This window comes from Megalobrama amblycephala, linkage group LG15 (assembly GCF_018812025.1).
Source record: "Megalobrama amblycephala isolate DHTTF-2021 linkage group LG15, ASM1881202v1, whole genome shotgun sequence".
Lineage (NCBI taxonomy): Eukaryota > Metazoa > Chordata > Actinopteri > Cypriniformes > Xenocyprididae > Megalobrama > Megalobrama amblycephala.
In genome coordinates this window covers 19783011-19904906 of record NC_063058.1, presented here as the reverse complement: position 1 = coordinate 19904906, position 121896 = coordinate 19783011, and the positions used below count along the sequence as shown (strand labels likewise).

At 38.2% G+C, this 121896-nt stretch overlaps 9 protein-coding genes and 1 long non-coding RNA gene across 17 annotated transcripts in view; 5 read left to right on the top strand and 5 right to left on the bottom strand.

The window, feature by feature from the left end:
- Positions 1-4303: 4303 nt before the first annotated feature.
- Positions 4304-14587, bottom strand: LOC125247180 (interferon-induced GTP-binding protein Mx3-like). 2 transcript variants are annotated; one of them, XM_048158390.1, is made up of 13 exons: positions 14339-14587; positions 13765-13961; positions 12999-13133; positions 8391-8545; positions 8176-8314; positions 7879-8077; positions 7492-7570; positions 7213-7335; positions 6710-6842; positions 6438-6581; positions 6231-6307; positions 5519-5728; positions 4304-5425 (listed from the first exon to the last, which is right to left on the bottom strand). In XM_048158390.1, exons 1-13 carry the CDS (start codon positions 14422-14424, stop codon positions 5201-5203), a joined length of 1902 nt encoding a protein of 633 aa, XP_048014347.1. In that variant the 5' UTR covers positions 14425-14587; the 3' UTR covers positions 4304-5200. The 2 variants fall into 2 exon arrangements, with proteins under 2 accessions (XP_048014347.1, XP_048014348.1); XM_048158391.1 differs by lacking the exons at positions 13765-13961; positions 14339-14587 and adding an exon at positions 13403-13552.
- Positions 14588-31685: 17098 nt separating this feature from the next.
- Positions 31686-48351, bottom strand: LOC125247178 (interferon-induced GTP-binding protein Mx-like). Its single transcript, XM_048158387.1, has 13 exons — positions 48007-48351; positions 47739-47935; positions 44777-44914; positions 39070-39224; positions 38849-38987; positions 38539-38737; positions 38040-38118; positions 36606-36728; positions 32993-33125; positions 32759-32914; positions 32513-32589; positions 32200-32409; positions 31686-32078 (listed from the first exon to the last, which is right to left on the bottom strand). Exons 1-13 carry the CDS (start codon positions 48117-48119, stop codon positions 31842-31844), a joined length of 1956 nt encoding a protein of 651 aa, XP_048014344.1. The 5' UTR covers positions 48120-48351; the 3' UTR covers positions 31686-31841.
- Positions 48352-49950: 1599 nt separating this feature from the next.
- mxh (myxovirus (influenza virus) resistance H) lies at positions 49951-60207 on the bottom strand. 2 transcript variants are annotated; one of them, XM_048158388.1, is made up of 13 exons: positions 58066-60207; positions 57782-57978; positions 57547-57684; positions 57268-57422; positions 56392-56530; positions 56058-56256; positions 55887-55965; positions 55694-55816; positions 55471-55603; positions 52014-52172; positions 51838-51914; positions 51492-51749; positions 49951-51392 (listed from the first exon to the last, which is right to left on the bottom strand). In XM_048158388.1, exons 1-13 carry the CDS (start codon positions 58113-58115, stop codon positions 51168-51170), a joined length of 1932 nt encoding a protein of 643 aa, XP_048014345.1. In that variant the 5' UTR covers positions 58116-60207; the 3' UTR covers positions 49951-51167. The 2 variants fall into 2 exon arrangements, with proteins under 2 accessions (XP_048014345.1, XP_048014346.1); XM_048158389.1 differs by lacking the exon at positions 58066-60207 and having other exon boundaries at positions 57268-57438; positions 57782-57923.
- Positions 60208-60973: 766 nt separating this feature from the next.
- On the bottom strand, positions 60974-64393 carry zgc:113426 (uncharacterized protein LOC562128 homolog). Its single transcript, XM_048158392.1, has 4 exons — positions 64219-64393; positions 63820-63913; positions 62105-62198; positions 60974-61951 (listed from the first exon to the last, which is right to left on the bottom strand). The coding sequence occupies exons 1-4, from the start codon at positions 64238-64240 to the stop codon at positions 61244-61246; spliced, it is 918 nt and encodes a 305-aa protein (XP_048014349.1). The 5' UTR covers positions 64241-64393; the 3' UTR covers positions 60974-61243.
- A 3046-nt stretch (positions 64394-67439) lies between these two features.
- On the bottom strand, positions 67440-78548 carry zgc:171459 (uncharacterized protein LOC562056 homolog). Of its 2 annotated transcripts, none has more exons than XM_048158121.1 (4): positions 78435-78548; positions 68776-68869; positions 68604-68691; positions 67440-68524 (listed from the first exon to the last, which is right to left on the bottom strand). In XM_048158121.1, exons 3-4 carry the CDS (start codon positions 68673-68675, stop codon positions 67838-67840), a joined length of 759 nt encoding a protein of 252 aa, XP_048014078.1. In that variant the 5' UTR covers positions 68676-68691; positions 68776-68869; positions 78435-78548; the 3' UTR covers positions 67440-67837. The 2 variants fall into 2 exon arrangements, with proteins under 2 accessions (XP_048014078.1, XP_048014077.1); XM_048158120.1 differs by lacking the exon at positions 78435-78548 and adding an exon at positions 68949-69274.
- Positions 69511-70338, top strand: LOC125246960. Its single transcript, XR_007180000.1, has 2 exons — positions 69511-69831; positions 70156-70338. It is a non-coding gene; the product is annotated as an uncharacterized LOC125246960 (long non-coding RNA).
- atp2b1b (ATPase plasma membrane Ca2+ transporting 1b) lies at positions 78474-106158 on the top strand. Of its 3 annotated transcripts, none has more exons than XM_048158116.1 (21): positions 78474-78606; positions 82419-82827; positions 87212-87409; positions 89687-89944; positions 90564-90689; positions 90806-91051; positions 92546-92578; positions 93642-93785; positions 93902-94116; positions 94208-94450; positions 96361-96602; positions 97241-97478; positions 97600-97779; positions 97861-97948; positions 98027-98133; positions 99771-99962; positions 100045-100258; positions 100339-100550; positions 100631-100738; positions 100888-101076; positions 104138-106158. In XM_048158116.1, the coding sequence occupies exons 2-21, from the start codon at positions 82638-82640 to the stop codon at positions 104474-104476; spliced, it is 3762 nt and encodes a 1253-aa protein (XP_048014073.1). In that variant the 5' UTR covers positions 78474-78606; positions 82419-82637; the 3' UTR covers positions 104477-106158. The 3 variants fall into 3 exon arrangements, with proteins under 3 accessions (XP_048014073.1, XP_048014070.1, XP_048014071.1); XM_048158114.1 differs by lacking the exon at positions 92546-92578 and adding an exon at positions 81423-81512 and having other exon boundaries at positions 78550-78606; XM_048158113.1 differs by lacking the exon at positions 92546-92578.
- Positions 106159-106380: 222 nt separating this feature from the next.
- Positions 106381-113641, top strand: gtse1 (G-2 and S-phase expressed 1). Of its 2 annotated transcripts, none has more exons than XM_048158118.1 (12): positions 106381-106587; positions 106838-106892; positions 107136-107193; positions 108343-108979; positions 109066-109227; positions 109921-110062; positions 110664-111059; positions 111880-111949; positions 112029-112241; positions 112352-112637; positions 112718-112840; positions 113299-113641. In XM_048158118.1, the coding sequence occupies exons 2-12, from the start codon at positions 106871-106873 to the stop codon at positions 113392-113394; spliced, it is 2205 nt and encodes a 734-aa protein (XP_048014075.1). In that variant the 5' UTR covers positions 106381-106587; positions 106838-106870; the 3' UTR covers positions 113395-113641. The 2 variants fall into 2 exon arrangements, with proteins under 2 accessions (XP_048014075.1, XP_048014074.1); XM_048158117.1 differs by having other exon boundaries at positions 106835-106892.
- Positions 113642-113722: 81 nt separating this feature from the next.
- Positions 113723-117632, top strand: actr6 (actin related protein 6). Its single transcript, XM_048158119.1, has 11 exons — positions 113723-113969; positions 114057-114174; positions 114254-114322; positions 114399-114522; positions 114605-114740; positions 114822-114878; positions 114955-115053; positions 116599-116677; positions 116764-116935; positions 117033-117171; positions 117250-117632. The coding sequence occupies exons 1-11, from the start codon at positions 113902-113904 to the stop codon at positions 117377-117379; spliced, it is 1191 nt and encodes a 396-aa protein (XP_048014076.1). The 5' UTR covers positions 113723-113901; the 3' UTR covers positions 117380-117632.
- Positions 117633-118773: 1141 nt separating this feature from the next.
- sycp3 (synaptonemal complex protein 3) overlaps positions 118774-121896 on the top strand; it is a 3250-nt gene continuing 127 nt past the window's right edge. Inside the window, exons 1-9 of one of the 2 annotated variants that reach the window (XM_048158726.1) lie at positions 118774-118977; positions 119260-119399; positions 119683-119761; positions 119852-119886; positions 120425-120542; positions 120624-120723; positions 120950-121048; positions 121148-121252; positions 121731-121896. The exon at positions 121731-121896 is cut by the window's right edge and continues 127 nt beyond it. In XM_048158726.1, coding sequence (XP_048014683.1) covers positions 119267-119399; positions 119683-119761; positions 119852-119886; positions 120425-120542; positions 120624-120723; positions 120950-121048; positions 121148-121252; positions 121731-121784 — 723 coding nt within the window. In that variant the 5' untranslated portion in view covers positions 118774-118977; positions 119260-119266 and the 3' untranslated portion in view covers positions 121785-121896. Of the gene's footprint in view, positions 118978-119233; positions 119400-119682; positions 119762-119851; positions 119887-120424; positions 120543-120623; positions 120724-120949; positions 121049-121147; positions 121253-121730 lie in introns of both variants that reach the window. The other variant, XM_048158725.1, reaches the window with a different exon arrangement.

Sequence of the window (121896 nt, the reverse complement as noted above, 5' to 3'; positions counted from 1 at the left end):
TTTGTATTATTATTATTATTATTATTATTTGAGAATTAAGTGATGTGTGATTGATTATTATTTGTATATTTTTGTCTTTTTTGTAACAGATTGCCTCGGTTTTTATTTAATTTGTCCTATTTTGTTGAATTTTTTTTTTTATATTTCTAGTTTGATTTATTTTGAATTGTTTTCTTTGTTTATCTGAAGCTTTGGTAGTTTATTTTATGTCTTTTCTGGTGTAATTTTGAATATCTAGAAGGGTTTTTTTTAAAGAACCCTGGTTAATTAAAGAAGTATTTATTTAGAAAGTGGAGTACCTTGTGGTGAGTGTAAACACCCACACAACACTATTATAATCGATTAGTACTTGTTGCTTTGTTAGATGTTTATTTCAGGCATTGTCAGATGTTTATTTCAGGCATTGTTGTTAACACTCTGCTGTCACCAAATGGCAAAAAGGTATAATACAGGCTACTAACCAAAATATTCAAATTAAATCGAAAACCTCACAAATAAAATAAATAAATAAATAAAAGATAAAGACATCAAATGCCTAGACGAGCATATTCGCTTATTGTTTGCTGTGTCTGTAATTAATCAAGCAAAACAGCACAGACGATTTATCATATTACACCATATATTCATAGTTTTGAAAATGTCAGCTGTTGCAGTTTATGCTTAACATTAAATCTTCATTACCGTTTCGAAATAATCCATTAAACGGGTTCGATTTGAGCACTAATATTTTCAGTTCCATTCTTCTGCGCGTTGTATCAAGGCTACGCCCACAACAGGGAAAATATCATGAATATTCACGTATACTCCACCCACTGGAACAGTTTTTCACAGGAACCGAATATTACACAACACCGGTGTCACAGAGGGGCGGAGCCTCTACCTCTTTTTTTTTAAACCACTTATGGGGCTGTTCACATATAGCGTCTAAAAACGCGGCCACGCAGCTCTCTTCTTCTTGTTTCCAAAGCTTGCGCTCCTGTAGTGTCTGTCGTTGCTATGCAACTATGAACCATGCTCTCCGCGACGAGGAATGTTTTTGACATTAAAAATGAAAAACCCGCTGATCAGCTGTTCGGCTGAGCTTTCGATGTTTCGACTTTCACTTTCAAATTAATGGCAATTGCTTGAATGGTGGGTTAGGCTACTCTTTCTGAAAAACACTTGACAAAACTGACATTTTGGCATAATTTGTGTGTGTTATGGTTCGTTAAGAGCAGAAGAGAACTCAATACTGGCACGCGCATGTTGTATGTAAAGCATGATCCAGTGCTTTTGCACACTTTGGCCATTTTTAAGTGAGTAGTCTGCGTAGCTCGGCTTGAATAGGACAAGAATCGCATGCTGCTTTGAACTCAGAGCTGGTTATTGCAGTGAGCGTAGAAGTGAGTGCTACAACTTCAACATCATGTTCCAGACTCGGTTCAGTACTAGGCAGTGGTAAGCGAGATAAACAGTCTGCAGTCACATTCTCACACCCTGGTTTATACTGAATGCCGTACGTAAATGCCATCAGCCTAGCTGACCATCTGGCTATGCGCATACCTGCTCTGCCTTGACCCTTAGATGTCAAAAGATTGGTCAGTGGGCTGTGATCTGTATACAATATGAAGTGTCGTCCCCACAGGTAGGTCCTCTATCTCTCTGTTGCCCAAACACATGCTAGTGCTTCTTTTTCTACCGTGGAGTCTTCCTTTCTGCTGCTGTAAGGGTGCGTGAGGAAAATTCCACTGTTTTCTCTATGTTGTCTGCATGCACCTGGGTAAGAACACCTCCAATTCCATTGTCTGAGGCGTCTGTGGTCACAATAGTGGTTAGTTCTGGATTGAAAAGTGTGAGGGCAGCACTATTCACAATCAGTCTCTATACAGTCTCAAAGCTCTCCTGAGCCTCAGGTGACCACATGAACGGGACAGAGCCTCGTAAAAGCATGCACATTGGCTCTACCACGGTAGCAAAGTTTGGTATGAACTTAAAATACCATGACGTAAGCCCCAGAAATGAACGAAGACTAACGTCGTCAGACATGCAAAGCATCAGGCCGCAATCCCTTCCCAGACAGCATGTGGCCCAGAAATGACAGTTCTGGCTGTCTAAAGTGACACTTTGCTGTGTTCAGTTTCAGTCCTGCCTTGTCAATTTGCTGCAGCATGAATTGCAGGTTATCATCATGTTCCTAGACCATGATGTCATCTAAGTAGCAATAAACTCCAGATTGACCTTGGAGCTGAGGCCAGTCCATACGGAACCCTTTTAAAACAAAATAACCCATCATGTGTAATAAACGCAGTAATTTTTCGACTGTCCTCATGCAACCTGATGATGGTAAGCACTTTGGAGGTCTAATGTGGGAAACATTCTGGCTTCACACAGGTTTGCGAACATCTCCTCCATATGCGGAAGAGAAAAACTGTCCACTACGATGGCTTTATTAGGCTCACGCAAGTCGATGCAGAGCCGAATCCCCCCGTATTTTTTTCTGGTGACCACTATCGGGGAGACCCACTCAGATGCATCCACAGGCTCGATTACATCCTGTTGTACAAGCTTCTGTAATTCCTTGGACACCTCATCGCGGATTGAGAAAGGTAAGTGCCTGAGTTTCTGTTAAATGGGCTGAACCTTAGGCCGAATCTTGACACGATGTACAAATCCTCTTGCACATCCCAGTCTGTTTTCAGAGCTTGCAGCCACAGATGAGACAGGATTGACACATTGGGCTGTACTGATCTGGCCATCACATAATTGTAAACACAGTCCAGTAAAGAGGTCTCTGCCCAGCACAGCTGATCCCTTTTGTATGATGTACAGGTCTGCAGTAGTGCAATGGCAGTGCCAGGCATCCTTTCACTTCAATTGCATCGCCCCTAAAACTAACTAGACTGAGTTTCGGTGATGAGAGGGGTGCTTGATTAAACAATGCAGTGTAAATGGACATTGGTAATATAGACACAGCTGATCCAGTATCTACCATTAGCTGAACATCCCATTTTTTGTCCTGTGCTTACACTTATTTGTACTGTACACATTATTTTGCCACAGTCACGAGCAGAATGTTCAATATTTAACACGATCACTTCAGGCACTGTAATTTCACTCACCCGTTTGCTTCCATGACATGCCTTAGCATAATGTCCTTTTTTGTTACAGTTCCTGCACACCGCATCCTTAGCAGGGCATCCGAGAAAATTAGCTGCATGCTGCTTGGATCCACAGTGGTAGATGGTTAGTGAACCGGTGGATTTAGGAGGTCCGCACATCATGCTGACTTTGCTTTTGCTCCGTTGGGGCCTGTTGTGTTGTTGAACTGTTGTACTGAGTTGTCCGATGACGTTATCATCGCTTTGGCCTCTGCTGTTGCAGTTTCAATTTGCCGCGTGGTAGTCACAGCTTCTTAAGGTCGAGTGGTACTTCCAGCAGCAGCCGTTCTCTGATGCGAGCTGAATTAGTCTTTTCAACCAGCTGCTCACGGATCATCTCGTCCTCCCTTAGGCCCAATTTGCAGGTGGCACAGAGCAGTTCACACAGAGCAACGACATACTGGTCTGTGGTCTCGCCCGCGCATTGGCTCCATTGGCGGAAGCGGTAACGTTCAGCAACCACATTAACTTTAGGGGAAAAAATTCCTGGATTGCACTCAAAGCAGAAGCATACGTATCATCTCCCTGTTGACTCACATTCAGGGTGTAGAACAGTCTTTGCCTCTCGACTCCGAGACAGTGTATCAGAAGAGCATGCTTCCTAGCAGTAGTGGGTCATCTGATGTACTCATAACCACACATTAAGAGACGTGTGATCCAAAAATCCAATCCCTATTTTACTTCACGTCCTTGGATGGACAAAGTAAAAATCACTACATCATGAAGACCTTTTTTCTTATATATGGGATTAGTCACTGGTTATTTTCAGACAGTTTATGTTTTGTTACTAATTCCTACTTTACTTTATTCAAGCACCAATAATTGTATTTATTAACTGATATGGTTAATATGCTGTTAAATCAGTATATTTTATCAAAGTTTAGCTATGAAATGTAAGGGCTCAAACATTGCAGTTGATGCGAAGCAATCATTTGTTTTAATGATATTGCATTTTCAATAAAAGAAATGCAACAACATATAAACTAGAACATTTTAGTTAAGTGTACTTTTACGTTGTCTGAATAAATATAAAAAATAATTTATTCAATGGGAAGACCACATTAAGTCAACTTAAAACAAGATTTGAAGATAAAACAAGTATTTTTAGGTACTCAATTAAACTGCGGGGATGTGTTTCCACAAATAATTTGAGTAGAAGCAACTTATTAGGGTTTACAGTGCAGTTTAATGAGCAAAACCCAAACCAAATACAAAACAAACAGAAGTAAACAGTGCCATTAACAAGAGTGCTTGACTATGACTTGAACTTGACATGGTTACATGAAAAAAGCAAAGCTAACAAAAGGACTATGGAAACAAAAGGGTTATATAAACACATGGACTATGACAAACAAGATACACCTGAGCATGATAAAGACAATGAACCAATGACAAAACAGAACTGATTAACATATGACAAAATCAACCAATGAAAACCTAACACATCAAACAAAGCATGACCACAACGCATGAGGAGAACTTATTAATCTGATTAATTAAGCAACAGAAAAATGTGGATACAGTACTAATATACTAAAAGCAATAAAGTGGAACAGTGGGGAAAGGGGTTTACAGCTTAATTAATAAAGTAAATAAAAAATAAGATATGTAGGTAAATCAAGAAAAAAAAAAATGTATTTACAGTAGAATAAGTTTAGGGTATTCCAATTTAAACAGCACTCCCAAAATAATAGGAAAACATCCAAATGGATTACATGAACAATGGCAGGTTGAGGAGACTATATCTCATGCAGTTACTGAATGTACTAAATATGAGCAGGAAAGGAACAATATGATAGAAGAAATGAGGAAAAACAGACCTCAAATATTAAAGCTTTAATAAAATGGTCAAGTGAGATAAACAGTAAAGCATTCTTTGAATTTATTAGGGAGACAAGGCTGATGAATAGAATCTAAACTCTGTTCTGGAGCAGAAGGTTTTGGTAATGCACCTATGGATGCTAGTCCTCATTAAAAAACAACAAGAAGAAGAACAAATGAGAAGATTAAGGAATCACATGGCATGAAAAACCTTAAACAGATGTGACAAGTCAGTAGGTCCCTCAAATAAAATCATTAAGTGCTTTCTGAGCTGCAGTCAAACGGTCCAGACGGGCATGTAGGTCTCTGCGTCTTGTACCAACTTCAGTGGCCTCAGACAGGAGCTCGCTCACATCTGCCCCGTCCAGTAAACTCAACATGTCAGTAGACAGGAGCTGAGCAGTCTGCTTCAGCATGAAAAAAGAGATCATCATGGGCAGTTGGTCAGCCATCCGCTGCACCACAATCTGAAAGAAAATCACAGAGGTACTAAGCACTGCAGTTCATTCAGTCTCTGAACAAAGCTTCATATTTGTTACTGAAAATTAGAAAAAATCTACCTCATAATACGCCTGCAGCATTTCACTGTACTTGCTCTTTATGTCAAAGACAGGTAATTGCTTTTCTGAAAATGTCTCTTCGCTAATCTCATTCAAGATCTTCAAGTAGATGGGATCTTGAGTGAAGACCATGTTTTCCATTTCAAACTGCTCTGAGATCCTCTGTTCAGTCTTATCTTCCTGACTTGACTGAATGTTGTTGATTTTGGTCTATGGTTTCAAATGAAGAGAAATAAGAACCCGATTAAAGGAATATTCCAGGTTTTGGGGGTTGGAATATTGGCTTACAAAGCATTGGGTTACAAACACAAAAGCACACAGCAAGTGAGGCAATTACAGTGGAAGAGCTTCTCAATTTCGGTGATACCTCCTTTTAAAAACTATTTTAAAATGTTGAATTTTTTTTTTTTTTTTTTTTTTTAAAGGGTACATTTAATGATAATTTCATTAAAAAATTAAAACAAGAGTATTTTTTCACCTTTTTTTCTGAATTATAAAAATAATTTAAATGCTCTTTCAGTTTTAACTGTTTTGTTGAATGAAAAGCACATGCGATTGAAAGACCTTTTTCTGTAAGTTTACATTGTTCTGTAATGTTTTTCATTTTTTCTATGTTGCAAAAACACATAACAGAACACTGAAATTAGGCCTATTAAAATGGATTTTATCCCAAAATGAATAACTGAAAAATTATTATTGTAGCAATATTTACCTCAGTGATATGTTGAAGTACAGAGTAGTTCCGAAAGCATTTATAGGACACATCTTTGAATTGCTTGAGGATGATGTCTTCAGGAGAAATACATAAATAAATAAAAAAACAAGTTTCACAATTTAGATATACTAAAAATATTATACATCATTTCAGTTGTGATCTAATCATTTAGTTTTATAATGGCGATAAGATGTGTGATGGTACCTTTGATGACACTGAGCAATTCCATGGCTGACTTCTTAAGTGTGGCCACTTGGCGCTGCAGAACCCACTCAAACATTCTGTAGTTGCTGAAACCGGGCAATTCCCTCCCTCTGTAATTCTTGCAAAACTCTTTCAAACTGCAAACTTGTTTAGGAAACAAGATGGATTTTTTTATAAAATTAACTGACTTTTTGTAAGCTTATAACTCTTAGAAAATCACAATAGCAGTGAATTCAAGGTTATAGCATGTATAATGTTGAAAATATACTGACAGGATGACTTTGTATGGTTAAGATGATCATTCCACTTCTTGAATTCAGCCCGAAGCTGGGAAAACACATTTTCTGGATTAATCAGCTCCCCTGATGATAAGGAGTTGATTTGATCATTGAATCTTTTTAAGATCTGTGATAAAGAGATCATATTTGTTACATAAGCATGCTATTGTACATTTTCAAGCAAAAGTGTTTCTCCAGGGAGGTTAAAAAAAAAACATATTTGGAAAATAATTTACAATACAACAACAACAACACAAGGAAGATGCAGCATTTCAATCATGAACTCTATAAACCATAGCACCACCTAGTGTCAGACAGTGATGTGTATGTGTGCTTGAACAGTGGATGAGATTTGGGACCATCTGATGCCAAGATATTTTACAGCAGGTACACAAGGAAGAAGGAGAATATCACAACAAACACAAAAGGTTTCCTGCAATTTGGACACTAAATGATAATTCTCAGAAGCAAAAAGTTGTGATGACTTGAGATCCTACTTCAATGAGGAACTGTTTGGCCCCCTTAGGGTCATTTGGTGGTCCAGCCTCACACTCTTTGAGCTCATTCTTCACGTCCCACAACTGTGTTATTATCTGCTCATTGAGCTGTGGCAGTGATTTCTGGCAAAGATGGAGCAAAAAAAACAAAACATGATTTATTATGTCTCTCAATCCACTTACAATTCACGCTGCCATAAACTGAAGTTTCTTTTGTACAACTACATGTTCAGTGTTCAGTGTAAGCAGGCCTTTAGAGTGAGACATTTAAAAACTTACTTTGATATGATCGACAAGATTCTGAGTCAGTCTGATGGCAAGAAATTTAATAGTTGCTTTATCCTCTTTCAAGAGGCATCTGTAGAAAATGACAAAGCACTTTTTGTAAGGTGGTTTAGTTTAGTCCAAATAGCTTGTTTACCAGGTATTAAGAATAGTAACATCAATTGAACACTTTTATTAGTAATAAAAAAGGTTCTTTAATGGTTATAAATTGTTCTTCACACTCTTCTGTGGCATCACTGCATCACTTTTGAAACCTTTATTTTTAAGAATGTAGACAACTAGTTGAAATTGAAAACAAAACCTGACCTAAACAGTTCAAATCAAGTCTTTCAGGCATTATTTTTTTTGGCAACACAAACTTAAATTATATTATCCTCAGACCTGAAATAGTCATGGTTTTGGAAGAAATCTCTCTCTATTTCTGTCGCCTCCTCCAAAGGAATTTTCTCATCGATCTGCTGTTGTCCTCTACACTTCACCATGACGTAACCTTTGTGGAGAGGAATTACTTTGTTGTGGACAATGTCCAGGATATTCCTCTCTGTTCCCTTGTCTATGAGGTCTGGCTTGGTCAAAATAGCTGTGAAATGAGAATGAAAAATAGTGTAAATGTTAGATTGTGCATTTGTTGACTCAGGTGCTCATATATATCGAATATATTTGGTGAGAGTGCATTACCGATAGTTCTTTTGCCCTCAGGATCTACTTCTTGTGCCATTTTTAATGCTTCTGTTGTGGCGATGTCAGTGTTACAAGGGACCACTACCAGGTTTATAGTCTCTTGCATCTCGATAAACTTTGTTATCAGACTTTTAATCTACAAGATATTAGACATAGTTTTAAAACTGGTATGGTACTGAATGGGGCGTGATAAATCAGATTATACAGCTCACCTGGTTTCCAATATCCTCTGGTTGTCCTTGTACTGGGACTCGGGCAATTCCAGGTAGATCGATCAGTGTGAGGTCACACACATCTGGTGACATGACCTCTAAAGTGATGAGCTCATCACATATTCCCACCCCTTTTCCCGCCAGCACATTCTGGGCTGTAACACACTCATATATTTTAGCTTTTTAACTTTCATCATATAAAAGGTGTCAATTATGCTACCACAAATTGATGTTCCCTTTCAATGTGGTTCACTCGCATTGCATCAATAGCTGTCAATAGCACTTGCATAGACGATGGCTTTTCAGCCTGCCAAAATGGATGGGCCGACTGCCTATTTAAGTCGTGCTGAAAAGCATTTATATCAGAATTTTTCTCCTTAAAGCACAAAGATATTCTTCTCACCAACTCTGAAGAGAAGAAGTCTTTCTGCTCGCGTTAAAACAAACCTCAAGCAGCAGATTAACAGGGCTTTAGCAGCGCTTATCTCCTGCGGCTATCTGGTGACTCTGTCTGAGTAAATTCCACTTAAAAAAGCAAACTTTAAGTGACATTTGTTGCAAAATGCTGCACCATGAGTGTGGCTCATGCAGAGCTTCCCTGCTTCCCTCAGAGCAGCACACCGAGTGTATCGCTTGCCTGGGACACATCCACGCCGAGGCTGCACTCACAGAGACCAGCTGTTCTCACTGCAAGAGCCTGAGTCTAGCATTGCTGTGCTTAAGGATCGCTTTTTTAAAAGAGAGCTATCCCATCTCGCGCACTCTCCCATTCTCTTCCCCTCTCGAGATGTGATTTAAGAAACAGTGAAGCCACGGGGTGTAGCAGCAGGCTGTAGCGAGCTTATGTCGGCCCAGCAACCGCGAATCTCCAGTACTGTTCACCCGCGAAGACCAGCGCCCTGGTGTGAGCAGTATGGTTTCATCTGGTGGCTCAGAGGACTTTGATTACACTAGGTCTCTGACTGCATCTAAAGCAGAGGACTGGGTGAACTTTACGAAGGCTGTAGTGGAGTGGAGGCTCAAGAGTAGCCTGCCCACAATCGCCTCGAAGAATGGTTACTGCAGCTGGGGCGACACCCAAAGTTTACGAAGAACTGAATAAGTCATGGTGCGCACCGCCCCTATTCAGGATGCATCCACTATTACTTTTCGTCTGCCCTCACCACGGTTGACAGCGCGGAAGAAAAAGTGTACACCAAGCTTCCCTGGCCACCAGCTGGTTTTCAGCCCAAGATATAGACTCTACCTTACAAGATCGCATCAATACTTTCATTTCTACAGGAGCTGCTGGATGGTGGATGCACCTCATCCATACTCAAGGTATACTTTGCAGTAAACCACACTCCTATAGCTGGCCAGTCTATTGAGAAAAACGACTTGGTCGTCAAGTTTCTCAGAGGGCCCAGGAGGCTGAATAAACCTTGCCCCCACATGGTGCCATCTTGGGACCTGTCCATAGTCCTGAGGGTGCTCCGAAGCCCTCCGTTTGAGCCGCCCGCAACAACCGACCTTCGGACTCTCTTGCTAAAGACAGCCCTTCTGCTAGTTTTTTTGCATCGGTCAAGCAAGTTGGCAATTTGCAGGCTCTTTCAGTGGTTGCATCTTGCCTTGAGTTTGGGCCTAATGACATTAAATTCATCCTTAGACCAATAATCTATGTGCCTAAGGTGCTTTCCACACCTTACAGGTCATAATGTTCTCTGCTCTCCCTTCCACTGAGGATGAGCAAGTGCCATACCCACTCTGCCCGGTTCGGGCCTTAGGGTGTACATTGAGCACTCTAGCCAGTTCAGGCAGTCAGAGCAACTATTTGGGTGCTTCGGAGGTTGCTCAAAGGGGCTGCCAATTACGAAGCAGAGACTATCTCATTGGATTGTAGACATGATAGCACTGGCTTACAAGTGGGCTTGCAGTGCCCTATAGGGGTGAAGGCTCACTGCACCAGGGGAATGGCCTCCTCTTAGGTTTTGTCTAGCAGAGTGTCCATTGCCGACATCTGTGCAGCGACCAGCTGGTCTTCGCCATCCTTGCAAGGTTTTACAACTTAGTCCCTGCTCTTCATGCATGGATATTGTTCGCTTAACCATTTCCCTGGGGTTTTTCGGGCAGCATCATGCCCCAGGGGCTCCAGCTCCTGTCCGGAGCCTGTTTTGCTGGACAAAACTTTTAAGTCCCTATCTTTCATGTAGCCTGCTATGGGGCCCTTGTCACCAAGCACCCCAAGGCTACGGGCTTGCAGGACAGCATTCCATTCTCTGCTATTAGGACGGTGCTTTGAATTACATTCCCCATACATGTTATCTACTGATGCAATGCAAGTGAACCGCAATGGAAAGGAATATTTCAGTTACATAACCTTGGTTCCCTGAGATAACGGGAACGAGCATTGCATAGCTTGCTGCGCCTGCACATGAGTCAACGCTACCACTCCACATTGGAAAAATTCGGATGAAAATGGCTTTCAGCGTGACTTAAATAGGCAGTTGGCCCCGTCCAAAGCCATTTGTCTGTGCAGGTGCACATGAACCAATCAGGCTTCAGTATTCTGAGAAAAATTGAGTTTTCCCCATATGCAATGCTCATTCCCATTATCACAGGGAACAAAGGTTACGTTAGTAACTACTTCTTTGAATTGCAAGAATCACAGCATTGTTTTATAGCACAAATGACAACATTACCAGATAAAATCAAAATGTTAAAGGAACAAACCAGTTTTTATGAAAATAGGCTCATTTTCCAACTCCCCTAGAGTTAAATAGTTGAGTTTTACCGTTTTCAAATCCATTAAGCCGATCTCCGGGTTTGGCGGTACCACTTTTAGCATAGCTTAGCATAGTTAATTGAATCTGATTAGACCGTTAGCATCTTGCTCAAAAATGACCAAAGAGTTTCAATATTTTACCTATTTAAAACTTGACTCTTCTGTAGTTACATTGTGTACTAAGACCGACGGAAAATGAAAAGTTGCGATTTTCTAGGCCGATACGGCTAGGAACTATACTCTCATTCCGGTGTAATAATCAAGGAACTTTGCTGCCGTATCATAGGTGCTGCAGGCGCAATGATATTATGCAGCGTCTCTCACAAATGTCTCCATGGTTGCAAGGCACGCTCCCTGTGCAAGCAGGGGGTCACAGGCACTGCGTAATATCATTGCGCCTGCTGCACCCATGGTACGGCAGCAAAGTTCCTTGATTATTACGCCAGAATGAGAGTATAGTTCCTAGCCATATCGGCCTAGAAAATCGCAACTTTTCATTTTCCATCGGTCTTTGTACACAATGTAACTACAGAAGCGTCAAGTTTTAAATAGGAAAAATATTGAAACTCTTTGGTCATTTTTTTGAGCGAGATGCTATTGGTCTCATCACATTCAATGAACTATGCTAAGCTATGCTAAAAGTGGTTCCGCCAGACCTGGAGATCGGCTGAATGGATTCGAAAAAAAAAAAAGTGAAGTGTGCCTTTAAGGGGTAAAAAGTGAATTTCACAAGTGTTTTTCACCAAACTGTATTTTCCAGAATATACTCAGTGTTGTTATAATTTGCTGCAACTTACAGTATATTCCAAAGTGGCATACAACACAATACAATGCAATTCACGTCAAGCATGCAAAAATTTTGGACACATTTGAATTTGTTCCAAATGACAGTGCTATCTTTAGAGCCCAAGTATATTTGCATTTCCCACATGCTGGCAGTTTCGTTTTGCTTTAAATATATTTGTTTATGCTAGGCTTTTATTATTAATGTTGTTTATAATGAATGTCACTATCATTTGTTTGTTTTATAGGCTACTTATTATTTTCATTCCTGTTCTGAATACCATTAAATTAGATTTGTTTGTTTTTTTTGCTTTTTTGTGGAGTGAAGAGATCTATATTGTTTTTAATGTTTGTAAAGGTTTCTACCAGCCTACAGGTATTTTACTTTTTCAGGGACTTTTTCAACAATATCTAGTGATGGTTGATTTCAAAACACTGCTTCATGAAGCTTTGAAGCTTTATGAATCTTTTGTTTCAAATCAGTGGTTCAGAGCGTGTGTCAAACTTCCAAAGTCACGCAAACCATTGCAATTTCAAGACTTATGACATAACGATGCCTCATTCATTGAAATCACATGACTTTGACGCTCCAAACCACTGATTTACTGTTTTATCAATGTCTTTTAATACCCGTCTGGACCTCAAAAGATGCAGTGTCATTTCTGCTTATGTGTGGATCAGATACCCTCAGATTTACCCACATCAAAAATATCTTAATTTGTGTTCTGAGGACAAACGAAGGTCTTACGGGTTTGGGACAACATGAGGGTAATCAATGACAGAAATGTCATTTTTGGGTGAACTAACCCTTTAACTCTGTAAAAGTGTGGCTAAGTATGTTTTTTAGGCTTACCTTTGTGGTAAATGTTACATTAAAGGTGGACTTTATTTGGTAGTATATATAGTACATTTAGTTTAGCTATAATTTAGCTAAATTTTACACATAGTTCCCTCAGTCTCAACCAAATATGTTAATGCATATTAGGCAACAGTGTTTTTTAAAAAGCTTTGAATACTTTATTCTTAACACTTTTAAAAGAAAAAACAAAACACATTTTACTAACCTGTTTCAACATGTCTTTCAACTAATGATGAATCCACAAATTCAATTTTCGTATCACGGTAGGAGAGAACAGCCTTCCACTTGACACCAGTTACTTTCTTCAGCCTCAGCTCTAGTGGACATCTGGTGACAATTCCTATAGCAAACACAGTTCAGTTAACAATTATTAGAAAACTGATAATGTTAGAAGAACAATTTGAATGTAAAACAGTCTTCACTGCAAGTTATGGGCAGAAATGTCGTTAAAATTTCTCGGTAGCGTCGTTATTTTCTAAACAGCTTTTCATGTCAAAACTATTTTAAACCTTTCAGTAAGGTATGTGTATACTCTCTGACAGCTCTTTAGAATCAGAACAATAGGGTCTGTTTTGGGAATCTTTTAAATTGGTTCCTCTTACCTCTTACCTCTTATCATTTTGAGTTTGAATCGATTGAAACAGTTCCAGAATAAATAAATCATTCACGCAATTGAATCAGTTGGGTGGTTCCTCCAAAATATATGTCCCTGCTTTAACACAGTGCTGTGCTGTAAGCTACAGTACTGTGGCACAGTGTGTAGTATGCGCTAAGCTCCCCCTCACACTGAACAAATTAGAGTCTAGCGACAATTTTCACACATTACACATGAAAAAAAATCTAAATAAAGTAGATTTTCCATATAGACTGTAGTGTTCTTTTCACTGAAGGGTATCAACTTAGCTAACTTTTTTATAGAGTAGTCTGTAGCTTAGCTACATTTTTTAAATAGCTTGCCCAACACTGCTCACCGCTTCCTCTTGGTAATGCAACTCCAGACAACACTTCCAACACAGAGCTTTTCCCAGAACTCTGGTCTCCGATCACTACAATTGTCGGTAATGCCAAGTCCTTGTGAATGCCAACTGACCGCAGAGTGTCGATCAGATCAATGTAAGGACGAATGCTCTCCTCTAAATAACTGTGAACCTCTCCCTTCATTTCCTCACTGTAAAGATAAAAATATACATTCATTTAAAAAACACAGCGATCACATTGTATTATCTTATTCGGTTTGTCCTTTCATATATAAACTTCCCCTTATATTTGTTATAATCCATTTTTGATTTCTTTTTCTTACTTATGATTGTTTCTTTTTTATTTGTATGATAAAATGTTTTTTTTATTTTTAAAAAATTCAATATTATAGGATATGTTAATGAATCTAATGAATATAAAATTAAATATAAAATTATAAAATTATATTTTTTACAAAATAAATAAACTATGCCTATAAAAGCGTAAAAAAAGCATTTCAAACTAAATTTAAAATGAACTATCTTAAAAAATAGTTTAGTAATAAGCAAATTAAATTTTTTTACTAACCTTTGGTTTTGAGAGCTATCATAGTCTTCATCATCATCACTTTGATCTGGAGAAGCGAATATTGAAAATAAGCCTGAACTCGACATTTTTCTGCGAAAACAAAAGAGGAAAAAACAAAGTTAGTTCTGAGAATAATTAATGTCCTTTTTTTTGAGTGACTCTTATAAATGATGTTATTTAGGTTTCATCCAAACACAGTGTTTGTGTTTAGAGAAATGTGAGTTGAAATGTGTGTGTCAGACTGAATTTATAGTGCATCACACCCATGAAAAGAATAAAACTGAAAGTAGATACAGAATAAACATGTAAGACATTTTCATAATTTTTGAAAGAACAACACAACGGTTTTGACTTACAGGAAATGCTTTTGTGCATATGTGGATTTACCTTGTGTGCCTGCAGGGCAGGATCAGGGGCCAGTTGCACTGTGCCACTATGTCTTGGGTGTGTTTGCACTACACTGTAAAAAAAAATCCCGTTGTTTCTACGGAAAAATACCGGCAGCTGTGGTTACCAGAACAATAATTTAAAAATGACATCAAACCGTAAACATACTTACGGAGTTACATGTGAATTTTACATTTTAAATCTGTTAAATTTACGGTAAAATAACGTATTTCATTAACTGATATAATGTTAATTTACTAACCTAATGAAGTACTAATATCTGTTTTGTACCTTTATAATACACTGACAGTCACCAAACACAGTGGTGATGAGAGTCACATGATGAATCAAAGTTCATCACAAGCAGCTTTTCCACAAGCTGAGAAGCACAATACTAATATATAGAAGGTGCACACAGTGTCATTCACACACACACTAAACACCATCATGGTAACATGCATGAAATTTTAAAAATGCAATAAACATTAATTTAACAACATTAGATGTAACATAAAACCCTAATATACATAACTGATTAGAAAAAAATGAGAAAAACTAAGAAGAAACAGAGTTATTTCAACGAAAATATATCAAATGTGAAGTATCACGCAGGGAATTGTGGGAATGTCAATATACGGTTTTTCACTGTAAATTTTACAATGAATTGTTATTTTTCACTTCCAAAAACTGTGAATTTAACGGTATTTTACCGTAAAATTACATTAAATGTACCATTAGATCTATTACAGTTATTCACCGTATATAGTACGGAAACTTTCTGTAAACCAATCAACAGTTTTTCACCGCAGGATTTTTACAGTCTTTTACTGTTAAAATCACGGTCATTTTTTACAGTGTAGTTTGGTTCTCTTGGTTCTTTTGGTCTGGACCAAAAAAGAAAATGATGCATTTAGTCCTGGTTCGCTTTAGCAATGTTATTTTTAACACCAAACCTAGAGAGAAAACAGCTTTTATGATGTACATTTTGTAACAAAAAGAATGCTGTGTGCTGAGCTAAATGTGCTCATTGTTTGTGCGTACATGTGGTATATCTTTACCAGTTGAGAGCTCATGAAGAGCTATAAAATATGTAAAGGAGTCAATACAGCACCAGGAATTCCTCCTTTCCACATAAATGAAGATCTGCCTCAAGGAGACGGCACTTCTGATGCCTGTAATGGGCAACATCGTTCCTCTGATGAGGGAAACCATGTATGATTGAGTATTCTGTATTTTCTAGGGTTATGTCCTGTTTTGGTTTGTTTTGCGTTCATATTTCAGGCCAACTACAACAGAGTTTGTTTGTACCTAGTTTGTTTTATTGGTAACCCTGTCTAGTGAGCAGAGATGGCATGCATGGTGGCGCCAAGCTGCTGTTTATAAACGTCAATGTTCAGGCGTGCACATAACTTCTTTGGTCTGGTTCTCAAGGGAGCACCTGGAGATGTTGCTTGGTGCACACTTTACGTGACACACTTATTATCCTAAAACCTGTCCTCATCAATTTCCTCCTGACTGCTCCCCTCACTATCTTCTTTTCTCTTGAAAAAGTTAGATGATGATAATGAATTTTTATTTATTTATTTTTTTTTTACTGACATTAATGACAGACAACAGCAAGAATATTAGGCTGCTGTCACTTTAAGAAGCAAAGCACGGACCGAATAACTGACACACATTCGGTTTCTTTCTCAACTGTTCACTTATGACATAACCGAGAGAATACTTGCCGAGACAGGTATTTTGACATAATTTTGTGTGTATGTGTCCGTTTAAGCGCAAATAAACTCAAAAGAATTAATTCGGTGTTCGAGGGAGAGATAACAGCTCGCGAGTCCCGATTTTTCTTTTCTTCCGCTTTTAAAATCATTTGAATGCGTTAATTGGTGAGACAAAACACATCCAAATGATAAACTTTCATTTTATGATGGATAAATTTAGCAGTTAATTCACAAATCACATGTGTGCTGAACCGTTGGATCTTATCCGTATGGATTAACTGCGATACATTGCACACCTAATAAATAAAGAACACACTTATCATCATGATTGCCATTTTACCAGAGATGGAGAAAAATCCTACTCCAGTAAGTAAATGTGTCCCTGTGAACCGGTCCTCAAAAATGTTGGTACTCAAAAGCGCTTCCCTCCATGTTTTCTGGTGCGCATCATTCATTTTTACCATACATGCGCACCTGCGTACCACTCGTGCACCTCTGTCAATGTTCCTCTTTAATTGATGTTGAATTTATTTATTAAAAAGGAATACTTATTTTAACCAATATACATTATCCAGAAAAAAAATGTATGACTAACTTCAAATGAAAACTCAAAACTTATTACTCAGTACTTAAATGTGTAATTACACTGTAATAAGTAAATAAAATAAAGTGATACCAAATAAGTTTTTATCAAAGTTTTTTTCAACCTGCTGAACCAGTTCACAGATTGGACTGCATTGTTTGTTTGGAGTCTTGATTCTTGATTAGGCTCTTGTGCTCTCATCCAAACTTTATTTTGTTTTTTAAGGTTGTGGGTTTGTTACGAATGTCAGCGAAGATCCCTCGATCCCTCTGCCTCAAGCTATGTGCGATTCATGTAGTAATTTGAAACATGACAGAGATTATTAGGTCATCCTTAGCAGGTAGTTCACATGTCTTTTCAGGAAATCAAATGAGCAAGCAGGCAATTCAGACTCTAGGATTTGTTCTTGAATCAGATTGATCAGAGCTGTGTTTTATTTCATTTCACTTGACAGGATTCATTTATAAAATAATCTCTGTATAAGCACTCTGTAAATTGCCCTTAGCCAGTCAAATTTGAGTAATTTTAATCAATAAAAAAAATTAAAAGTATTTTTGTCTCTTGTCTTTTATTGTGATTTTCCAGTTTGAAATGTAATTCAGTGACTTCTCATACAAAATTACAATACGCGGTGATATTGCTTTGAATTATAAGAAATTGATTTCTGTTTTAGATATGCACTTAATGGAGTGAAAATATATGAGAGAACTTATGATGGAATTTTATTTGGATGTAGGCCTACACCCCATCCCACTCTCCAAGAACTCTACTCATCAAGAGTGAGTAAAAGGGCTGGCAAAATCACTCTGTATTACTGTTATTACTGTTCAGCTGTAAAGAACAGTAATAAAGTGAAGAGCTGAAATAAAATCTTTTTGTGGAATAATATCTGTTACAATTTAGCTGTGTAGGAACACACACAACGAGGAATATAAGTTCAATAGTCAGACTTTACTAGGTAATCAAATGGAACATACAGGAACAAAGGTTACACACACTAACAACATAAGATAACGGACAACACTGGTGAGTAAGGTGACTGTTTATAAAGGGAGTCCAAATGATTGATAATGATGAGTGACTTCAGGTGTGGGTGATGATGATGACATGTAGTTGCAGGACAGAAGGGATGCTGGGAAACGTAGTGCTGGAACTAGTGACTGTGACATTATCTAATATAGAAAAATATATAAGATATGTTAACATATGAAATTTGTTGGTTTGGCAACTTTACTAAGGTACTGTTTCAACTGTATCTAACATAGGTACAATTGGAACAAAAGTACTTGCCTTATGAACTAACTGGAAAAAATTTAAATATTTATAGATATTATTATAATTTCGTTAAGACAAATAAAATAAATATTTAATGAAACAATTAAATGCTTTTAGGTTTTCAGTGGTAATGTAAAAAGCAAAAAGTGTTCCAATTACACTGTCTATCCTACCTACTGAGCTACAATGAATTTACTGTTCTGATGTCATTCATATAACATATTAAAGGGGACCTATTATGCAAAATTCACTTTTGCCTGGTGTTTGGACATAAATGTGTGTTGGCAGTGTGTGTACACAACCACCTTATAGTGATAAAAATCCACCCACTCCTTTTTTTTTAATCCCCATAAATCATAAGCAGTGTCTCAGAACAAGCCGTTTCCAGATCCCTGACAGTGTGACGTCACAAAAGCCACAGGCCCCACCCACAGTGTTGACTGACACTTAAGTTTGAACATAGAACCGCCCTGGGGTGCGTTTCCCAAAGCGAACTATGGTCGCACGTTCCGTCGTTACCAATAGAGTTCAATGGGACTTACGACCATGGTTCACCAACGATGCTTTCGGGAAACGCACCCCTGAGCCGTTGTTTACAGCGAGTCCGCCATTGCTACACTGATGAGAATGTCTCCCAAGCGTTTTAGGTGTTCTGTAGCTGGATGGATTAATCCACATAACTCTCTTCATTTACTCCCTAAATCTGCCCACATGGAAAAAACCTATATAAACATATATGTTTCAATATAGGTTTTGATATAGGTTTTACATATATGTGACATATATAAAATTGGCCGTTTTCCTATATTATATGTACATATATGCACACATATATGTACACATATATGCACACATATATGTACACATATGTACACATATATGTACACATATATATATATATATATACACACATATGTGTACATATATGTACACATAATATAGGAAAACGGCCAATTTTATATATGTCACATATATGTAAAACCTATATCAAAACCTATATTGAAACATATATATATGTTTCACGTGAAATTGGTCCCACATGGAAAAAGCCTATATAAACATATATGTTTATATAGGCTTTTTCCATGTGGGACCAATTTCACGTGTTCGTGTAGCGGTGTGTTTTCTGCATTGCGTCGTAATCAAAGACAGACTGCGAAAAATCTTGCCATCAGGTCCTCACTTTATTCTGTATAACACAAATGGCAATATATGAGGACTTGTGCAGCATACAAACAGCATGCGGCAGCAACGCACAACGCTGAGAAAGAGAGATATTAAAAGTAACTTAAGTAAAGAAAAATAATCAACGAAACATCTGAATGTACATCACAGAGGGGTTTTGGATTACAATCATACAAATATATCATGTGAATTCAGCTGTTACATGAAACATGGCCTTAATTGAATCACCGCAAAAACTTTGTGCGACCTACCGCTGTGATGTCTCATGCAGACTGGGAAGCAGCAAAGTGCGTCAACACCCCAAGTCAGCATGGCGGCAGGAAACCCCAAATATGGTCATGGCAAGTGGCATCACAAAATAATTGTCTAAATACATAACTGCTACATTCGCACATACATAAGTTCTTGCATAATTTTTTTCGTTAATTCTTAGTTTTTGCCTTGATAATAGAAAATATGAGCTAGGCATCATGTATGACAGTCAAAAATGAGATATGAGCTACAAAATGACCAGATCCTGCCATTAGCTATATAGAAGACATATCTTGTATGTATAGGGCATACATATGGATATGAAGAAGCAATACAGGAGACCTATATTTCCTGTATATGCACATATATGCACCTCAATTTTGCCTATATGTGGCATATATACACATATATGCAGCATATATATATAGCATATATGCAGTATATATGCGCATATATGCAGCATATATATTATCATATATGTGCATATATGCAGCATATATATTATCATATATGTGCATATATGCAGCATATATGTACATATACACTGCATATAGGTTTCATATATGCGCATATATCCACATATAGGTTCTTTCCATGTGGGTGAGCTGCTGAAAACGAGGTGGATTAACTTGGTTTTCCAGGAAAATGCTCCCACAGTTCTGTCGAAGTTCGTTTATGTCTGCGTGAATCATTTCACACCGGACTGCTTTGTGAACGAATATCAATACAAAGAGACGACACAAAACAGAGACTACTAAAATGTGCTACTCAAGGAGGACATACAAGTAAAAACTGTTCGTGATCCATCTTACAGTCTCCAGAGTGACACTAAATACGGCAGTAATGAAGGTAAGGGCACTTTATTACAGTTCAGATCTGAGCTTATTTACGGGTATAAAGTTTATTAAGCACCACCCGAAAGGCATAAGGTATTTATATATTTGTTTATATATTTGTTGTTAACCAGTGTTTCTATGTAGGCTAACGTTACTTCTCTATGTATGTTGGTGATAAAAAATACAAGGGAAAGAGAGAGAGTTTATGGATAATATTTTAATGCACACTTGCAGTGTTTTATTGAGGTCTTACAGTGATTTTCTAGAGTGAAAACACACACTTCATCTTTTCTGTGAAGTGATTAAAATAAACGTCATAAAACTCATCTGTATAGTTTTGGCCATCATTCGGACGGTTAACAGGCCTGTACTAATATAAAACAAGAAGACAATATAAGCTATAACCGTAATTTAACTAAACTATACGTGTTCTATCTCCATGCATCATATATTCGCAGTTTCTCACATTATTGTGGGTCCTGACCATAGGTCCTGACAGGCTCCAAAAGAGAGCAGAATCTCATAGAGTCCCATGTTAAATTGGCCAAGTTTATAGCAGAAAAAAAAATGTTTACAAGTTGGTTCAAATTGTGGTTTTGGTCTATACTGCTATTTTTGCCCTTCATGACAACTCTGAGGGGGGTGAATTTTTTTATAACTCATTCGTTTAAATTATATTAAGCCTTGAAGTTCTGCATAATTAAGGGCGTGGTCACTTGAGTGACAGGTAGATTGCGCTGCTGTCTGTGAGCCGTCATGTTACCTCAGATGCCGCTGAATTTGGCATCTCAGCCGTTTTTGTGCTTTTTTTCTCGATTATTTTATACAATTATAAAATATGACTTGCTGCATAATATTCGAGACTGATGTGTGTCTGTGTAGATGTGCATGCATGGGGAAGGGACACAGAACACACGTTGTTGGATCGTGGCATTGGCTGAAAGTTTTGATTGTGAGATTTACTACAATGACAATACCAGGAGGATATACAACTCTGACAGCACTGCTTGGATATTATAACTAAAACTGCTGCACTATTTTGAAAAAAAAAATACTTTGGACACAGGCACATTTTGTTAGATACGATCGTATTCAGTTTTACAACATAAAGGCTGCTCAGATTGCATCCTTTCTTGAAGAACGATGACAGAGAGCAGATCATTCAGAAGAAATGTGAAATGTTTTTTTGCAATGGACACTCATATTTTACCCAAGTGCCACAGATTGGATTTATCTCGCGATCTCTATTTCATTATAAAGGTATGAAGTCCCATTTGATTTTCCATGTTGTTATTTGCACACCCAACACTACTGGTGTTGGAGCATCTATATCTTAAAGAAACACCGTAGATTGACAGTAAACCTTTAGAACGTTCTGATGATAAAACTTATCTTCATTAATATTTTAAATCGTATCTAAGATAGATAGCTCCTTTGCTTGCTAACATGGTCACGTCGAGCTAGGTGGGCGTGGTTTCAGCAACCAGTCACATCAGCTCAAACCACCTCCCTGCCTCTTTGCCCATTTTCAGTTATCCGGGAGTGACGTGCGGTGACGCGCAGCTAAGATGGCCGCGGCCTCATTTACGCGTCAAAACCAAGCGGCAACCTCCCCCTTTCTCTCGTGAAGCCAATACGGAAGTAACTTAAACTGCGATTCGTCGACTGGCCGCTAGGGACAGGCTCCAAAAGAGAGCAGAATCTCATAGAGTCCCATGTTAAATTGGCCAAGTTTATAGCAGAGAAAAACATGTTTACAAGTTGGTTCAAATTGTGGTTTTGGTCTATACTGCTATTTTTGCCCTTCATGACAACTCTGAGGGGGGTGAATTTTTTTATAACTTATCCGTTTAAATTATATTAAGCCTTAAAGTTCTGCATAATTAAGGGCGTGGTCACTGCCGCTGAATTTGGCATCTCAGCCGTATTTGTGCTCGATTATTTTATACAATTATAAAATATGGCTTGCTGCATAATATGCGAGACTGATGTGTGCCTGTGTAGATGTGCATGCATGGGGAAGAGACACAGAACACACGTTGTTGGATCGTGGCATTGGCTGAAAGTTTTGATTGTGAGATTTACTGCAATGACAATGGCGGGAGGATATCAAAATCCGACAGCACTGCTTGGATATTATAACTAAAACTGCTGCACTATTTTGAAAAAAATATACTTTGGACACAGGCTCATTTGTTTGTTAGATACGATCGCTGCTCAGATTGCATCCTTTCTTGAAGAACGATGACAGAGAGCAGATCATTCAGAAGAAATGTGACATGTTTTTTTGTTTTGCAATGGACACTCATATTTTACCCAAGTGCCACGGATTGGATTCATCTCGCGATCTCTATTTCATTATAAAGGTATGAAGTCCCATTTGATTTTCCATGTTGTTATTTGCACACCCAACACTACTGGTGTTGGAGGATCTATATCTTAAAAAACACCGTAGATTGACAGTAAACCTTTAGAACGTTCTGATGATAAAACTTATCTTCATTAATATTTTAGATCGTATCTTAGATAGATAGATAGCTCCTTTGCTGCTAACATGGTCATGTCGAGCTAGGCGGGCGTGGTTTCAGCAACCAGTCATATCAGCTCAAACCACCTCCCCGCCTCTTTGCCCATTTTCAGTTATCCGGGAGTGACGTGCTGTGACGCGCAGCTAAGATGGCCGCGGCCTCATTTAGGCGTCAAAACTGCTGTTCAGAACTCTATGGGTGACGTCACGGACGCTACGTCCATATTTTTTTACAGTCTATGGTCAAAACCAGTGCCCAAGGAAGTCGACCGGAAGTTGAAGTCGGCCGCGTGCCGCCATCTTGTAGCAGAACTTCACTTGCGTTAGCATCCCATTGACTCCCATTCATTTTGGCGTCACTTTGACAGCGAATAACTTTACATCTGAGGCGTTTAAAGACTCCATTTGTCTATTATTTATTTCTAAAGATACACGACAATGTATAAAGGGCTCCATTACCTTCTATGTTACATTATGGCCCCGTAGAAACAGTTTTTGTAAAAATAGGCTAACGATTGCGTCATAACCACTCGACTCTCTGTCGCACAGTAGAGAAATTACCGTCCAGACAGGAGGAGAAGCTCGCAGGCAATAGTATGCATTAACTTAATATGGCGTACTGGCGTTACATTTTAAAATACTATACAAAATAATTAATCAAAATACTTACTCCTGCTCACTCACGCCAAAGAACTCCCCGTTCAAGCTCGCAGTCTCTGCAAGATTAACGATGGCAGTTTGCACGCACAGCTACTAGAAGATTTACATCTGTCAGACAGGTTGCTGACGTCATCAAGCTTAGTTTGAGTCTGCGCGTCAGAAACGGAAGTGCTAAAAATCGCTAAAAATGGGCTTCACTTGTCTCAATTGAGTTCCAATGGGGTCGCTGTGTCCATTTCTTTTACTGTCTATGGTCAAAACGTCTCGGTTACAAAGGTAACCCTCGTTCCCTGAAGGAGGGAACGGAGACGTACGTCGGACAGACCGACGAATAGGAATCTCGCTAGAGAGGCCAATCTACTTCGAGTGTAACTAAAACGAGCCAATGCACATTGGCATGCAATCATATGCATCAGCTGCTCGCCTCGCAGCGCGGGTATATAATGAGCAGCAGGTGCGTTGCATCTTCAGGTTTTCGCTGAGGAGCCGAACCGGATAGGCGGCAGCATCAGCGGGGTACAGCGACTGTGGCGACGGGACGTACGTCTCCGTTCCCTCCTTCAGGGAACGAGGGTTACCTTTGTAACCGAGACGTTCCCATTCAGTCGGTCACGTTCGACGTACGTCGGACAGACCGACGAATAGGAATCCCTACCAAAGCGCCACAGGAGCTGCCCCCTTCCAGCGCTCTGTTGTAAGCCACCTGAACCCCCTTGCCTGAGGATGGTGGGACAGGGCTAACACAGAGAGAGTTGATCACTGCTGTTCCCCAAAACCCATTCAGTGAGACTATTGGATAACGCTGGGAAGCGTACCCTTTCGCTGGGAAAGGAACGCTGCGGAAGCCACATCCTTCCCCGAAGGAGTTATGTGGAGAAGTACATATGGACTAACCCTGTAGGGCTGTGCTACATATGGAAGAGCTGGGGTGACTCCAACCCGATGAAGGGTAGGTTCTCCCAGAGGGAAAGACACAGGCTTCGTTTAGGAGCAACCGTGGAACCAACCATATGGGATCCCCGTAGGGTCACACATATGGAACCCAGCCTAAACCCGGTTCTCAAGGATACAACGGAGTATAGGCCTGGCGCCAGACGCTCCGCCACGTCGGCTGCCGAAGGGATATCGGAGGACTCGACAGGGTCTGCCTTGTAGGGACTCTCTGGAGAAAAGAAGCGCATGTAGCGCAGCAAGCCGACACTAAGCCGGGGCCTCTCCGTGCCTCTGACCTGTGGCGAGAACACGGGAGGAGACCGGCTCGACACGAAGGCTATAGTATCTAGCGAACGTGTTAGGTGTCGCCCAGCCCGCAGCTCTACAAATGTCTGTCAGCGAGGCGCCACGAGCCAGCGCCCAGGAGGATGCGACACCTCTCGTGGAGTGAGCATACAACCTGAGCGGGCAGGGCACGCCCTGAGCTTGGTAAGCCAGGGCGATGGCATCCACTATCCAGTGGGCCATCCTCTGCTTGGAGACAGCCTTTCCCTTCTGCTGGCCTCCGTAACAGACAAAGAGCTGGTCTGAGGTCCTGAAGCTTCGAGTTCTGTCTATGTACAGTCGCAAGGCGCGAACTGGACAGAGCAAAGCCAGGGCTGGGTCTGCCTCCTCCGAGGGCAGCGCTTGCAGGCTCACCACCTGATCCCTGAAGGGAGTGGTAGGAACCTTGGGCACATAGCCAGGCAGGGGTCTCAGTACCACGTGGCTGTCACCCGGCCCGAACTCAAGGCATGATTCGTCGACCGAAAATGACTGCAGGTCCCCTACCCTCTTGATGGAGGCCAATGCCACCAGCAGCAAAGTCTTCATAGACAGAATCTTTAAGTCTGCTGACAGCAAAGGCTCAAAGGGAGCAATCTGAAGTGCTCTCAGCACCAGAGCGAGGTCCCAAGAGGGTATGGAGGGGGGACGAGGAGGATTTAACCGTCTCGCCCCCCTAAGGAACCTGATGACCAGGTCGTGCTGACCAACAGATTTGCCATCTATGTGGTCGTGGTAAGCGGAGATAGCAGCAGTATGGACTTTGAGGGTGGAGGGGGACAGCCTACGCTCCAACCCTTGCTGCAAGAAGGAAAGCACGACTCCGATCGAGCATCTTCGGGGGTCTTCTCGGCGAGAAGAGCACCACTCGACGAACAGGTTCCACTTCGAGGCGTAAGCACGTCTCGTAGACAGTGCACGTGCCGAAGTGATGATGTTAAGTACCTCAGGGGGTAAGTCACCTAGAACCTCCGCGTCCCGTCCAGGGACCAGACATGGAGTTTCCAGAGGTCTGGACGCGGGTGCCAAAGAGTGCCCCATCTCTGAGAAGAAGGTCCTTCCTCAGAGGAATGGGCCAGGGAGGGCTGTCGCAAGGAGTGAAAGTTCTAGGAACCAGGTCTGGTTGGGCCAATAGGGCGCAACTAAGAGGACCTGCTCCTTGTCCTCCCTGACTTTGCACAGGGTCTGTGCAAGTAGGCTCACTGGGGGAAACGCATATTTGCGAAGGCCCCAGGGCCAGCTGAGTGCCAGTGCGTCTGTCCCGAGTGTTCCCTCGGACAGGGGGTAAAACAACTGGCAGAGGGAGGTTTCCGGTGAGGCAAACAGGTCTACCTGAGCCTCTCCAAACTCTCTCCAGATCAGCTGGACCACCTGGGGGTGGAGTCACCACTCTCCTGGCAGCTCAGCTCGTGATAGCTCGTCGGCCACATGGCTGAGCACACCAGGGACAAGAATGGCACGAAGCGACCTCAGATGCTTCTGACTCCAGAGGAGGAGATGGCGGGCGAGTTGCAACATGTGACGGGAGCGTAGACCACCTTGACGGTTGATGTACGCAACGGTCGCAGTGTTGTCCGTATGGACCAGTACATGCTTGCCCCGTAGCGGCCCTTTGAGGCGGCTCAGAGCAAAACGTACTGCTAGCAACTCGAGGCAATTGATGTGCCAATGCAGATGGGGTCCCGTCCAAACCCCTGACACTGCATGCCCGTTGTACGTGGCACCCCAGCCGGTGGCAGAAGCAACTGTGAATACCACAGCATGCCGGGACACTTGTTCTAGGGGCACTCCTGCCCGGAGAAACAAAGGGTCCGACCACGGCCTGAAGGCTTGGCGGCACTCCTGAGTGATTGGCACCCGGAACGTGCCACGTTGCCACGCCCATCTCGGGACTCGGCCGTGAAGCCAGTGTTGAAGCAGTCTCATATGAAGCAGACCGAGCGGGGTTACTGCCGCCGCGGCCGCCATATGCCCCAGGAGCCTCTGAAAGAATTTCAGTGGGACCGCTGTCCTGCCATTGAACGTATTCAGGCAGTTCAACACCGACTGAGCACGTTCCTCTGTGAGGCGTGCTAACTGTTCGACCGAATCCAGCTCCATACCGAGAAAAGAGATCCACTGCACAGGGGAGAGTTCGCTCTTTTCCCAGTTGACCTGAAGACCCAACTGGCTGAGGTGACTGAGCACCAAGTCCCTGTGTTCGCACAACCGATCCCGAGACTGTGCTAGAATGAGCCAGTCGTCTAGATAGTTGAGAATGCGAACACCCTGTTCTCTCATGGGAACAAGGGCTCCCTCCACGACTTTCGTGAAGACGCGGGGAGACAGGGCCAGCCCAAAGGGTAGGACTCTGTACTGATATGCTCGACCTTCAAACGCGAATCTCAGGAATGGCCTGTGTCGCGGAAGAATCGAAACGTGGAAGTACGCGTCCTTCAGGTCGATCGCTGCAAACCAATCTCGGGGACGGATGCACTCGAAAATGCGTTTCTGCGTGAGCATTTTGAACGGTAGCTTGTGGAGGCTCCGATTCAAAACTCGCAGGTCCAAGATCGGTCGTAACCCGCCACTTTTCTTGGGTACAATGAAGTAGGGGCTGTAGAACCCCGACCTCAAATCGGCTGGAGGGACCGGCTCTATCGCGTCCTCCGCCAGTAGGACTGCGATCTCCGCATGCAAGACAGGGGCAACGACATCTTTCACTGTAGTGAAGAGGACGTCCCTGAACTTGGGGGGGAGCCGGGCGAACTGAATCGCATAGCCGAGCCTGATGGTCCGAAGGAGCCAGTGAGATGGACTGGGGAGCGCTAACCAGGCTCGCAGAGACCGTACAAGCGGGACCAAAGGGACCACCGGCGTACCCGCAGCGGGGCAGCGAGGTGGAACACAGGGACGCGGCTCGGGGGGCTCTCTTTGTGAGGCGGCCCGAAGCGGCGTCACAGTGTGCTAGGCAACACTTACCTGGTTCCACGGATGGACAGAGGGAGCAGTCGAGGCTTTGGCTGCCCGCTGCTCGCTGCTGTCCGCTGGCGACAGAAGAGGGGGATGAGAGTGGTGAGGTTTTTCTCCTCCCACTGCTCTCCAACCCTCTTCAGACCTGGAAATGGAGGAACTGCTCTTTTAATTTTGGGTACCGCTGCCTCTTGGGTCAGTGGCGGAACAGAAACAAACCCAATAAAAGGATTTACCACCCGGCCCTCCTCCAGGGGTGGAAGAGCAGCCCCACCCATCTCTGGGTCGCCCGTCTCAGGGGTGATTCTCACCAACTACTTAAACAGCTGCAGAGACGGGAGGCGTCATCTCCCCGCAATGGACACAGCAGAGCGTGCTGGGCCAGAGTTTCTTGCAGGGGACGACACCCTTGGCGACGAGCAGACTGAGGGGCGGCCCAAGAGGAACTCAATGGTTTGTCATGGGAAGCTCCCTGATCCGCTACTAACTGAGGAGAACCGCTGGGCTCAGTCCTCGACAGTGTCACCGAAAAGGCCACCTCGTAAGATGGGAGCATTGAGAAAGCATTTAGCTTGACAACCTCTCGCACCTCACAAGGTAAGCCAGGGGGCACTTCTGGACCACTGAGGTGGACATCGTCTGGCTGAGGGCCTGCGCCGTGACTTTGATCACGGTTAGTCAACAAGCGCAGCTCAACCCCAGCACAGAACTACCCTCATGCAAAAAGAGTGCCTTGGCCTCACATGCAGGGTGGGTGTGGTCTGAGTACAGCCACCCCATCCAAGAGGGTAGTGAGAGAGGAAAAACTTGGCACTTTTGGCATTCCATATTTATGGCACCAACATACCCCCATACTGCCAAGTTTTCCATGCACATCTGGAAGACCCAGGAAAGCATGGCTGTATACTCCGAATCTGAGTCAACATAAGCACACACCATTACAGTGGGCAGCGTCACCCTCATTTCCAGAGCATAACAGCACTCTCTCCGATGCTGCAATCGACGTCTGTCCCTAGCTGGAGCTCTGAATGAAATACTAGGTTCCCCTATGAGAAGGACCAGCAATCCAATCCAGAAACTGCACAGCTTGCAATGCGCTAGAGAGGGAGGGGCCCTAGGGGGTTGGTTCCCCGAAGGAACCCCTCAACCTCATGTCACCCAAGCCATATCAGCAAAGTAGACCTCTTCTGGTGCACCAGAGAGGGCGCTACAATGGAGATTATGCAAGGGAACCGCGCATCTAGAGCGCCGAGCGAGCGCTGGGTTGCCGTGACAACCCGCGCTGCAGCCCGGCAGCTCGACGGCACACGACACGCAGAGGAGCGAGAGGTTTGCTCTCGTTGATCTCCACGGTCTCCCAGAGTGTCGGGCAGACCCGCGGCTGTGCTTTTACACACAAGCGGCAGCTGGCCAACAACAGAGGGGACTCAAGCTTCCCGGAGAAAGAAGAGTCACGACCGGCGTGTCGACGTGATCATGTTCTCATATGAAAACATGAAACACCCACGAACATCGTTCCAACACGCGCCCAGACATGTGAAACAGTGATCGTGGCCGTCAGTGAGGACAGGAACGACCGCATCCAGAAACACAAGTAGGATGTCATCTTTAAAAAGATGCGAATCTACTTGTGTAAGCTCTTTCAGGGACTTTACTCTTTTAAAGTGCTGAAGCACGCAGGGGAACGGCCGCCGCAACACAGACAGGGATTGTGTGCAGCCTGTCGTGTGCTCTCTCTCTCTCTTTGAAGGCGCTCACTCTTACCAGCCGTAAAAACGGCTTTTCAGCGCTCAAAAGCGCACCGTACCGGCCGTGAGAACAGCCTTCTGACGCTGTCAAAACAGCTATTTGCTCAAAAACGGCAAACGAAACAAAAACAGAAAAAGAGAGGACTTCAACCCCGCTGCTGTGCTGTCCGCCCGCACTCGGAAAAAAAGAGAAGTTCAACCAAAAAGCTTGACTCGTCTTCTAGCAGACACTCGCTTGCAGAGAACAGGAACAAACACCGTTCGGCTCCGAAGCGAAAAGCTGAAGATGCAACGCACCTGCTGCTCATTATATACCCGCGCTGCGAGGCGAGCAGCTGATGCATATGATTGCATGCCAATGTGCATTGGCTCGTTTTAGTTACACTCGAAGTAGATTGGCCTCTCTAGCGAGATTCCTATTCGTCGGTCTGTCCGACGTACGTCGAACGTGACCGACTGAATGGGAACTGCTGTTCAGAACTCTATGGGTGACGTCACGGATGCTACGTCCATATTTTTTTACAGTCTGTGGTCCTGACCATAGGTCCTGACTGAATCCTGAGGGGAGAACGAGCTCTTGAAGCTCCGCCCTCTTAGGCCGAGCGCATCAGCTCATTTGCATTTAAAGGGACCGCACTGAAACGGCTCGTTTTTGCTCAACCACTAAAAGTAGCATTTTTAATATAAAAAATTATCTGTGGGGTATTTTGAGCTAAAACTTCATACAGACACTCAGGGGACATCAGAGACTAATTTTACATCTTGTTAAATAGGGCATAATAGGTCCCCTTTAAACTGATGAAGAAATGCTGTATTTTGTACTTTGAGACTAATGCACCCAAAAAATGTTCATGAAGTTTTAATTTTCTAACTCAGAATATTTCTAAATGTACTTATTTTCTTTAGGGCTCCAAGGCCAAGCAGACAACCAGAAAACCAGAAAGCCATGATCTACACAGAGCTAAGTAAGATGCCTTGTGACTGAATGTCATCATTGCACACAAACTTTTATTTGTTCACTCAGCACATCACACAAATTATACATTTGTAACTTTAAAGAAAATAATATGAGGCAGAAAAAAAGACATTTAGGCTTTTATCTACCTTACTAAGTCATACTGCATTTGTGGGAAGCATGAAAACAACCAAAGATATTTCTGTTCTGCTATAAAATATTTTAAATGGTTACACGTTTCAGTATTTCATTAAAATTACAGAAATGTATCAATATATCAAACATGTTTTAAGATAATATCCTCTAGTCAGTAGATCTTACAAAATAAAACCGCTAATGGTAAATTTACCAAATGTTATGTTTAACCCTACATAGGACAAGCGACGGATGAATGGATGGAAATATATTAGTAGATTCTTTTGCAAGGCTAATATCAATAATAAATAAAATCAATACATGGAAGTTTGGTTAATATATTAAAAAACTGGGTCCCACTTTATATTAAGTGGCCTTAACTACTATGTACTTGCATCAAAAATTAAGTACAATGTACTTATTGGATTCATATTAAATTGCAAAACACTTTTGCTGCTAATTGGGATACGGTTAAGGTTAGGGAAAGCTTTGGTGGTATGGGTAGGTTTAAGAGTAGGGGTAAGGTGTAAGGCAGGGGTCACCATTCCTGCTCCTGAAGGGCCGGTGTCTCTGCAGAGTTTAGCTCCAACCCTAATCATACACACCTGAAGCAGCTAATTAAGGTCCTACTAAGCATACTAGAAACTTCCAGGAAGGCGTGCTGATGCAAGTTGGAGCTAAACTCTGCAGGACACCGGCCCTCCAGGAACAAGTTTGGGGACCCCTGGTGTAAGGGATGGGTCAACAGTGTAATTATAAATGTAATTACAGAAATTAATTGCAGATGTAATTACATGCAGGTGTTTTTAAAATATAAGTACAATGTAAAAACGTATGTACACAATAAGTGCATTGTATCAAATGATTAATTTAAATGTAAGTACATAGTAGTTAAGGGCACTTAATATAAAGTGGGACCCATAACTGCAATCTAGTAAAAACAAAAAACCAAACAAAAAAAACAATTAATATGTGAAGAGATTTTAATGGATTAAGCTGTCAAATGTTTTATTTTTTTAGATAATATTCTCTAGTCAGCAGATCTTTCAAAACTATTCATGACTTTCTGGCCAATACTCAAACGGTCCATGCGATCTTGTAGGTCTCTGCGCCTTCTGCTGACCTCAGAGTTCTCAAACAGGAGCTCGCATACATTCTCCCCATCCAGTAAACTCAACATGTCAGTATACAGGAGCTGAGCAGTCTGCTTCAGCATGAAAAGGGAGATCATCATGGGCAGTTGGTCAGCCATTCGCTGCACCACAATCTGAAAGAAAATCAAAGAGGTACTAAGTTACTTCAACAACAAGTACTGCAGTCCATTCATTAAAAAAAAAAAAAAAAAAAAAAAAAGATCATACTTGATACTGAAAAATAGAAAGCTGTACCTTATAATATGCCTCCAACATGTCAATGTACTTGCATTTCTTGTCAAAGACAGGTAACTCCTTTTCTGAAAATGTCTCGTCGGTAATCTCATTCAAGATCTTCAAGTAGATGGGATCTTGAGTGTAGATCATGTTTTCCATTTCGAACTGCTCTAAGATCCTCTGCTCTGCCTTCTCTTGCTGACTTGACTGAATGTTGCCAATTTTGTCCTGTAGCATCAAGTGAAGAAGTACAGAGGAAAGAGAACTTTATTAAAATTGTGCATAGTCTGTTTGGTACTTTTCTTTACTTCTAATCAGAAGCAATATTTACCTTAGTGATTTCTAGAAGAACCGAGTAGTTCCAGAAACACTGATTGACTACATCAGTGAATTGCTTGATGATGATGCCTTCAGGAAAAATACATAGATGAAAAACAACAAACAGACATAACTGTCTCACAGTTCAGATGTACTAAAACTAAAATTTTATTAAGTTGTGATCTAATCTTTTGGTTTTATAATGTAAAATTTCACCAGTGTCCAAAAAGATCTTAAGCATGAAGATGCATGAAGGTACTTTTGATGGTGTTGAGTAAGTTGATGGCTGGTTCTTGAAGTGTTTCCACATGCTTCTGCAGAATCACTTCAAAAGTTCTGTAGTTGCTGAAGCCGGGCAGTTCCCTTCCTCTGAAATCCTGGATATGCTCTATTTTCTCTTCAGTCAATTCTTGGACTTGTTTGGGAACAAAATGTATTTCTTATTAAATTAAAAGGCCTTGTTTATGTTTCTTAAATTTGAAAATATACTGACAGGATGTCTTTGTTTCCTCAAGATGATCGTTCCACTTCCTATATTCAGCCCGAAGCTGGAGAAACATATTTTCCTCAATAATCAGCTCTCCTGATGATAAGGACTTTATTTGATCATTGAATCTTGTTAAGATCTGTGAGAAAAAAATGATTTGTTATGAGCAATTTAATGTTAAATTATCATAATACAGCAGAAGTGTTTTCCTGAGGAGGAGGAATTCTGTTGTGAATCGGTATCTTTACCTACATGTTGTCATATACAATTTAAAATATAGTTTTGGACAAAATTATTAGGGTGTACTTCCTCATAAATAGTCAAAGAATCAATATCAGAATTGCTAAGAAACGTCTCGGCTGCGTATGCAACCAGGTTCCCTGATTCGTTTGGTCTGATCGCGCTCTGACAACGGCAGTGATGTCTCGCTCTCATTGAAGTATATGCGCGAGACATCACTGCCGCTGTCAGAGCGCGATCAGACCAAACGAATCGAGTGATGAATGCCGTTGGACATAGTGGTGTATTAGAGGTAAAAAATGATATAAATACTGTTCGGTTTCTCGCACAAACCGATCGTTTCATGTCTTAGGACATCAGTGTGTCGTCATGAGCTGCAGGGTTTAATTTGGACTTGTCTAAGCAAGTTTTATTTACTCTTATTGTAGAAGTTCCCATCCACTAGCATTATTTGACTGACAGACAGCAACGGTTGGAGTTAAAAATCATCATTTGTGTTCTACTGAAGAAACAAAGTCACCTACATCTTGGATGCTCTGGGGGTAAGCAGATAAACATCAAATTTTCATTTTTGGGTGAACTATCCCTTTAAATTAGTCTTGTTTTTAATTTTTCTTTTGCCTGTTGGCCCCCCAGAACTCACAAGTCTTGGAGAGCTCTTTGGTATTAACTGTCTGACTTGGTTCTAGTTTTGGAGTCTGGATTCTCCCTCTGTACTACTCAGCTGTCTGGACTGTCTTACTACTATCTGTCTGATCTTGACCATGAGCTTGGATTTCTCTGTTGGTACTGTCTGCCCCTTGTTTGATCTCTCTGACCTTGGAATTTCGCCTCATGTCTGGATTTTTGCTGCTGGACTGATATGGATCTCGACTCCTGCCTGCTTGACTAATCCTTCTTCCTACTGCCCAGAGTTGGTTTGGAGCCAAGCAGCTCACACTGTTTATCTCTGTGTTTCAATAAAGTGAAATTGAGTACTCTTCTGCTTTTGGGTCCTTTCTTTCTGAGAATGTAACAGCCTGTCTCACTTAGCTGTGAACATTCAAAAACATAATGGACATAGCATTAATTGACTCTATGGATTACTTAGCCGGAACCCTTAGGGAGTAGCCTACCGAAGGTAGTATGTCAACTACGAACTTAACGCGAGTGTGTATTTTATAAGCTCTAAATGTATTGTTTTCTGAGGAATTAGATGCAGAGAGGTTGAAGGCGGGTGTTTAATCAGTCATTAGTCAGGTTGGAATCATGTATGCTCTCATTCCTCAAGAGAAAGTAGAGCATGGATGGAGCTTCCCACAGAGAATGTACCACAAAGAATGCATTCAAATCCCTTGAAAGCTGAACGTGCAAATGTTAGATTCTTATCACTCTATTGAGAATCAAGCGAGAACAGAGCCTCCTACTCCCTCACTTAACACACTCATGCAAACTCTAGATTCCTATCCCTCAGGAGAAAGTCAAACAAGAACAGAGCTTCTTACTACAAATGCATCATAATGAGTGCATGAGTGCTATCTTAAGGCAGGAACACACCAAGCCGACGGTCGGCCGTCGGGCAGTTTTTCTTCGTCGGCCGACTAAGTTTTCTCAGTGTGTTCCGCACCGTCGGCTGAAGTTGGTCCTCGTCGGCTTTTTTTCGGCCGATTCGAAGTGTTGAATCGGCGTTGGAGCTCATCGGTCCCTCGGGCCATCTGATCATTCTGATTGGCTGTTCAGCTACTGCCGCCAGCTGCTTTGGAAAGGCATTTCATCTCACGCAGACATAGAACTAACGTGCTACTTGGCCATCGGCTGTTTAGCGTCAGTTCGGTGTGTCAGGGCAACTTCGGACACAGACGCTGCCGACGTGAGCCAACCCCACAGTCTGCTTTCGTTGCCACTAGTTCGTCGGCGTCGGCTTGGTGTGTTCTGTGCCCGGTTGCATGAAACTCCTTAAGCTAAGAAATCCCTTAAATATAAGGTTAAGGGTACCCTTAGTGAAACTTGGGTTGCAAGAAAAAAACCCTAAGGGTTTTCTTAAGGAACTTAAGGCTGTTATTAAGTTTTTCCCCTTAATTATCTAAGTGTTTCCTTAAGCGTTGCTACAAAGTCCTTAGCGACCATTTCACCTTAATAAATTTAAGGGACCAAAACAGCTCCCTTAAATCAAATGACACTCAAAATACGATGGCTGATTTAGTGTTAATTGAAGAGAAGGAAATACCAAGGCGTGTTTTTAATGATCGCAATAATCCCTTGGAGACGATGAATGATATACAGTTATTGAGAGAATATCGGTTTGACCGCCAGTCAATCCTTCGTCTCACCGCGACACTAGAACATGACATTGAGCACCAAACCCGGCGGAGTTACGCAGTTCCAGCACTCTGTCCAGTTTGGTTTACGTTTTTTGATTTCTGTTATGTTTGTACTCTCCATAGCACAAATATATTCATACAAATGTGGTTTTAGCGAGGATTTGGCTTTGTGGTTCGTTATGTTCTGTTTACTGTTAGAGGTAGTAACTATAGCAACCGCTGCGATCATTGCCGTATGTTGTCAGAAACTACCGTGAAACGCTTAGTGTAAACACTTAGGTAAGGGTGAAAGTTAAGAAGTTTGTTGCAACGCTCTTAGTGAAATCCCTTACCTCAGGGATTTTTTCTCCCTCAGGGAAACCCTCACTTAAGGAGTTTCATGCAACCGGGCACTGGCCTTTACACGTTCATACAATCAAGTGGCTCCTAAAGACAAAAAGCTAATGATGTGTAATTCAGTCAGTTCATGTGACATCATTGACTGCCATCTGCCATTGATTTATTGGCATTTGTTTATATGTGCTTCAGACTCTGGTCACGCTGATGATGTTCCCCATAGCATCAACTCCATGAAGTTCGACTTCAAAAGGGAACCAGAACCATTCAGTGGAACCAGAACCAGAATCTGTAATTTCCTTACAATTCCCTTCAGTAAAGTAGGAGAGGATATCACTGTATATCTTAGATGCATATCTAAATTGAAATATATAAACAAGACAAAGCTGTCAATATAGTCAGTGCCAGTCATCAGGGTTCAAGTAGTTTGGAAGTGGAGAAGATTTCCAAAACTGCCAATTTTAAAATAACAGATGCAGTTGATACAACTGTATTGGTAACAAACATCAACACACTGCTCAAAATGTATTAGAACTCCAAAGCATGGGAAATTTACCTTGATTTAACTGGGGTAATCCAAGGCAAAGTGTGCAATAAACAATTTTAACAATCCATGGAGGCCACAACTTCACGTTGCAAACACATCAGTATCATATGATTGACTAAACTGAAAACATAGGTGCTTGGATCTCTAATAATTATTCTGAAAAAGCAAGAAGATGTGATGGTAAAATAGTTTTTACTTCAATGAGGAACTGTTTGGCCCCCTTAGGATCCTGTGGTGGTCCAGCCTTGTACTCTTTGAGCTTATTCCTCAGGTCCCACAACTGCTTTTTTATCTGCTCATTGAGCTGTGGCAGTGATTTCTGACAAAGGTGGGTAAAACAACAACAAAAAACAGAACACTTATGGAACACAATATGCTCAATGTCGGCATGAAACGGAAGTTGTGATAGTCTTTTTTTCCCTATTGTGAAGTATATTACCAATAGCAATGGCAAGGGTCTGGAGCAAATTGGATATAGATTTGATTTCATCCTCAGGAATTGATTGGATCATAGGAATTGGGCATTGCTAACTATATGGCCACAGATCTGACAGTAGGAATTATGAAATTTCTGATAGCACGAAAAGGCAGCATAAATTTTCTTCACAACTGACTGCAAACTAGCATACTTCAGAAGTCATGATTACAAGCTTGTTGCATTCAAGTGCTTTGTTGTCGGAATGAACAGGAACCTTTTTAATTAAAGGGTAACACTTTACAGTAAGGTTCATTAGTTAACATTAGTTAACTACATTAGTTAACATGAACTAAAAATTAACTGCACTTGTACAGCATTTAATAACCTTTGTTGTATGTTCATTTCAAAATTTACTAATACATTATTAAAATCTTGTTAACATTAGTTAATGCACTGTTAACTAACATGAATAAACAATTAACAACTGTATTTTCATTCAAGGTTTAGTTCACTTTCAAATAAAATTTTCCTGATAATTTACTCACCCCCATGTCATCCAAGATGTTCATGTCTTTCTTTCTTTCTTCAGTCGAAAAGAAATTAAGGTTTTTGATGAAAACATTCCAGGATTATTCTCCTTATAGTGGACTTCAATGGCCTCCAGAAGGGTTGAAGGTTAAAATCAAGGGTCTTATCTAGCAAAACGATCGGTCATTTTCGAAAAAGAAAATGTATATGCTTTATATAAACAAATGATCGCCTTTTAAGTGCTTCCGCCAAAGCCACACTTTCGTATTCTTTAAATTGCTTACGCTGTATGTCCTATGCCTTCCCTATTCTACTTACGGAAAAAATGGAACTGGCGCTGTGTTCGTTCTGTACGTAGAATAGGGAAGGCGTAGGACATACAGCGTAAGCTTTTTGAAGAATATAAAAAAGTGTGGTTTTGGCGGAAGAACTTAGAAGGCGATTTGTTTATATAAAGCATATACATTTACATTTTTATTGCTCATGGTTAGTACATGTTAATTAATAACTAATGTTTAACTAATGAACCTTATTGTAAAGTGTTACCAATTAAAGATTACAAAGGCAAATGTATTTTTTTTTTTAAATGGATGAGTCATTTAGAATAAACACTGCCACTGCAACATTCTTAATATGATACTTAATATGAATATAGGTCTAAGCTTGAGACTTTTAATAACTTACTTTGATATGATCAACGAGATGCTGAGTCAGTTTGATAGCAAGACTTTTATTTGTCGCTTTATCCTCATTCAAGAGGCATCTGTAAAGAGAAAACACTTTTTATCAGTTTTTTTTTTTTTTTTTAATTCTGTGCTTTGGCAATTTAACATTAATAAAAATAACTCAAGATGAAATTTGTGAAGGCAAACTTTTACAGTGGCCAGTTGGAGGTGCAACTGAGTTTTACTGAATATTTATGAAACTTTAGTTCAAATAACCATGTTAGAAAATTGGTTGCAGCATGGGATCAAGGATCATATGGATTTCACATGTTCCAAAACCATGTTTCTCATGTGCAAAGTATGTGTTTCACTTGTGTTTTTGCATATGTGAATTCATGTGTTTTTTCTGTAAGGAGAACAAAGCACCCTGATAAGGGCACATCAAGTCTCACTGTCACAACACAGTTTAAATTTTATTCTTAGTTATTCAGAGTTAAATTATATTCTTAGATTCTAACCTGAAATAGTCATGGTTTTGGAAGAAATCTCTCTCCATTTGAGCTGCCTCCTCTAGAGAAATGTTCTCATTGATCTGCTGTTGTCCTCTACACTTTACCATGATGTAACCTTTGCGGAGAGGAATCACTTTGTTCTGGATAATGTCCAGAATGTTCTTCTCTGTTCCCTTGTCTATGAGGTCTGGCTTGGTCAAAATGGCTGTGAGAATGAAAAACAGTTATTTTGTAAAATGTCTATTGGCTGATACAGGTGCTCGTATCAGGTATATATATTAGATATTAGATGTTGTGTGGATCATTGCTTCATTACCAATAGTTCTTATGCCCTCAGGATCTACTTCTTGTGCCATTTTCAATGCTTCTGTTGTTGCAATGTCAGTGTTACAAGGGACCACTACCAGGTTTATAGTCTCTTTTATCTTAATAAACTTTGTTATCAGACTTTTGATCTACAAGACATGAAGAAAAACATACTTTTTTAAAATGGGGTGGCACTGAATGTAACATGTAAAATCAGATTATACTGCTCACCTGGTTTCCAATATCCTCTGGTTGTCCTTTAATTGGGACTCGGGCAATTCCAGGTAGATCGATCAGTGTGAAGTCACACACATCTGGTGACATGACCTCTAAAGTGATGAGCTTATCACATATTCCCACCCCATTTCCTGCCAGTTCATTCTGGGCTGTAAAACACACAAACTATGTTTCTCAACCAAAATCGTTGGTAATGTATTATATAAAGGCTTCTAAGAAAACAGTGCCTTTTAATGAAGTGACAGTAGTGCAAAAGAAGAGCCTGAAGCTTCTCTTTAACACTTTTCATTGACATAAATGGCCATAAAACACACAGTGAGACAAATACACTAGTTCATAATGGTAATATTTGGGAAGTGAAGTTACCGGAAAGGTGCTTCATTCACAGTGATTTTTTTTTTTTTTTTTTTTTAAAGATTTATACTATGCGATTTTGCCTTTATTATGACAAAACAGTAAGTTGACAGGAAGCGAACTTGGTGAGAGAGAGGGATAGGGAAAGTTCCACGAGCCAGGACGCGAACTTGGGACACCCAAAGCGCAACTGCGCAAAATGCGGGAGTGTTGCCCTCAAGGCTATTGGTGCTGACCACAGTGATTTGTAGCAGTAAATTTACAATTCTTATAATAATAAATTTAGCTAAACATGACATATGTTTGTAGTGTTAACAGTTTCATTAATTATAAAGGAAGTTATAAAAAGTGGTTAAAAACAGGCATCGGTTTGAAAATGCCTACTGAATGGGGAATGCCATTTTGCAGAGATACTTGGAACATTTCTCGATATTCATTCTTATGCGATCTTGCATCTTTGTGCTCTCATTCTACATCATCAACCACCAAAGTAATTCTAACTCTCAAGAAGTATCAAGTGTGCTCTTCATATCGAGGGTGCATTTAATGCACACTTCAGAGAATCAAACCGTTAGAAATCCCAGAAGACATTGCAGGCGGATGACGTACGGTAGCCTGAAAGTTTTAAACTTTTCTTGTTCTCGCTCAAGAGATTCCTGTTGCAAGCTTGAAAATGTGTGGTGACTTGTGAGAGTAAAGAGCCTGTCAAGAACGGTCTCCATGAGAACACAAGTCCATTCTTTGCTTTCTTGAAATTGAGAAACAACCTCATTATAAAGTGCCAGTACTGGAGCAACTTTTTGAGCACCACTGCTTTGTAGTGTGTAAAGAATATAAATTAAGAATATGTAAATGTTAAAAAAAGTATGTTTAAAATGTGTAACTGATTTAAAGGTGCCGCCTTGGCGTCCCAGGGCTCCTGAACTCTCATGACTATCTGACACTCCTGACCCGCCTTGGCGTCCCAAGGCTCCCGACCCGCCGTGGCACCTAGAGTCCCAGAACCTGCCCTGGAGACCTCCTTACCTGTCAGTACATACACCCTCACCTACCAGTAGGTCTCCAGGGCACCCACCCCCCACCTCCCCGGTTGTTCCATCCACGGCGTGAGGACACGCCTTCCGGGAGGGGGGCATTATGTCACGATTCCTGTCACTTCCCGGACTCCAATTCCCATAATCCTCCCTGCCAGTTACCTGCACACACTCCACACTAATCACTAATCACCACACCCAGCTGCAGCACATTAACCGGACTATAAAAGACTCTCATTCACCACACATCATTGCGAAGTCTTGTTTCACCCTTGTGTACAATTCTGAGCGTTGTTATCCTGTCTGTCTGCCTGTCTGCCTGCCTGTTACCGATCCTGCCTGTTATCCGTTACGATTCTCTGCTGCATATCTTTGGACTGTATCTTGTTACCTGGACTGTGAATGATATCTGCCTGCCCCAAACTACTGCCTGTACTGTGACCATGGCTCTGTTTATCCCTTGCTGTTCCTGTTTGCCCCTGTTTTGACCTGGCCTGTACTACTACGCTCTCATTCAATAAAGCTTGCATATATTCTTAGTGCTGCATTTGACACTTTTGATCACAATATTCTTTTAAATAGACTCGAAAATTATGTTGGCATTAGTGGAATTGCATTGTCATGGTTCAAATCATACTTATCTGACTGTTATCAGTTTGTAGTAGTAAACGAAGAAAGGTCATATCAATCACAAGTTAAACATGGAGTACCACAAAGCTCAGTACTAGGACCGTTGCTTTTCACTCTGTACATGCTATCCTTGGGAGATATCATTAGGAAGCATGGCGTTTTCATTGTTACTCTGATGATACTCAGCTCTATATTTCTTCGCGCCCTGACGAAACTTACCAATTCACAAAATTAACGGAATGTATAGTTGATATAAAAAATTGGGTGACCAGTAATTTCCTACAACTATATTCAGAAAAAAATATAGATTCTAATTTTTGGACCAAAAACATCTTCACGTAATAACCTAGAATACTGTCTAACACTTGATGGCTGCTCTGTTAAGTCTTCGTCGTCAGTTAGGAACCTGGGTGTGCTCTTTGATACCAATCTTTCATTTGAAGTATTGTTGTCAAAAGTACCGGTACTTCGGTACCAAGTCGGTACTGAAATTTTGAAAATGTGACGATACCAGCATTTCTGTAGTACCGGTAGTACCGAGAATCCGTATAGCCTGAATGTCTTGCCCCTGCGGAGGATAAAACACGCTCTTCAGACCTTTTACAACAAGTGTCAGTTGTTTGTAACATCAGGAGATAACGAAGATATTATTAAAGAGAAATGGTCTCTTTCCTGCTCGTGTCCCACATCCCTCTCAAAGCGCAAAGCGGCTATATCAAAGTAATAACGGGACTTTGGCTATATATGACGCGTCTTTGTGTGGAAAAACGAATGCTTTTTGAAATAATATTTAACTTTCTTATTATTTAGGTTACAATTATTTACCGATATTTATTTCATAGTTTTACAGGCTGTAGTGTGTTGTTTCTCTGACGGAATAGCTAAAATAAACACGCACGTCTGTTACCCCTGTTGAAAAAACGAGCATATGCTGGTAAAGTAGGTTTTGAAGCTGGTATGGTGGTTTGAGCTGGTTTGAGCTGGTTTATGCTGGTCCAGGACCAGCTTAGGACTAGTATGGACCAGCAGGACCAGTTTAGGACCAGCATTTGACCAGCATACAGCTTCAAAACCTACCTTACCAGCATATGCTGGTTTTTTCAACAGTACACAATGGATGTTTGAGCATTTAATTATTTATTTATTTATATTTTTATTTCATTGAGGTAGCCTATATATACACACACAAACACACACACTCCAAATCATATTTAATGTTTTTAAAATAGGCTATATAAAATAGTAAAATAGTTCCAATAGATTTTACTGTGGTACCGAAATTGGTACCGAGAACCGTAAAATTTTCATGGTATCGGTACCGACTACTGGAATTTTGGTACCGTGACAACACTAATTTGAAGGCCATGTTACTAGCATCTGCAAAACCACATTCTTCCATCTTAAAAATATATCTAAACTGCAACATATGCTCTCAATGAAAAATGCAGAACTGTTAGTTCATGCGTTCATGACCTCGAGGCTAGATTACTGTAACGCTCTACTGGGTGGTTGTTCTGCTTGCTTGATAAATAAACTACAGCTCGTACAAAATGCTGCAGCTAGAGTTCTTAATAGAACTAGGAAGTATTACCATATCAGCCCGGCTCTGTCAACACTGCATTGACTTCATGTTAAACATCGTACACTGTAAAAAATGATCGTGATTTTAACAGTAAAAGACTGTTAATTGGTTTACAGAAAGTTCCCATACTATATACGGTGAATAACTGTAATAGATCTAACGGTACATTTAAAATACCGTTAAATTCACAGTTTTTGGAAGTGAAAATAACAATTCATTGTAAAATTTACAGTGAAAAAACGTAAATTGACATTCCCACAATTCCCTGCGTGACACTTCACATTTGATATATTTTCATTGAAATAACTGTTTCTTAGTTTTTCTCATTTTTTTTCTAATCAGTTATGTACATTAGGGTTTTATGTTACATCTAATGTTGTTAAATTAATGTTTATTGCATTTTTAAAATGTCATGTGTGTTACCATGTTGGTGTTTAGTGCGTGTGTGAATGACACTGTGTGCACCTTCTATATATTAGTATTGTCCTTCTCAGCTTGTGGAAAAGCTGCTTGTGATGAACTTTGATTAATCATGTGACTCTCATCACCACTGTGTTTGGTGATTGTCAGTGTATTATAAAGGTGCAAAACAGATATTAGTACTTCATTAGGTTGGTAAATTAACATTAATATCAGTTAATGAAATATGTTATTTTACCGTAAATTTAACAGATTTTTTTTTTTACGTTGCTACCGTATTTTTACGGTAAAGTTCTGGCAACCACAGTGTATAGATTGCTAATTACTGACAAAGCACTAAATGGTTTAGCTCCCCAGTATCTGAGCGAGCTCTTAAAGCATTATAGTCCTTCACGTCTATTGCGATCTCAGACTTTAGGCCAGCTGATAATACCTATCAAAATCAACCTCCTATTTGGCACCTAAACTCTGGAACAATCTTCAACAAAATCCTATGTAACAACAAAATCCTATGTAACTCTAAAATCACAACTGTGCCAACTAGCCTGTCAGTTCAGAACTGCACAATTTGCCAGTGGTAACCATTAAGCCTGTCTGTAAAAATACTAAGACACGGCTTTCTGAGTCCAGTCCATTTCACGGCATGATTTGAGATGAGAAAAATACTAGTTAATTATTATATTGAAAAGATCTATTCTTAATCTATTTTTTTAGCTACAGCGGGACAGATAAAATCTATTATATGTGATGTGTGTTATAACTTGCATCTTAAAGTGATAACCATTTCTTTTAATGCATGGCATACACAAGAATTCACACTTTTTGTGTGAAATTAGTTGATTGGGAAACTGTCCAAGATCAACCTATTTTATTACCACAAGCCACAAATGATTAATCATAAATGGTTAACATTTATTCACTGCTGTAAAAGTGTGACTGAGAAGCTGACCTATAAATTAAATAAGTAGTTTAATTTTTAGGCCTAACTTTTGGTTTTAGATGAGGCTTTAACAGAAGCATCATCATGGCCATTCAAACCATATAGATTTGTGAGCCAAGCTGAGAAATATTAATATTAAATAAGTTGTGGAATAATGAAAGTATAGAAGTTAATAAGGTATTTCCTTGCTTCAGTTTAGAATTCAAAAACATAAAATTGTGTCTTTCTTGATTCTGTATCAACATCTGTGGTTGAAACGTAATTGCAAGTTATTGTTTTTCTATTTTGCTTTCAAGTTACTTGATGTCTGCTATGACAATTCATCACAGTAACACAGCAAAAAAATTATGCAAGTTTCATAATTATGGACTCTTATTTTGATATTCTGTTCTGTTTCCTTTAGTTCATGTTTTCCTGCTCTGTTTAATTTCGGTTATGTTCCTGTTTTTTCCTGTGATTAATTATCATCAGCTGTCTCTTATTTAGTTCTTGCATTTCCCCTGCATATATACTCCCTGTTCAGTTTATTCCTTTGCTGGTTATTGTTGCATTTAATGTGGATGTTATTCTCCTGAGTTTGCCATTGTATTAAAGACTGTGTATTTTTAATCATCTCCTTCGTTGTTATTACAGTCACCACGTGACAGCAAGCATACAATAATACGTTACAGTATATTTATAAGCTTTAACTACTTTATTCCGCACTTGAAAAGAAAACAGTTTTTAAACAGTTGTACTAACCTGTTATAACATGTCTTTCAACTAATGATGAATCCACAAATTCAATTCTCTTATCATGGTAAGATAGAACAGCCTTCCAGTTGACTCCAACTTTTACCTTCTTCAGCCTCAGCTCTAGTGGACATCTGGTGACAATTCCTATAGCAAACACAGTTTATGAGACAAGAACATTTTGTAAAAAATAGCGGTGAGTAGCAAACATTGGGGTCCAAGCACTAATGACCCATGTGGTTGATTATCGATCCAATTTAAATGTATCTTTTGATGTTGTTTTTATAGCAAAGTCCATCTTGAATCTTCACTGAAAGTTAGGGATTGATCATAATACGTGTGGTGTATGTGGACTCATATTCAACATTTAAATTTAGATGAATCGCATGTCATAGTGTCAGGGAACATTAGACTAGAGAATGGTGAGTAAAGACAGTAAGTTTATTTAAAGGTGCCCTACAATTGAAAATTGAATTTACCTCTGCATAGTTGAATAACAAGAGTTCAGTACATGGAAATGACATACAGTGAGTCTCAAACTCCATTGTTTCCTCGTTCATATGTAAATTTGATTTGTGCAAAAGACCTCTGAAGAACAGGCGAATCTCAACATAACACCGACTGTGACGCAACAGTCGGGATCATTAATATGTACACCCCCAACTTTTGCATTTACCAGCCCATGTTCAAGGCATTAGACAAGCCAGTATTAAAGTCTGGAGCAGCACAGGCGAATCAACAGACTTTATGCAGGTAAGCAAGCAAGGACAATATCAAAAAATGGCAGATGGAGCAATAATAACTGACATGATCCATGATAACATGATATTTTTAGTGATATTTGTAAATGGTCTTTCTAAATGTTTAATTAGCATGTTGCTAATGTGCTGTTAAATGTGGTTAAAGTTACCATTTTTTCTTACTGTATTCACGGGGACCAGAGACGTTATTTTCATTTTTAAACACTTGCAGTCTGTATAATTCATAAACACAACTTCATTCTTTATAAATCTCTCCAGCAGTGTGTAATGTTAGCTTTAGCCACGGAGCATACTATAAAACTCATTCAGAATCAAATGTAAACATCCAAATAAATACTATACTTACTATATTTGATATGCTGCATGACGAACACTTTGTAAAGATCCATTTTGAGGGTTATATTAGCTGTGTGAACTTTGTTTATGCAGTGTATTCGGCGCATTTCTAATTATGCCCCAAAATAGGCAGTCAAAAAATTGAATAATAAAAAATCTATGGGTGATTTTGAGCTAAAACTTCACAGACACATTCAGGGGACACCTTAGACTTATATTACATCTTGTGAAAAAAGGTTCTAGGGCACCTTTAAACTGGCAGATGGCAATGGTAATGCAGAGATAACCGGCAGATGAGTGAAGAAAACAAGCTGGATATCCACAAGCAGGTGGGAAGAACAACACAAACAAACAGTCACTGATAATATAGACAAATAACTTTTCTTATTTACAGGTAGATGAAGGGATCCAGAGAAGGAGACTGGAGATGGAGTACTGGAGAAAGCAGATCGGAGGATGGAACATTGGAGACGAGGAATTACACAGGTAGGTCACAACAGGTAATTAGCAGGTAGAGGAACATGGAGGGAGTCCAAGACGGGACTAGACGAAGACTGTGAGTTTGGTGAGTGCTTATATCTGGTGGAGGTGAGACGAGTGACAGGTGGATGGTGATTAGTAATCAGGTGATTGAGATCAGTGAAACTGGGTGCAGGTGGAGCTGGTGATTCTGTGACAGAACCCCTCCTCTCCAGGGACCGCTCCTGAGGGCAGACGAATTCAATGACGGTGACGCGGGTGACCCCTCTGTTGGATACAATGTCCTCAGATATCCCGAAATATCTGAACACTTGATTGAACAAAAGTTTGGCAGTTTCCATGGCTGTGGGTAAGCCCTTGAGGGGAAACAGATGACAGGATTTAGAAAAAATGGTCCACAATCACCAGGATGCAAGTGTTACCTTGGGATGTGACAAGAGATGATTTGGGACAGGCAGTTGTTGTTGACGATGTAGCCGAGGAACTGGATTTTGGACTGATGGAGCTGACAATTCTGAGACAGCAGCGGGCTGCTCTGGGACGACAGCAGGCTCGGGCTGCTCCGGGACGGTAGCGGGCTCGGGCTGGCAGACTGGTCCGGCGAGACATAAAAGGCGAAGACAGCCCTCTTGGCCGTGACGAGACTGATAGGAAGCGCATGCGGGGCTGGAGCAGACTCTGACAAGGCCTCCGGGCCTTGAGGGATGGAGGAAGCCTTCCTTCTCCTCTTCCTCTTTTTACGTGAGTGAGGCGGTGACTCTGTACCCACCTCCTCTGTGGGCTCTGGAGCGAACTCACGGACTGGAGTGATCTCTGGAGCGGAGTCACTGGCTGGAGCGGGCTCAGGAGCGGACTCACTGGCTGGAGCGAACTCATTGGCTGGAGCAGACTCACTGGCTGGAGCGGGCTCAGGAGCGGACTCACTGGCTGGAGATCAGGATATCATCAACATAGACCAGGACGGATCGAAAGAGAAACTCCTGGAGCATCTCGTGCATGAATCCTGGAATATGGAGGTGGCGTTGACCAGGCCATATGGCATAACGGATATTCATAGTGGCTGTCATCCCCCTCGCATATCCGGTTGGCGGAGGTCCAGCTTAGTGAAGATCCGAGCACCTCAGAGTATTTGCGCCTGAGCGGTGCAAGATTGGGAACATCCTGCCAATTTTGGGGTCTCTGCAATTTATGGTCTTTGACACTCATACACATTTAGTAAAAGAAGAAAATCAGTACAAACATAACAGGTTTTTGGTGCTTGGACCCTTAAACAACTTCAGGTGCTGTCTAAAGAAATATTATTATTATTATTATTATTATTATTAGCATTAGCATTCAATTTGAATATATATGAATATCCATTAAAGCAAAGGAGAGTAAAAACCAGTCCTCACCGCTTCCTCTTGGTAATGCAACTCCAGACAGCGCTTCCAACACAGAGCTTTTTCCAGAACTCTGGTCTCCGATCACTGCAATAGTTGGTAATGCCAAGTCCTTGTGAATGCCAACTGACCGCAGAGTGTCTATCAGATCAATGTATGGACGAATCCTCTCTTCTAAAAGACTGTGAACCTCTCCCTTTATTTTCCATCTGTAAACATGAAAATGTATGTAATTCATTTTCAAATGTTCTATACAAAATTAGTTAAACTTTATACATACCTTTCATTTGGTGAATTATGAATGTTTTCAGGATTATCACCGCTTCTACTTGAAGAAAATGAAGAAAGCATGTCTTGCCTTGAGCAAGACATTTCTGGAATAGAAATCAACATGGATTGAAATCTGTCATACTGTATTTATAGTGCATCATGCACAGTAAGAATGAAAATGAAAATAAAATATTGACATGTCAGACAGGTGGTCAGTCAAACTGGACTATATTTGCATAAAGAACCTGTATGACTTCAGTGAAATGCAAAATCAAATATTTTAAGAACTGTTTTGATATTGAATGTCAGTGAGGTCCAAAACAACACTGGACCTCAATGAGTTTCATTTTATGGTCAAAACACACTGATACATTTTTTAAAATTGCTTGAGGTAGACATTTCTGGAAACGAAATCAACATGGGTTGAAATCCTATCTGTCATACTGTATTTATAGTGCATCATGCACAGTAAGAATGAAAATGAAAATAAAATATTGACATGTCAGACAGGTGGTCAGTCAAACTGGACTATAGTTGCATAAAGAACCTGTATGACTTCAGTGAAATGCAAAATCGAATATTTTAAGAACTCTTTTGATAGTGAATGTCAGTCTCCTCATACTCACCTGGTTACTTCCCTAACCAGAAATACAGGGGGAGTACTCTGGGTTCGGGCCAAATGCCAAGTTTGGAGCCTTCTCCAAGGCTATCTGGATTTTTATATTATAATGTGATATAATTAAGCAATATCACACAAGCAAGAGAGCTGTTTTCACACCTCTTCAGTGCAAAAAAATCATTTTGTTGTTAATAATTTCATTTTATTGGTAACAGCTTTAAAGTGTCTCATTCTAATTACATTTATTGATTAAAAGTAAGTCATTTCTCAGCCGGGATATGTGGATCTTTATGTATTTAAGGAGTGCTGGTCTGGTCTTGGTTTTGACTGGGTCTTGCCCTGTCTTGGTCTTGTCTTGTCTCAACACACACTGGTCTTGGTCTTGGTCTAAAACTAGATGGTCTTGACTACAACACTACATCCAACTGCAGAAACATTATAAATAACAATATGTGTTTTGAATGTTCAGGGTTTTTTTTGTCACAACTTTCAGTTAAAAGCTATAACATTGAGAAAAAAGGTTAACATGCAAACAAAACTGATAAAATGCTCTGTGTGTACGCAGTGCTGCTCAGACCAGTCGGCGCCTGCCTTCATGCAACGTGTGCCAATTAGATTTATTATTATTATTATTATTATCATTATTGTTTTACAATGGAAAATAAATAATGTTATGTGCCAGGTGAAAATAGTGTAGCCTAGATTAAGTCCTTGTAGCTTTCCTAATAGAAGTAGTTTATGTAATTTCTTAAATCTAAAATAAAATTTAATGGAAGCATTGCTACTTTTATTTAGTTTACACATGTACTAAAATTATGGGGTTTTTTTATATGGCCAAACTGCACTGCACAACTATAAATAGTAAAGGCATACTTTCTTTCTGTAATATCAATTAAAAACCTGCTGCCATTTATAGGGACACTCTCTTAAAACTATTTGATGAAATATGTGACCAAATAGGTGTACATCTTGAGACAAAACAATGGCACTGACATATTTTAATATATGCCAGTATAAGTTGCTTTCAGTTAAAACAGCTCAAACATACATTTTAGTCTAGGACTAGCTTAAGCCTGGTCTGTGAAACCGGGGGCATATTAATTATATCATTATATTCAATAATTATATTTTTAGTCAACATGATGATCCCGTTCATAAAAAGGACCATATGTTCAGACTCTTTATCTTGTAGAAACAAACATAACTTTTGTGCACTCATTTGGTCTTGGGTAGGATTTACGTGATTAGGCGTAATTCAGTGACTTCTCAAACAGCAGATAAAATATCAATCTGAGTCAAGTGATATCAAACTATATTACTTTTTATTATAAGAAAATGATGTTTATTTAGATATGCTTACAGAATTGAAAATGTAAGTATACATAAAGAGGGGAAAAAACTACATGGAAATATAAAAATCTTACTGGGACAGACTGTAAGAGCATTTTTATTTAAAATTATAAACAGGTTTGTGCATTTCGTCATGGTGGCAGACAAGGATTAAGTATTTCCAAATGACAGACGATCATGCAGCAACACACACTAACCAAGACAGTGAACGGACCAGGAGTGACTGAAAAGGAAGGCATTTTTTGAATGCTTGAGGTAGACATTTCTGAAAAAGAAACCAAAGGATTGAAATTCTATCTGTCACTGTATTTATAGTGCATCACACACAGTAAGAATGAAAATGAAAATAAAATATTGACATGTCAGACAGGTGGTCAGTCACTGAATGTCCATGATAAAAAAGGAAGAACTTATATAGGAACACAAACAAGGTAACAAGTAACACAGCTGAACAGAATGAACTCATAATAAAATGATCGTAGTAACCGAGGAGTGGCGGGAATTACAAACAAAGGAAGGCATGTGACATGTGAAAACAAACTGAATGTCCATGATAACTGAAATTGAACAGAACGGAATAGACTGTAACACATTTCAGGAAAAAAGCATTGTAACAAACTTTTTTTATTGAACACAAGCTAACACAATAAAAGATTACATTGTAAGTACATTGTAACAAGCTGACATTGTTTTACTTTTGATTCAAAGACACATTTCTGCAGTGGCTAAAAGTGAACTACAGTATCACTCATTCCTTATCATTTAAACAGATAATCACTTTTTATACTCTTATCATTTTGATGAGGGTTTATTACTTAAGCTAATATCTATTATTAAACTGAACCAAGTGTCATTGATCATCACTAAAGGCACACAAACTACACTGGAATTTTTGTAAGATGATTGATGAACTTTCATTCTGCTTCTTTTGCTTAAAACAGTCATTTTATTTTTAGTGATAAAACACTAGAAGATAAAAAGATCTATATGCTTTCACTTTTCCTTCATCTATGCTTTCACTATATCCCTCCCCGTTTGTAGCTTTTACTGTTCTAAACGATGTCTGAAACTTTGTATTACTTGCACTTCTCATGTTTATTGCCTCTTTAAGTCACTTTGGATTAAAGTGTCTGCTAAATGAATAATGTAAAAAGTCTGGTCCATTGTGGTAGGATAGGTCTTTACCAGAGCCAACTTTTGTCTCAGAGGTATATACTGATGCGTTCTTGTGCCAGGCGCAGTCGCTCCATGCGTTGGTGTAAGTCTGCTCTCTTCCTTCCAGCCTCTGTGTCCTCCACGAGCAGCTTCACAACATCCGCTCCATCCCGCAGGTCCATAGCGTGAGCCCGCAGCATCACGGCAGCTTCCTTCAGTATGAACAGCAGGATCACCATGGGAATGTAGTCGGCCAGACGCTGATACACGATCTGTTGATTGACAGAATATGTGGGAGTTATTCAGTGCAATCAAAACCAAATATTAAAGAACAAAAGCAGCTAATACTGAAATCAAAAACTGATTTACACCTCGTAGTAGATGATCAGTTTCTCAGGTGTCAGACTCCTGGTGTCAAAAACAGCACAGTTGTTGGGTGAGGTTGCGTTCTCTCCTGTATCCAAACTAATGGACTCGAATTCCTGTCTCTTTTCCACAAACTTGAAGTCTACAATTTTCTGGGTAAAAATGGGATCCTGTGTGTACACAAGCTTTTCCATGTTAATGTACTCATAGATCCTCTTCTCCACCTTGCCTTCTTGCTTTGAGTGAATCTCGTCAATATGGTTCTAAGGGAACATCAGAAATGTTATCTTTAAGACTTTTATTGTCCTTTAAGATGATTTAATGTGATCAACGAGTGTAATTTTAACACACCAGTATTACGTGTCTCAGATGAGGGTAGTTTGGGAAACACAACTCACACATGGCCCTAAACTCCTTCTGCACAATACCTACGGTTATATTAAAATGAGAAATGTTATCATAAATCATTTCAAATGTAATCCACATATAATATAAAAAAAATACCAGCTAAAAGTTCAGCCAGCTACCTCGGATGAGCTTCAAAGTATCCAATGCTGGTTGTTTAAGGTTTCCCACATGTTTCTTTACCATTGATTCATACACACAGTAGTCACTGAAGGTTACCAGTTCTCTCCCACGATGAGCTTCGTCATATTTTTCTGTCATCTCTTTTACAGACTCTCTGACTAAAATAAAAAAAAAAAAATAACAATAGTCAAAACAATTTATAAGAGGGTCAATGGTAAAAGTTTGTCAATGGTGAAAGCCGGAAGTAGTAGGTCATTAGGGTTTTTTGCCTACTGTTTTTCAAATACTACATACCAAAGTCCCTTTAAAGGAACATTCCACTTTTTTTTTAAAAATAGGCTCATTTTCCAAGTCCCCTAGAGTTAAACAGTTGAGTTTTACTGTTTTCGCATCCATTCAGCCGATCTCCGGGTCTGGCGGTACCACTTTTAGCATAGCTTAGCATAGTTAATTGAATCTGATGAGACCAATAGTATCTCGCTCAAAAAAATGACGCTGCGTAATATCATTGCGCCTGCTGCACCCATGGTACGGCAGCAAAGTTCCTTGATTATTACGCTGGAATGAGAGTATAGTTCCTAGCTATATCGGCCTAGAAAATCGCAACTTTTCATTTTCCGTCGGTCTTAGCACACGATGATAACTACAGAAGAGTCAAGTTTTAAATAGGAAAAATATCGAAACTCTTTGGTCATTTTTGAGCGAGATGCTAACGGTCTAATCAGATTCAATGAACTATGCTAAGCTATGCTAAAAGTGATTGGAGATCGGCTGAATGGATTCGAAAATGGTAAAACTCATCTGTTTAACTCTAGGGGAGTTGGAAAATGAGCCTATTTTCAAAAAAAGTGGAGTGTTCCTTTAAGACAAGTCATTTCACTCAGCGGCCATCTTTGAAACACCTCTCGGACATCCAAGTGCAACTCCTATCTCTTTGAATGGGGAAACATCAAATTCTCCAAAGCTGTTTGCCATGCTTTCGATTAAATTTCATATTTGAAAGCACCAATGAAATCTGACGACAACTGTCTCATAAATTTTCTTTCTAAAGGCTTGTTATTCTATTGTCTTTGATACTACTCTGTTGGCATATAGTTTTTCGCATACCATATAGTAGAGAAGTAGGCTATTTGATTTCGGATGCAGCGGGAATGAACACCGCTAGTGTGCAGCGGTTATACAGCTTTGACTGAAGGGGGGTCACACTACACTTTTCATATTCATACACATGCAAATTTGTCTGTGTCAGACCGAAAATGCAAGGTCATGTGAAAAGTTTCACATTTGGCTGCATTCTAAAGGGGCGGTCAGACTGCACTTTTCGTTCCATTGACTTCCATGCAAATGCGTCAGATCGGAAATGCAAGCTCATGCGAAAAGTTTCTCATTTTGCTGCATTCCAAAGTTCAAGTTTGGTAAACTCTGAAGGCCTTTGCACACTGAGTCCGAAATTTTCGCATGCGTTTTTTCGTATTCGTAATCCTAAAAATTCGTCATGCACAGAGACCTTGCACACTGAGTCCGATGCGTATTAATGAATGCGTTGCGAAAAAAATCACAAAACCACGGATGCGAAAAACGCAGAAAATCGAACCTGATCCGAATATTTTTTTGACAGACGAAAATTTCGGAGGCAGTGTGCAAAGGCCTTGAGTCCGAAATTCGCGTCCGAAATTTTCGCACGTTAAAAAATAAATTCGACCTCACGTTATGTCAATCACGTTTGCACACTGCCTCCGAAACTTTCGTCCGTTAAAAAAATATTCGGATCAGGTTCGATTTTCTGCGTTTTTCGCATCCGTGGTATGCATTTTGAGAGACGTTTTAACAATTCAGAGCCACCATACAAGCGAACGCCAAAATCCCGAATGCCATCTGACAAGTTGATCCATGTCGTCTACAGCACAAAACAGCAGCACTGAATGACAAACAAAGTACGGAATACAAAGAGACAGAATATAAAGACAGACTGAGCCACTGACATCCTGAAGTAAACTTTGAAATGCTCGGAATAAATGCAGCTCCTTGATGAGGTGGATCTCCTTTCTCTCTATGCAATCTCAGGATTGAATGGACCCAATATTTAGAGGACAACTAAATCATGCTCACTGCTTGAAGACTCCATTTTGTATTGTTTTGTAAATTTTTTCGCAACAGATTCATTAATACGCATCAGTCTCAGTGTGCAAGGTCCCTGTGCGTGACGAATTTTTAGGATTACAAATACGAAAAAATATACGAAAATTTCAGGCTCAATTGCGGTCACACTAGACTTTGAACGTGCGAAATTTCTTCAGATGCTGTAACGGTCGTGATATGACGTCACGATCTACAGCATCTCATTTATAAACATGAATTCAACAAACAACTTATAATAGTAATACATTCAAAATGTAAAAATATATAACCTACTCGACTTTCCTGCAAAAATATAATTCTTTTAATTCAGCCAAGAGGTCATGCCATGACGAATCGATCTTCTACTGGTCGCACATCTTCACATGATGCAAATTCGCAGGTCAGAGTTCACCAAACTTGAACTTTTGAACACAGTGAAATGCAAAATTTCCGGTCTGACGCATTCACATGCGTTTGAATGGAAGTCAATGGAACGAAAAGTGCAGTGTGACCGCACCTTCAGTGTACAAAGGCCTTGACCTGTGAATTCGCATCAGGTGAAGACATGTGACAAGTCGACGATCGATACGTTACTGCATGACCTCTTGGCTGAATTAAAAGAACAATATTTTTTGTAGTAGTTGAGTATATTGTAAATTTTTACTTTTTGAGTGTATTACTATTTGTTATAGCTATGTTTAATTCATGTTTATAAAAAAGACACTGCAGAATGTGACGTTATATCAAATATCGCATTGGACGGGGACAGCAAAAAGAAGAAATCGTCTGTCCAAATTTTTTTATGACAGACGAAAGTTTTGTTGGCAGTGTGTAAACATGACTGAGACAACGTGAGGTTGTATTTATTTTGTCGTTAATACCAAACTTGAACTTTAAAGGTCCTTTTTTAACGTGTGAAAATCCAAAATTTTCGCACGTTAAAAAAGGACCTTTAAAGTTCAAGTTTGGTATTAACGACATTGTGGTGGTGTTCATGTGCGTTCAACTCGTAAATACGATCTTTTTGTATTCAAGGATTTGAACGCACCAATGGCGGAGCAGAAGCACAGAAGGTAACTGGCAATATTGTGTTTAAAATGTACTGTTACTCAATATTAACTTGTTTATTGAATTGTTGAATAAAATAAATCATATCACACTTGCGATATTGTTCTAAATAATTTAACAACAGCACTCTTGTACATTGTACAATTGTACAGGTTTGAAACAACATGAAGGTGAGTAAATTAATGCGAATTGTGCTGAATCATATTACCAAGAGGAAAGAAAATAGAAGAAAAAAGGTTCTTAACAATATTGTGTCACCATATGACGTACACAATGCTTTGGAGTTGCTCAGATGACATTCCCATTGCTTGAACACTGGTCGAAGGAGCGAGTAGAGGTTCCCATTGTCTGATTCTCCTGTTCTACACAACTCACTTATCTGGTCACTGAACTCCAAGATTTTCTACACATACAGAGAAACACAGAAGTTCATTTCAGTCAGGATTCCTCAGATATTGGACAATATAAGAAATGATGCTTGCGCTAACTGTACCTTGCTGAGATAAGGCCCCATGCGCTCAGGTTCTAAAGGAGGACCGTCATCATAATTCTTGAGCTCAAATCTCACTGCAGACAAGTGGATGTGAATCTGATCTCTGAGAGATGGAAGTGAAGCCTGTAAAATAAGGAATAACTCATAAGTTTAGTGTTTAGAGTAAGTTTCAAAATGCCATGATTAGACTTGCCTTGATATGTTCAACCAGCTCTTTAGTGAGTCTGGTAGCCAGGCAGGATGTTGTGGCCCTCTGCTCTTCAAGAAGATAACTGGTGGCAACAGAAACACACGTAAATGGCTTTGAACATTACACAAAATAACAGATAACTGAATATCTACCAGGTTAAATGCAATGTAATACCTGAAGTGCACGTGATTGGCGAAGAACTCTTTTTCCTGTTTTGTGGCTTCAGCCAGAGAAACGTTTTCATTGATGTCACTCTGGCCTCTACATCGGACAATGGTGTAGCCCTTTTTGAGAGGAACCACTTTACCCTGCAGTACTTGTAAGACGTCAGCCTCGGCTCCTTTATCTACCAGGTCTGGCTTTGTCAATATTGCTGAAGCAATAAAAAGTGTTTCAACAGACATGAATCAAATGGCCCTGCTGTGATATCAGCAATAATTAAAGCAAAACTACATTTCTGATATGCATACTTAAATGTGAAAATTTAAAGTTTAAATTAAACTTATACCTAAAGTCCTTGAGCCGTCAGGATCGACACCCTGAGCCATTCTAAGTGCTTCTGTGGTTGCAACGTCCACATTGCAGGGAACAACAACCAAATTAATGGTTTCTTTTTTTGCAATGAATTTCAATATCAGGCGTCGAATCTGCAATTAATCAAAGGCTAATTTATACGACAATGAAGACCTGAAACACATTTCAAATGTCTTAATAATGTTGCAGGTTTTATTCAGCAAGTGGAGTCCAATTATCAATTTATTCTTTTTATTACATTTTATTTATTTTTTTATAAATTGAATTATATTAAATTGTTTTATTTTTAATTAGAAAAAAATAATTAAAAGTAATAAAAATATATATTTTTTAAAATAAAAAATAATTTAAAAAATATTTTCCTTTCTATAGAAAGAAACTGAATGCATAAAAATATGGGGTATTCATAATTAAATATTTTAATCAATTCACAGCTTTAGAAAAATATGTCTTGCTATTTTTGACATTCAAATAATGATTAAAAAGATTACAAAATTGTGTCTGTAATTACTTCTGGTTCATGGCATTGGAAATGAAAGGTCAAATTGGTCACATTGCATTGTGGGATAGAGTATTCCATATAGTAGGTCTGTTGTCATTGCATATTTTGTTAATTACATTCTAATTACTATTTCTGCAGTGTATGGTATTTGTACTAAACATGTAAGTATATAATATTTGAAGTTATTCTCTGGTAGCACTTTATTTTACAGTCCTGTACATACTATGTAATTATTATAGTAATAACAGGGTAATAAATAGGTAATAACCCTGAACCTAACCTTAACCCATGTAATTACCTTAAATTACGTTTATGTAAGTGCACATACTGTGAAATTAAGTGCATCACCTGGTCTCCAATGTCTTCCGGTTGCCCTTTCACAGGTACTCTTGTTATTCCAGGTAGATCGATCAGCGTGAGGTCGCAAACATCAGGTGATGTGATCTCTAAACTGATGAGATCATCACAGATTCCCACTCCATCTCCAGCAAGCATATTTTGTGCTGTAAAAGACAAATACTACATACTTGCTCAACATTCATTCATCATGTTGGTAATATTTTAAGTAATGATAAACTATATATTGTAATGATTATTTATGATATTTAGCTTGATATATAATCTCACCCCTTCTGACGTAACTTTCAACTTGTGCGGGATCATGAAACGTCTCTCGCACATCATTGTAAGAGATTATGGCAGTCCAGCCGCTCCCACTATTCAGCTTCCTGAGTTTAAGCTCCAGTGGACAGCGGGTGACAATCCCTGAATGGACAATATCAGAATATATAGATGCCTCTTAAAGTAAGCAGAAGAATGTAAATAAGATATATATGTATAGTGTATTAGGTGTACAACATACCACTCCCACGAGGCAGAGCGACTCCTGACAGAGCCTCTAGAACAGAGCTTTTCCCTGAGCTCTGGTCTCCCACCACCGCAATGGACGGCAACGCAAGTTCCCTCTCAATGCCGATCCGCCTCATAAAGTCAATCATCTCAATATAGGGCCGAACCTGTGCATCCCACTGCTGCAGAAATATCCCACTGTTCTCGGGACTTAAAACACACATTTGACAGTTACACTGAATTTGTATAAAAGTCAAAGCTAAAGTTAAACTTGGTCAAAATCAAGGTTTTCCTTACCCATTTTCATCTGAAGAATCAAAATCCAATATTTCCGGTGAGCTGTCCATGACTGAAATGATATAAATCACACTGATTGATCCTAAATTTAAAAAGTGCTTTCTTTTAGCTGCAAATGAGTTTAGATTTGTTTAAAATATTTTGGGAATCAAGTAAAGTTTGGTCAGAAATGAAGTCCTGGCAAATCAGTGTCAAATGCATACTATGACCCTTATATAGGTTTAATATTGTCTGTGGTTTGTGGGGGTGTTCCACAGACAACCATAAGCAGAATTTAGTTTATTTCTCAAAAAGGCTATGGTCAGCACTTGAACTGACCTTGAGTTCAGGAAAAATAAGGGAAGAACTTAATGCAAATATACTGCAATTTTGCCGTTGATTTATGGGAACTAGTTGATTTTTATGGCCATTGTATTAGTGTGCATTTCATGTGCTTCTGTTAGTCTATTTTTAATAGTTTAACAGACTCCAATTCCACAATGAGTCAATTATTTAAAGACAATCATTGTGCTGTATAAGCTATGATATTGTTGACGAGACTTGAATGAGGAAGCAGGTACCACAAAAGCTGAATTGCAAAATCGTATTTGTTTAATGCAAACCTGCCGTGCAGTTTCGGTAAATTATTTGAATACAGTTTTAAAAAAAAAATACTATCCCTCAAATGCTATCCCTCGGTTTATGGGTTGCAGAATAAGTTATTACCTAACTTATCATGTATTGTATTGTAAAAATACTGAAGATCTGCAACTTCAACATACTATTTCAACAAACTACCATCTTCTCCACTGCTTGACTGCCTGCGACTTTTAATTTGAGCACCGAATTTTTAGAACACTGTGTCAGCAAAAATAGGCAATGGCCAAATACGTGACATGTCCATCTAGTGGCAAAATTTTGTGGGCAAGAAAGGACCACTGTCAATAGTGTAGCGATGTATGAAGCATGCCTCACAGAAAAGTCACTTTCAAACCAAGCAGCTTTCTGCTGGTCAACACAGCAAATCCATGTGACCAATGGGGAAATCTGCAATGGGGAAATCGTTCACCCTCATGTGAAATTCCAGTTCGCGCAGATTCCTATTAAAATGCTGGATTTTCCCAGTGAAAATTTGCCGAACATCTGTAAATGTGACCGTACCTTTAATCTTTTTATGTTTTGGCTGTTCATTTAAACGCCAATGGTGTTTTTGGGGCCTGAAAACCCAAACTTTTGAAAACGGGTTTCAAAGGGCAAGTTTTTGAAAACGATACCGTTATTGTCTCCATGTAAACTACAAAAACGCGAATATGTGAAAACGCTGACATCATGCGCATTGCGTATTACGTGTTCAGTCTATAGTCGCGTAGTGTTTCTAGTGACATTGCCAACTACTGGCCTGGCAGCAGAATACAGTGTTTTTAGTCATTTTCATAAATCCGATTGAGCAGGGATTGTTTTGACAAGGCTGTTGTCTATACATGAAAGACGCAAAGGAAAGTTTTTTCCTTTTTTAGTACATTGTTGTCGTGTAAACATACTCTAATTTTATAATGCATCTATATTGCCAAGCAGGGCAAATTTTTTTTTCAACAGAAAGCTGCATGTAAGTGACCTCTGTGTGAGCTTTGCTTTATCAGAGTCGCTTTAAGGCAGGTTATTTCACTCGGCGGCCATCTTTGAAACGCCTCTCAGCAGCTGTTTCAGTAATGCAAGTACATGGGGAACCATCAAATTCTCCAAAGCTGTTCAACAAGCTTACAATTAAATTTCATATTTGAAATCACCAATTTAATCTGACAAGTAACTGTCTCAGTGACACAATGACTTTACCAACTGTCGATTGGCTCTTTTATTTAAAAAGGCGGGACTTATTCCGCCATATTGAGCGTTGCACTTTCTCCTATTCATAGTAATTTCTAATATGTAAAGTCTTTTGGCTTTATGCATCACTACTCTACTGACAATTTTTCCCCAGCGGAATTTTGCTCATGTGACCGCACCTTTATGGTGAATGGTGTAATTTTCAGTCACAATTTCTTTGCAGTTTTAAAACAAAAGCAACTCTCTATGAAGAAAAGAATAGGAAAACACATATTCTACTTAAAGGAACACTCCACTTTTTTTGAAAATAGGCTCATTATCCAGTTAAACAGTTGAGTTTTACCATTTTCGAATAAATTCAGCCGATCTCCGTGTCTGGCGGTACCACTTTTAGCATAGCTTAGCATAGTTAATTGAATCTGATTAGACCGTTAGCATCTCGCTCAAAAAAATGACCAAAGAGTTTCAATATTTTACCTATTTAAAACTTGACTCTTCTGTAGTTACACTGTGTACTAAGACCGACGGAAAATGAAAAGTTGCGATTTTCTAGGCCGATATGGCTAGGAACTATACTCTCATTCCGGCGTAATAATCAAGGAACTTTGCTGCCGTACCATGGGTGCAGCAGGCGCAATGATATTACGCAGCGTCTCTCACAAATGTCTCCATGGTTGCAAGGCACGCTCCCTGTGCAAGCAGGAGGTCACAGGCGCTGCGTAATATCATTGCTCCTGCTGCACCCATGGTACCTAGAAAATCACAACTTTTCATTTTTCGTCGGTCTTAGTACACGTTGTAACTACAGAAGAGTCAAGTTTTAAATAGGAAAAATATTGAAACTCTTTGGTCATTTTTGAGCGAGATGCTAACGGTCTAATCAGATTCAATGAACTATGCTAAGCTATGCTAAAAGTGGTACTGCCAGACCCGGAGATCAGCTGAATGGATTCGAAAACGGTAAAACTCAACTGTTTAACTCTAGAGGAGTTGGAAAATGAGCCTATTTTCAAAAAAAGTGGAGTGTTCCTTTAATATTGGTCCTCCATAAAAAAGAAATAACCATAAGTCTAGATTTTGTAAGGCACTAAATAAATATGAAAGATTTGGCACAAAAACAGAAACAATAACTTTAATCTCAATGCATCCAAGAACGTGAAATAGGGGGAATAAACTTAACATTAATTAACCATTATGCATTGTACTGAACTACAACGAATGAACTAACTTTATAGTCCAAAGCTTTGAACACAGCTGAGAACACATTTCCTCTTAATGTGTCTTAAGTAAAAGGAGCAACTTAACCTTGAAACACTGTACCTTAAGTTATTTTAAATACCTTCAGAATGCAACATTTCAGTGTACCAGAATGATTTCAAAATCTCTCGATCAGCTTTTCGAACAAAAATATTAGTCGTTTTCTGTCCTCTGCATATGGCGAGTCTGGTTCAGTGTGTCCTGTGCCATTTGTCTCAAGAGCCATGGCGGTTAAAGTCTCTCTGTCTCTTTCAAGGGCCGCTCTGTCCCGCTCCAGTCTCGCTCTGTCCTGTTCCAGAGACGCTCTTTCCCGGTCAATTGCAGCTCGGTCCTTTTCCAACTGCGCTCTGTCTCTCTCCAACGCCGTTTTCTCTCTTTCGGCGACGGCTCTCTCACGCTCCAACAGCACACGCTCTCGGTCTAGGTCTGCGTGCTCCTTCTCCAGCAGCTGTCGCTCTCTTCTGAGTTTGGCTCTTTCAAAGTGTAGCTCATCTTGAGTCTCTGTGGGGCTTTTTTCCATCGGTCTCCCTTTCACACTTTCTGCTGTATCTGATGAGGGTCCATCATCGGCTACCGTTGCTTGAGTATTGACCTCGATGACTGATTGTGTTAATAATTCTAAAATATCACTCCCCATTTCTACCTGATACATCTTCTTGCAGGGCTGGGCTGCACATTCGGTCTCATCGGCCAGGTTGGTCAGCAAGGTCGGTTTAGGAGGGTCGACGTCAGTGGGATCGCCATCTACGGCCTTTTCCATGAGTCTGAACCACCGCCAGGATTCAGGTTTAACCGTTTCGACATCCTTCGCAAGAGCTTTTAAAACCTAGGCACAGAGGGTAGAGAAAACTACATTAGGACAATAGCATGCATATATTTAATTTATAACTTTCTGAAGAAAATAAATATGAGTGGTGTGCAACTACACAAGTAAATAATTTTAATTGAGAATAAAGACAGGCCTATGCATCCATCTTACCTTGTATTTGCATTTTAAATTCTCCCACTTTCGTTTTGCTCTTTGAGAAGTAATATTTCCATCCAGGTTTGATTTAGCTTCTTGAATGAACAGCCTAAAAACAGAAAACTCTTTCAATTTCTCTTTTGCTACTGCATATAGATTAAGACTGGGGTTTTCTACATAAAATCCATGTCTGTGAAAAAATGTAGCTATTTATTGTTTTTTACACAAAGTATTTTTAGGGCTGTCAAAGTTAAAGGGTTAGTTCACCCAAAAAATGAAAATTATGTCATTAATTACTCACCCTCATGTCGTTTCACACCCGTAAGACCTTCATTCATCTTCAGAACACAAATTAAGATATTTTTGATAAAAATATAAACTCAGTGAGGCCTCCATTGACAGCAAGATAATTAACACTTTCTATGCTCAGAAAGCTACTAAAGACGTATTTAAAACAGGTCATGTGACTACAGTGGTTCAACCTTAATGTTATTATGAAGCGACAAGAATACTTTTTGTGCGGCAAAAACAAAATAACGACTTTATTCAACAATATCTAGTGATGGCCGATTTCAAAACACTGATTTGAAGCTTTATGAATCTTTTGTTTCGAATCAGTGGTTCAGAGCACGTATCAAACTGCCAAAGTCACATGATTTCGGTAAACGATGCTTCGTTACGTCATAAGTGTTTCGAAACATTTCGAAATTTCAATAGTTCACGTGACTTTGGCAGTTTGATACGTGCTCCGATCCAATGATTCGAAACAAAAGATTCGTAAAGCTTCAAAGCTTCATGAAGCAGTGTTTTGAAATCGCCCATCACTAGATATTGTTGAATGAAGTCATTATTTAGTTTTTTTTTTTGTCGCTTCATAACATTAAGGTTGAATCACTGTAGTCACATGAACTGTTTTAAATATGTCTTTAGTAGCTTTCTGGGCATCTGAAAGTGTTAATTATCTTGCTGTCAATTGAGGCTTCACTGAGCCATCGGATTTTATCAAAAATATCTTAATTTTTGTTTCGAAGATGAACATGAGGGTGAGTAATTAATGACAGAATTTTAATTTTTGGGTAAACTAACCCTTTAATGTATTTACTTAAAATAATAATTCAATGTTTAACACAATTTTTTTACTACTATATTTATTTTTATATTTTTAATATGAATACATATTTCAATATTTAAATAATTTCTAAAAAATAAATCAATAATGGAAATCTTGATCATTTTAGTTGTGCGGTTTATTCCTAATGCATTTCTCCTTGCCATTGTGGCCCTCATCTGTCTCACTGGGTGCTGTAGGTCAACATAAACTATATTTATTGTGAAAATTGCTAAAATTATGTAATGTAGAAAATGTAATTGCTATTTAACTAATCTAAAATGGGTAGCAACAAATATTCTATCAACTTAATTTAAATAGTAACAAAATAAATGCAAATAATTTATACATAATACAGCCAATAATTTATAGAAATATCATCTCTATATTTTTATTGTTAATATTACACAGTATTAATGGGATATTCATTATGAAGTATGTGTCGTTATATATTAGAATGGAGGTTACCATAAATGGGGGTCACTGGCATCAACAATTAGAAAACCCCTTGATTAAGAGTTGTTCTTTATTGTAAAACATTAGCAACAACAAATAAGCATAGGAAATGAGGACATAAACAACATGTGCTGCAGATGCAAAATGAATCACAATGAATACATACTCCCAGCCATTTCTGCATGTGTTTCTCCAGCCTGAGAATAAATAGCCATGGGCCATGCGCCACCTGATCAGTGTCTCTGTGTCCTTGTGAGACCCTGAAACAGAACCGCAGTGCAAACAATGCAGTGAATATTCATTCACTTTAGGTTTGAACATGGGATCTGATGCAGAACAAACAGCCCAGTCAAACCACATTATAAACAATGACAACTGTCATCAGTCTGAAATAATAGAAATAAATCTTTATTTATTAAGCTAATGTAACTGCACATATCAAGTACATTAAACTAGTTTTAAATCCACGCTGAATTCCATAAGAACTAATGAAAGAGAGTTACAGAAATGTGCGAAAGTTTTGCATTCATGCAGACACAGTGCAGGTTTACAGAATGACACTCACACTGTTGAGATGGTTGCGCCATTTCTTAAAGTGAGAGAGGTGGCCAAACTCCTCTTATGAGATATATAGTAATATCATGAATATTATTGATTTCTTTCACTTCTTCATCAACCGTTTATGTGTCTGTTGCGGACAACAGCACTTCTTCACAGCTTTTCCCTTTTCTAACAGATATACGAATGATGTCAGATTATTGCCCTCTAGCGGTCAGGAGCAAAACAGCTTTATGATAACCTCTATGATGATAACAGAAAGCGCATCTTTCATCTTCAGTTATAGATAGTAAATCTACAAGTTTGAATCCTGCTGAAAAAATGCTGAATCGTGAAATTAACATTATTATATTTAACTAATACTATTAAAAGCCTTTTGTTAAAGAAAATAAAATTGAAATACATCATAACACAACATAAAAATATTATAAGAATAAATATTATTAAAAACTTAAACAAATTTTTGAATTAAAAATTATTACTAGAATGATTATTAGAAATGTTTCCCTGGCAAGTAATTGAAATACGTTTAAGCTAAAGCATGAAAACCACTGGAAATAAAATATATAAAAATAAAAGTTAATTCAAACTATTATTCATTTAAACTGTATTTTTGAAATATATCATATGCATCCAAAATAAAAGTTTGTGTTTACATAATATATGTGTGTGTGTGTACTGTGTATATTTCTTATCACATACATGCATTTATTTAAGAAATATTTACATATATGCATGTATATTTTATATTTATATATAATTTATATTATATATAAATATAAATATTTTATATATAAATATAATATATTTTTGTTAAATTTATACATGCATGTGTGCGTATTATACATAATGAATATACACAGTACACACATATATATGTCACCCTGGACCACATAACCATAACCATAAGGGCCAATTTTTTTCGAAATTGACATTATCTGAAAGAGGGTGTTGATAGGACAATATTTGGCCAAGATATAACTATATGAAAATCTGGAATCTGAGGGTGCAAAAAAAATTAAAATATTGAGAAAATCGCTTTTAAAGTCATCCAAATAAGTCCTTAGCAATGCATATCCACTCACAAAAATACATTTTTTATATATTTATGGTGGGAAATTTACAAAATATCTTCATGTAACATGATCTTTACTTAATATCCTAATGATTTTGGCATAAAAGAAAAATTGATAATTTTGACCCATACAATGTATTGTTGGCTATTGCTACAAATATACCAGTGCGACTTATGAGTGGTTTTGTGGTCCAGGATCACATATTATGTAAACACAAACTTTTATTTAGAATTAATTGCGATTAATCGTTTGACAGCACTAGTTGTAATACTTGAAAATGTATAAATAAAGTGAGAAAAAAAGATAATTCAAAACTATAAACACAAAACAGTCAGAGCTGGGTAGTAACTGATTACATGTAATCTGGATTACTAATCTGATTCCAAAAATGAAGTACTTGTAATTAGATTATACTACATTTTAAAATGAAATGTTATTAATTATTACATGTTATTCTCACAATGCCAGTACTTATTCATAAATCATTGATTCACCCTACTTCTTTTTTATCTTCCTTTCTAAAAAAGCCTTATATAGGTTCAGAAGGTCTCAGGTTTGTGGAATTGCACACACAACACATTCATTAATATCTGAATTATCACTCAGTAAGTCATTTAACCATGTATTACTGTCTCTTGAAGGCTTCACAACTTCACATCATTGCATATTTACATGCAATGCAGGGATTTCCAAACTTTTTTTGTCAGCTGAACCTCTTTGACCTAATATACTGTATAAATGATTTAATTACTTAATAGCTTTTCTTTAAACTCACAAACCTCCTGCAGTTTCATCATGAACCCCAGTCTGGGAAACCCTGACGTAATGTGATATTTAATGCATTTCATGTTCTTCATAACAAAGACTGAAACATTTTTTCTTTCTCTTTGTAATTTTATATCAATTTGGTAAAAGATTATCCTGTTCAAATCAATGTGATAAACGAGTTAGGTCAAAAGTAATCTAAAAGTAATCCAAAAGTAGTCTGATTATATTAACTTAAATGTGTAATGTAATGAATTACGCTACTAACTACAATTTTTGTCATGATATTAGGAATCAGTAACTGACTACAGTTTGTAAGTAATATACCCACTGTCAACATTAAAATTTTTCTGAAAGAATCTAGAGTTGGGTCCAAAAGTCTTAAAGGATTAGTTCACTTTCAAATTAAAATTTCCTGATAATTTAGTCACCCCCATGTCATCCAAGATATTCATGTCTTTCTTTCTTCAGTCAAAAAGAAATTAAGGTTTTTGAGGAAAACATTCCAGGATTATTCTCCTTATAGTGGACTTCAATGGAGCCCAAACGGTTGAAGGTCAAAATTACAGTTTCAGTGCAGCTTCAAAGGGCTTTAAACGATACCAGACGAGGAATAAGGGTCTTATCTAGAGAAACGATTGGTCTTTTCTAAAAAAAAAAAAAAAAAAAAAAAAAAAAATTACAATTTTATACGTTTTAACCATAAATGTTCATCTTGAAGCTCTCTTCTTATTCTTCTCTATTCCAGCAGTGTAGACACTGCTAAGTGTTTTACTGCCCTCCACAGGTCAAAATTTGAACTAAATTGTCATATTCAATATGCTAGTGCAAGTATATAACAATTAGTTCAAACTTTGACCTGTGTAGGGCAGTAATACACTTAGAATAGGGAAGAATAGAGAAGAAGAAGAAAATAGCTAGTTCAAGATGAGCATTTATTGTTAAAACGTATATAATTTTAACTTTTTTTTTAGAAAATGAGCGATGGTTTCTCTAGATAGGACTCTTATTCCTCATCTGGGATCACGTATAGCGCTTTGAAGCTGCACTGAAACTGTAATTTTGACCTTCAACTGTTTGGAGGCCATTGAAGTCCACTATATGGAGAAAAATCATCAAAAACCTTAATTTATTTTCGACTAAAGAAAGAAAGACATGAACATCTTGGATGACATGGGGGTGAGTAAATTATCAGGAAATTTTAATTTGAAAGTGATCTAATCCTTTAATGCTTTTATTTTGAATTATTCTCATGAAAAAAAATATCTGCATTACATGTATACACATTTAATATAATAATCTACATTTTTAATTTCTTATGTTATTTCATGTTTTGTTAACAATTTGAGTAAAAACATCTGAATGAAAACTCAGCGGACCGTGAATCTTGGGTTTTGACATTTATTGTATGGCACAAACGGTATACTTTACTAACAGATACTGTTATATTACATTATATCAGAAATAAAGCGTCACATTCCGTGTTTCTTAGTCAACATTCACAAGTAATTAAAGAAATCTCAAAAACATCTTAGTTCAGGGGCCCTTTTGCACCCTGCCAATGTATGTGGTAAACCCATTCTATGAGTCAAGACTGTGACAATATGACTGATTTAGAACTGAAAAGTACAAAAACAAAATTTTGACCAAAAATGAAATGTTTTAATGTCTCTTCAGACTGCAAAGACATAAACCCAAGGAGCGTTCAGATATCCCATAAGCTCACAGAACTTGTTGCAGTATCCTTTTTTCCCTGAGGTTTGCCTCATTCTCATCAGAGTTGCTTCAAATTTTTTCCATCACTCTTTCAAGTAAGAATATTAATTTTTCTCTGTTCTTTTCATGAGGACAGTCCAGTCCATTGCAACTGCTTTTCACGTGATTTGTGAAATCCGCCGACCTTCTGTCTCTTTCAAGGGCCGCTCTGTCCCTGGCCAAAGCGTCTCTGTCTTTCTGCAGTCTGGCTCTGTCCTGTTCCAATGACGCTTTGTCTCTGTTAACCGCAGCTTTGTCCTTCTCTACCTGAGCTCTGTCCCGCTGAAGAGCTGCTCTTTCCCGATCCGCAAGGGCCCTTTCCCGCTCTAGAAGGGCTTTTTCTCTGTCCAGACCGCCGAGTTCTTTCTCTAGAAGCTGTCTTTCTCTTTGAAGTTTGGTTCTCATGATGTCCAATGAATGGCTTTCTGCTGTCTGTTTGCCTTTTTGTATTCCCCGCTTAACCAGATGCGATTTGGAGGCTGGCGGCATGTTCACCGAAGTTACTTCCTCTTCCAGAAATTCTAATATTTCCCCTTCGACTTTGATCTGGCGTAACCTCTTACTCGGATGAGGTGCATTATCATTGTCAGCTTCTGAGGTGATCACTTGCTGGCTGATCTTTTCATCAAACTCTTCAGCCAGAGCATCGTCCATGAGATTGAACCATTTCCAGCAGGTGGGGTTCTTCTCCACGCCGGTGGGAGGATATTTCGCATCCTTGTGAAGAATTGGTAAATTTATGAAACTGCTGAATATTTTTGGCATTTAAAAAAGCAAATTTGGCAGTGAGACCAACCTTATATCTTGCTTTCAGGTTTTCCCACTTTTTGGCAATCTGCTCAGTTGTCATCTTTTCCTCAAGCCCCATTTCTCTGAGTATTGCACTGGAAAAAAAATAAACAAAATAATAACTTATTGTAAATAATACAGGCTGTGAGAGACACAAATTCTAAGAATACAAATCGCACCTCCAGGCTGTTTTTGACGAATTTTTCCTCCCGTCAAAAAGCGCTGAGTTGCTCGACCGCAGCTGTATCAGTTTTGTGATATCCTCATTAGACACTAGTGCACATAAAACAGCCAGTTAGTTAGCTTTATGCTCACATTACTTGTTAGTTTCGCGCAAAAACGAACTACTTACTTTTATAGATGAGTTTAGAGGTGGTCGACGCTGAATCCATATTTTATATCACTTGGTAAAACAGATTTCTAGGGCCCTTAATAGTGCACGTTGGCAGTGTGCTTCTGTTAACATTCCCTCCCAGGGAAAATGGCGACGTACGAGCACATCCTGGATAGGCTGCCTACTAAGTGCCCTTATTTTGAAGGAGTGAATATGCGTCCTTGGAATGTTTATAAAATTACTTCTCGAAATGCAAAATCTAGTTTGATCTAAACAGAATTATTACGTGTGATTAAAATATTAAACTCAAACGCACTAAAGAGCTCTTTCTATGGCTAACGTTACTGACTAGGGTAGAAACGACCAAAGAAAGGAAATTAGCATTAAACAGGGCGTGGTTTATTGGACCGGAGGTTGTCTCTAATATGTATAAATAATAATTTTTAGCTATTCTCTGTGTATTTTAGTGTAATTTTTAGGTTTAAATTGTTGTCATACAGTATCATACAGTATTGCAAACAACTGTGATTGGTATATCCCGAAACAGCGCTGAGAAAAATAACAGGCACCGCAAGACAATACAATCATGTGTCAGCTGTTACTTTTCTCAGCGATGATTTGAATTGACCAATCAAATCGTTTGTTAATAATATTTTTTTTTTTTTTTTTTTTTTTTTAATCATATAAAAACGAGATTGTGGGTCAGTTTTGCATGCTAAGTGTTAACAAATTAATAGATTTAACCAAATATACTTTTTAGTAAATAAATGTATCCAATAATAACATCCTGAGATTTGAACACAGTCGTGGAGTCGGTTCTCAGCCATGCGCCACCTGGAGGAAGACAACTTTTGTCCCACAGAAAACATAATCAAGCAACATTTACCATCCAATGGAGAAGGTGAGAAATGAGAAATCCCAAAATAAGCTGATGAACGTTGTTTAGGAAATAAAAAATAGTACATCTGTCCACAAAAAAATGAAATTTTAAAAGTTAAAGAATATGAAAAGTATATGCCCAAATGAAGAAACAATGTATTACTCTACACAAAGGCATGTTGTGAGATGGTTTATAATGTGCACAGTGTCACATCTCCTCATCAGATTTATTTATACTCATAAAATAAGTACAGTACTCATTATATAAACAAACAGCTGCTATTATCCTACCCAGATCTTCATGTAGCATGTTTGAAATCTCAACTAATGCACTTGACCTTTACAGGCCTCTGCTAAACTATTAATAAGAGAGGGGGACTCCTTCTCTAATGAAGAAACAGTCAACAAGTCCTGTCAGGATGGAGTGTCAACATACAGTTCATCAACTAATTGGACGATGGAGATGTGGCCCAGTTGATACTTGGATTTGCCAAGCAGCTAATGCATTAAAACATGAATTTAAAAGGCAGGAAAGTGTGGCATTCTGTTTGTGCCCCCCAAAAAATTGCTTTGTACAATACATTTGTCTATGTCTTTTTTTAAACTTGTGACACCAAAGAACTAGAAACTGTGTTGTCACTTCGCATCACCTGCATCTGGGCTAAAACGTTGTGCTTCAGAGATGGCCAACTAGCATGTACATTCAATGCGTGAGAGGAAATATCAGCACAGCAGGTGGCAGTAGTCTGTATTTGTCATTCAAAAAGGGAAACCGAAACACGTACTGCAGATATACAAACCGTAAACAAAATAGTGCTTGCATACCATTTTGAATATGAATCATGTCTATCACTTTTTTCACTCCAGACTATAATTTCGTTATGAAATTGTTTGTGTATTGGATTGCTCAAATAAGATGACGTAAAATTAGAAAAGCCTTCTTTTGACTTCGTAGTTTCCTCGCTTTCATCATGTTTTTTCATGCACTGGTTCACTATAAAGCTGAACAGCCAATCAGAGTGATCTGTCACTCCAGCTGCCCTGTGCTGGTTAAAAATAAAACAAAACAAAAAAACTGGACTGACAGACGCTAAATGACGCCCCTACTTTGGTTGACGGCTGACCATCGGCTTGGTGTGTCACTCAGAAACACATTTTACAGATATCCAGGTAAACAAATAGATTTTTTCAATAATAACTTTTCTAAAATGTATCTTTCTGTTCTATAATCTTTAAAGGGTTAGTTCACCCAAAAATGAAAATTCTGTCATTATTACTCACCCTCATGCCGTTCCAAACCCGTAAGACCTTCGTTCATCTTTGGAACACAAATAAAGATATTTTTGATGAAATCCAAGAGATTTCTGATGCCTCCATAGACAACAATATAATCACCACTTTCAAGGTCCAGAAAGGTACTAAAGACATTGTTAAAATAGTCCACGTGACTGCAGAAGTTCAAACGTAATTTTATGAAGCGACGAGAATACTTTTTGTGCGCAAAAACAAAACAAAAATAATCATCTCTCATCTGTCATTCTCATATGCTGTTTACGTCCAGTGTTTCCAGGTTCTACGTCAGAACGCAGACTCATTATTGGCCGACGCTGATCACGTGAGCAGCATGATGCATGCGTGTGATGCTGACGCAGGAGCCGGGACTATTTTAATGACATCTTTAGTACCTTTCTGGACCTTGAAAGTGGTCGTGTCTATGGAGGAGTCAGATACCTCTCGGATTTTATCAAAAATATCTTAATTTGTGTTCTGAAGATGAACGAAGGTCTTATGGGTGTGAGTAAATAATGACAGAATTTTAATTTTTAGGTGAACTAACCCTTTAAGGCCAATTCACACCGCACAGACACTGATCCAACAAAACCAGCAAAGTTGCCGTCTGTCGGTGCCGTTAGTTCTTACGTTTCATCTTCATACGCCATCATAATGTTTATAGTTTTAGGGTGCTTTCACACTTGGTTCGACTGCCTGGTCTGAACCCGAGTTCGATTGCTCCCCCCTTCCCCTGCAGGTCACCGTGATTGATCTTTTGTTGATCCTGGAACAACATTCCTGTCCTGACTTGTCCTAACCCTATCCCTACCCCTGCCCATAACTTATCCCTAAAATCAGAGGTAAAAGCTATAGGAGAATAAGAATGGTGTAGAAGCCCCTAACCCTTGTTTTAAGCCTAAACTGGAGATTGACTGTAAACCTATCCGTCAAATCTGATTGGTTGATAGGAATGTTGTTCCAGGATCAACAAGAATGCTGATCCAGGAACATGTTCTAACTGGTGAAATCATGTTCAGCCCCCCTGCCACAGCTTGATTGTGTTCACATTATATTATTTGGGTCCGAAACGCGGTACGTTTGCGTCATTAAAGGTGGTAAAGAGGATGTTTTGTTTTATAAATTTTTGCAATATTACTTGAAACTGTCTTTACTAACTGATAAAAGACTATTTATTAGGTGCACTGAAAGGAATAATATTAATATACATCATCTGTGCACAAGGTAGGGCCTTAAAAACATCAGCCAATCGTTTACGCGATCATCGCGTAAAGGATTGGCCCTCTGGTTTGTCAATCACTGCCGTGACGTTCCTTGTGAGAGACGAGCGCGACTGCGCGCTCCAGTAACTTTCCACACTCCACAGGCGCCGCATGCAATGTTTTTGTCAGGAGACAGAAGTAACAACTGCAGATTATGAGTTACCTGCGGTGAGTCCGACATAATGAATCCACTAACACGACACAGCGAATGCTGGTGGTAAACACTCGTGTTCCAATACGAGTGTTTATGAGTTTTGTGAGGCGTTCCTTTGAAATTAGCTGTGAAAGAGGGGGGTTGTTCTTACGCATGCGCTCATTTCAAAAACTCAGTAACAGTCTTTGGATTCTCAGTCGACGAAAAAATCCTCTCTATCACCTTTAATGTTTACCCCTACATGGTAGCAAAATGAATAGCATACCTCACTGTAATATTTTGGTTTTGTTTTCAAAGCGTCAACACAGAATGGCACTTGGCACTCTTAATTCATCGTGTTTCCTTCTGGAGCATCAGTGAATGTTTGAACCTTTTTTAATAGTTACGTTTGAGTCCCTCAGTTGTCCTCAGTGTGAAAAGATGGATCTCAAAATCATACAGTCACTGCTGGAAATGGTTCAAATATGCAAAAGATGCTGGAAAACTGAATAATTTTTGGGACCTGGCAGTTTAACTGCTCAGGACAAACAAGCGACTCGTGAACAACCATCACAAAACATAAAAACATCCAGATAACCACACACAGTATTAAGACTCAAGGGTTCACAAACTTTTGAATTGGGTCATATTTTAAAATTCGTCTTGTGGACTTTATGTAAACATTGTAAAATATCTTACTCAGGACAGTACTAAATAAACAATGACATGCATTTTGTAAGATCCCTCTTATTTTGTTAAAATTATTCACATTTTCACAGATTCTGCAAGTGGTTCACAAACTTTCAGGCAGCATTGTACATTCTCTGCTTGCAGTGTCACTTCACTTTTGTCAGGAAAGTGAGTGAGAACACACACAAATACACAGTTTTATCAAATCATACGTCATCAATAGCGGTTCACTTCTACAATTGCATTCATATCGAACCATACCAGAGTTCACATGAACCATACCCCAGACAACCTTTTTATGTGGACTCGGGTACAGTTCGCACTGTTCAGAAAAAACAGTTCACATCATCCAAACAAATCGAACTATGACGTCAATCAAACCCGAGCGTGCACCAAAAGCACCCCAACAGATTTTGTTTTTGGCACAAGCAGAATGCTGTAATTTCCACAAACCACAGAAATTTTTCTTAAGTACATAATAGACAAATGTATAGTAAAAAGCAATCGATTCCTTTCTGGCACATATTGAACCTCATACAGAAGTGGAACGAGCAAAACTCTGTTCCATCGATATATTGCCCACTCTCTTTTATTGTATTGATAACGAAATGCATTTTGCATCATCAATTCAGTCATGTGAAAGGGTGTCCTTTGTTGTCCAGCGTAAAGCAAGGGGGCTAATCTCTGTGCATATGTCCTTAAAAGCACTGATGCTGTTTTCCTCTTAAATTATTAAGCTTCTTCAGCGGCTTAAAACCATTGAGAGAAGATTAGTGAGGTTATTCTGTGACGGTGTGTTTGAGCGTGCGCGTGCGTGCACATGAAGTGTGTAAGGTTGTGTCTTCTACGTTTTGTTTGTGCAAGGATGCTATTCAATATCTCAATCAATGTGTGCACTCCAACAGAGGCTGATCGATCCATCGGTGCCAATTAAACCTCAAGCCGTTGTCTTTCAGAATCACATTAGTGTTGCATCTGTCACTCAAACGACCAAAATGGCCATTTTCTACTTAAAATCAACATCTGGATCAGATACGGATGTGTATCTAACATCTTATAGGTGCATGCATGTGTTTTTATTCTCAACAGTTGCATTTGAGATGCACTGTATTGTAATTTCCCTCTATTTGAATCTGTGTCTCTCTAATCCAGCAGTCTGTATCCTGTGTTGGGGAAGAAGAGGGGGTTGTATGTGTCTCTGTAATCTTGCTATGTCTGTGTGGAACTCTGTTGGTAATCCTGCTGCGTGTGTGTGTGTGTGTGTGTGTCTGCATGTATGTGTTCGCTCGAGTGTGTGTCTTCAGTGTAATCTATGACAGCGAGCATTTGTGCACGTGAATGGTCGTCAATGTTAAAGCATACATGACTTGTGCGTTTAGCATCATTTTACGCCGTATGGCCGGCTGCACGGTCACACACTCGACTCCACGTGTGGGCAGGGTTTGACATCATCAGCCGTCATTGCCGTGCTGAGGTGATACGGGAGGGCAGGGCCTGGATCAGGAAAGACATTTGGCTTGATCTCTAACTTTCCAGAGGCGTGGATGGGGGAGGGGAACGACCGGTTCGTAACGACAAACTGGAATTAGGATGAAGATAGTTAGTAGTCTCAGATCAGCGGTTCCAACTTTTAACCATTATGGAAAAAATCTAAAAAATCTGGCCTCATGTTGCAGATATTGTGGGTTTAAATATTTTGTCAGGTTTTGAAGAGGTCAGTAGTGTGTCTTCACTTGTGAAAAAGAAATACACTTCATCATACTTTAAAAAAAGAGTACTTTTTATAGACATAATATGTGACCCTGGACCACAAAATCAGTCATAAGTTGAGCGGGTATATTTGTAGAAATAGCCAACAAGTATGGGTCAAAATTACTGATTTTTCTTGCTAAGGATATTAAGTAAAGATCATGTTCCATGAAGATATTTTGTAAATTTCCTACCATAAATATATCAAAAATGTATTTTGTGAGTGGATATGCATTGCAAAGGACTTCATTTGGACAACTTTAAATATTTAGATTTTTTTGCACCCTCAGATTCCAGATTTTCAAATAGTTGTATCTCGGCCAAATATCCTATCCTAACAAACCATACATCAATGGAAAGCTTATTTATTCAGCTTTCAGATGATGTATAAATCTCAATTTTAAAAAACTGGCCCTAATGACTGGTTTTGTGGTCCAGGGTCACATATACTTTAAATGAATATACTTAAGTGCGAACTGAATGTAATGTTTTAGGACACTTCTTAAGTGCATGTTATTTACAATTACATAAAAAAAATGTATTATAGTTTGAAAATGTATATATAGTTTATATTAAATGCAATTAGTTAAGTATTTAAGTAGGATTTAAGTACATTTTTGTATGTAATTTCATATTTACTTCTTTTGACTTTGAATTGTACTGCCGAATGTGCTGACAAGCATAGTAAACTTGCTTTAATGTCATTACTATTGAATCGTGTGTGTCATGCATGTAAATGATGACGTTGCAATTTAGTACACTCTAAAAAAATAAATTTACACAGTCAAATACTGTGTACTGAAACAGTAATATACCATAAAACAATTCATTCTGGGTAATATTTGTCATTTTAAGAAAAGAGGCCTATGGGCTACTTTATCGAAAATGACAAATAATATCACCCAGAATGCATTGTAATATACAGAAGTAATTAGGGTGACCACCTGGTTATTGATCTGTTGCAGGACAGTCGATGTGATTGCGGGACAATGCGGGACACGTGTGAGACAGATAAATTTACTGCTATTATGCAATGTAAATATTGATTTACATTTGATGGCAAACTTGACATATATGCGCCGATTAATATTTATGCCGGTGGGTGCCCACACTATAATGTTGCGCTTCTTGCAACATTAAATCCTGGAGAGAAGACTAGGTTACACTTTATTTTACAGTGCTGTAGTTACATTGTAATTACTCAAATAAGTACTGAGTACTATTAATTAGCTACATGTACTTACTATAGAGTTACAGTTAGGGTTTGGTTTTGGTTTAGGTTTAGTTACTTGTAATTATGCATAATTTACTGTTATTACTATATAAGTACATGTAGTAACGTGTAACTATGGCACTAAAATAAAATGTTACCGAAGACTATTCTAGATTGACGAGTGCACATGCTGGAGGACAAAGTTTGAGCATGCACATGTAATTTCTAAGCGAGAGAGGGCGCGTGTCCAGTTTTGTGCGAGAAGGGAATCCGCTTGTGAGCGGAGAGTCACGCATTTCATGCGCCCTCGCTTTACAATAATGCGCTCTTGATATTTGTCATTACAATAACGCCATAGAAACCACCTTAAATGAAGTATTAATGTGAGAAGAAAGTGGTGTCTAAAAGTTGCAATACATTTTTTATTGTTTAAATTAATGGAGAATATCTCGTGTTTTTCCATAAGTTCTCGACCATTTCCGTGAGTGCCACTCGAGCATCCACGGGATCAGCGCACGTTTTGTTCGTTGGAAATATTTGCCATCAGGATGGATAATTACATGCTTTAAATCATCAATTTGGGCAGCTTTGAGCAGCTCTTGAGGTTCTTATCCAGTATGTGAGATGCAATCTTTGCTGGTGTGGCTGTGAAAAAAGATAATAATACAGAAATGTGGGACACTATTTGCGTCTTGCGGGACGCAAGCTCCCATTTTCTGGACTGTCCTGCATAATGCGGGATGGGTGGTCACCCTAAAATTAATATACTGTAAAAACAATGCATTCTGGGTAATATTTGTTATTTTCGAGAAAGTATCCTATAGGTTACTTTTTCAAAAACCACAAATAATATTACCCAGAATGCATTTATTTTACGGTATATTACTGTTTCCAATGGAAAAGGGTATTTTACTGTGTTAATTTGTTTCATTTTTTCAACAATTTATAAATATATTAACTTTAAATATTAACTTTAACACTACACTTAAGTATAATCAAGTAGGCCTACTTAACATCTGCTTTGATATGTTAGTCAACACATCAAAAATTTCTGTAGGCTACTTCTTTAAAACATGACAAAAGATTATAAAAAATATAATTTAAAATGTACTTTGAAGTTAAAAGTTTAATTTAAGTGCACTTTTTAAAACTGTGCTTAAGTATACTCTCTTTTTTATTTATTTTTTATTGTTTGCTAACAGCATCAAATTAAAGGGATAGTTCACCCAAAAATGAAAATTCTGTCATTTACTCACCTTCAAGTTGTTCCAAACCTGTATCAAAGGAAGATATTTTGAAGACAGTTTGTAACCAGGCCACTTTGGGGCACCATTGACTTCCATAGTAGGAAAAAAACTACTATGGAAGTCAATGGTGCCCCAAAACTCTTCAGTTTAACGCATTCTTCAAAATATCTTCATTTGTGTTCAACAGAACAAAGAAAATTCTACAGATTTGGAACAACTTGAGGGTGAGTAAATAATGACAGAATTTATTCATTTTTGGGTGAACTATCCCTTTAACAAGTATCACAACATATACTCATGAAGTCTACTCTCTTTAAGTACACTTAAGTGGCATTTTATTTGATTAATAGTAGGCTATCTGCCTAGAAGTTTTTTTTTCTTTACAAATATACATTCAAGTTTTGAAGCACACAACAAGTGCACATTACATTCAAATAAGCACACTTCTTTTTCACTATAGGGGGTTGATACAGCAAAGATGGAGGTAGGGACGGATGCTCAATCAATCCTGGGCTATAGTGCAGCGGGTTTAGCGATGGAGCTCGCGTCGCGAGAGTAGCGGATAGGCAGCACTATTTATAGCTAATCCTGTTTAAGCGAGGTCATGCTCTCTACCGTCCCTGAGACAGAGCAGTGGAGTTAAACGCTCGCGTGCCAGCGTACGAGAAGCATCTCCTGCGCTTTTAGTGCGTCGTACCAAACAAAAAAACACATCCCAAGAGGCTATTTAGCATTATAAATATCACAGGGCGATTTTTTCCATGCTTGTTTTGCTAAAATACCCTATGGGACGACACATCCCAACTAATTTGCAGAAGAAAAACAACATTATTTTATAAAATAGCCTTTATCCTCAATCTATATTAGATGTGGCTGGATAGTGGAGCCTTCAATAAGATAATAATTAGTAAATCTCTGCTACGGCTCTTCTCTTGTTGCTAATAATAACAGCAACATCAAGTTTATCATGTCTATCACATCGCCCTATCTTTGCTGGTTGCTGGTGATGACAGCTGTTTCAACAAGGGATGACACCTGTACCTGGGACAAGCGCTGGCCAATGGGAGTCTGCGTTAAATCCCGAGCCGTGCCTCTGACGTAAATGCTCCACAGACTAGAGCGCGCGGTGGGCGGGTCGTCACGGATCGAGTTGTAGATCCACTGCGCGAGACTACTGATGATGCCAAGTGGAACTGACGCGCACCAGTTCAAAGTGAGTACACATGTATGCAATGCAAATGCATTATTATACAGGAGGCTATATATAAGGGTTGTTTCAGATATTACAGATTTTTTTTTTTTTTTTTTTAATGTGATAATTAAGAGATTTGGTTCAAAAGCGGAAACATGAAGTTATTCTAATATTTTAGCTTGTGGAAATCGCGTAATTTCAATAATTTCCTCTTTATATATCTAAATTTTCTGCTTTATACCTTCTTTATGAGAATTCATTACTGTTCTAAATATTCTCCCAGACATTAGACCAAGAAGAAAACAATGGTATTTTTATTCTAATTTAAAACAGTATAGCTTCTTAGATTGATTTCGCGTTCGTCTGTCGAGTCTTTTCTAGAGGAGAACTGTGATTGAGAGACTTGTCTTTTTAGTCTTTCTTGTAAACTTCATGCTCATAAAGCCCTTGTAACACATATACTGCGCGCAATGCTGTTTGTGCCGCCAGGAGGATTTTGCATGGCACAATGACTTCATAATCATAACTGCCTTGCATCATGCTTTCTGCTTTGGGGGCCAGTGAGCTTTGGGTTTGATTTGTCTTCAGGTCATTTCATGTTAATAATTTTATGATGATGAAGTAGACCAAATAGTGTGTCTTAATGTCTTAATAATGTCTTAATATCAACATTTCATCCCGTTCAGTGAGGGTGCGAATTGTGGGGAGTTAGTCAAAACAAAATGTTGATGGGGTCTCAAAGTAGGCTATGTTTTATCAAAAAAAAGTTTATACAATAGAGCAACGTTTTTGTTAAAGTAACCGCAAAGTTGCATTTAAAGTTAGTCTGAATGTGCTAACGTTACACAGACGCTAGCGAACAGGTGTTGCTTTCGGCTATAACCATAGCAACAGTTCTTTCCTCACGTCGAAGAAACATTGTTTATCTTTGTATTATTGGTTAAGTTTTTAAAAATAGATAAATGTTAACCCCCTTTTTGCAAAGGGCAGCAAAAGACAACATGGGGTGCGCGACAACATCCGCCATTTGAAATATCAACTGAAGGAAAAATCCAACGCCTAAATACTTTATTTTATGTCGTTTTAAAGGGTTAGTTCAACAAAAAATGAAAATGCTGTCATTTATTACTCACCCTCATGTCGTTACACACCTGTAAGACCTTCGTTCATCTTCAGAACACAAATTAAGACATTTTTGATAAAATCGATGGCTCAGTGAGGCCTTCATTGAGAGCAAAATAATTAACACTTTCAAATGCCCAGAAAGCTACTAAAGACATATTTAAAACAGTTTCATGTGACTACAGTGGTTCAACTTTAATATTATAAAGCGTCGAGAATATTTTTTGCGCGCCAAAAATAACAAAATAGCGAATTTACTTCACAATTTCTAGTGAAGGCCGATTTCGAAACATTGCTTCATGAATCATTTGTTTCAAATCAGTGGTTCAGAGTGCCAAAATCACATGATTTCAATAAACGAGGCTTTGTTACGTCATAAATGTTTAGAAATGTAAATAGTTCACGTGACTTTGGCAGTTTGATACGCGCTCTGAACCACTGATTCGAAACAAAAGATTCGTAAAGCTTCGAAGCTTCATGAAGCAGTGTTTTGAAATCGCCCATCACTAGATATTGTTGAATTAAGTCGCTATTTTGTTATTTTTGACACACAAAAAGTATTCTCGTCGCTTTATAATATTAAGGTTGAACCACTGTAGTCACATGAACTGTTTTAAATATGTTTTTAGTAGCTTTATGGGCATTGAAAAAGGAAATGATCTTGCTCTCAATGAAGGCCTCAATGAGCTATCGATTTTATCAAAAATGTCTTAATTTGTGTTCTGAAGATGAACGAAGGTCTTACAGGTGTGGAACGACATGAGGGTGAGTAATTAATGACAGAATTTCAATTTTGGGGTGAACTAACCCTTTAAAACACTAGTTATGCTTGTTCCTAAATATGGAAGAGCCATTGTTAACATAGACTATAGCCATTGTGTTAGAGACCTCTCTCTCTCGAGTTATGTTAAAGTCAAAGTTATTAATATGTTTGATGTCATAAAGCAAAAATATACAATACTGAACATATTAGATACAATGAAAGTCCTGTAAAATGACAAGTTATTCCTTTCAGATGCTCATTTATTAACCATTCCCTTCATTTAGACAGTAATATTCCATATCTGACTTCCAGAGCTTGATGATTCATCACAATGTGACTCACACTTCTCATTCACAGCATGAGTAAATATGGATTTTCAGCTTTCTTGTCACATAAAGGTTAACAGACAGTTTATTTTTGACAGCATTTAGTTTGGCACATTGAAAAAGGTGCTACTGTGGGTGAACATTCTCTATAAAAGACCTCACATACAATGATTGTGTACATAAAACCTCTAATAGTGACATTCAAGCTGTACTTTCAGCCTTCTGTTAGTTTATTTTGTGATTCAAATAAATGTACCAACTAAAAGCTTTTTTATACAGAAGAGCAACTCTTGTGCCCCAGGCTCTGTCTGGCTCCCTCAGAAGTCTGAATGAACTGAGGGTACTATCTAGGAATGAGTAAATGTGTTTGTTTGTGTTCAACAGTGCATACTCTTCCATACAGCAGCCATGGCTTCGTGTCTCACTACTGCCACAGATTGACTAATTAGATTAAGCAAGAAGCTTTCCTAAGATAATCATTCAGCGAGCCATTTCCTCTAATGGAGACTGTGCTCCTCAAGACTGTCCACTGAAGGTCAAATCATTTGATGAAGTAAAGGACAAATTTTGGCATGTCACTTTGTAATACAGACTTTTGTGTTGTTTGGGGTAATTGTACATGACAGTGAGTCTCTGAAAGCAGCACCTTCTGACTGTGCTGGTCGCGGTGCTGCTTTTGTCTCGTTGTGGCAGGAATGGATACGTAAAACAAATCTGTGAGTATATACTTTCTATATCTGTTTAATGATAATGAATTAAAGTATATAGACTATCACAGTGTGTTTTAGTTTAGTGCTTTCGCCAAATAAATATTTCAGTCGTTTGATTGGCAACTCAAGGTTGGATTTTGTTGTTTTCTTCTATAATTGGGAAAAATTGGGACACAGATTAAAGGTAAAGATAAAGCTCCAGCAGTATTGAGAACAAACATTTAATGTCTGAAGAAATATGAGATGCTTTAAAGTCTTAAAACTGCAAATTTAATCAATATAACCAGAACATATTGTGTAGTCCATGACGTTTGAGAGGGCTTTAGATGTCTCTCCAAACAGCCTAAAATAATTTACAATTACAACAATCCCAGACTTCTTTGTTGATTTGCAGAGAAAATATTTGTTCATTTGTTTGTTCAATCCATTCAACTAAACAATTTGCAAAAAATATTAATGAAAACAATAATAGTATATAAATCACACTGGTTTGGTCATATGTTCATTCAGTTATACCCTCTAAAACTTTATTTCCCACTCTCTGTTTCTTCAACAGAACTTTTGAGTCACGTCTATTGTTTTTGGCAGATCTCTTCTAGACGAGATGCCAGTTTTATATAACAGAACTAATTTTAGCATTCCGTTCTTTAAGCAGACGTAACAGATCTTTCCACTGGAGGGTCATTACAAAAGCCTACTGTCGCTTTGCATACTTATCAACATCATCTTTAACAGTGACACATGGTTTGATGTGACTTCCTTTGTTGACTGACAGTGAAATCACTTGATCTGGCAGTTGTGACAGGACACAAATAATCACATTTTATTTGGCTTCGAGTGCTAAATGTTCATAAAAGTTGACATGGGGAATGATAGAGCATGTAATGAACTTGCTTTTGGTTTTTGTTTCAGATGTAACTTGGTGATGATTTGACCTTCAGTGACTCCAGTCAAGCCAAGATGAGAGAAGATACACCAGAAAATCAAGTGGAAATGGCATACGAATTACACCTGGTTTGTCATCAAAAGAGTCACTTTTTGCATCCCTGAGGAAATAAGTCTGGATATTGTCACCGCTTGCCCAAGGGGAAGCCACTTCTCCTCTGTTTTTTGGTGCGCTTCAGTGGGAACATGGCCAAAAACTCATTCCGCGGGTCGAAGTACAAGGCAGAGGCCAATCATGATGGAGAGTTTGGCTGCACACTCAAAGAGCTACGCTCTCTCATGGAATTCAGAGGGGCAGATGGATTACAAAACATTCAGGAGTGCTATGGAGATGTTCAAGTACTCTGCTCCAGGTTAAAATCATCACCAACAGAGGGTAAATATTTCATTTGCTCCAAGTGCATTAATTGACAATAATATGCACTGACATTTTCTTTTTTTTTTTATTACTAAAACAAGTTTATATGTGGTTAAAGGGTTAGTTCACCCAAAAATGAAAATAATGTAATTAATTTTTCACCCTCACGTCGTTCCAAACTCGTAATACTTTCGTTCATCTTTGGAACACAAATTAAGATCTTTTTGATGAAGTCTGAGAGCTTTCCTGTCCCTTCATAGACAGCAACGCAACTACCACTTTGATGCTTCAAAAAGTTCAAAAATAGATCGTAAAACTAAGGTTTAGTCCAAAATTTCTGAAGAGACACAATCGCTTTATATGATGAGCAGATTTAAGTTAGGCTTTTATTCACATAAACATTCATCAACCCGCACATCAGTTTTGGTAAATGGAAGTTCAAACATGTTCACTTGACCTGCGAGAACCAATGAGGTTCATTCTCTTTTGCAAGAGGTTTGTTCTCACGCGTCAAGCAGGTTCTGTTTATGTTCGCATATGTGAATAAAAGCCTAAATTAAATATGTTCATCATAAAAAGCGATCAAGTCTCTTCAGAAAATTTGAACTAAACCACTCAATTCATATGGATTAGTTTTACGATCTCTTTATGAACTTTTTGAAGCGTCAAAGTGGTAGTTGTGTAGCTGTCTGTGGAGGGACAGAAAGCTCTCAGATTTCATCATCAAAAATATCTTAATTTGTGTTCTGAAGATCTTACGGGTGTAGAACGACATGAGGGTGAGTAATTAATGACAGAGTTTTAATTTTTGGGTGAACTAAACCCTTTAAACTGGAAAATTGACTGTTTAAGTCATTTCAACTCATTCTAGATGAATCTGTATAACTTAAAAATAAGGTTGAAATTGGTTAAATTATATTTATGAGTTAAAGTAATGAAAAAAACAAGTTGTCATGACTTACTGATATAGTTTTTTTTACAGTGCAGAGGAAATAAGCATGCACAATTCAATTAAATCCAATATCAACTGATACCGATACATTTAAAAAATGTCTAATATCAGTCGGTTAGCGATATGGTACTGATATATCATGCATACCTAGGAAAAACATCACTTTCAGCTCTGCTGAGCCACAGGTCTTATTCTACCAAATGGTTTAATGACACATTTAGTCTGGTTGTTATACTATAGATCTGAGCTGAGCAAAGGATGAATGTTCAGACTTCACAAGGGTTGATCCATGACCTCTCACCATTTCGCTCTTGTGCAAGGCATTTAACCTCAGGCAATTCCAGGAAGATTGTCTCTGTTACAAGTGTACTGTAATCGCTTTGGATAAATGCGTCAGCTAAATAACTAATTAGCAATTAGACGTTTCAGACATCTTTTTCAATTTGCTTGTGTGCGTAGCACGGTAGCTTTCATTAAGGACAATATTTTAGCTTTTTAAAAATCTCTCAGCATCTCCGTTGGAGGATGGAGCAAAAATGGAGCCCATAATTGAGGTACATAGTTCATCCGCATGCTCCAGGTGAAAGCCAGTTGCTAATCATGCTTGTTTTCATCAAGCATATGTGGTTTACTCCGATATATTCAGTTTTTTCAGTCTAAAGGCCTATTCGCACCAAGAACGATAACTATAAAAATATAGTTTTAAAAATCGTTCCAAATATAAAAGAATAGCAGAGTCCACACCTCAACTATAACAATAACGGTACAGAGAAATGATATTGGTGGAATCATTTGCAGAACGATAAAAACATTGACAGCCAATCAGAATCTATCCTGTTTTAAAGAGCTTGAGCATTTAAAGTGGCAGACAACAAACCTGCAGCATGCTTTGAATAAACAGAACGATGTTGTGCATTAGTGAGGACAGTAATATTGTTTTTGGCAGCAAGAGTACAACCTAATATACTAATACATTATAAAAATCAAAAGTTGTATCTGTTATTTATATTATTTAATGGACAATGAACATTTGTATTTTTATTTAAAGTTTACAAAGATTAAAAAATTCGGTCCCACTTTATATTAAGTGGCCTTAACTACTAAGTACTTACATAAAAAAATAAGTACAATGTACTTATTGGGTTCATATTGAATTGCAAAACACTTTTTCTGCTATTGAATTGGGATACGGGTAAGGTTAGGGAAAGCTTTGGTGGTATGGGTAGGTTTAAGGGTAAGGGTTAGGTGTAAGGGATGGGTCAACAGTGTAATTATAAATGTAATTACAGAAATTAATTACAGATGTAATTACATGCAGGTGTTTTTCAAATATAAGTACAATGTAAAAACATGTATGTACACAATAATTGCATTGTATCAAATCATTAATTTAAATGTAAGTACAAGGCCACTTAATATAAAGTGGGACCAAAAATACTTGTAACAAATGCATTGCTCATTGTTAGTTAATGGAAGTTACTGCACTAACTAATGGGAGCTTTTTGTAAGTGTTAATGATATTTTAAATTATTGACAGCCCTAATATTTTTAGTCATTATTTCTGTTTTCTAAGTGTCTTTTTAAGTGCCCCTGTTTAAGAATCAAAGCTAAAATGAATAACAGTATTTAAAAAGTTTTATTAGCCTGCCGTACATTACTTGTTATTATTTGTCAGTCAGTTAAAAGATGTTTAACCACTGGACATTATTGCCTTTCTTACTTAGCAAGTGGCAGCTGGCATTTGTCACTTAATTGTCATGTTATCAAAGTGACCATGTCGTCTTGGATTTTACAGTTCCTCTTTTTGCACATTTCACCTTCTGTGCTTCTAGTTTAGACCAATCCGTCTGCAAATTATTTCAACAAACTCAACTCCAATCATTTGTCTAACACCATGATAAGCTTATGTATCCCTTGGTAATTCCAGAGAAATATGGTAACACACTGCTGCTCTTGTGATTCTTTCATTTAAGATTTTTATGTGCATTATAAATACACAGTCTGTCTGTTTTGAAAGACGCTCTTGTAACAATCCGATCTTGATTACGGGTTTATTAAGTCTTATATTTTCTGGTTTGATTTACACTGGCTTACCACTCTTTGCTGACATATTTAGCTCTGTCATGAGCCATAACAGACAGTTGTAGTTGTGACAGGTGGGACCAGATCAATTTACCTCATGTAATCCCACTCACCTCAGACCGAGGCAGGCTCTTCATTTCTCCGCTTTACGCTAATCTCACTGGCCGCTGCTCTGCTGCATGGGGTTTACATTCATTTTTGCCCTTGCCAACAGTGGGTAAACCTTTGAGGGGGCAGAGGACTAGCATTTTGTAATTGAGCAAGGGAAGGAGGGGAGGGATTACACTGTGTTAGTGTTCAGGCTGTGCTCTTGCTTGCGTAGGGGGTGGAAATCTTGATTTTTTTCAGAATCCATTATGTTTAAAATGAAATACAAAACAAAAAAATAAAAACCCTCTCTAAATCCAATTCAATTTACATCTACAGCATTTTAAAAAAGAACTAGAATAAGTCCAAGTTTGAGGATTGACTTATTCTTTCAGATTGAAACATCTGTCATTTTTCAACATGTTTTTAAATGTACAATTGCAAACTCTCAGTTCACATCTGATTTTTGTGCATATTCAATCAGATTTAGCAAGTGTGAACAGCAAAAAATCACATAAAATGCGATTTTTACAAATCCTTTTTTGAGCTACATTTATGAAATCCTATTCAAATCACATTTCTTGAAATCCATTTCAGTTGGATTTAGCATGGTTTATGTGATTTTCTCACAGCACGTAAAATGTAAACATCAAATGTGTTTATAGACAATATAGGAGATATAGATGACAACACGTAATAAAGTCACACATACCTGCCTTTTACGTTTCTGCCGCTGCGGCTACATATTGTCATGCTGTAAATAAGACAACATCTGTATTGCAAACCCCTCCATGATGTTTTTTGTTGTAGTTTTTTGCCATATGCTTACCAATGCAACATTGCCATAGAAACCAATGCAGATATTCCTGAAAACGAAAGAGCGGCATGGGACACAAATCGGATCTGAATGTGGACAGTCAATCATTTTTGATCAGATTTCAATCAGATACACAAATAATCGGATTTGGACTGTGTGAACATAGCTATAGATACCCTATAAGGTGTGATTTATAGATGTTTAGGTCATTTAAAGTCATATCTAATCCAAACATTATCTTACCAAGAAACCCCTCAGAAATCTCCTCATCTTTGAACAATGCAAGGGTGTTAAATTATGCAATTAGAAAATCATCTTGACTGTAATGGCGGTATGATATTTTTACATTCAGAACCATAATCTTATTAGGTAAAATAAATTGTTACAGTATTTGTTGTGGTTATTTGCTCTTAAAATAATAGTAATGCAATAGTAATTTCATTCTGCTCTTTCTCTTTGTTTAGGATTAAGTGGTCATGCTGATGACATTGCAAGAAGAAAAGAAGAATTTGGAAAGAACTTTATACCACCTAAAAAGCCCAAAACATTCCTTCAATTGGTGTGGGAAGCATTGCAGGATGTGACACTAATTATTTTGGAAGTTGCAGCCATAATATCCTTAGGCCTTTCTTTCTATAAACCTCCTGATGCCGAGAGAGAATGTGAGTATCGTAGGGCTTTTAAGCTTGCTATGAATAATATGTCTCTGTTTCTCTTGCTCAGTGGTCCTCTGGAATAACAATGAATTTGAAATTGTAACATGGCCTGAAGGTGACGTGCTATAGTGCTATTATGTATTCGGCTCACCCAGGGCTTCTGGTTTTAGCAAAAAATACTTTTTCCTGAGCCCTGCTCTGCATTTAGCAGTAAAGTCCTGCATACCCTGCTGAAAAATCTAGCATAAACTCCATTTTGGTCCAGGCTGGTTTATGCTGGTTAGAGCTGGTATAGTGCTGGTCTAGTGAACCAGCAGAGTCATGCTGTTCTCAATTAAAACTGAGCTGTTGTAGCTGGTCCTCCAGCACTCCCGCTTTCCATTCTGGTACCATCATGCAAAACTTACCTTATATTGGTGAACAGCAATGCTGGATTTTCAGCAGGGCATCCAGTACTTATAAACAAGATAGAAAAATGACATTTTGCCTTCCATGAAATTGCCTTCCATGGGCCAGATTTACTAAACAGGGCAAATTAACGTGAGACCACAATCCCGTAAAAGCACCAATGGAAGTGGAAAGTTCTACAGGTGATTTACTGACACAGACTAAGCGAGATCATTTCCATAATGACCAACACAGTCTATCAAGGGCAGCGTAAATTCGCGTGGGGTCTACTAACAACACAGGCACAGAATGGGTTATACCAGTAAATTTGATTATCACAAACCTTAGTAAATCACATTTTGCTTAATTCATTTGAATACTCTCCTCCCATAAATATTGCATCTGAAAGGGAAAGTCCTACAAATGCATATGCAATAAGGTCAACCACAAAAATAACTGTGCCTTTTCATTGATAACTTTTCACTAAGTAGTTTTTTAAAGGCAAAAGAGGGTTTGCGCTGGTGTAAGGAATTGGTAAATCAGGGCCCATGTGTGTTGCATTATTTTTATTTGAATAAAATGGGTCAGTATAAATTATTTTCTTGCATGTTTGTGCTCTTAACTTAGCTCTTAACAACTAAAGAACCTGAAATAACCTCTATCTCCTAAAGTAACACTTCAGATTTATATACACTACCAAGCAAAAGTTTGAAGTCTGTAAGATTTTTTAATGTTTTGAAAGAGGTCTATTATGCTCGCATAATCTGCATTTATTGTATCAAAATTAAAATACAGTAAAAACAGTAATATTGTGAAATATTGTTACAATTTAAAATAACTGTTTTCTATTTTAATTGATTCCTGTGATGAATTTTCAGCATCATTACTCCAGTCTTCAGTGTCACATGATCCTTCAGAAATAATTCTAATATGCTGACTTGCTGCTTAAAGGGTTAATTCAACCAAAAATGAAAATAATGTAATTAATTACTCACCCTCATGTCGTTCCACACCCGTAAGACCTTCGTTCATCTTTGGAACACAAATTAAGATATTTTTGATTAAATCTGATGGCTCCGTGAGGCCTGCATAGCCAGCAATGACATTTCCTCTCTCAAGATCCATTAATGTACTAAAAACATATTTAAATCAGTTCATGTGAGTACAGTGGTTCAATATTAATATTATAAAGCGACCAGAATATTTTTGGTGCGCCAAAAAAACAAAATAACGACTTATATAGTGATGGCCGATTTCAAAACACTGCTTCAGGAAACTTCGGAGCGTTATTAATCTTTTATGTCGAATCATGACTCGGATCGCGTGTCAACCCGCCAAACTGTTGAAATCACGTGACTTTTGTGCTCCGAACAGCAGATTCGACACAGAAGATTCATAACACTCCGAATCTTCCTGAAGCAGTGTTTTGAAATCAGCCATCACTAAATAAGTCATTATTTTATTATTCTCATCGCTTTATAATATTAATATTGAACCACTGTACTCACATGAACTGATTTAAATATGTTTTTAGTACATTAATGGATCTTGAGAGAGGAAATGTCATTGCTGTCAATGGAGGCCTCACTGAGCCATCGGATTTCAACAAAAATATCTTAATTTGTGTTCCGAAGATGAATGAAGGTCTTACGGGTGTGGAACGGCATGAGGGTGAGTAATTAATGACATTATTTTCAATTTTGGGTGAACTAACCCTTTAAGAAACATTTCTTATCAATGATAAAACTGTTGTGCTGCTTAATATTTTTGTGGAAACAGTGATAAATATTTGATTATTCCTTGATGAATAGAAAGTTCAAAAGAAGTCTTTTATATAATCTAAGACTTATATTGCCATAGTAGCTATTTCTGACAGTTACTTTCACATTGGTGCAGACTGTGGTAGGGCGGCTGGAGGAGCGGAGGACGAGGGTGAGGCAGATGCGGGCTGGATCGAGGGTGCAGCCATCCTCTTGTCCGTCGTTTGTGTGGTTCTTGTCACGGCATTCAACGATTGGAGCAAAGAAAAACAATTCCGCGGACTGCAGAGCCGCATCGAACAAGAACAGAGGTTTACTGTGCTCCGAGGCGGTCAAGTCGTTCAGATTCCTGTATCCGAGATTGTGGTTGGAGACATCGCACAAGTAAAATATGGTAAAATTATGGTGTCCCTAATATATTGGACAATTTATTGCATTATTGGATTTCAGCTGAAAATGAAAAATCTGTCATTATTTACTCAACCCATGTGTTGCTTTAAACTCAGCTCTTGCCATAAAGTGACAGTTTATGGTGACCATATCTGTCAAAAAAGGACAAAAAAACATTTTTTTTTATTCTGCATGTGAAAGTGCTAAATGAAAGATTCAAGGGAAGTCAAGATTATCAGTGAATGACTTTAAATTTCGGTTTGATTCTCACACAGACCTATTACTTCAGTCATATAAACTTTTTTTTATGGTTCTTTTATGGGTCTTATTTCAGCAATGATATGAACTGTCGTTGTATGGGAAACAGCTGTATGAAGGGAAAAAGGCTGCATACTGGTTTGGAACAACAGATGAAAAAAAATCATCTTTTTGAATGAACTATTCCTTTAAAAAGTAATGTTAAAACGGCAGTCTAAACTATTCCTTTAAAAAGTAATGCATTTTTTTGTCCTTGTTTTTTGGTTGGCATTGGCCTTGCTCGATTAAAACCTTTCTTTTGGCTTGCAATGCAAACATCTGTCTGTTGTGTCTCAGATGACACCATCTGTCATTTGTGCTTGCAGGTGACCTCCTTCCTGCTGACGGTGTACTTATCCAAGGCAACGATCTAAAAATTGATGAGAGCTCCCTCACTGGAGAGTCAGACCATGTGAAAAAAACCCTGGACAAAGACCCCATGCTGCTTTCAGGTTTTTCCTCTGCTTTTCTTTAAGTGTCAATAATTGTAAAACTCAAAAGGTCAAGAATGATGCAGTTTTGCCATTGCAATACTGGTTACATGACCATTTTTACCCTGTTTGCTCAGGCACGCATGTCATGGAGGGCTCCGGAAAAATGCTGGTCACTGCAGTGGGGGTGAACTCTCAGACGGGTATCATCTTCACTCTGCTCGGAGGCGGAGATGATGATGATGATGATGATGATGACAATGAGGAGAAAAAAAAAGAGAAGGAGAGGAAAAAGAAGGAGAAGGAGGATAAAAAGAGGGAGAAGGAGGAGAGAAAGAAAGAAAAAGAGAGGAAGAAGAAGGAGAAGAAAGAAAAAAAGAAAAGTATGTTGCTCAAGTTGAGTTTCTGAAATGCATTTCCAAAATAATTCCTTAAGTATTGATTCTTTTCTAACCAAGTTTAGGTCCCCCACCCCACTTCCAAATTAAACTTTAGTAAATTTGGCCAGGAATTGTGTAGATTCATAATTTTAAACATATGTGGCTAAAATCTCACATCATCTCCAAATGATCTGTATCTATAAACAGTGTTGGGGAAAGTTACTTTTAAAAGTAATGCATTACAATATTTCGTTACTTCCTAAAAAGTAGGTAATTGCGTTACTTAGTTACTTTTTATGAAAAGTAATGTGTTACATTACTTTTACGTTACTTTTTCTCACCTGGGCTTGGCTTGTATGTTTGTTTTTAAAGTTATATTATTAGAAATGCATATTTATGCCTGTACAGTAGAGGGCGCAGCTCAAACAAACCTTTCAGATGTGCTGCCGTTCTGGATTAAAGAAGAATAAGATACAGAAGAAGGAAGTTCAACACTCTTATTTCTAAATCTACTCTTAAGTAATGGTGCGTTCAAGTCCTCCTGGGAAGTTCGTATTTACGAGGTGGGAAGTCGTGTGTACGACGGTAGGTGCGTTCAAGTCACTTTCGTCGGAGTATGATGGCGGTGTGCCTTCTCTAAATTAATTACACAAAATAACAACACTTCTGTTTCTAGAAAATTGCTAAATTGTTGCTTTTTTTATGTTTTTTAATTAATTTATGAAGCCATTGTAAACTTTATTGTTACATATTACATTTTTACATTGTGATGCTATGGTTTTTTTGTAATCAGCTTTCTTCGTTGTAAATAGAAAAGCCTGACAATGTCACTGCTAAATACCTGTAAGTATTGTGGTATTTCTCAATGTTTCTGACTGACACGCCCCCAACTCGTACAAATCGGAGCTTAAAGAAAATTACAAGCTTCCCACTGGTATTTACGACATTGTGGTGCCGTTCATGTCGGTTCTGCTCGTAAATACGGTCTTTCCGACATGACTTGAACGCACCATAATTTTTGCTTATTAGTCTGGTTGAATTGGATCATTAAAGGCCAGCAGCACAGACATTGGTTTATAAAGTGAGATTAAATACATAAATGTATTTGTGTAATTTAATATAGTTAATTATTACAGGTTTGCATAAAATTTTGAGATTGCATTTCACTGTTTTTATTCGTTTTGAGGAATACTGAATGTTTTTGTGCAAGTGAGATGAGTAAATGCATGTTCACATTTAGTCTAGAACTACAATAACATCATGTTCACACAGCGCACACAACACCTATTTCTCTCAACATGGGGACAGAAGAGCTGTCAGTCAATGTGAAAAAGTAACTTAGATATTTTGTTGTAAATTGAAAAAGTAATGCGTTACTTTACTAGTTACTTGTAAAAGTAATCTGATTACATAACTCAAGTTACTTGTAATGCGTTACCCCCAACACTGTCTATAAATATCACAAATATGTGATTGATCCATCTCACTTTTCAACAGACAAAAAGCCAGATGCAACAGATAAAAAGAAAGGTGTGTATCAGCACATAGTGCTGCAGTTGTATATCATAGCATTTCCTTTAGCTCAGTGGTTCTCAGCTGGTGGTTCGTGACGAAAATATGCCACAGGTCGGTTCTGATGGGTTGTGGATTTTGACAGCAGGGAAAAACTATGCTAAATACAAATAATAAAATACAACCATATAATCAGGCATCTCTTCCTATATCTTTTGTTGTTGATCAATCAAACCAATAAAACAGTATTTTTTGGTGCAAATTCATCTGCCATTTTGATAAATTTAGTGAAATTAGTCATTTTGATGGGCCTATACAGTGATAATGTTTACAAATTTTAAGGTTTGATATTTTTTGTTACTTTTGTATAACAAAACCAGTTGAGAACCACTACAGGAAGATTCGCTACAGGAAGTAGCAGTACACTGACATAGTTCAGTCTGTAGTTGCTCTTTTGGCACGCAGTGTGTGTGTGTCTTTCTTCCTTATGTATTGAGTGTACAAGAATATCGTGTGAACATATGGTTGAAGCTAGTATCTAATTGTGCTCTTCACTCTTTTCATGCTGATTAGCAGTAAGAAGATTAGGGCCTTTGGCCTTACAGCTTTACTTTTTTCTCTTGTCCACATACAGACAGACACATAATGTAGATCTCCTCAGTAAACAATGTGTTACAGTTTCCACAAAGATATTAAGCAGTTTTCAACATTGATAATAATAGGAAATGTTTCTTGAGCAGCAAATCATCATATTAGAATGATTTCTGAAGGATCATGTGACACTGAAGACTGGAGTAATGATGCTGAAAATTCAGCATTTAAAAAAAAAATTATATTAAAATAATAATAAAATAATTTATATTAAAAATTTCATAAACACTGTAAAAAAGCGAACATGCTGTTGCATTAAGAAGCTATTAAGAATAACGCGATGTATTCAGGTTCAGTAATCTTGACTTCAATGAAACACATTTTTATGTTACATGAAAAATCATTTTAGTTCAGTAACAGTTCGATACATGCACTTGCATAGAGATAGCATAGTTTTAAACATCACTCTTTGGTTTTTGCCAAAATTCAGAGAAAGATGGAGGCACAGTGGAGATGGAGCCCCTCAACAGTGATGATGGAACAGAAGATGAGAAAAAAACCAAGATACCAAAGAAAGAGAAATCGGTACTTCAAGGGAAGCTTACTAAGCTAGCTGTACAAATTGGGAAAGCAGGTAAAAAAACATAAATCTTTGATTTTTGAAAAATTGCAAGATAAAAACATTGGTCCAATTTATATGTGTTGCCTTGTTCCAAAACTTATAGAGAGGTGATGTGTTTTTTTTACCAGGTCTCTTCATGTCGGCCATCACAGTCCTTATTCTTATGGTGTTCTTTGTGGTGGACACTTTCTGGATCCAGGGGCTTCCGTGGATCAAAGATTGCACTCCTATCTACATCCAGTTCTTTGTCAAGTTCTTCATCATTGGTGTCACTGTGCTAGTTGTTGCCGTGCCTGAAGGTTTACCCCTTGCCGTCACCATCTCATTGGCCTATTCTGTGAAAGTATGTGGTTCATGTTTTGCAACTTTAATGACAAACTTGTACATACAAAAGATAGGTACTGTAGTAAAGTCATCTATGTCATTCCCTGTAGAAAATGATGAAGGACAACAACCTGGTGAGACATCTGGACGCTTGCGAGACGATGGGCAATGCCACTGCGATTTGCTCTGATAAAACGGGCACCCTTACCATGAACAGAATGACAGTGGTTCAGGTGTATATTGGAGACAAACACTACAGGAAGGTCCCAGAACCTGATATGATTCCTGGCAACATCTTGAATCTGCTCGTCACAGGCATCAGTGTTAACTGTGCATATACTTCAAAAATAATGGTAAGAAACAAAAATATTTTGTATGAATGTGTGTTTGTGTGAGAGACTCCTCAAAAGCACAGCAACTATCATCAATTTGCATATTTTTTTCATTACAAATTATATTATCAGTATAGAAATTTGAGTGACTTTAATTATGCCCTGTTTTAAATTTAATGGCATCAACACATGAGCTGAAGGAACTCCACAAGTTTCTGTAAAATAATCAGTGTCACAAGTTAGTATAATAGTTTAAATATAATATAGTATAATATTACATTAATGTACACACAGCACCCCATATTGACAGAAAAACACAGAATTGTTGACATTTTTGCAGATTTATAAAAAAGAAAAACTGAAATATCACATGGTCCTAAGTATTCAGACCCTTTGCTCAGTATTTAGTAGAAGCACCCTTTTGATCTAATACAGCCATGAGTCTTTTTGGGAAAGATGCAACAAGTTTTTCACACCTGGATTTGGGGATCCTCTGCCATTCCTCCTTGCAGATCCTCTCCAGTTCTGTCAGGTTGGATGGTAAACATTGGTGGACAGCCATTTTTAGGTCTCTCCAGAGATGCTCAATTGGGTTTAAGTCAGGGCTCTGGCTGGGCCATTCAAGAACAGTCACGGAGTTGTTGTGAAGCCACTCCTTCGTTATTTTAGCTGTGTGCTTAGGGTCATTGTCTTGTTGGAAGGTAAACCTTCGGCCCAGTCTAAGGTCCTGAGCACTCTGGAGAAGGTTTTCGTCCAGGATATCCCTGTACTTGGCCGCATTCATCTTTCCCTCGATTGCAACCAGTCGTCCTGTCCCTGCAGCTGAAAAACACCCCCACAGCATGATGCTGCCACCACCATGCTTCACTGTTGGGACTGTATTGGACAGGTGATGAGCAGTGCCTGATTTTCTCCACACATACCGCTTAGAATTAAGGCCAAAAAGTTCTATCTTGGTCTCATCAGACCAGAGAATCTTATTTCTCACCATCTTAGCAAACTCCATGCGGGCTTTCATGTGTCTTGCACTGAGGAGAGGCTTCCGTCAGGCCACTCTGCCATAAAGCCCCAACTGGTGGAGGGCTGCAGTGATGCTTGACTTTCTACAACTTTCTCCTATCTCCCGTCTGCATCTCTGGAGCTCAGCCACAGTGATCTTTGGGTTCTTCTTTACCTCTCTCACCAAGGCTCTTCTCCCCCGATAGCTCAGTTTGGCCGGACGGCCAGCTCTAGGAAGGGTTCTGGTCATCCCAAACGTCTTCCATTTAAGGATTATGGAGGCCACTGTGCTCTTAGGAACCTTAAGTGCAGCAGAAATTTTTTGTAACCATGGCCAGATCTGTGCCTTGCCACATTTCTGTCTCTGAGCTCTTCAGGCAGTTCCTTTGACCTCATGATTCTCATTTGCTCTGACATGCACTGTGAGCTGTAAGGTCTTATATAGACAGGTGTGTGGCTTTCCTAATCAAGTCCAATCAGTATAATCAAACACAGCTGGACTCAAATGAAGGTGTAGAACCATCTCAAGGATGATCAGAAGAAATGGACAGCACCTGAGTTAAATATATGAGTGTCACAGCAAAGGGTCTGAATACTTAGGACCATGTGATATTTCAGTTTTTCTTTTTTAATAAATCTGCAAAAATGTCAACAATTCTGTGTTTTTCTGTCAATATGGGGTGCTGTGTGTACATTAATGAGGAAAAAAATGAACTTAAATGATTTTAGGAAATGGCTGCAATATAACAAAGAGTGAAAAATGTAAGGGGTCTGAATACTTTCCGTACCCACTGTATATATATATATATATATATATATATATATATATATATATATATATATATATATATATGTGTGTGTGTGTATATATAAATTTCTTTTAAAGATTAGACTTGGTTTCATGATTTTTATAAACCCTTTTTTCTGTCTAGACTGCTGAGAAAGAGGGTGGTCTGCCGCGACAAGTTGGGAACAAAACTGAATGTGCCTTGCTAGGGTTTACCACTGATTTACGGAAAGATTACCAAACCATTCGCTGTGAATATCCTGAGGAAAAACTGTTCAAAGTATACACATTTAACTCAGTCAGGAAATCCATGAGTACAGTCCTTAAAAATCACGATGGAAGTTACCGCATGTTTAGCAAAGGAGCATCAGAAATCCTCCTGAAGAAGTAAGTACTCATTTAATATTTCAGATTTTGTGATTATTTGTTACTTGCTAGATGGTAACAGGTGGTATTATTAGGGGGAGGGACATTCTCATTCAATAGAGAATTTGATTGGACAAAAATCTGGATAGTTCAGAATGAGTCATCAGTATTTTTGTTCCAGTTTTCTGGAAGAGACAGAGCATTTAATAGTTTGGAAACACTAAAGACACAGTCACATTACCAAAATGTTAGCAAAATTTAACTGGCAAAAAAGGCAAAAGTCACTTTCAAGCCAAGCAGCTTTCTGTTGGTGAACATGGCAAATTCACATAAATAAAACTTGATCCTGATATGATATTTGCATGGGGAAATGTTTCACCCTTCCTCTTTAAATGACTGAATTTCGCCTGCTAAATTTCACCAAGCAACAGTAAATGTGAGCGCAGCTTTAGACATTTTTATGTTTTTTTAAAGAAATCAACAAATCAATCTATTTTCCTAGAATGCAATAAATGGATCTAAAATGACTGTAAATACATTTATATTGTTACAAATGAAAGCTTAGTAATACTAATTGCTTTTTAAAGTGAGACTACGTACTTGTTTCATTAATTTATAATCTATCTAATCTAAAGTTATAATCTTTAATATTTTCCCAGGTGCTGTAAAGTCCTGTCAAGCAATGGCGATGCCAGAAACTTCAGGCCCACTGATCGGGATGACGTGGTCAAACAAGTGATTGAACCCATGGCCTCTGAGGGCTTGAGGACCATCTGCCTTGCCTACAGGGACTTTCCTCTTTCAGACGGGGAACCTGATTGGGATAATGAGGCAGATATCCTGACTGGACTCACCTGCATTTGTGTGGTGGGCATTGAGGACCCTGTTCGGCCAGAGGTAATTTCTCACATGGCCTTTAATCCTATTCCATCCACATTCAGACGTGCTGAAGTGCTCATTACTGTAAGTCAGCATGTACTTGTTGACACCTAACCCCCAGGTGGTATAATCTCCACAGGTCCCAGATGCTATTAAGAAGTGTCAGCGAGCAGGCATCACTGTGCGTATGGTCACAGGGGACAACATTAACACCGCTCGAGCTATTGCAATCAAGTGTGGCATTCTCCATACCGGTGACGACTTCTTGTGCATTGAAGGCAAAGAGTTTAACAGGCGGATACGCAATGAACTGGGAGAGGTGAGCTGGTCAAAAAAAAAGTTCTTGATAATTTTTCATTCAAATAAAAGGTTGATATTAAAGGCCTCATCGTCTTTTCAGATTGAGCAGGAGCGCCTGGACAAGGTCTGGCCCAAACTGCGCGTACTTGCAAGATCTTCTCCAACTGACAAGCATACATTGGTCAAAGGTAAAGAGGACTGTTGCTAATACTTGTGGTGTATATTACAATCGGACTGCATTTGAAATGTTTTGCTGTTTCTTCAAGGTATAATCGATAGCACCGTTGTTGAACAGAGACAAGTAGTTGCTGTCACTGGAGACGGAACCAACGATGGCCCTGCGCTAAAAAAAGCTGATGTTGGATTTGCAATGGTATGATTTTGTATTTTTAAACAACTTATTAGCACATCACTGTGACAGACCAAACAATTGCAAATGAATATTGAAGTTATGACGAATGAAAGAAGAAACAATCTCTCTGTGTTTCAATCCATATAATCTGAATATTGCAAAAACAATGAGCAAATGAAGCAGCGTTTCATCACGTGTTCAAAAGAACAAAATTGTTACTTATAGGGAAATGAGCAAAAATGAAAATTCCCCAGTATAATCACTAGGGAAGTTATAAATAAATATTATAAAATAAAAATATAGTAAATACATTTTATCTTAAAGGGGACATATCATGAAAATCTGACTTTTTCCATGTTTAAGTGCTATAATCAGATCCCTGGTGCATGTAACAACTGAGAAAATGTGAAAAAGGACAACCCAGTAACTTTGTTTTGGCATGTATGTGAAAAAATGAGCTGCTCAGATTTCGTCCCCTTGTGATGTAGGAAGGGGATCTTATTATAATATTACCGCCCCTTAATCTGCACATTTCCACCCACTGCGCCGCCATTTTGTTTTTGCGAGCAAAAACGATGTACCAATTCCAAGGCCATGGCAAAAGTTTGAGCAAAGCATGCTAACTGTTCTGTTGTTGGCTGCACAGACAAACATAGAATACTATTTTAGAGTCTTGTTTGCTTGGATAGCCTACAAGTTGACCCTGGCAAGCTCGAGCATTTCGGAAAAAATATTAGATCATTCACAGCATTTGATAGCAATCATAAACGTTAGCCTGGTGTGTATGGCTCTGTTTAGCAAACAGGTATGTGGGCATCCATACGGGTTTTGCACAAAAGATTAACATGACGGCACATGCTAGTCGATGAGTTGAATCAACTCCACGGCAACTACATAAATTCATCCTCTGACCATTCAGAAACGTCCATTTGCATTCTAAAAGTTGTAACTTCTTTCTGAATCTCTCCATCAGTGTCCGACTCCGGTTTGAACAATGTGAGGCTGAACACCATTACTGACCATCCTCATTTTGGCTGCGTGAGATTCTCCAGCTTTGTTGTTGTCGAGCAACCGAAGTGTGAGCTGTTAAAGCTTTTGGAAAGCGGGCAGCTCATTTGCATTTAAAGGGACACACAAAAACGGCATGTTTTTGCTCATACCCAAATAGGGGCAAATTTGACAAGCTATAATAAATGATCTGTGGGGTATTTTTAGCTGAAATTTCACAGACACATTCTAGGGACACCAGAGACTTATATTACATCTTGTGAAAAGGGGTATAATAGGTCCCCTTTAATGTGTGGTCAAATTAGCAAAAAAAGGTCTTTATCTAATTGTCAATAGTGTAGCGATGCATGAAGAACCGCTCACGCAGAAGTCTCTTTCAAAGTTTTCTGACAGTGAATGTGGCAATTGACCAACTTGAACATGAAATCTGTGTAGGGAATTTTTTGGCCTCATGTGAAACTCCTGATCACATGGATCGCTATTGAAATGACTGAATTTTGTCTGCAAAATTTTGTCGAGAGATGAGTCCATGCCTTTAGTGTTTCCTTCCTGCATTTTTAATGCAGTATCGCAAGATTAGAATCAACATACTTAGAAGGAATGAATGTTGAGTGAATTAATACATTTTGACACTCTGCTGTCATTTTCAGGGCATTGCTGGTACAGATGTGGCCAAAGAAGCATCAGACATTATCCTGACAGATGATAACTTCAGCAGCATTGTGAAGGCAGTGATGTGGGGGAGGAACGTCTATGATAGTATATCCAAGTTCCTTCAGTTTCAGCTGACCGTTAACGTGGTGGCTGTCATTGTGGCGTTCACTGGAGCCTGTATTACACAGGTCAGAGTACTGCTTCCTCTTTCTTCTGTCTATCTTGTGCCACCTCATTCTTTCCCTTTAACTTTTTGCTTTTTGTACACAGGACTCCCCTCTCAAAGCTGTACAGATGCTGTGGGTGAATTTAATCATGGACACATTTGCGTCACTAGCTCTAGCGACGGAGCCTCCCACTGAGGCTTTATTGTTGCGCAAACCGTACGGCCGCAACAAGCCTCTTATTTCCCGCACCATGATGAAGAACATCCTCGGACATGCTGTGTATCAGCTAACCATCATCTTCACACTGCTGTTTGCCGGTGAGTATCATCCCGAAATATTTAGAGCATCCTATCGGAGTAAACCGGCAAATATATCTCTGACTTTACCTTTCACACAGGTGAGCAGATCTTTGACATTGACAGCGGCAGGAACGCTCCTCTTCACGCTCCTCCTTCAGAGCACTACACCATCGTCTTCAACACATTCGTAATGATGCAGCTCTTCAACGAGATTAACGCTCGAAAGATCCACGGTGAGAGAAACGTTTTTGAGGGCATCTTCAAAAACATGATCTTCTGTACCATCGTATTTGGGACCTTTGTTATCCAGGTACGTCACATTTTAATCTCTATAAGCCTGTGTCAGTTATCAACAATTGTTCTGAATCCCAACATGGTTTTGTTTTTTAGATCGTAATCGTGCAGTTTGGAGGGAAGCCTTTTAGTTGTGTAGGTCTCTCTGTTGAGCAGTGGATGTGGTGTGTCTTCCTTGGTTTTGGCTCTCTTCTCTGGGGGCAGGTAGGCCTTTAAAAGCATTTAAACTCCTGTTGACTTTTAATTTTTCTTAAAGAAACCATACATGTACAATACAACCAATCAATCACTATACAGGAAATCCTGCAGAAGTTTGATATGGTTGGAATGTATTGTTTTCCTCTGACCCACAGTTTATTACCACCATTCCCACAAGTCGCCTGAAGTTCCTGATGACAGCAGGTCATGGCACCCAGAAGGAGGAGATACCTGAGGATGAGCTGGAGGAGATGGAAGACCTGGATGAAATCGACCATGCTGAGATGGAGCTGAGAAGGGGGCAGGTTTTGTGGTGTAGGGGTCTCAACAGAATTCAGACACAGGTATTGAATGAAGTTTTCACTCCTTGATTGTTTTTTATCAATACATGGATGTTTCTTCAACTTTTATGTCCCAGGATTTAGTTTTGCCCTCACAGGAATAAATTGCATTTTAAATTATATTAAAATAGTATTCGTTATTTTAAATTGTAACAATATTTCACAACATTAGTGTTTTATTATATTTTTGATCAAATAAATGCAGCCTTGGTGAGCATAAGAGACTTCTTTATAAAATTTGAAAAAATCTGTGTCGTTGGTTAAAGATACAATATATAAGATTTTTACATTTAAAAATCCAAAAACCACTAGAACAATGTTATATATTTTGTTGAATTGTGTACTTACATTATCCCAAAAATTTCCAACAATGTTTAAATACATAGAAATTAGCATTTTTAACCAGGACATGGACCGTGTCATTTCCTCGCCTGTCAATAACGTCATATCCGCTTTACCCTCGATTTCTGGTTTTCGTAGAAACCATGGAAACACCAAAGTCGTTTTAATATATAATGCGTTTTATTAGACATGTGAGCAACTGTTTGGATATATTTATCAACAGAAAACCAACCATTGTTATATAGCTCAACACGATTAGTCTTATTGTTTGATTCACTTGTTTTCTTGATTTATCACAAGTACCATGTTTTTACCATGCTTCAGAGACAACGCTATTTTGTCAAGTGGCTAACATAGCATAATCAGAGAGAGCTTTTTTATAAATTAATTGCATGTCATTTAGCAACACAAGTCATCCAGTCTTTATTAATATGACATTCTAATATTGATCTAGTTTACTGTAAAGTGCAACAAGTCTCTTATACCAACCACTGAGTGAACGCACAGAGTAACATTATAACTTTCAACACACTCAAATGTATTTAGTATGACTGTTTTAATCATGTAAAACGGTGCTGCGTTACCCCATATACACAACAAATAGAGCGGCAGCAGCCAACCGCAGCAAAAGCATAATAACAGCTCCGCTGGACTCCCGCGTCTCTCGGCCCACCCTGCTTCATACCTCAGTAATGTTTAGTTCAAGGATTAGTTAAAGGTGCCATAGAATGTCTTTTTAAAAGATGTAATATAAGTCTAAGGTGTCCCCTGTGAAGTTTCAGCTCAAAATACCCCATAGATTTTTTTTATTAATTTTTTTAACTGCCTATTTTGGGCCATCATTAAATATGCGCCGATTTAGGCTGCGGCCCCTTTAAATGCTCACGCTCCCCGCCCACGGAGCTTGCGCTTGCCTTAAACAGTGCATAAACAAAGTTTACACAGCTAATATAACCCTCAAAATGGATCTTTACAAAGTGTTCGCCATGCAACATGTCTAATCGCTGAATGAGTTTGATAGTGCTCCATGGCTAAAGCTAACATTACACACTGTTGGAGAGATTTATAAAGAATGAAGTTGTGTTTATGAATTATACAGACTGCAAGTGTTTAAAAATGAAAATAGCGACGGCTCTTGTCTCCGTGAATACAGTAAGAAACGATGGTAACTTTAACCACATTTAACAGTACATTAGCAACATGCTAATGAAACATTTAGAAAGACAATTTACAAATATCACTAAAAATATCATGTAATCATGGATCATGTCAGTTATTATTGCTCCATCTGCCATTTTTCACTATTGTTCTTGCTTGCTTACCTAGTCTGATGATTCAGCTGTGCACAGATCCAGACATTAATACTGGCTGCCCTTGTCTAATGCCTTGAACATGAGCTGGCATATGCAAATATTGGGGTCGTACATATTAATGATCCCGACTGTAACGTAACAGTCGGTGTTATGGTGAGATTCGCCTGTTCTTCGGAGGTCGTTTAAACAAATGAGATTTATATAAGAAGTAGGAAACAATGGTGTTTGAGACTCACTGTATGTCATTTCCATGTACTGAACTCTTGTTATTCAACTATGCCGAGGTAAATTCCATTTTCAATTTGATGGCACCTTTAAATTCAGAATTAATATTTCATGATAATTTACTCACCCCCATGTCATCCAAGATGTTTATGTCTTTTTTTCTTCTGACGGAAAGAAATTAAGGTTTTTGAGGAAAACATTCCTGGATTTTTCTCTATATAGTGGACTTCAACAGGGTTCAACGGGTTGAAGGTCCAAATTGCAGTTTCATTTCAGCTTTAAAGGGCTCTACATGATCCCAGCTGAGGAATAAGGGTCTTGTCTAGCGAAACAATTGGTAATTTTCTAAAAAAAAAAAAAAAAAATTTCATACTTTTTAACCACAAATGCCCGTCTTGCACTGCTCTGTGATGCGCCACGCATTACGTAGTCACGTTGGAAAGTTCATGCATGATGTTGGCAGAAGTACCGCAGTAAGGCAGAAAACATTTTCGTCAGACTTCAAAATCGTCCGACATTGTTGTTTTACCTTTTTTTGTAAAGGCCATTTCACTTAGTCTTTGCATGTTCGCTTTGTAGACAGTGGATCAGTACTTCCACGTACGTCACGCATGACCTTTCTAACGTGATTACGTAATGCGTGGCGCATCACAGAGCTAGTGCAAGATGAGCATTTGTGGTTAAAAAGTATATCAATTTTTATTTATTTTATAAAATGACCGATTGTTTCACTAGATAAGACCCTTATTTCTCATCTGGGATCATGTAGAGCCCTTTGAAGCTGCACTGAAACTGCAATTTGGACCTTCAACCCATTGGTAACTGTTAAAGTGCACTAAATGAAGAAAAACCCTGGAATGTTTTCCTCAAAAACCTTAATTTCTTTTCAACTGAAGAAAGAAAGACAAACATCGTAATTCATAATTTCAACATAATTTCTGCCCGAGTCCGTCGGATTGCTTTCCAGTGGCTGTGGAGGCGAAGACAACAACTCCCATGGTTCCACACTCATTCACAGCGTCATCAAGCTATGCCTTTGTTTTGAAAAAGTGACCTCTTGTGGCGAAAATTACATATTGTACCTTTAAAGAAACACCTAACTGGGGAGGTTGTTGTTGGTGGTGGTATCAAGGGTTACATGTTGTTTCACACTTTGAGTTCCAGACCTGTTGTTTTTTCTTCAGATCCGTGTGGTTAATGCTTTCCGGGATACCATGTCCCCTTACGAAGGCCTGGAGACGCCAGAGTCTCGCAGCTCCATTCACAACTTCATGAGCCACCCAGAGTTCCGTATCGAGGATTCAGAGCCAGCCATCCCCCTCATCGATGACACAGATCCTGAGGAGGACGCACCTACTAAACGCAACACGGTTCCTTCCCCACTGCCTCTAGTTTTATCCTCCCCTAATCAGAACAATAATGCAACCGACAACAGGGGCTACCATCACCACAAAGATCTAGCAAAAACTATCCTTCCTCCAGCTCCTGGAAGCCCCTTACACAGCCTGGAGACCTCTCTCTAATCCAGTACCACCTACGTCAGACCACGTCAACAACTGAGGGCACATTAAGGACAAGGTCAGGGCTTTCGGGCTTCTGATAGTGAACTGGAAAAGTAGCAAAACTTGTTATTTTTGTTTTTTATTTATTTCATAGGGGTTTTGTTTCATTCTTATCTTACCTGCACACCTGGAAAGTGTACGGTTTGGGAATGAACATTGTTGCTCAAATGTTCAAATTCTTTCCCCTTATATTTTGTTCACTTAAATATTTTGATATATGGTGTATTGGATGTTCATGTAGTTAAACATTTTGAGCAGTTTTTGGACACTTTCTTATTTTGGAAGAAAAAAATTATTCACATGTAGTTGCTGCTCTGTCTAATTGTGAGCACAAAAACTTTTTGAAGGTGCACTATTTGCCTCTAAATAGGTTTTGATTGTGATTTTTAGAAAGCTAGATGTAAATTAAATGAGAAATGATACAATGCCTCAACATTTTTAAAGCGGTACGGCAGGACAGTTAAAGGTTGGGTAGGCTATTTTGGAGAGGTTGGCGCTTCAGAGCTTTCCAAAGCCACGCCTCCTTCAAAATACATGAATGCGTACAGACAGAGTACGTCCCGAGAGACGCCGTTAAATTATCTGACTCAAAGCACATGACATTACTATAATAATGAACGTAAACAACTTACAGAGCTCGGAATTGTATCTCTGCTGCAGATTAATTTCGGCGTTGATAGTGTTGCCAGAAAGTCTGAGGATCTGAGGACCATCTTGTAATTACGGTTACGACAAAGTGGCATAAACTCATTGTTTTGGTTCAGGGGAGAGTTGTAAAAGGTGGCTCCTGTTTGTTTGCGGTGCTCAGTGACTGTCTGTCTACAACTCTGCATAGCCTTAGCGTTCCGCGCTGATGACGTGCAATGTCTCCGCGAGCATGTGCGCGAAGGCATGGAAATACATACGCTGACAGGCAGGTAGGACATCCTGAACATTTTTTGGTCCTGAGACTTCCACAGAAGATATATACATTTTTTAATATTTAGACCACTTCTGTTATTGATTGCCATCAGGATGTAAAGGGAGTTTCAACCAGGATAACAAAAATTGTTTATGAAAAAACAAATTGCCTACCCTACCTTTAAAGTTGTTGATTTTGAGCCTCTTATTTTATGAAAAGTAACTGTACTCACAAAAATGCCACATCCAAGGTGTTATTAAGAGAACGAAATACTTTTTTTAATTAAAGGACGTGATAGTTCAGGGAGGCCATGCTAAAATGTGACCGTATTTTCTGTTTAGAGTGGTTTTATCAGTTTTGATCCACACCGCCTCCTTAAACTACAGATGAGGGCTCAAGCACACAACACAATTCAGTCAAGTCAAGAAGCTGTTGTTTGAAATATTGTAATGGTATTAATTACAGCAGACATTATTCATTGTCAGGACATGAAAATGGTTTCAGCATAATGTGGTATAGGATTTGTAAACAATATAAGATGAGTATAGAAATGGAGAAATTTGTTGGTTAATTTTGTTTATTTCACTGTAGTTTCATTCTCATTTGGGGAATGAATATTTTTCCATCTGTTTATGGAAAATAATTTTGTAAATGTAAATGGTTATTGTGGTTTAATTTACATTTGGAAGTCTTTAAGTTATGTGTATGGTTTTTGACAATAAAATATTCATATTTAGCTTAACCTAATCATTGGTTTTAATTCGAAATATATACGCTACACATTTATATGAGCATTATCACATTATATAATAGCGTCAATGTGCCATTGGTTCATATATATTTTTATTCATATTTAAATATACATGAACTACTAGCTTTATATGTTTGTTAGTGACTTATTCAAGTAAAAAAAATAATAGTATAAACATAGTCATCCCCATTTTAAATTGATTTTGTCCTGCGCACTGCTCAACGTCAACATGACGACTGCTGCGTTCCGGAAACGTGCTCCACCAATCCTGTCGCAGGATTCGCGTCACGTGATCTTCGAAATCAGACTGGCCACGAAATTTGAAATGTGAAAACAGATCGCTATTCGCTAGTGCTAGTTATTTATTGTGAACAGACAACACTACGATTAATAAATATATCACCAGAGCGGAAAAAAACAGTAAGTATTTTGGTTGTAGTAAGTGTTTATCATCTGTTTTTAAGATTAAAATAGGATCGGTGATTAAACCGTATGAATCCATGACTTCTGTTATGTTTATGTGTTGGTTATAAGATAAAAAGGGCTCGTTTTATTGAGTAATGTTCGTTTTATTTCGAGTATTTTAAACTGCATTTGGGTTAAAATGTACTTGTTGGTGTTTCAAACATCAAAAAGTGGAACCATATTAACTGTAAACTGATGTTAGCAGGACTTTGGCCTTCATTTGTGTTCCTGGCTGAAGATGGCATCACTCACGCACAGTGGTAATGATGTTTTATCTGATCACAATATGTCTAACCTTACAAAAATGAACTGTTGTGGTATCATGGTACTTGCCAGCAAAAAAAAAAAAAACAGTACCATGGTACATGTCAAAAACACCACAGTATTTGTACTTTTGTAAGTGTAGCATAACAAGCAAAGACAATAAACACTGGCATATTGGAACATATTTAACGTATTTTATCAGTTAAAAGAGTTTTTGTGTGTGTGTTTTTTACTTCTAGATTTTGTTTCACTGGCTGAGGAGAAATTTGACTTTGACGTTTCATTGTCACCTGCGAGGTTTGTTTTCAATGTTCAATACGTTTAAAGCAAGTGTTGTTATTAACTAAATATATTTTGGTAATTGAAACAAAGCTAAAATAACTTAAACTTAAAAATAAGTTATAATACATTTAAGCACTAAAGTTGCTAAAACTGAAATGAAAAAAAGCTGAAAAGAAATATAAAAGAAAAAACTAATAAAAATGACAAAAGCACATAACAAAATTACTAAAACTTGACCTTGATATTAAAAAGAAAGCTTTTATTGTCATATTTTCAGTCACTTCAACAAAATTAATGAATACTATAATTAGTATTAAAGGGTTAGTTCACCCAAAAATGAAAATAATGTCATTTATTACTCAAAATCATGCCGTTCCACACTTGTAAGACCTTTGTTCATCTTCAGAACACAAATTAAGATATTTTTGTTGAAATCCGATGGCTCAGTGAGGCCTGCATAGCCAGCAATGACATTTCCTCTCTCAAGATCCATTAATGTATTAAAAACATATTTAAATCAGTTCATGTGAGTACAGTGGTTCAATATTAATGTTATAAAGCGATGAGAATATTTTTGGTGCGCCAAAAAAACAAAATAACGACTTATATAGTGATGGCCGATTTCAAAACACTGCTTCAGGAAGCTTCGGAGCGTTATGAATCAGTGTATCGAATCATGATTCGGATCGCGTGTCAAACCACCAAACTGCTGAAATCACGTGACTTTGGCGCTCCGAACCGCTGATTCGACACGCTGATTCATAACGCTCCGAAGCTTCATGAAGCAGTGTTTTGAAATCGGCCATCACTATATAAGTCGTTATTTAGTTTTTTTGGCGCACCAAAAATATTCTCGTCGCTTTATAATATTAATATTGAACCACTGAACTCACATGAACTGATTTAAATATGTTTTTAGTACATTAATGGATCTTGAGTGAGGAAATGTCATTGCTGGCTACGCAGGCCTCACTGAGCCATCGGATTTCAACTAAAATATCTTAATTTGCGTTCCGAAGATGAATGAAGGTCTTATGGGTGTGGAACGGCATGAGGGTGAGTAATAAATGACATTATTTTCATTTTTGGGTGAACTAACCCTTTAATACTAAAATAACAGGTCAGTTCAGGCAATGCATTTCAATGTCAAATGTTCTCTCATAGCTCTAAAGGAGATTATGATGTTGAGGATGAGGTCTTCGTGGGTCCGGTCGGTCATAAAGAGAAATGCATTTCTCATGGAGTGGAGATTCACGTGAAGGACAGTTTGAGCAGCGGTCCGTCTTTAGGAGAAGAGCCTAGCTGGAGCCCACTCACAGGAGAGAAGTTTGATGAAATCTGCAAAGAAGCTCATCTGCTCGTCAGCCACCTCGAGCAAACCATCACTGACTCTGTAGCCGAGAGCAGCGTAGTGTCCTCTTGCCAAGCTGAGGAAACGGAGACGTTCGAGGAGGACACAACAGTCAAACTGAGCATGTTCAGCAAGCCAGCTGATGTTCTGAGTCCCATCAAAAGAGAGACCTTTCTTGTGCAGGACAGCCCTATGAAGCAGCTTCCCCCCGCCATTCAGAAACGAATGCTGAAGGCTAACGGGACAGCCGGGTTTGGCAAGCCACGTCTCAGTACGTCGAGTCCAGTCAGGCCGGCTGTGACGCAGCCTAAGATGGCTGCCAGAGGCAAAGCCCTTGTGGCTAGTAGTGGGGTGTTACCCAGCAAACCCACAGCCCATGGGAACTCACGACTTTCCTCCTGCACAAAACTGCCACCGGCCACTAAAACAAGGCTTCCTCCTCCCAGCAAAGTATAAACACTTTAATCTCAATTTGTTTATACACTGTTACTGTTTGACATACAAGATTTATTTTGACATTTATCAATGTCTTTCAGGGTAATTTTGGTCTGAAGCGCAGTCCCTGCAGTAGAAACACAAGCAGAGCTGGTTCTTCTGAAGACCTTCTCTCTGATACCACCAGTGTTGCTTCTGATGTCAGCGATTCCTCCTTAAACACTAGTTTGCCAGGAAGAAGCAGCATTCCGACCCGGAACAAGGTAAAAGGACCTGTCGTCATTGTATGCTGTTTTATTCTTCAAGCAAACTTTTGGGTTGTACCGCTCAGGAATAGCTTTAGAAATAAATCTAAACCTCTGAAAGCAAAAGTGGTTTTGCTTTCGCATCCAAACACACAGCGTCTCTGCGACATGATGACAACACACTTCAATTCACTGAAGCCTCGTCTTCTCTCTTTCTGTACGCCTTTAAGTGGCATTACGCTAATATCTCACATTGTGACGTGGATGTGTGCGGTGGTAATAAGCAGGTCTGGATCAGTGTTCTCTGATAGTAAATTGCTTTGTGGGAAAAGGAAAACATTAAAAAGCATCATATGACACCTTTAATATTTATGTGGACTTATTTTTTAAGGACTCTTTGATGAATGGCTTTTTCAAAAGAACTGCTTTTATTTGAAATCGAGATCTTTTGTAGCATTATAAATGTCTCAACTGTCACTTTTGATCAATTTAATGTGTCCTTTGTGAATAAAAGTATTAATTTCTTTAAGAAAATCTTTTCAAACCCCAGACTTTTAAAAAGTATTGCACATTGTTTTTAAAATGCACAATAGGCTTGTTTTGTCATTTAGTGTAATTTACCACTAATTTAGGAGGATGCACGATTTTGGTAATTGGTTGACAATACAGATTAAAGGTATTTATATTTAAACATTTTTCAATATCATTCAGACAGAATTGCGAGCTCCATCTGCTCTTAAAGCTCCTTCACTTCAGAACTCTAGAGTTGTGGACAGGAGGAGAAACACCTCGTCCTCGTCGTCTTCTGTGTCCAGCATTAACTCTAGTCTAACTATCTCTCCAGGAAGCAAAGGTGACTTTTCCTACCTTTTACCATCATCTAATGCTTACTTATAGTTTTTAATAACACTAATAATTGGGTTAGTTCACCCAAAAATGAAAATAATGTCATTAATTTCTCACCCTTGTGACGTTCCACATCCGTAAGACCTTCATTCATCTTCAGAACACAATTTAAGATATTTTTGATGAAATCCGAGAGTTCTCTGACATCCCCTAGACTTCTACATTATTACCATTTTCAACGCCCAGAAAGGTAGTAAAGACATCGTTAAAATAGTCCATGTGACTACAGTGGTTCAACCACAAATTTTCATTTTTGGGTGAACTAATCCTTTAAAATGAGTATCCATTTGTCATTATAATGATGTTATGCCTAAATTCAATTGAGACATTTAAAAGTATTTATTTATTTTCATTTTTTCTTATGATTGAAAATAATAATATATATTGAATTGTTATGAAGATGTATTTTTGATAAGAAAATGTGGATGATTTTGATTTAATTTTAATTTTAATTTAATTTTAAATTACAAGTCATGCACCTGAAAGCTACTTGGGTATCTACTGCCATCTGCTGGTTATTAACTTAAATAAACTCCTTCTCTCACCAGCCAAACTCAATTCATCCTTGAACTCCAGCACTAACAGCATCAGTGCTCGTTCACACAGCAGTGTGAGCAGGTTGCCGAGCTCTAGCCGCAAATCCTCTGTTGTTAGCAGAAACCCAGAGCCCCCTGTCAGCAGGCGGACCTCCATTTCTACGCAGGGAAGGAGAGCATCTGAACTTCTCCCCAGGCCTGTCAAAGCTACACCCATTAAGAGAACGGACCCATTTCCACCTCCACAGCTTAAGACCCCAGCAAAGTCTACTGCTGAAAAGACCACTACATCCAGCATCCCTGCATCTAATGCTAAGATTGGAAGTGCTGTAAGGGGAAACCCTAAACTCAGGGTCCCAGTGGTGCCAACACCCACAAACTACCTGAGGGGAGTTCGCAAATCTGAGGGTGAGGAAAAAATGGTCATGATAATGCATATGAGCTATTAGGATGAACCTCGTTCAACCTGTCAAGAGCATATCATGTTGCACACCAAAATCAAAAAAAAAAAATGGTAACGCTTTACAACAAGGTCTCATTTGTTAATATTAATTCATGAATTAACTAACAATGAACAATAAGTTTACTGCCATTTTTAACCGTTCTTAATGTTAGTTAATAAAAATGTTTGTGTCCATGTTAGTTTACATTGAATTAATGTTAAAATATACAACTGTTGATCTTAAATATGAATTGGTAAATGTTGAGATTAACATATTAAGATTAAATGCTGTAGAATTGTTTTATTGTTAGTTCATGTTAACTAATGTAGCTAAAAAATGTTAACAAATGAAACCATATTGTAAAGTGTTAAGATTTTTTGCTTTGAGACATAACAATTTATCCACAAATTCTCCCATTCACAAAATTAAGGGTAAAAATATTTTAAACGGAAAAAATTTTATGTTTTGAGGAAAAAAATGCTGCATGAATACCCAATATATCTGTTTATAATGAATACTTTTTAATTAATTCTTAATAAACTTTTATTATTTCACATTATATATACATAATATATTCTGTATTTAGCATAATTTACTTAAGGCAATAATTATTTAATGTTACTATTTAAATATAGAAATTTAATGAAAATGCAGAACATCTTACAATGCAAAAACATCTTAATTGTCCTACAAAGAGGACAAGGACTTTTAATTTTAATGTGAAATGTGATATTTAACCAGGACATTATTGCATTAAGTCATGCTAACTTCTAATGATTTTATAGTTTCCTCCTCACCTGACGTCCCTCGTATCATGAAGCCAAAGAAATTATTGTCTTCATGCAGTGTGGAGAGGTAATATAGTACTATTTTCTCAGAACATTCCAGTTCTTTTGAAGGATTCTCTTAACTCTTTGTATACATGTCTTTGTAGTATTCCTGATAATCTAGTCGGTCCCCCAGCGGGCCTCCTGACGCCCTTGGCTATGGGCAGTAAACTACGGAGGCCCTCAGCTCTTCCCACCCCTGTCAACCGCCGTATCTCTGGCATCCCTGCTCTCACACCCAAGAGCGTGTCACGCCTGAGTAAACCTTCCCAGGTCGCAGAGCGCTCTTCGACCTCCAGCCAAGGGGCCGCTCATCCAAGGTACTACTTTTGGCCATTAAACTGCCTCTAAGATACTTAGTGGATCTCAGTTATTCTATAGCTTGTCTCAATCTCTGTATAAGTAGAAACCAAACTGTCTATCTATACAGCCCAGAAAACATGAAGGAAAGTGAGAAACGGGAAGATAAGCAAACCTCAGTGTCAAATGAGGAGACCTGCCCTCCATCTGACCTCCAGCCCTGCTCCCTGGTCTTTAATTTGGAGGATGAGCCTGAAGGACCTCCTGTCTGTGAGCCAGCAGTTGTGGAGAATCCCTCTGAGCCTTCGGCACATGATCCAGAGCCTCCTCAGGTCGACATGAAACCCCCAACACTTCCAAACACAGTGGACACACAAAAACACCACCTACTGAAGAACAAAGAGGATGTTAAAGAGGTAAAATAAACTCAATTTGAATGGATTTTTAGATAAAATGTGTTAAAAAATCAAAAGTTCTGAAAATTATGCAATTGTAGGTTTTGCTCGTGGACGCACCTGCACCAGCACTAGCACTTCAGCTGTCAGAGAAGATGCTTATTGATCTTTCCAACACCCCAGACCTGATCAAGACCTCCTCTGCAAAGCCCTGGGGAGGACAGGTGAGAGGACATTTGATGTATTATACACAATATTGTTCAAAAGTTTGGGGTCGGTAAAATTTTTTTTTTGAAAGAAGTCTCTTATGCTCATCAAGGCTGCATTTATTTAGTTACAAGCTGAATTTTTAGCATCATTACTCCAGTCTTCAGTGTCACATGATCCTTCAGAAATCATTCTAATATGCTGATTTGCTGCTCAAAAAACATTTCTTATTATTATCAATGTTGAAAACAACTTTGTGGAAACCATGTTCTAAATTTTTCTTTGATGAATAGAAAGTTCTAAATGGCTGAAATTATTAGAAATGGAACATTATAAATGTTACAATCTTACTTGTCCTTGCTGAATAAAAGTATAAAACTCCAAGCTTTTGAACTGTAGTGTACATTCTTATATTGCTTGCATTATTCAACTATTTATACTGTTTATTTAAATGATATATTAATTTATCCTCCAGTTAATTGACCTGAGTTCGCCTCTTATAAAGTGGAGTCCAGAGGACAAGAAAGAAAATACGGAGAACGCTGCTCCACTGATCGACTTGTCTTTTTAGAGGACCAACAGAATTAACTGTGAACTGTGCCAAGAAAAAATATTAACTGGAGCATTTCAAATACTGAAGAAATCAATCTAATGAGGGAGCTTGGATGCTGCTGTGCTTTATTACACTTTGATTGTGACCTTCTTTTTATGTGTTGTCTGTCCTACATAATTGTATGTAATTATGGTGATCTGCAGTATTTTTTAGAAATGAAAGTTGTATTTCCTCCAAAAGGTACAAATAAATGTTAAATTTACAATGTTGTCGTTCTTGTTAGTAGTATAATTTCAGTGTTACCACTGCACACAAACAAACTCCCATACAGTAGGGGGCGGTATGCATTCTCTGTTCTCAGATTTTTAACATATGAAGTATAGAATAAGAAGCCCATTGAGCAGCATGACCATTTAGCCGATTCAAAGTTTATTTAGACTACTAAAGTAAATGCAGTTTGCTTCATAATTTATCAATCTCATCTTGTGATTTAAACCAGTCCGTCTGCTTAACTGAGATGTAACAATGTCAACGCTCGTACTGGATAATGGCGCGTACTTCGCCAAAATCGGTTATAGTCATGAGAAAGTCAGGTACAGTGCTTTTATTATGCATTTCATTTTGCTATATTATGTGGTAGTAGTTATGTTAAGCTAAATACCGAATCTTTTTTCCATTAGTGTTATCCCAAATTGCCAATTCCGTTCGAAGACCTCCAGGTTGAAAACTTTCACTGCCAATCAGCTGGATGAAATCAAAGACCCGTCCGGACTCTTCTACATCCTCCCGTTTCAAAAGGTACCGCCTCAATATGAATTATAAACTTCACTGCATTCTATATAAATGTCTTACTTCATCTCTTCTGCATCTATATCAGGGGTATCTTGTGAACTGGGATGTGCAGCGCAAAGTCTGGGATCATTTGTTTGGAAAGGAGATGTTTAAGGTACTTGAATGATTACAAACATCACATTTCTGTTTCATAAATGTAGAGTATGAGAAATTACACAAAATATTTGCAGGTGGACTTTGCTGATACCAACATTGTGATAACAGAACCGTACTTCAACTTCACCTCAATTCAAGAATCCATGAATGAGATTTTATTTGAAGAATATCAGTTCCAGTCCGCCCTCAGAATTAATGGCAAGTATAGTGTACTAGGATGCAGCCTACTTAGATTATGTACGAGGATTCCATAAATCTGAAGATGTAATTTTGTTTTCAGCTGGATCTTTGAGTGCTCATCGATACTTCCATGAGAAAAACTCTGAGCTGTGTTGCATTGTGGTGGACAGCGGCTTCTCCTTCACACACATCGTTCCTTATTGCAGGGGAAGAAAGATGAAAGAAGGAATCTGCAGGTGAGCGGCTCATTAGCCTAAAATCATTTTATAAAGTCATAGAAACACTGAACATTTTATGAATCTCTGTGCACTTCCTAGAATGAATGTAGGAGGAAAGCTGCTCACCAACCATTTGAAGGAGATCATTTCATACAGGTAGGCTTGCTGCCATTTGATGAAAATAATTCTTTGGTGGTGTTTCTCTTTGAACTTGTCAGTCTTTGTCTTAAAGGCAGCTGCATGTGATGGATGAGACCCATGTGATCAATCAGGTCAAGGAGGATGTGTGTTACGTGTCTCAAGATTTCTACAAGGACATGGATATTGCACAGTAAGTTTGCATCAACTTGATCATAACAAATTAGCAATTTATTGCATTAGCAAATTACATATATATTAGTGCTGTCAAATCGATTAATCGCATATAACATAAAAGTTTGTTTACATAATGTGTGTGTGTGTGTATGTATGTATAATATATATATATATATATATATATATATAGATAGATATAGATATACACACTCATATTATGTAAACAAACTTGTTAGATGCGATTAATCAATTTGACAGCACTAATATATATAAGTTGATGTATTATTCATCAAGGATACATTACATTGATCAAAGACAGTAAATACATTTTAATTTTCCACAATAATATTAAGCAGCACAACTGTTTTCAACATTGATAATAATAATAAGAAATGTTTCTTGAGCAGCAAATCAGAATGATTTCTGAAGGATCATGTGACACTGAAGACTGGAGTAATGATGCTGAAAATTCATCTTTGATTGAAGGAATACATTACATTTTATAATACATTTAAAATAGGAAAGTTATTTTAAATTACAATACTATTTCACAGTGGCATACCGCTGCCCCTTGACATTATATCTCTAAATTCTGAGAAAAGAAGTCAGAATTGTGAGATTAAAAATCAATTATCTTTTTAAAATTGTTTTCGACAGAATTTAAAACTTGAGAAAGACTTTTTTTTATATTAAAGAAGAGTTTATTGTTATTATTGGATGGGTGCGCGCTACAAATTTTAGTGAAATTGTTTACGCATCAACAGAGAAAAACAGACTGAAAAAGATTGATCTTGAAAATACAAAATCGTTTCGGTGAACGATTTCAGCCCTCCAAAACTATTTAGATCGAAAACAAAAATTGCTGTTTCGGCCGCAAATTCTCAATAATTTCGATCAGTGAATCAAATGATATAGGCCTAAATTCATGTATTTACAGTGAAAGAATAAAGAAATAACTTGACTATGGATTAGACTTACTGGCTAGGCTACATTTGGAGAAGAACTTCAGTCATTAGACCATTAGCAGAGCTGGCGATGGGGTAAATATGTTTGTGCAAAATATAATAATAATAATAATAACAATGTCTCAGCAAAGACCAAACATATTTATTTATCTCAGTTAATGACACACTTCTGCTAACAGTAATGCAGTGCGTCAAGGCTTGCTGTTGTCTTGGCTTTACTTTACAAACGGGCGATGGAAACAACGGTGATATTTTCCCCCTTTTGTGGTAATTTAGCACTAAAAATATGATCTTCTGATTGCATTTTTTGGCTTCACTTGGATGCTTTATTTTCATCTTTATAGTCAATTGAGTTCAGTTCTAAAAAAAGCAAAGGCTACATAGTAAATAGGTGAATCCACGCACTGCGGGGGTGTCCCGTACGCCCATGCTATTTCACAATATTACTGTTTTTACTGTATTTTTGATCAAATAAATACAGCCTTGTTGAATAGAAGAGATGTCTTTCAAAAACATTAAAAAAAATCTTGCCAACCCCAAACTTTTAGACACTAGTCAGTGTATATTTAATATAAATAATTCTGATGATTTGACAGATTGAAAGGAGAAGATAATACGGTTATGAGAGACTATGTGCTGCCAGATTTCAGCTCTATCAAAAAGGGATTTTGCAAGGTAAGCAATTTGGCATACTATGAAAAAATTCAACAGTACAACTTTGTCTTTTACTTATACAGCATTTTTTTTTCTTTGCGCTTCAGCCTCGAGAGGAAATGAATTTTACAGGCAAATATAAGACTGGGGAGCAGATTTTGCGACTCACCAATGAGAGGTTTGCAGTCCCAGAGATGCTCTTTCACCCCTCTGACATCGGCATTCAGGAGATGGGCATACCTGAGGCTTTGGTCAACTCCATTAACAACATGCCGGAAGGTAGATTTCATCTGGCTTCATCTCTTTAGATGTATTTGTGGTTTAAAATGTTATTTCATTGAAAGTACTCTGATAAATGCCTACTTTTTATGTCCAGAGATGCAGCCCCACTTCTATAAGAACATTGTTCTTACTGGCGGCAACACCTTGTTCCCTGGATTCAGAGATCGGGTTTACAAAGAAGTCCGTGCACTCGCTCCTGTAGAATATGAAGTGTCTGTCGTTCTGCCACAGAAGTATGTTTTGAGAGTTCTGAAAGAATGATTGACATTTTGTTTGGGTATTGTTGCTGAATATTTATCTTTTGTTCTCAGTCCTATTTGCTACCCATGGGAAGGAGGAAAGTTATTGGCCGAAAACCCTGACTTTGAAGAGATGGTGGTCACGCGAGACGATTATGAGGAAAATGGACATTATGTATGTGAAGAAAAGTTTGATATTTGACCTGCATATGAATGATCTTTTGGTACAGGAAATTTGAACATTGCACATGTTTTGTATTAAAACTAAGCTGTATATTGGCAACTGTAAATTACATTCAATATTACTCTGTAGTCAATAGGCTCTTTGACTTTGAATGTAAAAATATGTATTGTGTTCCTGTATAATTTTTTTTTTTTTTGCAAAGACTTTTCTTATTGTGTACATATTAAAATAATGTGAGCTGTAGAAATAAAACTTCTTTTTTTACTCTTGACTCTTGGTACGAAAATGTATTTAACCTGTTTCACTATCCTAATAATTTACATTATGAAGTACATCTTTAGTCATTAACCCTGATGTACTGTTTGGGGTCAGGGTGACCCCAAGGGACTTTTCCTTAGTTAGAACATGGTTCCCTTCATCTCCGTTGCATAAAATTTAGTGACTTTTTGTACATTATCAGTTTATACACGCGCACACACACACACAAAAAAAAAAAATCCTTGGTTTGATTCGGTTGTTCTGAAGGCGTTAAAAAATAAATTCACATTCATGGTGTTTGGGCTCAATATGACTGCAATAGAGAGCATTTTTATAGAAATTGGCAAATAAAATCAGTAATTTCAGCATAAATCTGAAAATTTCTACACGTAAATGAAGGCTTGGTACTATGGCACAAATGCAGTGTGGAATGAGCCTGATCACACAAAGATGTTCACTCATATCTGCTTATTGCTGATTTTTTTTTTTTTTTTCGTTGTTGGCTTTATTTACTTTTTTAAAATGTATTTCTTATTCTTAATTTAATTATTTATATACATTTGAAGTATTGGAATAAATAATATGTAATTACAATCAAGTCTCATCTTTTAGTGGAAACTTATGTGGCATTATTGCAAAAACAAGACACTTCAAAAGACAAACAACAATAACAAATTCTAAGCTTTAACAAAAATACTAATTTAATACTTTAAATGTATATATTCACTATATATATATCCAGAAAAATGAATGGATCTCTATGGGCCTCTGCTGGACAGATATGGTAATTACCCCTGTTTTTCTAAAACTAATTCCTACAAGCTTTTCTCTAACCAGCAGATGGCAAAATTCTGTATCTAACACAGATCAATATCCAGAAACAACTCATATTTAATTTTTATCATTAGTTTTTTTTTTTTTCCACATAAAAATTGCAAAATTTTATATGCATGCTAATGGTGTAGTTGAGGAATTTTGCAGTGTATAGATAAAAAAGTTATTCATATCCCCCAAAACACAGCATAAACGTATATATGAGAAGTAAATAAAAAAAATATATGTGTATTAAAATGAAAAAATTATATATTTTTTATACAATCCCTCTATACGTTTTTGGGGTCGTACTGACAACGAGTGTAAACAGGAAACGAAGCTCATCCTCTCGCGCTCAAAATAAAATCCGCGGGAAAACCGCTTCAGAGACGCAGGAGTTCAAACCGTCGCCAAACATTAAAATAATTAAATATCTTTCAATAAACGGTTATAGCGTAATAACATACATTAGTAAAAGTAATTCAATTTTAGATAGTTTTCTAGGCAGGAGTGACTGGTTAGAGTAGAGAGATCAAACGCGTCAGGTAAGTTATAGATGATTCTGTGTAACGTAGATTCTTACAGAGAGGAAAACCGAGGCATACATAAAGCCTGTTTTTAGCTTTTGTGAATAAAAATAGTTTTATATAACCTACGGTATCTGGTTTAAATTATTTTAATATAATGCTTTCATTATGAACGATATCATGTTTCAGGACTAAGCTAATGATAATTCTTTGAATTGATTAACAGGTGCGGGTTTGTCATTTGTTGCTGCTTTATATTTGAATTTATCCTCAGACTACCGCAAAATACTCTTCATACAGTGAGACTATGGCAGCTTCAGCGAGAAAACAAAACAAGAAGACCAAACACACTGACAGCTCTACAGACCTGAAAGCGTTTGACTTCAACAAACTGGAGGAGGAAAAGAAAGGAAGCGGATCTGACGATGATACAAGAGATGGTGTGGCTGTGTATTTTATTATAAAATAGCTTATTTTATAATCATATACTATAACAAAAGATCATTTGTGTTACAGTGATGACATTAGAGGTAATACCATGGTATTTACAATTTACATGGCACTCCAAGGTCATTAGAAATATGTAAAGTTATTACCATCCATGGGAATAAAACTAATATATATATATATATATATATATATATATATATATATATATATACACACAAATATGCTCACATATACATATGTGAAGCATGTTTTTATGTTGTTCTGATACATTAGAAACTCCAATCATTGACAAGCTGACCAAGAAGAGATCTGCAGAGACGTTTGATGATGATGAACTACATGCTGGTGTGGGGTAAGTCAGCAAGATATATAAACCTAGCGAAGGTTATGAAGCCTTTCTCTGGATCAAAAAATAATTTGCTATCCTTTATCCTTTTTCTAGGAATGAGGTTCAAAATATGCTGGAAAGATTCGGTGGTAAGTGAAGTCAACAACTGAGTCATCCCACGAAACCGGTACGATTTGGATTTACACGTTTTTAGATTTTTTTACCAAAATATATTACTTTTCTGAACACCCCACAACATTAATGACATATTTAACTTCCAGAAAAACATATTTTCCCACCCCTATTATTATTGGTCATTATTTTAAGTTATGGACACTATGGGAGCTCTCTATAATATTATTATAAAAAGTATTTGTGATAAAATCAACATTTTCCTATTAATCAGATGTCCCTCACACTAATTCAGTAATTGCAAATATAAAAGTTACAAAAAATCTCACACTTTTGCTATACTAAAGCCTGAAATGAGCACTTTTTGTGACAGCAACCTCATCATTTTTGATCAAAAAGCTTTTAAAAATATATTTTGGTGACCAAATAGATAAAATACACTGAAAAAGGTCAGAGGGACTCAAATCGTACCGGTTTCATGGAATGACTCAACTGCATATGGTCTATTTTGAAATACTGTTTAATACTCAAAAATATGACTGAACGGCCATTTAGCGGACATCAGCAAGGCCATGCAGACCAAAAGAAAGCGCTTGGAGGTTCTCACCAAAAGCTCCTTAAAGGGCAGCACTCAGAAACTGGAGCAAATGTGGAAAACCCAGCAGAATCAGAGGTAAATGAAAGCACTTGATGGAAAACGACACATTCTTCTTTATTCGCACCCACTCTGATGTTCATGCTGATTTTTTTGCAGGCAGAAGCTGACACAAGACTATTCTCAGCAGGTGCTCTCTGTGCTTCAGCAGTGGGAAACTGATGTTCAGAAATCTGAGGAGCAGGAGGAGAAACTAAACGTAAGAGCCAGACATTCGTCACATAAAGATGAAGTCAAGAAGTTTTAAAAGTTGAAACGTGTTATTTTGGGGCACAGCATCACACTAAAGGAAATGTTAATTGTAGGATTAAGGGTCTCCTGAAAAATAGAATGCAGCTTTTTGGGATATCTAGCAGCCATTTAGAGATTTTTGATGTAAACGTCTCTCACTTTGCCTTTGAACTTCCTAATTTCTGTTTTCACAGAATTTGTTTCGCCAGCAGCAGAAGCTCTTCCAGCAGGCGAGGGTTGTGCAAAACCAAAAAATGAAAACCATCAAAGACCTGTATGAGCAGTTTGTCAAGGTTACTGATGCCGTCATCACTTTAATTATTTGAAAATTGACCAAGACCTTTTTTTTTCATCATTTGGCTGACCGAGTGAGGTCTTTAATTTCTGTGCAGAACATGGAGGAGATGGAGAAAAGCCATGAATCCTTCCTGCAGGGCACACAGATGGAGCTCAGAAAGGAGATGGCTCTGCTGCAGAAGAAGATAATGATGGACACAGTGAGTGCTTCTCAAAAAGATTTCACACAACAGAGTTTAGATATTAAAAATGTCTGCTTTAAATAGCCTTTCAGTGTGAAATGTATTGTATGCTACATTACTGAAATAACTAAAACAGCCTTGGAGCTCGAGGATTTTCTGTAAATTGTTCATAAAACCATTTTTTATTTAAATTGTAAATTCAGTTCAATGTAAGAATGGATTATGAACAATTTAAAGGGTTAGTTCACCCAAAAAATAAAAAATTCTGTCATTAATCACTCACCCTCATGTCGTTTCACTCCCGTAAGACCTTCGTTCATCTTCAAAACACAAATTAAGATATTTGCGTTCTATGTGAGATTAAAAAAATCTCAGATTTCATCAAAAATATCTTAATTTGTGACAGAATTTTTTATTTTTTGGGTGAACTAACCCTTTAAGAACAATGAAAATGTATTTAACATATAAGAACAATGCTTTCGTTTTATTATTCCAGCAACAACAGGAGATGGCCACTGTTCGGAAGTCCCTCCAATCCATGCTGTTCTGAAAACATCTTTCTGTTCTAATGTCATCAATAGAAATGTGTGGATGACTTAACCTTATGTTCTGAAAGGAAGGTTTCTTTTATTGAATATGAGTTTATAAGTTATCTTTGTTTT

Coding starts and splice junctions, on each gene's coding strand:
- LOC125247180 (XM_048158390.1), bottom strand. CDS start 14,424: ATGTCGAGTTCAGGCTTATTTTCAATATTCGCTTCTCCAGATCAAAGT. Junction 13,962..14,338: donor GATAGCTCTCAAAACCAAAG/GTTAGTAAAAAA, acceptor TTATCTTTACAG/TGAGGAAATGAAGGGAGAGG. Junction 5,729..6,230: donor TACTTCAACATATCACTGAG/GTAAATATTGCT, acceptor TTGAAACCATAG/ACCAAAATCAACAACATTCA.
- LOC125247178 (XM_048158387.1), bottom strand. CDS start 48,119: ATGTTGATTTCTATTCCAGAAATGTCTTGCTCAAGGCAAGACATGCTT. Junction 39,225..44,776: donor TGAAAGACATGTTATAACAG/GTTAGTACAACT, acceptor TGTGTTTTACAG/CCCAGAATGAACTGGCAGGA. Junction 32,590..32,758: donor CTTACTCAACACCATCAAAA/GTACCTTCATGC, acceptor TTTTTCCTGAAG/GCATCATCATCAAGCAATTC.
- mxh (XM_048158388.1), bottom strand. CDS start 58,115: ATGGACAGCTCACCGGAAATATTGGATTTTGATTCTTCAGATGAAAAT. Junction 57,685..57,781: donor CGCTCTGCCTCGTGGGAGTG/GTATGTTGTACA, acceptor TTGTCCATTCAG/GGATTGTCACCCGCTGTCCA. Junction 51,393..51,491: donor AACTGATCATCTACTACGAG/GTGTAAATCAGT, acceptor GTCAATCAACAG/ATCGTGTATCAGCGTCTGGC.
- zgc:113426 (XM_048158392.1), bottom strand. CDS start 64,240: ATGGCGCAACCATCTCAACAGT. Junction 62,199..63,819: donor ACATGCAGAAATGGCTGGGA/GTATGTATTCAT, acceptor TTCTGTTTTTAG/GCTGTTCATTCAAGAAGCTA. Junction 61,952..62,104: donor ATTTAAAATGCAAATACAAG/GTAAGATGGATG, acceptor CTCTGTGCCTAG/GTTTTAAAAGCTCTTGCGAA.
- zgc:171459 (XM_048158120.1), bottom strand. CDS start 68,988: ATGGATTCAGCGTCGACCACCTCTAAACTCATCTATAAAA. Junction 68,692..68,775: donor TCGTCAAAAACAGCCTGGAG/GTGCGATTTGTA, acceptor TTTTTTTTCCAG/TGCAATACTCAGAGAAATGG. Junction 68,525..68,603: donor ACCTGAAAGCAAGATATAAG/GTTGGTCTCACT, acceptor ATTCTTCACAAG/GATGCGAAATATCCTCCCAC.
- atp2b1b (XM_048158116.1), top strand. CDS start 82,638: ATGGCCAAAAACTCATTCCGCGGGTCGAAGTACAAGGCAGAGGCCAAT. Junction 82,828..87,211: donor AAAATCATCACCAACAGAGG/GTAAATATTTCA, acceptor CTCTTTGTTTAG/GATTAAGTGGTCATGCTGAT. Junction 89,945..90,563: donor CATCGCACAAGTAAAATATG/GTAAAATTATGG, acceptor TTGTGCTTGCAG/GTGACCTCCTTCCTGCTGAC.
- gtse1 (XM_048158118.1), top strand. CDS start 106,871: ATGGCATCACTCACGCACAGTG. Junction 111,060..111,879: donor GGGAGTTCGCAAATCTGAGG/GTGAGGAAAAAA, acceptor ATGATTTTATAG/TTTCCTCCTCACCTGACGTC. Junction 112,841..113,298: donor CAAAGCCCTGGGGAGGACAG/GTGAGAGGACAT, acceptor TTTATCCTCCAG/TTAATTGACCTGAGTTCGCC.
- actr6 (XM_048158119.1), top strand. CDS start 113,902: ATGTCAACGCTCGTACTGGATAATGGCGCGTACTTCGCCAAAATCGGT. Junction 115,054..116,598: donor AAGGACATGGATATTGCACA/GTAAGTTTGCAT, acceptor ATGATTTGACAG/ATTGAAAGGAGAAGATAATA. Junction 116,936..117,032: donor CATTAACAACATGCCGGAAG/GTAGATTTCATC, acceptor TTTTATGTCCAG/AGATGCAGCCCCACTTCTAT.